Source organism: Cervus canadensis, chromosome 31 (genome assembly GCF_019320065.1).
Source record: "Cervus canadensis isolate Bull #8, Minnesota chromosome 31, ASM1932006v1, whole genome shotgun sequence".
Classification (NCBI taxonomy): Eukaryota; Metazoa; Chordata; class Mammalia; order Artiodactyla; family Cervidae; genus Cervus; species Cervus canadensis.
The window spans coordinates 158,717-302,895 of record NC_057416.1 but is presented as its reverse complement, the minus strand read 5'-3'; the positions used below and the strand labels follow the sequence as shown (position 1 = coordinate 302,895).

Sequence of the window (144,179 nt, the reverse complement as noted above, 5' to 3'; positions counted from 1 at the left end):
GTCTCCACATTGCAGGCAGATTCTTTACCATCTGAGCCACCAAGGAGCCTCCATACAAGTCTATAAAACTAAATAATTTTTTCTTCATACTGCTTAACTGTGATATAAAGATACACTAACATTGATGCATCCAGTCCCATTCATCTTTTCCTCAGTCTTTTACTCCCCTAAGTTTGGAAAATACCCTTTTGACACATTCCAAAATTCAGTGCTTGGTAAAGATTTATGTTGTATGAAAGTCTGATTAAATAAATAATTCTACTTGTATACTTTAATTACAAATAAATAAATAAAGTTGAATTTGAGCATCTATTCATAGGTTTAAAATGATTTATATTCTTTTCTCACAAATTGCCTATTAAGAAATTTTATATGTTTTAGTTGATTGTTCATCTTTATCTATACTGAACGGCATTTAATTATATACTAAAAAAAAATCTCATTTACTTTGTATGTGGAATTATTATTTTTCTAGCTTGTAATTTGTTTTTCTTATTTTTATACTGTGCAGAACATTTAAAATTTAATGTAACCAAAATATTCTTCTCCACATTTAACTTTTTAAGTATTTTTGCTATTTTATGTTTTATATTTAAAATTTGAAACCATCTACACATCATTTGATGTGAAGTGTTAAGTAGGGATCACATTTCAATTATTACTCTAGATTTCCAGTTTTTTATAAGGATATTTATTTCTCCCCATAGCTTTGGTATTCAAACTATGCAATCAAAAATATGGCATGTGTTTGGATCAAACTCAGGCTGCCATTATGTTCACTTGATCTCTTTTTTCATGTGTAATTTAACACAGAATATAATTATATATTATTTAAAATAAACTTTATATCTCATAAGTCTAGGACTCCTTTATTTAGTATTCCTTATCAGAGCTATGCTTATTCTTACATATTCATACTTTAAAATTAAATTTCAATATGCCTTTCCAGTTAAAACTGTACTTAGTATTTTGAATAGATTTGACTGGGAAAGAATTTGTATCTTCAGAGAATTCATAATTTTTATACACAAACTACATAGTTCTTCCACTTAGAGGTCTTCCTTTATGTTCAAGTCTCCCTATATTTCTAGTTTGCAACTTTAGATTTTTGAATTTGTATGCCACTGTTTTAAACTGGATTATGTCTTCTATCACATTTTCCAAGCATCTGTACTTTCGATGTATGACATCTGTTTTTTAAGCTTTTTAATAGCATGTGATCTTCACAGTACATCCATCATTTAAAAAAAAATCTAAGTTCTATAAATTTTGATACACAAGTCATGTAGTCACTGTCACATTCAATATTCAGAATGTTTCATCATCAGTAGTATTTCTCCATGAACTTTGTAATCACCTCCTGTCTTCATTTCCAAGTCCATTTCCTTTCCTTTAGTTTTGTCATTTTCCAGAATGTCAAATTCAATCATATGGCATGTAAACTTTCCCTCATAGCTTTATTGGGGTATAATTGACAAATTAAAATGTATATTTCAGATTACAGTGTGATGACTTTATACATATATACTCTGTTGAAGTGGTTAACAGTCCACACTTCCAAAGCATAGGGCATGGATTCTACCCCTGGTTAAAGAACTAAGATCCTGCTTGCTCTATGATGCAGACAAAAAAGGAAGAATAAAAAAAAAAAGTCAAGGGTACAATATAGTTTAATAAACTATAGCCAACATGAGCTTCCCAGATAGTACTAGTGGAGTCAGTGCAGGACATATAAGTGAAAGTTTCAGTTCCTGGGTCAAGAAGATCCTCTGGAGTAGGAAATGGCAATTTGCTCCAGTATTCTTGTCTGGGAAATCCCACTGATATAAGAGCCTGGCAGGCTGCAGTCCATGGGGTCACAAAAGCATGAAACAACTGAGCGACTTAGCAAGCACATGTTATGTTTCATGGATACATACACTAAGAGAAAGTTAAGAAAAAGAATAGTAAATATATAGATTTTAATATATCAAAGGAGTAGTACTGCAGGTTAGTGGGAAACAGAATGATTATTCTGTACATGTACTGGGAAAATTCATCTATCCTTCTAATCAAAAAAGTGAAAGTGAAAGTAGCTCAGTCGTGTCTGACTCTTTGCGAGCCCATGGGCAATACAGTCCATGGAATTCTGCAGGCCAGAATATCAGAGGGGGTAGCCTTTCCTTCCTCCAGAGGATCTTCCCAACCCAGGGATCAAACCCAGGTCTCCCTCATTGCAGGCAGGTTTCTTTACCAGTTGATCAGAAAAGAATGGGTATTTCCTCTTCACACTGTACTTGAAAATGTATATCCTATGTGGGTTAAATATGTAAATGTGAAAGTGTGCTCAGCTGCTCAGTCATGTCTGACTCTTTGCCACCTCGTAGACTATATTCTGTTGTCCATGAAGTTATCACAGCAATAATACTGGAATAGGTTGCCATTTCCTCCTCCAGGGGATCTTCCCAAGCCAGCAGGTTCTTTACCACTGAGCCACTTGGGAAGCCCAAATGGTGAAAATGATTCACTTTAAAAAGCATAAAGATAATTATCCTTATAACTTGGGACAGGAAAAACAAGAACTTTGCATAGCTCTTTCATCCTGGATCCACTTTCCATATCCCTATATCATAGCATATGTGAAGAATCTTTGATGAGACCACATTCACTGCTGTATCCAGATGTGAATTCTTCTCATTCCGATAATCTGAAAGTATTTAATTCACCATTCAAATTTCTTTCTGGTTAGAAGATCTAAAGTGTGTTATATTTCTTTCACCAAAGAATAAATGGAACTTTATTGCTGGATTTCTTCAATATGTGCTAAATATTTAGGCCATTAATATTGATAAGTATATGAAGTGAATCCACTTATAATTTCAGAAAATGATGATGATATATTTTGTGCCTCAGTATCTGTATAGTAGGTGGAATTCTCATAAGAAACATGCAAAGCCAGAGCTTTATTAAGGCTGTATGTAACACAATCAATGACCCCAAAACTACTATAGAATCACTAAATTATAAACAGAGAAAATATCTTTCATTTAAGTCAAGAACATATAGATTGCAGAGAATCAGAAAGTCATTCACTATATAAAACAAAATAGTCTGCACTCAAAATGTTATACATTCATTGCATTAAAAAAAATTATTAGATTTAAAGTTGGCTGACTCAGGATGTCTACTGGGATATGTGGTAGGCTTGTATCACTGTAAATTTTACTAGTAGAACTGTTTTTACTGCATCCCTCAGGTTTTGGATTATGGATCAATTATCATTTGGCTACAAACATTTTTTAACTTCCTCTTTGATGACTTCAGTTGTGTTGTAGTGTTTAGCTCAGCCTCCACATATTTGCTTTTTTTTTTTTTTTCCCTTGTAGTTGATTTATAGTCTCATAATGCTGTGGTTGGATAAGATGGTTTATATGATTCCAAACTTCAAAACTGACTGAGGCTTTTTGTGTGTCCCCTAGCATGTGATCCAACCTTGAGAATGTTCCAGTTGCCCTTGAAAATGAAATGTATACTTCTGCTTTTGGACACTATGCTGGTTGTTTGATCTGGGTATTAATATGGCTGGCTATAGGTCATAGGGGTCCTGGGGCTAGTATTGATCACTGGTGGGTGGGGCTGGGGCCTATTGGGTATTAGGACTGGTGTCTTCCCACTAGACGATGAGGCTGGGTCCTGGGACTAGTGCTAGTTCACTGGTAGAGGTGCTGAGTCCAAGGATTTCTGTCTGTAGGGTCTGTGGATCCTTGAGCTGGTGGACGAGACTAGGGACCAGCATGTACCCTGATGAGAGGGCTGAGTCCTGACATAGTCGGCTGAAGCATCTTTATGATCACAGGGCTGCTGTCCACCCACTGGTGTTTGAAGCCATGCCCTAATGGTCCTGAAGCTGTGCCAGCTCACTGTTGGTTGAAACTGGTCCTGGGGTCTCTGGTGGCAGGGTCCAGGATTTCAGAACCTGAACTTGGCCTGCCCGTGGTTGGGGCTGAAGACCAAGTAATCATGGATTTGTTGCCCGGCCCCTGGTGAGCGAGCATGTTCACAGGTGGCTGGGTTTTCAGAACTTCCCACAGTAGCCAGCATGCTGGTGGAAAGGTTGCATCCTTGCCCGTTGATCTGGGGCTTCCTAGGTGTGGAGCTGACTCACCAGTGGTGAGGGCTCCAAAGCAAAGCTTGCCAACACCAGTGTCCTGATGGAGGCTAGCTCCTCAGAATGGCTGCTCCCAGTGTCTGTCTCCCCACGGTGAGTCTCAAATTCTTCCTGCCTCTCTAGAAAACGCTCTAAGATCAGCAAGTGGGTCTCATTCAAAATCCATTCAAATGACTGTTTCTGCCCTGGTTGGCTGCTGGAGCCTATTTGATTTTTTGTGGGGTCTTTTAGGTTGGTGTCTCTATGGTCCACATCCATCTTCTGGCTCTCCCTAAAAGTAAGCCCCACTGGCCTTCAAAGACATATTATTTTGTGGGCCATCTTCCTCCTGTAGGACTCCTTGGCTGAAGAGCTCAATGTAGTGCTCAGACTTTTCACTCCTTGAGGAGAAACCCTGCAGTTGTCATTATCCACCCATTTGTGGGCCGCCTTCTTGGGAGCAGGGGTCTTGACAATACTGTGTCTCCATTCTTCCTATCTTTTGTTGTGGGATCTTCTGATATCTTTTGTTTCAGAGAATTTTTTTTTTCCTACTCTTTAGATCTTTCCCATCAGTAGTTGTTTTGTACGTAGTTGTAGTTTTGGTGTCCCTGTTGGAAAAGTGAGCGTAGGGTTTTTACTCTGCATGATGGTCATTCTCTTCTATGTCTGCTTCTATGGCAAAACCACACTGCTGTTATTATCATAGTTTTATAGTGTTTTAGAATCAAGGATAGGGGACTTCTAAATATGTTCTTCTTTTTCAAGATTGTTTTGGTTGTTTGGACTCCATTGAGATTTCATATAAATTTTAGGAGGCATTTTTCTATTTATGCAAAAAAAAAAAAACAACAACAGTTTTTTTGGATTTTGATAGGGATTGTATTGAATATGCAGATAACCTTATGCAGTGTTGACTTCCTAATAATATTAAGTATTTCAGCTCATGAATATCTTTTTATATTTGTGCGCTTTACCAAACCACTTGACCTGCCTCTTGAGAAACCTGTCTGCAGGTCAGGAAGCAACAGTTAGAACTGGACATGGAACAACAGACTGGTTCCAAATAGGAAAAGGAGTATGTCAAGGCTGTATATTGTCACCTTCCTTATTTAACTTATATGCAGAGTACATCATGAGAAACACTGGGCTGGATGAAGCACAAGCTGGAATGAAGATTGCCAGCAGAAATATCAACAACCTCAGATATGCAGATAACACCACTCTTATGGCAGAAAGTGAAGAGAAACTAAAAAGCCTCTTGATAAAAGTGAAAGAGGAGAGTGAAAAAGTTGGCTTAAAGCTTAACATTCAGAAAACCAAGATCATGGCATCTGGTCCCATCACCTCATGGGAAATAGATGTGGAGACAGTGGAAACAATGTCAGACTTTATTTTTTTTTTTGGGGGGTGCTCCAGAATCACTGCAGATGGTGACTGCAGCCATGAAATTAAAAGACGCTTACTCCTTGGAAGGAAAGTTATGACCAACCTAGATAGCATATTAAAAAGCAGAGGCATTACTTTGCCAACAAAGATCTGTCTGGTCAAGGCTGTGGTTTTTCCAGTGGTCATGTATGGATGTGAGAGTTGAACTGTGAAGAAAGCTGAGCGCCAAAAAACTGATGCTTTTGAATTGTGGTGTTGGAGAAGACTCTTGAAAGTCCCTTGGACTGCAAGGAGATCCAACCAGTCCATCCTAAAGGTGATCAGTCCTGGGTGTCCATTGGAAGGACTGATGATGAAACTGAAACCCAAGTACTTTGTCCACCTCATTCAAAGAGTTGACTCATTGGAAAAGACCCTGATGCTGGGAGGGATTGGGGGCAGGAGGAGAAGGGACCGACAGAGGATGAGATGGCTGGATGGCATCACTGACTCGATGGGCATGAGTTTGAGTAAACTCCGGGAGTTGGTGATGGACAGGGAGGCCTCGAGTGCTGCGATTCATGGGGTTGCAGAGAATCAGACACGACTGAGCGACTGATCTGACTGTAACATCTTTCAGTAATATTTTGTAGTTTTCAGTGTAGAAGACTTTGCTTCTCACTTAAGTTTACTTTTGGACTTCACTGGTGGCTTAACTAGTAAAGATTCCGCCTGCAATGAGGGAAACTTGGGTTTGATCCCTGGGTTGGGAGGACCCCCTGGAGAAAGGAAAGGCTACCCACTCCCGTATTCTGGCCTGGAGAATTCCATGGACTATATAGTCCAGGGGGTCACAAAGAGTCGGACATGAATGAGCAACTTTCACTTATATTTACTTTTAATTATCTTATTCTCTTTGATGCTGTTATAGGTGGAATTATATTCTTAATTTCCTCTTTGTTGTGTTCATTGACACCATAGAAACAACATCCTTTTGAGATGAAGAATTTTCAACAAATTAGGTACAAAAGGAATGTACCACACCATGATAGACCTGTGTATGCACATCCACAGGGAGCATTAGATTCAATAGAAAAGGTGAACACTTTCCCCTTAAAAAGCAGGAATAAGAGAAGTGTGCACACTTTCACCACGTTTTAGAAACACATACCTTCAAAACTTTTCTTCGAATTTTTAGAGTTTTCTACAAATAGATTGTATCATCTCCAAAGTGATTTTATAATTAGTTAAATTTTACTTAATTTTGCTATTTGTAACAGTGTTTCCAATGGTAACCACGTTCTAATGTTTGGATTTCAGCTTCAGCATCACCTTAAAAACCTTCTTCTCTAATTACATTATCCATAGAAAAATTCATTCTTTTATTTCTGTCACTGTACTTTATTTATTGTCTTATAATCAGTTAATGGGGCTTCCCTGTGGCTCTGATGGTAAAATGTCTGCCTGCAATGCTGGAGACCTGGGTTCGATCCCTGGGTTTGGAAGATCCCCTGGAGAAAGGAATGGCAGCCCACTCCAGTACTCTTGCCTGGAGAATTCCATGGACAGAGAAGCCTGGCGGGCTACAGTCCATGCGGTCAGAGAGAGTCAGACACAACTGAGCGACTTTCACTCACTCACTCATGGTACAGTTTCTGGCATTAAATAGGTACCTTAGCCTAAAAAATAACTATTAGTTAAATAACTAATACTTATTAGTTATTAGCTTATCAACTGGTGATAAAATTATTATATATCTAACCAAAATTTAAGGTAAATAAATTTAATATTAATTAAATAAAAAGAAACACAAATTTGTTGTGGCAGTTGGGAAGTATATCTTTACTTAGTCAAACTGGTACAAAATGTCTGGTCTGATATTTTACTCCTGAGTTGCAATTACTTCATAATGGTTTTAAGACCATATTTTCCTCCATGTTACACTTTCTGACCCTAATTATGTGATTTGACCTTATAGTATCTTTACATGTACAGGTAGTTTTAACATTTAGTGGAAAATCCCAGTGAATTTAATTAAGGAAGGATTGATATTGGACACATTCCAATTTCAAGACTCAGTGATAAATGTAGCTAGAAGGGATACATGTCTAGTTATCTTTGTCAGTATCAGGAAAGAGATGATATCCTTTTAAGAACTGATGTAAAATTTCAGGAGGTCCTTTCTTAGGCTTAAAACATTGCATAAAAAAGAGAAAAGCACAAGAATTTCTGTCAAAATTTCAGTTCAAGTATTCTAGCTTTACTAACAAAATGAAAAGAGATGATCTAAGCAACTGAATGGTATTTTTCTATTTTGATATTAGTAGGAAAATAAATTACTAGAGACACATTTTCTTGGGAAATGACTGGTTGCTACCTTTCTATGTAAATATAGGATTTGTTTCAGTTTTTGATAAATTACCCTAATGTGGTCATTTCTTTCTGTATATGCATGAAATTCCTTTAAATAATTATGCAGATAAAAAACTCTTTTGAACAGTCAGAAAACTCATGGAGAAAATGGACAGACACTGGAGTGACATAAGATATTTTTTCAAGAAATAATGCAAAACTTTTCCTTCTGTTATCAAACTGGATGAAAGAAGAATTCAAGATCCATATGAGTGGTTTTAATATTTATCCTGCAGATAATGAGCAAGCCTCCGCAAGTAAGGCCAACAGTAAATAGTGGGAAGCAGGCATCATAATTGTGTGATTATCTTTACTATTGAGGAAATTTAATTACCTTGAAATAAATAAAATTTAGAATCAATTCTAGTTTTTTTTCCATTTATTTTTATTAGTTGGAGGCTAATTACTTTACAATATTGTAGTGGTTTTGTCATACATTGATATGAATCAGCCATGGATTTACATGTATTCCCCATCCCGATCCCCCCTCCCACCTCCCTCTCCACCCGATTCCTCTGGGTCTTCCCAGTGCACCAGGCCCGAGCACTTTTCACATGTATCCAACTTGGGCTGGTGATCTGTTTCACCCTAGATAATATACATGTTTCAGTGCTGTTCTCTCGTCTTTCTAACACCATACACGAAAATAAACTCAAAATGGATTAAAGATCTAAATGTAAGACCAGAAACTATAAAACTCCTAGAGGAGAACATAGGCAAAACACTCTCCGACATAAATCACAGCAGGATCCTCAGAATATTGGAAATAAAAGCAAAAATAAACAAATGTTCATAGAATCAATTCTAGTTTTATCACTTAAAAATGTGTGACCATGAAAATATTAATGTAATTTTCTGTGCCTTAATTTCTTCAGCTATGACATAGAGATTACAATTCTCATTACTATAAATTTAAATGTGATATATTAAATTGTGAGCATGTGATTGAAACTGACTTTATGTGCATACATACTCAGTCATGTCTGACTCTTGTGACCCTGTGGATTGTAGCCCACCAGGCTCCTCTGTCCATGAGATTCTCCAGGTAAGAATACTGGAGCAGCTTGCCATTTCTTGCTTCAAAGGATCTTCCCAATCCAGGGATCAAACCCAGGTCTCTGCATTATATTCACTGATAGATTTAAGAGAACACATTTATTGGAGGCCAGAATAAAAGTGGAGAAAAAGGGCAGGAGGCCCTTGCGTTGGGCCATGAAGAAAATGCAAGTAGCAAATGATCCAATTTGTGATGTATTTTGGAAGTAGAGACAACAGGATTTGCTAAAGGTACCCCTAAGTAAGATGAGAACAATAGGGAGTGAAGAACATGGTGAAGCTTTTTGTTTGTTTGAGCAGTGACATGGAAACATGGAAGTTGGTATTTAATAAGATGGGGAACTCCCTTTTTATTGTGGGATATTTTAACTTATTTTTACATGTATTAAATTGATATCCAATTGTACATCCAAAGTTGGAGATGTGGCATATATTTTGTTTTGCATTGGTTTACAGCTGTCTCATAGTTGTTTCTATTGCCCAGCAAAATAAAATATAACATGTACCAGGTTCCAAATCTTCATTTGTAACAATGGTTATGTTGTTATAGTCTTTGCACATATTTATGTAGAATTATAAGACAAAGTTGAAAATAGATGGAAAGCTAGAGCCTGGAAGCTTAAACAAGCTTACAGTGTTTAAGCATTTACTGATCAGAAAATGAGGAATATCCAACTGAACACCCTAGGAAAGAAGTTTCAGTGAGGTTTGACACAATTCAGGACAGTGACCTTCTATTTATAGTTTTATCTACTAACAGTGAATATTGAAATGAGCTTAAATGGATCTCAAGTATTACACCTTTGTGACTTTATATATGGTGTACCTTTTAAGGGAACTCCTTTATCATATTCTTGTTTCATTTTTCCTTTAAAAAAGCATTTTAAAAATTACTTCCTCTGTAAAGCCTTCTCTGACTTCAGTTTGATTGATATTATATTGAGCTTGATTGATGTTATGCTTTAGCTTGATTAATATATATGTCTATTGACTATAAACTTGTGTGAATTTTCTTATAAAGGTACTTACTACATGGTTCTGGAATTATCTCTTCATGGGGGATACATGTAACTGCATGGCTGATTCATGTCAATGTATGACATAACCCACTGAAATGTTGTGAAGTAATTAGCCTCCAACTAATAAAAAAATAAAAATATAAAAAAATAAAAAAAAAAATCAAATCTGTAGATTGCTTGGATAATGTAGGCATTTTACTAATATTTATTTTTCCATCCATGAACATGGAATATCTTTTCATTTATTTGTGTCTTTAATTTCCCTCATCAGTGTTATATAATTTATCATACAATTAATAATTATATAGCATATAATATAATGTATATATATAATTTATTTCTAAGTATTTATTATTTCTGATGCTGTTGTGAATGAGATTATTTACTTAAATTGCTTTGTAGATGGTTCATTGTTGGTATCAGTTCAGTTCAGTTCAGTCGCTCAGTCGTGTCTGACTCTTCGCGACTCCATGAATCACAGGCCTTCCTGTCCATCACAAACTCCCGGAGTCCACTCAAACTCATGCCCATCAAGTCGGTAATGCCATCCAGCCATCTCATCCTCTGTCGTTCCCTTCTCCTCCTGCCCTCAATCCCTCCCAGTATCAGGGTCTTTTCCAATGAGTCAACTCTTCGAATTGATTTTTGTATGTTGAATTTGTATCCTGCAACTGTGAATTTGCTTATTAGTTAAAACAATTATGGCACAATTTTTCATATATTTTGTATGTTAGATCATATTCAGTATGTAGTCGTTTAAATCTGGCTTCTTGAACTTAGTTTCATGCTGTTGAGATTTATGTGCATTATTGTATTTATCAATAGTTTATTAATTTTGTTGCTGAGTGGTGTTCCATTTAGTGGATGTATCACAGTTTGTTTGTCCCTTTCTCCATTAACTGATTTTTTTTATTGCCTCCAGGTACTTGAATTTATAAATAAAGCTGCTATAAATATTGATATATAGGTTTTTGTAAAAATAAGCAAATAAGCTTGAATATAGTTAAAAATAATTCTTTGCATGATACTAGTTGTCAGAAACAATTGATAGTGATGACTGAGAGATGGGCACCAAAGAAGTTGAGCTCTATGATTTTTCCAGGTTATTATCTTCAAAAAGTTTCCATGCTGTGGTTCAGAGAGGGATACATCAGAAGCTCTTGGGAGACTCCTGAGTTGAGGAGATCAGAGTTACTAGAACCCTTTAAAAGTTCCTTTCTCAGTGTATATGTACCACAGCTTCCTTATGCATTCATCTGCTGATGGGCATCTAGGTTGCTTCCATGTCCTGGCTATTATAAACAGTGCTGCGATGAATATTGGGGTGCACATGTCTCTTTCAGATCTGGTTTCCTCAGTGTGTATGCCCAGAAGTGGTATTGCTGGGTCATATGGCAGTTCTATTTACAGTTTTTTAAGAAATCTTCACACTGTTCTCCATAGTGGCTGTACTAGCTTGCATTCCCACCAACAGTGTAAGAGGGTACCATGGAATATTACTCAGCCATTAAAAAGAATTCATTTGAATCAGTTCTAATGAGATGGATGAAACTGGAGCCCATCATACCGAGTGAAGTAAGCCAGAAAGATAAAGAACATTACAGCATACTAACACATATATGTGGAATTTAGAAAGATGGTAATGATAACCCTATATGCAAAACAGAAAAAGAGACACAGATGTACAGAACAGACTTTTGGACTCTGTGGGAGAAGATGAGGGTGGGATGTTTCGAGAGAACAGCATGTATATTTTCTATAGTGAAACAGATCACCAGCCCAGGTTGGATGCAAGAGAAAAATGCTCAGGCCTGGTGCACTGGGAAGACCCAGAGGAATCGGGTGGAGAGGAAGGTGGGAGGAGGGATTGGAATGGGGAATACATGTAACTCCATGGCTGATTCATGTCAATGTATGACAAAACCCACTGCAATGTTGTGAAGTAATTAGCTTCCAACTAATAAAAATATATGAAAAAAAAAAAAAGTTCTTTTCTCCCTTCCATAAAAATATTTTTAATGCCTTGGTGGTTTTGTCAGCAAGTCACGTCCAACTCTTGGGATCCCATGGACTGTAGTCTGCCAGGTTCCTCGGTCCAGTGGATTTTCCAGGCAAGAATACTAGAGCGGGTTGCTATTTCCTTTTCCAGGATATCTTCCCAAACCAGGGATTGAACTTGGGTCAATTGCATTGCAGGCAGTCTCCTGCATTGCAGGTGAATTCTTTGCCAACTGAGACACCAGGGAAGCCCTTCAGGAACTGGTACAACAGCTTGGTAAGATTGCAGTCCTCAAATTGCCATTCTCTGCTGATGATGAATAAACTGGATGTTGCTGAAGAAATGGTCAGCACTCTGTTTCAGGTTGATATTCTGACGAGAGGAGGACAGCGGCATTTGGCACCCAGGAATGAGTGTTAGCTTTGAACAGTAATCCCCAGAAAGACTGAGTATTTCTCCTTGCCCTGGGGGCAATACTGATTGCAAATTGTCTTAGATCCCTGAGAGAAAGTTTAAGATGCACATCTATGCTACCTATCTGTGGTGATATCACAAAGATCGTATTGAAGAATGACTGACGACTGTTATTCAAAATACTCTGACTTTGGAAAATCATCACATTTGGTAAGTGAAAAGGGGCTGGATTTTACTGAATTGAATTCTGGGATTCATTTCAAACTGCTCTTCACAAACCTAGATTGCAGTTTATCATCATCATCATTATCAGTCTCACCATTGTATTAGTTGGCTTAGATTCTCATACAAAATACACCAGACTGGGTAGTTTCAACAGAAGATGTTTATTTTCACTCAGAAAAGAGGCCAGAAGTCCATGATCGAGGGGACAGCAGGGCTGGCTTCTGGAGGCCTTGCTTTGTGATTTGCAGACAGCTGTCTTCTCACTCTGCTCTCACGTGGCCTTTCCTCTGTGCACTCATGCAAGAGCCAGCTCTGCTGTCCCTTCCTGTTCTTCTAAGGACACCCTTTCAATCACATTAGGTCCCTACTGTTACGATCTCAATAGTACCAGGTATTCTAGCCCTCATTGTTCAAGGTTTCCAAGTTTAGGTACCAGAGTGAATAAACATTTTGGGTGACTTCAACCTGTTTCTAACTGCAAGCTTATGACAGATGCAGAGCTAGAAGTACTTAGCTGAGCTAAGCAAATGCCTGACCCATTGAAATCACCAACTATAATAAAGTGAATGTTGTTGCTTTAAAACCATAAATGACGGTATACTTTTTTGTGCTACAATAGTATCTGAAACAGTGCAGTCATTTAGGCCCTATGTTACTGGCTCATGGATACATATACTAATTGAACAAAAGAGAAAGTTAAGAAAAAAAATATATATTATATATATATATGTACATATAGATAGATAGGTAGATAGATAGATAGATAGATTTTAACGTATGAATGTAGTGGTATTGCAGGTTGCTGGGAAGCAGAATAATTATTCAGTACATACACTGGGAAAGTTCATTTACCCTTATGATCAGAGAGAAATGTTTCCACTTTACACTTTGAAAATAAATCACTTTAAAAAGCTTAAAGATAATTATCTTTATAAACTCAAGGCAGCGAGAACTTTGAGATGTACATGCATAGATATTTAATCCTGGATCCACTTTCCACATCCCTACATCACACCATGGGGAATGATGAATTCTTGATCCAAACCATGTTCACTGCAGTATCCAGTGTGAGCTCTTCCCATTCTCATAATTTGGAAGTATGCAATTCACTATTCACTTCCTTTCTGATTAGAGAGCTTCCCTAGTAGCTCATCTGGTAAGAATCCACCTACAATGTGGGAGACCTGGGTTTGATCCCTGGGTTGGGAAAATCCCCTGGAGAAGGGAAAGGCTACCCACTCTAGTACTCTGTCCTGGAGAATTCCATGGACTCTGTAGTCCATGGGGTCACAAAGAATCAGATATGACTGATCGACTTTCTCTTTCACTTTTCACTTTCAGTTTTCTGATTAGAAGATCTAGAATGCTTTTTATTTCTTTCACCAAAGAATAAAGGGAACCTCATTGTTGATATTTCAATATGTGCTAAATATCAGGGACATTAATATTGCTAAGTAGAAGTGATCCAATTATAATTTCAGAAAGTGGTAAAGACATGTTTTATGCCTCAGTTCCTATGTGGTTGGTTGAATTATAATAAGAAACATGTAATGCCAGAGTCTTATCAGATGCTTTCTTAACAATCTTTGACCCCAAACTATTATAGAACCACTGAATTAAAAGCAGGGAAAACACCTTTGATTTATCATTTAAGTCAAGAACATATAGATTATAGAAAATCAAAAGGGCTTACACTAGCTTGTACCAAAATGTTAAGCATTCATTGTATTAAAAAAAAAAAAGTATTCTATTTAAAGTTGGCTGACTCAGTTGACTCACGTGTATATGGGATATATGACTCACATATCCCAGTTGGCCTACTAGGATGTGTGGTAAGCTTGCATTACTAGAAACTTTACTTAGAACTGCTTTTACTTCATCGCTCAGATTTTGAATAAATTTTCATTTGTCTGCAAGCAGTTTTCAGTTTCCTCTTTGATGATTTCACTGACCATTGCTTGTGTAGTAGTGTTAGTTCAGCCTCCATGTTTGCCTTTTCTGTTTCCCCCTTGTAGTTCATTTCTAGTCTCATATGCTATGAGATGCTTTATATGATTTCAAACTTAAAAACTGAGACTTATTTCCGTGTCTCCTATCATGTGATCCAACTTCGAGAATGTTCCAATTTCCCTTAAAAAATAAATGTACACTTCTGCCTTTGGACGGTATACTGGTGGTTTGATACAGATACTGACGCAGCTGGCTGCAGGTCCCAGTGATTCTGGGGCTAGTGTTGTTCACTGGTGGCTGAGGCTGAGGCCTGTTGGGTATTAGGGCCTGTGTCCACCCACTAGTGGGCGAGGCTGGGTGCTGAGGTTAGTGCCAGTCCACTGGTAGTTGTATTGGGTCCAGGGAATTCTGACTGTGTTGGATTCCAGGTTGGTGGGGCCAGGGCTTAGGGTGGTCCTAGGCTGATATTTCCCTGGTAAGTGAGATGAGTCCTGGCATGGTGGACTGAAGGATCTTTATGATCACAGGGTTGGTTTCCGCCTATTGGTGTTTGAAGCCACACCATGGTGGGTCCTGGGCCTACCCCTCTGGTGGGGGAAACTCATCCTGGGGTTTCTGTGGCAGGTGCAGGAGTTCAGAGTCTGATCTTGGCCAGCCCATGGTGGGACTGGGGGCCAAGGAATCATGGCTCTGGAGCCCCTGTACCTGGTGAGTGAGCATGGTTGCCGGTAGCTGGGGTTTCAGAACTTCCCACAGTAGCCAGCATGCTGGTGGACAGGTTTATATCCTTGCCCAGCTACCTTCTTCTTCTTCTTTTTTTAATTAATTTTTTATTGAAGGATAATTGCTTTACAGAATTTTCCTGTTTTCTGTCAAACCTCAGCATGAATCAACCATAGGTATACATGTATCCCCCCCTTTTGAATCTCCCTCCCGTCTCCCTCCCCATCCCAACCCTCTAGGTTGACACAGAGCCTGTGTTTGAGTTTCCTGAGCCTCACAGCAAATTCCCGTTGGCTATCTATTTTATATACGGTAATGTAAGTTTCCATGTCATGCTTTCCATACAGCTCACCCTCTCCTCCCCTCTCCCCATGTCCATATGTCTATTCTCTATGTCTGTTTCTGTATTGTTGCCCTGTAAATAAATTCTGCAGTACCATTTTTCTGTATGTATGTGTTAGAATACAGTATTTATCTTTCTTAAAACACTAGGAATAAAACCACCATATGACCCAGAAATCCCACTCCTAGGCATATATCTGAGGAAACCAAAATTGAAAGAGACACATGTATCCCATTGTTCATTGCAGCACTATTTACAATAGCTAGAACATAAAAGCAACCTAGATGTCCACCGACAGATGGATGGATAAAGAAGTGATGGTATATATACACAATGGAATATTACTCAGCCATAAAAAGGAACACAGTTGAGTCAGTTCTAGTGAGGTGGATGAACCTAGAACCTACTATACAGAGTGAAGTGAGTCAGAAAGAGAAAGATAAAAACCAGCTAGCTTCTTGATCTGGGGCTTTCTAGGTGTGCAACCATCTGGCCAGTGGTTGGGGCTGTGTCCTGCCAATATAAAGCTAGAGGAAGAGCTCCAAAGGAAATCTCACCAGCACCAGTGTCGTCATGGAGGACAGCTCCTCAGAACGGCTGCTGCCAAGGCCCATGTCCCCAGTTGCTTCCTGACTCCCAAGGAAACTCTCTAAAATCAGCAAGTCGTCTCATTTAAGCTCCACTCGAATGACTGTCTCTGCCCTGAGTGGTGGAGTCTGTGTGATTTTCTGTGGACGCTTTTAGGGTAAAGTCTCTACTGTCTGGGTGGCAGATGGTAAAGAATCTGCCTGCAATGTGGGAGCCACAGGTTTGATCCCTGGGTCAGGGAGATCCCCTGGAGAAGGGAATGGCTACCCACTCCAGTGTTCTTGCCTGGAAAACTGCATGGACAGAGGAGTCTGGCAGGCTACAGTCCATGGGGCCGCAAAGAGCTAGACACTGACACTTTCCCTTCACTTCTCTACTGCCTACAGCCATCTTCTATCTCTCCCAAGGACTCAATGGCCTTCAAAGACATATTGTTTTGTGGCCCATCTTCCTGGTGTAGGATTCCTTGGCTGGGTAGCTCAATGTGGGGTTCAGACTTCTCACTCCTTTGGGAGAAACTGTAATTGTAGTTATTTGCTCATTTGTGGGTCACCTACTTGAAAGTATGATCTCGACTATACTGCATCTCTACTCTTCCTACCTGTTTTGTTCTGGTTTCTTCTTGATATTTTGTTTGTTTGTTTGTTTGTTTTAGAAAACCTTTTTGCTACTCTTTAGGTCTTTCTCATCAGTGATTGCTTTGTAAATAGCTGTAAAGTGAACTCAGGGTCTTTGCCTATTGGCCACTCTCTCATATATGTCTGTCTTTATGCCAAAACCACACTGCTGTGATTTATCATAGTTTTATAGTGCTTTAGAATCAAGAATAGGAGACCCTTAAATTTGTTCTTTTTCGAGATTCATTTTGCTGTCTGGACTCCACTAAGATTTCATATAAATTTTAGGAGGCATTTTTCTATTTCTGCAAACAAGCAAGCAAACCATATTTGGGAATTTTCATAGGCATTGCATTGAAAATGTAGATTACTTTAGGTAGCATTGACAACTTAATAATAGTAAATATTCCAGCTCATGAATATAATTTTATGTTTATGTGTCTTTTTTAACACCTTTCACCAATATTTTGTAGTTTTCAGTGTAGAAGACTTTATCTCTCACTTAAGTTTGCTCTTAATTATTTTATTCCCTTTGATGCTACTATAAATGAAGTTGCTTCTTAATTTCCTCTTTGTTGTGTTCATTGACAGCATAGAAATTCAACATCCTTTCAGGATGAAAAATTCTTAGTAAATTAGGTACAGAAGCAATGTATCTCAACATGATAGAGCTGTGTATAATAGATCCACAGGGCACATAAGACTCAACATTGAAAAGTTGAAAGCTTTCCCTTTAAAAATTAAGAATAAGAGACAAGTGCATGCTTTCACCATTTTTAAAATACACAGAACTTAAAAAAATTTTCTTTGAATTTTTAGTTTTCCTCAAGTAGATTGCATCATCTCTGAAATGAAGTAATTTTATAATTAAATTTTACTTGATTTTACTGTCTGTCACAGCGCTTCCAATGTTAGAAACATTCTAGTGTTTGGATTTCAGCTTTAGCATCACCTTGAAACCATCTTCTCTGACTACATTATCCATAGCAAAAATCACTTATTTCTGTCACCATACTCTATTTGTTGTCTTATTATCAGTGAATAAGTCTATAATTACCTCATTAACTTTTTTCCTTTATTGTTCTACTCTTCATAAGAATATGAGATTCTTGAGAGAAAGAACTTACATGACCCACCCCATCATTTTACTATTTACTGTGTCCTCACTCATAGTAGAGTTCCTGGCTTTAAATAAGCACTTTAAAGTAAAAACAAAAATAAAACTATTAGATAAATAATGAGTAAATCAGTGATAAAATTATTATATATCTAAACAAAGTTTAAAGCAGAATAAACTTAGTATTAATTAAATAAAAAGAAACAAAAGCTTGCTGTGGCAGTTTGGGAAATATGTCTTTAATTAGGTGAACTAGAACAAAATGCCTGGGCTGATACTTTATTCCTGAGTTGCAATAACTTCATAATTGTTCTAAGACCATATTTTCCTCCATGTTACACTAGCTGTATGCTAGTGAAAGTCGCTCAGTCTTGTCCGACTCTTTGAGATCCCATGGACTATACAGTCCATGGAATTCTCCAGGCCATAATACTGGAGTGGGTAGCCTTTCCCTTCTACAGGGGATTTTCGCAACCCAGGAATCAAACTCAAGTCTCCCAGGTTGCAGGCAGATTCTTTACCAGCTGAGCCACAAGGGAAGCCCAAGAATACTGGAGTGGGTAGCCTATCCCTTCACCAGCGGATCTTCCTCACCCAGGAATCGAACTGGGGTCTCCTGCATTGCAGGCAGATTCTTTACCAACTGAGCTATCATGTTACACTTCTTGAACCTAATTATATGATTTGACCTAGCATTGTCTTTATATGTACATGTACTTTAAATATTTAGTGGAAAACCCCAGTGAATTTAATTAAGCAAGAATCTATATTGGACACACTCCAATTTTATGACTCAACAATAAATGTGGGTAGGAGAGATAAAAGGTCTAGTTATCTTTGCCAATATCAGGACAAAGGTGATATCCTTTTAAAAACTCATATAAAATTTTCAGGGGGTCCTTTGTTGGGCTAAAGCATTGCATAACAAGAGAGAATAGCACAAGAATTTCTGTCAAAATCTCAGCTCAACTATTCTGGACTTACTAACATGATAAAAAAGAGTTAAATGATTGAATTTTTTTTTTTCTATTTTGAAAATAGTAGGAAAATAAGTTACTAGAGAAATCTTTTTCTGGGAAATGACTGGTTGCTATCTTACTATGTAAATGTAGGATTTGTTTGTGTTTTTGGTAAATTATCCTAATGTGGTATTTTTTTTTCTGTGTATGTGTGAATTTTCTTTTAAATAACTTAGAGTAGAAATTAAAAAAATATTTTGAATAATAAGAAAACTCCATGGAGAAAATGAAAAGCCACTGGAATGATATAAAATATTTCTTCAAGAAATAATGCAGCCTTTGGCCCTCTGTTGTCAAACTGGATGAAAGAAGAATTCCAGATCCAAATGAGTGATTTAAAAACTTATTCTGCAGATAATGAGCAAGTCTCCACAGGTAAGACTAACAGTAAATAGTGGGAAGCAGACTTCATAATTGTGTGATTTTCTTTATTATGTAGGAAATTACTTTGAAAGTAATCAAATTTAAATTCAATTCTACTTTTATTATATAAAAATGTGTGACATTGGGAACATTAACTGGATGTTCTGTGCCTTAAGTTTCTTCAACTGAAATAGAGATTATAGTTCTTGTTGCTGTAAATTTAAATGTGATGTATTAAATCGTAAGTACATGATTGAAATCCAACATAGGAGTTTATCTTTTATTAGAGTATAAGGGCTTTACAATATAATGTTAGTTTCTGCTGTACAACAGAGTTAATCACGTATATGTACGCATATATATCATCCTTCTTAGAACTCCCTCCCACTCTGCCCCCCATAAGTGGGAAACTGCTATATAACACAGGGAGTTCAGTTCGGTACACTGCAGGAGTTTTGAGGAATGTAGCAATATAATTAGAAGAAGATTTAAAGAAAATCATATAGTTTGCTTTAAGATAATTTCTTTTGGAGGCCAGAATAAAAGTGGAAAAGCATGGCAGGAGGCTATTGCATTGGGCCAGGAATAAAGTGGAGGGTAGAGAATGATCAAATTTTTGATGTATTTTGGAAACAAAGACAACAGGTTTGCTAAAGGTATCCCTAAGTAAGAGAACAATAGGGAGTGAAGAACATTGTGAGGTTTTGTTTTGGGGGAGGGGGGGTAGGGGTCTGAGCAATTACTTGAAAGGTGGTATCATTTAATGACATGGGGAACTCCCTTTTTATTATGGAATATTTAAAATTTATTTATATATATGCTAAATTGATATCCAATCATATGTCCAAAGTTGGAGATGTTGCATATATTTTGTTTTGTGTTGTTTTACAATATCTAATAGCTGTTTCCATTGTCCAGCAAAACTATCAAAGTGTAACAGGTGCTGTATTCCAAAGCTTCATTTGTAATAATTTTTTTTTAAGTCATTGTACAGATTTATGTAGAATTTTAAAACAAAGTTGAAAATAAAAGGAAAGATACAGACTGGAGACAAACTTAAAGTGCTTTGACATTTATTGGGCAGAAAATGAGGTATATGCAACTGAAGACCCTAGGAAAGAAGTCTAAGTTAGGTTTGAGACAATTCAGGACAGTGACATTCTAGTTAAAGTTTTATCTACTTACAAGGGAATATGGAAATTAGCTTTAATGGATCTCAAGTATTACATCTTTGTGACTATAAATGGTGTACTGTTTTTAAGGAATTCCTTTCTCATATTCTCTTGTTCTTTCGTATTTCCTTTAAAGCTCCACATTAAATATAGCATCCTCAGAGAAGTCTTCTCTGACTTCAGCTTGACTGATATTATATTCAGTTTGATTGCTATTATACTTTAGCTTGATTTATATATATTAACTCTAAACTTCTGTGAATATTCTTATAAAGGCACTTACTAAAGGGTTAGGAATTTTGCATTATATCACTGAGGTTAGGGAACTATGCCTTATTCAACTTGGTATTCACAATGTCTATGACACATTGGACACAGATAATTCATGTAAATTATTTTAAATAAATTATGAAAAAGATGAAACTTATAATACATTAACTGCACCATCCACCTTGTTTCGTAGGTAAACTACTTCTAATACATGAACTCAGCTCCTGTCTACACTAGATGGAACCACGGAGGAATGTAACTTACTTTGCCCTCCTGGGCCTCACACAGAATCCAAAGGAGCAGAAAGTCCTTTTTGTTATGTTCTTGCTCTTCTACATTTTCACTCTAGTGGGCAACCTGCTCATTGTTGTGACTGTAACTGTCAGTAAGACCCTGAACTCACCAATGTACTTTTTTCTTGCTTGCTTATCATTTATAGACCTAATGTATGCCTCTTCTATCTCCCCCAGATTGATTTCAGACTTGTACTTTGGGGAAAATACCATATCCTTCCAAACTTGTCTGACCCAGCTGTTTACAGAGCACTTTTTTGGAGGATCAGAGATCGTCCTGCTGCTGGTGATGGCCTGTGACCGCTGTGTGGCCATCTGTAAGCCCTTGCACTATTTGGTGATCATGAGGCAGAGGGTGTGTTTCATGCTTCTGGTGTTGTCATTTGTTGGTGGCTTTGTGCACTCAGTGATTCAACTTATCACTGTTTATGGGCTCCCTTTCTGTGGCCCCAATGTCATTGATCACTTTATGTGTGACATGTACCCCTTATTGCAACTCATCTGTACTGACACCTATGTCATTGGCATCCTAGTTGTGGCCAATGGAGGACTGATGTGCACTATTGTTTTCTTACTCTTACTCGTCTCCTATGGAGTCATCCTGCACTCCCTGAAGAACCTGAGTCAGGAAGGGAGGCAGAAAGCCTTCCAGACCTGTGGTTCCCACATCACTGTGGTTATCTGCTTCTTTGTTCCCTGTATTTTCATGTATGTAAGACCTGCTAAGACCTTCCCCATTGACAAATCATTGAGTGTGTTTTATACAGTCATAACTCCCATGCTGAACCCATTAATCTACAGTCTAAGAAATTCTGAGTTGAGTAATGCTATGAAGAAACTCTTTAGAAAAAAATATCATATCAAGTGGTAAATATATGCATTATTCAACAAGAAGGAAGTAACTCATTATTAGGCCCAATCTTCTTGGAATGTAAATATCTACAGAAATCTGATGCAAGCCTTCCTTTGCTTTAAGGATTTATAATGCTTAATATTAAAGAATAAGCTACATGTTTTTGCTATTAGTAGCAGTTTCTCTGTTAGAATGTAAACTCTATGATGTCTGCTTTAACATTGAACTAGAACGGTAGGATACCTTTGCAACAGGGAGTCAATAAGATGTGGTCTTCCAGGTGTTGCAGTGGTAAAGAATCCACCTGCCAATGCAGGAGATGCAAGAGACAGATTTGCCCCCTGAGTCAGGAAGATCCCCAGGAGAAGGAAATGGCAACCTGCTCCAGTATTCTTGCTTGGAGCATTCTATAGACAGAGGAGCCTGGTGGGCTACAGTTCATGGGGTTGCCAAGAGTCAGATACGACTTAGTGACTGAGATGATGATATTGACAGACAATATGCAATTAATTAATTGATGACATTTTTATGGATTTCCCCTATTTTTACTTAATTTCTTCATTTACTTTTATTATTTTCTCATTCTTAGTTTTGAGTCTTGCCCCTTATCTTTATTATTTTTTTATTTTATTAGTTAAAATATTTAACATCATACAGATTATGTCTTTATTTAATTTCATTTCTATCACATATGTATGACATTTTAGTGTGATATTTTGTGCTTTAAAATAAGAAACTGAAAATATAATGGATAATAATAAATACTAAGAATATAGTCAATGCACAATGGAATATGTAGAATAAATTTCCTCCTTATCACAAACCATATTTTCCCAGGTGTTCCAGATGTAGTTATTCTGTTCCTAAGACTCTTCAAGTAATATTCTTTGCAAAAGCAAGTATATTTTCATAGGAGTGTTTGCGATTATGTCTCTGTATATAAATGCTGCATTTTACTACTCAGTTTTCTGAAGATCTTTATATACCAGTGTATATACACCTCTTCATACTTCTTCTTCTTCTTTTTTTTTTTTTATTAGTTGGAGGCTAATTACTTCACAACCTTTCAGTGGGTTTTGTCATACATTGACATGAATCAGCCATGGAGTTACATGTATTCCCAATCCCGATCCCCCCTCCCACCTCCCTCTCCACCCGATTCCTCTGGGTCTTCCCAGTGCACCAGGCCTGCTTCATACTTCTTAACTTTAGATAAAGATACATTAGAATTAATGCATCAGGTCTTTTCCTGTTTCCCTCTTTTTCTATGAGAAGTGATTCTGCAAAAAGTCTCTACAAAATTTTCTAAACGTGGGCTGGTGATCTGCCCAGGTTGGACGCATGAGAGGAGTGCTCTGGGCTGGTGCACTGGGAAGACCCAGAGGGATGGGGTGGAGATGGAGGTGGGAGGGGGGATCGGGATGAGGAACACATGTAAATCCGTGGCTGATTCATGTCAATGTATGGCAAATACCACTACAATATTGTAAAGTAATTAGCCTCCAACTAATAGAAATAAATGGAAAAAAAATTTTTTTCTAAACGTGAGTTCCTAGAAGTGGAATTGTTGAGTCAATTGGTATATGTGTTTAAAATGTTGATGCTTATATTTATGACCAAAATGCCATCCATAACATTCAGCTAAGCCCATTGTTCCCCTCATTCTGGTAAATATCTGTTTTGACACACATCTGCAATCAGTGATTGATAAACATTTTTTTGGTGTTTGACAGTCTAATGATACTATATCTCATTTGCACATTTTAATTGCAAATAAATACAATTTAATTTGGACATCTATTCACATATTATAAATGATTTATATTCTTTTTCATAAAATGTCTATTGATGAATTTTTTTTTATTTTTTAAATGTTCTTATTTTTTTATTAGTTGGAGGCTAATTACTTCACAACATTTCAGTGGGTTATGTCATACATTGACATGAATCAGCCATGGAGTTACATGTATTCCGCATCCCGATCCCCCCTCCCACCTCCCTCTTATGTGTGATATTGATTGCTTTTTTCCATACTAATTTTATGATTTAATTAATTACTAAAGAAATTATCCATTTTACCATGTATGTGGAATTAAATGAAATTTTCCAGTTTATTATTCTTTTTTTATTTCTATACTGTTCAGAATACATTGGATCATGTAGAATTAATTTTGCATTTCTATAATTAAATCCATCAATATTTTGTGTCTTTAGTATCTTGCTATGAATTCCCATATTTCAATGTTATAAAAATATTCTCCCACATTTCTTCAACGTTTAATATCAGGTAATTTTGTTGTTTTACATTTTACATTTAAATTTTTGAACCATTTACAATTTTGTGAAAACTGTTAAGTAGGGAATAAATTTTAGTCATTTTTGAAGAAGGCCATTTTTATAGATGCAAAACTCTTTTCCCTCATGACTTGATATCTGAACTTTGTATTCTGAAATATGATATATGTTTGAATTAAAATCAGGCCACAATTAAATTCCAGTGATTTCTTTATTCATTTATCACTTAACATATGATATGATGACACTTGATTTAAAATACAGTCTAATATCTCATAAGCCTGGCACTCCTTCATTATTTTCCTTATCAGAATTACATTTATTCTTGCATATTTATATATTGAAATTAAATTTCAATACGGTAGTCTAGTGAAAGTGAGTAATTAGTATTTTCAATAAGATTTGATTGAGAAAGTATTTGTTGTCTTCAGAGAATTAAGAATTCTTGTACACACACTGAGGAGGTATTTCCATTTAACAAGTCTTCTTTTATGTACACATAGATCTAGTATGTTTCTTTGAAGATTTCACCTTTTAGAGATTTTTTTTTTTTGCTTCTGTTGTTACCTAGGATCTTATCTTCTGTTGCATCTTCCAATTGTTTGATGTTCAATGTAGTAATTCTTTTTGTTTTCCATTTTTATATAAAATGTAACTTCATAGTTTGTTATTCATCTTTTTAGTCAGAGTTCTGCAAGTATTGAAAAATGCATACTGTTGAGTAACCACCATATTATTAGTATGCAGGGTGTTTGTATATATTTAAGGTTTTCAATTCAGCTCAGTCGCTCAGTCATCTGTCACTCAGCACGCCCAGCTTCCCTGTGCATCAACAGGGAGTCTACCCAAACTCATGTCCATAGAATCGGTGATGCCATCCAACCACCTCATCCTCTGCCATCACCTTCTCCTCCCGCAATGTTGTGTTAGTCTCTGTGGTACAAAGAAATGAATCTGCTATATTCAAACTCCCTCTTGGATCTCTCACCACTCCCTGTGCTCACAGCAGGTTCCCATTAGCTATGCAGTTTACACATGGTGATGGATGTTTGCCAATCCTAACTCATCCTTCATCCACCTTCTGCCCATGCGTCCAATGTCCGTTCTCTATGTCTTCGTCTGTATTCCTGCCCTGCAGATGTGTCCATCTGTACCATTTTCCTAGATTCCATATTTATGAGTTAATATACAGTATTTTGTTTTTTCTTTCTGACTTACTTCATTCTGTATGACAGACTCTAGGTCCATCCACATCTCTGCAAATGGCCCAATTTTGTTCCTATTTATGGCCAAGAAATATTCCATTGTATATATGTACCACATCTTCTTTATCATTCATCTGTCAACAGGTATTGAGCTTGCATTTTTCTCATGGGTATTGTAAATATTGTTGCAATGAACATTGGGGTATATATGTCTTTTTGAATTATGGTCTTCTCAGGGTTTATGTCCAATGGTGGGATTGCTGGGTAGATTTATTTTTAGTACTTTAAGGAAACTCCGTACTGTTCTTCATGTGGCTGTATCAATTTACATTCCCAACAACAATGCAAGAGGGTTCCCTTTTCTCCACACTCTCTCCAGCATTTATTATTTATGGATTTTTTGACAATAGCCATTCTGACTGGTGTGAGGTGATACCTCATTGTAGCTTTGATTTGTATTTCTCTAATAATTAGTGGAAATTACAGGAAAACAACAGAATGGGAGAGACTAGAGATCTCTTCAAAAAAATTAGAGATGCCAAGGGAACATTTCATGCAAAAATGGGCTCAATAAAGGACAGAAATGGTATGGACCTAACAGAAGCAGACGATATTAAGAAGAGGTTGCAAGAATACACAGAAGAACTGTACAAAGAAGATCTTCACAACCCAGATAATCACGATGGTGTGATCACTTACCTAGAGCCAGGCATCCTGGAATGTGAAGTCAAGTGGGCCTTAGAAAGCATCACTATGAGCAAAGCTAGTGAAGGTGATGGAATTCCAGTTGAACTATTTCACATCCTGAAAGATGATGCTGTGAAAGTGCTGCACTCAATATGCCAGCAAATATGGAAAACTCAGCCATGGCCACAGGACTGGGAAAGGTCAGTTTTCATTCCAATTCCAAAGAAAGGCAATCCCAAAGAATGCTCAAACTACCAGACAACTGCACTCATCTTACACGCTAGTAAAGTAATGTTCAAAATTCTGCAAGCCAGGCTTCAGCAATACATGAACCATGAACTTCCAGATGTTCAAGCTGGTTTTAGAAAAGGCAGAGGAACCAGAAATCAAATTGCCAACATCTGCTGGATCATCAAAAAAGCAAGAGAATTTCAGAAAAACATCTATTTCTCCTATTGACTATGCCAAAGTCTTTGACTGTGTGGATCACAATAAACTGTGGAAAATTCTTCAAGAGATGGGAATACCAGACCACCTGACCTGCCTCTTGAGAAACCTATATGCAAGTCAGGAAACAACAGTTAGACCTGGACATGAAATAACAGACTGGTTCCAAATAGGAAAAGGAGTATGTCAAAGCTGTATATTGTTACCCTGCTTATTTAACTTATATGCAGAGTAAATCATGAGAAATCCTGGGCTGGAAGAGGCACAAGCTGGAATCAAGATTGCTGGGAGAAATACCAATAACCTCAGATATGCAGATGACACCACCCTTATGGCAGAAAGTGAAGAGGAACTAAAGAGCCTCTTGATGAAAGTGAAAGAGGAGAGTGAAAAAGTTGGCTTGAAGCTCAACATTCAGAAAACTAAGATCATGGCATCTGGTCCCATCACTTCATGGGAAATAGATGGGGAAACAGTGGAAACAGTGTCAGACTTTATTTTTCTGGGCTCCAAAATAACTGCAGATGGTGTCTGTAGCCATGAAATTAAAAGACACTTACTCCTTGGAAGGAAAGTTATGACCAACCTAAATAGCATATTAAAAAGCAGAGACATTACTTTGCCAACAAAGGTCCGTCTGGTCGAGGCTATGGTTTTTCCAGTGGTCATGTATGGATGTGAGAGTTGGACTGTGAAGAAAGCTGAGCACCAAAGAATTGATACTTTTGAACTGTGGTGTTGGAGAAGAGTCTTGAGAGTCCCTTGGACTGCAAGGAGATCCAACCAGTCCATCCTAAAGGAGGTAAGTCCTGGGTGTTCACTGGAAGGATTGATGCTGAAGCTGAAACTCCAATACTTTGTCCACCTCATGAGAGGAGTTGACTTATTGGAAAAGACCCTGATGCTGGGAGGGATTGGGGGCGGGAGGAGAAGGGAATGACAGAAGATGAGATGGTTGGATGGCATCACCAACTCGATGGGCATGAGTTTGAGTAAACTCCGGGAGTTGGTGATGGACAGGAAGGCCTGGCGTGCTGCGATTCATGGGGTCGCAATGAGTCGGACAAGACTGAGTGACTGAACTGAATAATTAGTGATGTTGTGTATCCAATTAATTTGCATACATTATAATATATTATATATGCACTTCATAGATATATTTAATATACATATTATATGCATGAGTGATCATATATATATTGAAAGTTTATTTTTCAAAGTGTTCATAAATGCATTGCTTAATTTGTAAATAGTTAGGAAATGTTTTTTTAAAATCATTTTCTCGTTGAATTGCATATTTAGTTTATCTATATATTCTATACGATTTAAGTCCTTTGAAATGTATTGCAACTTATTTTGTGGCCAAGTGCACTGTTTATTTTGGTGAATGTTTCATGAGTAGCACTTTGAGATGAATAGAGGAGTCCCACAAATGTTTTATACTTCTCCACCCTTACACAAACACAGATTCTGTCCAATTGCATGTCTGAAACTGTGTGACAAATTATGTGCACTAAAAACAAGTTTTAAAGGACTTCTGAGGTTAGCATGCATCCTTTCTGAAAATCAGGTCAGATGTCATGTACAAAGACAAAGCTTGAAGTTAACAGATTTGCCTACTTTGAAGGCCATAATTTAAATAGGAAAGGTTTTACATATTTCTTTTCTGCCCAGACTGAACTTTTGCCTTTTGGTGGTTTGAATTCAAATTGTTATTATTATTATTTTTTTAGCTTGTTTATCACCTCCTCCCCCCAACCCCCCCAGAGAACAGGGTTCTGTGAGTCCATTTCTACATGGTGATTATTCTGGTGGCATCTCTGGAGATAAAGTGTCTATCGTCAAAATTCTCATTCAGGTCTGAATGAATTTAATTAGGTAAGAATCAGTCTTGGAGGTGCAGCAATTAAATGCCTCAAAAACGTGGGCTGTAGTTCAAAGATAGATAAAGTGTTTGTGGACATTTGCCCTTACCTCCAAGAGTATTAGTCTGTACCACATGCTGGACTTCATGTATTAAAATGATGGACTCAAAAACATAATTAAGTATGTAGATGAAATTATTCTCCATCTTTCAGGAAACCCAAAGTTCAGCAATACTGTATGAAGACAGTCTAGTATAACTGATTGAGATCAAAATGTTTTAAAGGCTATTTTACTTTTATTGTTATAAAACACAAGGAACAATTTTCTTATTTGAACAATTCATATATAATTTAAAGCTTTCCACTTAAAATGTTGATTTAACATTTGGTTTTTAATAGGACAAATTCTGCCAGCAATGAATATTGCTTAGTCTCTGCTCACAGTCGAGACTCAAATTTCTCTGGGTAACAGTACATTCATATTCATTTTTAAAATGTTGACACTTTGAAAAGGAGTGTTTTTCTGAATGACTGAGGTGAATCAGGTCTCCTGCAAGCGTGGAAAGAGCTGGTCACGTGGCGCTGCCTGTCTTTTGCTATGTGTGTTCCCAGATCTGGTATCAGTGTAGGAAGGACAAGGGAGCAGACCCCAGAGCACAGAACATGGAGTGAATGGCTTTCTCCTCATGCAGGTGACCCAGGAAGCGTATCTATACATAAGATTCTGAGCTAGGCTCTACATTTTGAAAGAATACATTGGGGATGTGACAGTTCAGTATTTTAAAAGTTCTCCCATCTGATCTCATGATCAACCAAGTTAGGGATACTTTGTGTTTACTAAGATCTGTGAAAACTGATTCTGTCCTGTAATTATCTTTCCAATATTGTTGCATTTTAAAGATCCAGAATAAATTTATGTCTTCTAACATCATGTACCTAGAAACTAATTTCAAATGTATCTGTCTGAGGATATTTTAATGGACCAATATTTCTAAAGCTCTTTGTAGGTTCAATTTAAATGTTCTGTAATCATTGCTTGTTAAAATGTAAATGATGCAGCATCTGTAGAATTTCACTGAGTAGCTTTCAAGATCCTGAGGTAATACTGTAGTAAGCAAGATGTTACTTCAATTCCTATATTTCTGTTCATACATGAGTTTCAACATCCTATGTTTGTTGGTCATTTAAATGTATTCTTCTGTAATTGTTTATACTTTATTAGTTAGTTTATTAGAGTTGTTTTCCTATTATAGATATTAACTTTGTGGATAGCCTCAATAATATAAATTATTTACACAAACTAATATTGTCAATTGATGTTCTGGTATCTTTTCCTAAATCTTTAAAACATTTTGAAATTGTCAAAGGTTTCTATTTCATTGATTGGTTAAAGAAGGTTCTTCTACCCCTAGAATGGAGAAAGTCACTTCCTTTATCAACTGTAAAGAAAATGTGAAATAAATCTTGCTTTACTTTCTATTAAATCTTTTATCAACTTTTATTATTGTGTAAGATGTTAGCTCTGTAAACAGTTTTATTAGCTTCCAATAGAAAGCTAGTTGTGCCAACTCATTTGTTTAATAATGTGTCCTTTTCACATTTATATTTCTTAATCACTTGCCTTGCCATTAGTCTATATGATTTTTGAGATTAGCAATGATCTTTTAATTACCCTTGTATTATAATATCTTGAAGTGCTGGAACATGATAACCATACTCCCTACTGGTTCAATAAGTGAACACATTATTTTTTAGAAAGTCACTAGTAATAATTATATTTAGAGCTAATTCTGTCCTGATCTCTGGAATAAGACATACAGAAGAATCTATGGAACAAGGGAGCAATGTAACTGAGTTTTTTCTCTTGGAGCTCGCTCAGAGTGTCCAGGGTTAGAAAAATATTATCATCTTCTTGCTTATCTACATTGTGACAATGGTGGGAAACCTACTCATTGTCATGACTGTTGTATTCAGCCCAACCTTGGATTCCCCTATGTACTTCTTTACTACTTATCATTTATGGATGCTGTTTATTCTACTACAGTCACCCCCATGATTATTAACTTACTTTATGAGAACAAAACCATTTCCTTCCAAGCTTGCATGACCCAACTTTTTATAGGGCACTTTGTTGGTGGTGCTGAGATTTTACTCCTGGTGGTCATGGCTTATGACTGCTATGTGGCCATCTGCAAACCCTTGCATTATTTGACAATCATGAATCAGTGAGTGTGTGTTCTCCTGCTTCTGTTGGTCTGGGTTGCTGGTATTTTACATGCTGTAGCTCAACTTCTCTTTGTTTGCAAACTTCCCTTCTGTGGCCCCAATGTCATTGACCACTACATCTGCAACATGTACCCCTTGTTAAAATTGGCCTGTACTGACACCTACATTATTGGCCTCACAGTGGTTGCCAGTGATGGGACAATCTGTGTGTTTATGTTTATCCTCTTACTCAGACCCTATGGGGTCATTCTGCACTCCCTGAAGAATGTTATCAAGAAGGGAAGCACAGTCTTATCCACCTATGGCTCCCACATTACTGTAGTGGTCCTCTTCTTTATACCTTGCGTTTTTTTGTATGTGTGACCTCCTTCCACTTTACCCGTTGATAAGTCCTTAGCAGTGTTTTACACAATAATTACCCCTATGTTGAACCCTCTAATCTCTACTCTGAGAAATGGAGAGATGAAAAATGCCATGAGAAAGCTCTGGACTGAAAAAAGCAGTGAGGAAGTCAGGAAATGATCACCTATTTTTAGTGAGAAGTTGCTCTTTCCAGGAAAGCTATGTGTGGTTTTTTAACTATATTAAATTTCTCCTCAGGTTTATTAACTGGGTCATGACATAAACATTTATTAGGTGAATGGTTCCAATGACCAATATAATTTTAAGATTTTCATAATTTCTTAAGTAAAATTCTGTATCTTGTCTTAAATATATTTTTAAGATTTTACATTTTCTTATGAAAATATATATTGTTTTAGGGTGTCAAATATCTTTGTTGAGATATAATTTATGTTCTGTGTTGAGTTCAGCTACAGTTAATACTATGAATTTATTGTAGTTAGGAACTGTTTTTCACTGGTCAATTGCACTGTCTGAATAAATCTTATATTCTGATTTTTATTACTATTGTTATAAAATGGGGATTTCTTATATTAGCTCAATCTTCTCAAATATTATAGCATTTACCAAATAACATCAAGCATTTGAATTGATCTTTGTGCAACTAATTCTTCCTCTTTTGGATGTTTCTAAAGACAAAGTTTCTTTCTCCTCCAAATTAAAAAGTTAAATGCTTTATAGTGTGTTGGCATCTGGTGGTGGACCCTTTGGGAAATGACTACACCCTGAAGGTGAGACTCATAAATTAGATTAATGTCCTTACAAAAGAGATGGCAGAGATCTCACTTGATCCTTTTACCATGTGCAGACACAGCAAGAGATGGTTCTGTATGAACTAAGAAGGGAACCTCACCAGACATGGAATCTGCCAGCATCTCAAACTTGGACCTCTGAATGCCTTAACTGTGAAAAGCAAATTTTTTTTTTTTTTATGTTTTAAGTCATCCAGTCCATGGTATTGTGTAATAGCAGTCCAAGTGGTCAAAGACAGAAATTTGGTTATTCTTTAAACTGATATAATTATTTAAAGTTATGAGATAAAAATATTTGCTCATGGTCTATGTTCATTGGTCTATATGCTCCTTGAAGACAGGGAAAGTTGTTAACTCTCCTTGTTTTCTGTACTTTACACAATATATGAGACATAAAATCCACTCTATCAAACTTGCCAATTACTTGAATTCTTGATCTACTGAAGTGAGAATTTTTATTGGCAAATCTTGATTCACTTTTTACACATGAAATATATATAAATTTGCTACAAATATTTACTGTTCTTGGACATTTGCTATAAATATTTATTTGTTATTTATGCATAATAATGAGTGTTTTTATATAAATATGTTCTTTTTTTTTCACTTTTTGATTTCATCACTCACATCACTCTTGGAAAACCCATTTGCTTCCACTGATTTTATAAATTTTAACCTCTTTTCTTTTAAAATAACTTTTCAAAGCATTTTATTAATTAACCTAGCTAGAATTTAATTCATGATGTGGAAATATCTATGACTATTTTCCCCCAAACAGGTGATATAATCTTTCAACATAATTATTAATTTCAGTTAATTTGAATGTTTTATATTTAATATGCCAGGTTTTACACCATCTAGAAGGTTAAATTCTGATTTATTTCTTTCTCCTCTTTCTCTTTCTCCTCTACCTCCCTACCCTCCATAACCTTTAAGGTCATTTTGCAAAGTTTATAAACATCTCATAAAGATATATTTAGAATGTCATGACTCTACACATTTATTTTGAGGGAAATGACATTTTTTATATCATTTTACTTTCCAGAAAAAATGCTGTGAAAGATTGATTGATATTTCAGTAAAAAAATTTCATTCCTCTCCATAGAATGTACATTAATCTTGGTTTTTGGTTTTCTTGTTTAAAATAAGAGAACTCTCTTATTTACATTTGATTCATATTTTTAGTGAGCTTGTCAGAAAGGGCTTAATCTCTTATTCTGGTATGAATTACAGAATAACGCCAAAGCCATGGGTGCATGTCTGTATGCAAATATTCATAGACCTGTGTCCAAAACATACACATATGTGTCCCATCACACATTCAGATCTTATCTAACTCCCTGTAAGATGTATGACCACACATACATACATTATCAATGATATGTGGGCCTCTGTCCATTTGCATGTATGTGTATATGTGAACATATGGATCTGAAGACACATGAATCAGTATCTGACTACTGACATGAACACATTTGTATAAGTATATGCAAATATATTTATTGATCACACACAGATTGTATCCATCTAGACATACAGGACTGTATCTTGTCATGTACAGCTATGTTTGATCATATAGAGACCTGTATCTTTCTATACACAGGGCTAAAATTTACCATACACAGGTCTGTATGTTCACATACATGAATTTAGGTAGACTTGATGAACAATTGTTCTGTTTCATGTGACATGGACTGAAGTCACTCTCTGCTATTCAGCTGATGTCCAGGCTTTCAGGAAGGTCCAAGATGATTTCACTTATATGAATGGCGCCTTTGCAGAGATGGATGGAAACCCAAGCCCTTCTGGTCTCTTCTCCATGTAGATACAGGGCGATGTAGACAGTGTCTGTCCAGTGAGGTTGTCAGACTTGTACAATGCCAGCTCAAGGTTTCCAGAGGGAGGAGGCAAAAGCTATCAGGTCAGTTAAGTCTCATCCCATCTTCACATCAGTCTAAAATCCAGGAATTTAATCTCAGGTACTTCATCCAGACAAGCCTTCACATCAATGAAAATGATGAAATGCAAAGGTAACCTATGGAATGGGAAAAATACTAGCAAAAAAGTTATCATAAGCAGTTCATATCTAAAATGTACGAGGAACTTCTACCACTCAACAGCAAATATCAGATAACCCAATTCAAAAAAATAGACAAAGAACTTTGAATAGATATTTTTCCAAAGAAGACATAGAAATGGCTAATAGTAACATAAGAAGGTACTCAAGTGCTCACGTCACTAATCATCAGGGAAATGTAAACCATAACAAAAATGATATATAATCTCATACCTGTTGGGATGGCTATATGGACATATAGAAGTTAATAAATGTTTGTGGAATATAGAGATAAAGGAACCCTACTACAATGCTGGTGGGAATATAAATGTGTTAAACCACTATGGAAAACATTATGGAGGTTTCACAAAAAATAAAAATAAACTACCATATGAGTCAGGAATCCCACTTCTGTGTATACATCCATTATATGAAATCCAAAACCTGAACAGCTATTCATACTCCAGTGTTTATTGAACCATTGTTTAGAATAGGTGACACAGAAAAAACTCAAGTGTCCATTAATGAATGAATAAAGAAATATGGATGAAGATATTTGAATATCATTCAGCAATACAAAGAAGGAAAGCCTGTTATTCCTGACAATATGGAGGGATTTTGAGAGCATTTGCTAAGTGAAATAAACAGAAATAGAAAGACAAATAACGATACTATATGACTTCAGTTTTAGGTGGAATTTAAAACAAAGCTGAGAAGCAGAGAGTAGAATGTTGATTGCCAAGGGCTAGCGATTAGGGGAAACTGGCTGTTGTTTAAATGGTACATACTTCCACTTATAAGATGAAGAATTTCTGGATGGTGACACTAGCTAACAATATTGCAATATATACTGAAAATTGCTAAGAGAATAATTGTTAAGTGTTCTCACCTCACACAGAGATTATAATTATGTGAGGTGATGTATATGTTAACTAACTTTATTGTGGTAATCTTTTCACAATATATATGTATATCAAATTATCATTGTTGTATTCCTTAAACTTATACAATGTTTTATGTCAATTGCATCTCAATAAAGCTGGAAAAAACATATATATATATATAAATAAATATATATAAAATGAAACAAAAAAGGAAGGTCTGTGAAATATAGTTGTGCAGTTTCTTTCACATACCTTCACACACTTTATTTTGGAGAGAGCAAGATAGCCATAATAGATTTTGTTCACAAAGGAAGGTTATCGTGCTTCTTTTACTGCAGTCCTCTTAAAAGTTTTGTAAACTTTTCTCTATCTTTTGTTTTAAGTTGGAGTTTACTTCATTAAACAAGGGTCAGATACACAAATATCTTGAGAATAGCCCTTCTCAGATTTGAATTAAAGTCTGTGTGTACGAATTGAGAAACTCTGGGAGGTAGTGAAGGACAGTCTGGTGTGCTGCAGTCCATGGGGTCACAGAGTCAGACACGACTTAGCAACAGACCAACAACAACTGTGTGCAGTGCGATAAATCCTTAAGCTTATTAGAAATACTTTTGTGTAGTTCATGGATTTATTAGACACACCTTAAATTTTCCTGAAGTCTTAACAAAGGGTCTTAGATCCATAACATTGACATCACAGTTATTATTATGCCATTTCTAATTCTGAGAGAGTTTTGCTCTTTGGATCTGCTTAGAATGTGAACCAGTTTCATTTGCAGGAAACAGTAAGTTCAGGCTTTTTTTTTAATGATTTTCCTGAATTCTGCTTGAAAACTTAACGGTGACTTTTTTGACGCATCACTGTTTATCCATTATTTATCACAGTGTGCACGTGCGCTCCATCCTGTTCCACTCTTTACGACCCCAAGAACCCTCCAGGCTCCTCTGTCCATGGGGTTCTTCAGGCAAGAATACTGGAGTGGGTTGCCATTTCCTCCTCCAGGGCATGTTTCCAACCTAGGAAAAGAACCTGGATCTCCTGTATTGGCAGGTGTTTTTTTTTTTTTTTAACGAGTGAGTCACCTGGGAAGCCCATTCACAGTATACACTGATAAAAGAAGCAAGTGGCACTTTCAATACTCTAGTTGGCTATCTTAATCAAAATACGTATTCACTCAAGTATATCTTATTTTTTCTAGTTACTATAGGTGATGGTATTGTCAAACTTTTCCAGGACAAGATAACAGTTCCTTTTAAGCCTTTAATTACAAACTCTTAAAGCCTTTAATTACAAACAGACTCTTCAAAGCCCTTCCAGCTGCCATCCGTGTCCTGGTACGGAAGCATTACATTTCCAGGCTCCCCTTTTTGCTCTGATTATCTTTTGCTACACACATGAAACTCTACCTTATTGCTTTACTTAAAACAATCATTTTATTTATCTCAAAATTTGTGGGCCAGCAATTCAGGCAGATATTGGCTGGATATTTCTTCTGCTTCAGGTGGCATGGACTGAAGTCACTCTGTTATTCATCTCATAATGGGATGTCCTTTGGACACAAGACAATTTAATTCACATGCGTGGTATCTTGGACGTGATGGATCGAAGGGACCCATGTGGTTCCTCCCCCTATCCATTTAAGATGCAGGTCAGCAAGTTCTCTTCAGTAGAACATCAGACTTTTGACACAGGGCTCAGGGAACCCAGGGGAAGAAAGTAGAAGAAAGTCTACTGAGGAGATAGTCATGCCAGTTAAGAGCTATATCCAAAACTAGCTTGCTCCCATTTTCACCATCCTCTGATACTTAAAGCAATCACATGTCCTGTCCAGACTTGAGGTGGTGGAGAAATAGATGACATCGTTTGATGGTAAAGTGGCAGTCACATTGTGGAAGAGCGCGTGGGATGGGAGATACTGTTGTGTTCATTTCTGGGAAACACAATCGTCCACATCTCTAAAGGGCAGGATCAGAGCTTTTATTATGATTGAGTTGAGTCTACATTTGGCCTAATAATGAATAGCTTTTTAACATGATTGAGTTTTCTAATTCCTGAACATGATATATATCTACTTAGGAGTTTTTAAAAGACTTATATTTTTCCTGCAGGACTTTTCTCAAAGTTTAAAGTATTTGTATTTCTAGATGCTTTTGTAAAAGGTAAATGCATTGTTTCAGTTTTCTAAATGTTATTAATGCTAATATATTGAAACACAACTTAATATGTCATTTGGATCAAGAGTGCTGTAACATTTTGGAGGTTAGTCATCCTGGTGCAGGGCTTATTGTCTGTGGAGCTAGATGTGGATCTTGGACCCCTGATTTCTTAGGTAAAATCTCAGCAATTGCAGTTATGGTACCATTTGTGGGCCACCCACTTGGGAGTAAGGGTCTTGACTATTCTGTGTCTTCTGTTGAGTATTCCATCCCTTTTGTTGTACAGGAACCTTTCTGCTAGTCTTCAAGTTGATCTCATCAGTAGTTTCTCTGCAAACGGTTGTAATTTTGGTGTCCCCATGGGAGGAAGTGAGCTCAGGGTCTTTCTAAGCTGCCGTGTTTGCCACTTCCTCCTACGTGTCTGTCTTTATGCCAGACCCACACTGCTTTGATTACCACCATTCTGTAGTATGATTTAGAACCAGTAGCAGGAAACCCTTAAATTTGTTCCTTTTGTTTGGCTATTTGGATTCTCTTGAGATTTCACATAAATATCAATATGGATTTTTCTAATGCTTTAAACAACATTTTTGGAATTTTAAAAAGGGTTGAATTGACTAGGTACATCCATTTTGGTAGTATTGACACTTCACTATTTCAATTCATGAATGTTTATTCTCAACATGTGTCTTCTGTAATATCTTTCAGCAGCATTTTTCAGTTTTCATCCTAAAAAGCTTTCACATCCTTCCTTAAGTTTTTTCTATTATTATAAAAGTATTTTTATAACATATATCATATAACATATATCTCTATATTATTCATGCATTATATATAATATATAAAATATATACATTTGCATATAAATATGTATGTAAATATAAATATATAAATATAAAATATATAAATATAAATATTTATATGAAGTATAAATACAAGTATGCATAAATATATTTATATAACATATAAAGTCTAAATATAAATACAAATACAATTATATAAATAAATAACATTATATATTATATTATATATTATTCTAATATATTCATTAATATTCATATTAATATATTATATATGCATTAATATGATAGATATCAAATATATTATATATAATATGTTATGTAATATTATAATACATATAATATATATCATATAATATATATAGTACAACATATTATATATAGTATATATAATAAAGAGTATATATATTCATTTATATACATATAAATAAATATAAATTTATTTTAAAAATTTATTCTATACATTTATAATATAAATATATAATTATATCATTATACATAATGATATAATTCTAAAATTTTAATAATTATATAATATATATACAATATATAATTACATATAATATATAATCATTATGTATAATTATATATTATTATCAATATCATATTATTATAATTATGTTATTATGTTTAATTTATGTTATGAATTATTTATGTTATAAATTTTATATTATTAATTATATTTAATTACATTATTATTATTATATAAAATATAATATATAAAATGTATATATTTATTAATAACCATGTAATATATAAGTATACCTGTATATTTATCATATAATATATTACATTATATAATTGTATAATATATACTATAATTATATATTAATCAATATTTATAATAAATCATATGATTAATAATTATATGAATATATAATACATCACATAATATAATATATAATATATAATGAAATATATAATACTATAATATATCTTATATCATATAATGCATAATATGCTATATACTATATTAATATATAATAGCTATTAATAATTTTAATTATAGTAATAATTATAATTTATTGTCATAATTATAATTATAAATATAAATATGACAGCAAAAGAGAGAACAGACTTTGGACTCTGTGGGCGAAGAGTATATATATATATATATGATTCATTATATATATGAATATATATAGTATAATATAAATATCTAATGTATATAAATATTATATACTATATCATATAATATACAATTTATATAATTTAATGATTTATTGATTATTATTAATTTATTGATAATTATCAGATGTATTTATATGTGTAAACTATATTATAATTATACATTTATATTTAAATTAATGAATAAAATTTATAACCATAATATAATTATAATATATATGTAATGATATTATATAACAATATATTATATCATATATAATACTATTTAACATAATATGTATATTAGATATTTATAATAATAAATATGTAATTATAATCATTATATATTATATTATATGTAATTATTATATCATATTTTTCTCTTAATAATATGTATCAGACATAGAGCTATTTTTTGGGGGTTTCACTTTTCACAACTTTTTTACACTTTCTGTATTCATCACTGTTTTTGTCTATTTATAGAACAGCCATCTATAAGCTATACTTCCTTTTTCTCTTAATAAAACGTATCACACAGAGAACTTTTTTTGGGGGTTTCACTTTCCACCAACCTTTGTACACTTTCTGTATTTATCACTTTATTTGTCCATTCTTAGGTATTCTGGTTTAAGGAGAGGTTTTACTAAAATCCACCAGTCATAGAGAATACAGTTTCCATTAGAAGATGCCAAAGCGTTTTAGAAGCTCTTTAGTAAAAGGTGAATATGGGCAATAAAAAGTTAAAGCCTTTTTCATTTGTTGTATGTGAAAGAAGTTAATATCTTTATATTGAGGTATTATGTGTCCTTGAGTGTCAGGATTTTTTAAAACTGGAAAGGTGGAAAAATCATCAGCTTTAGAGACTTGCAAAGTCAGCAATTCAGAGAGACTCTTTTGCGAAGGAGAGTGAGTAAATGCCGATTTTTTAAAAAATATGACTCTGTGTTATGGACTTATCATTATTATCCAGAAAAGTATTGTCAGTTTTGGTGTCAAAAAGTGTCTCAGGAGAGTTGTGTCAGAATCATTAATGAAGTGAAGTGAAGTTGCTTAGTCGTGTCACAATCTTTGTGACCCCATGGACTAGCCTACTAGGCTCCTCCCTCCATGGGATTCTCCAGGCAAGAGTAGTTGCCATTTCCTTCTCCAGGGGATTCTTCCCAACTCAGGGATCAAACCCCAGTCTCCAGCATTCCAGGCAGACAGTTTAACCTTCACTTCAGTTCAGTCGCTCAGTCGTGTCTGACTCTTTGCGACCCCATGAATCGCAGCACACCAGGCCTCCCTGTCCATCACGAACTCCCACAGTTTACTCAAACCCATGTTCCTTGAGTCAGTGATGCCATCCAGCCGTCTCATCCTCTGTCATCCCCTTCTCCTCCTGCCCCCAATCGCTCCCAGCATCCGGGTCTTTTCCAATGAGTCAACTCTTCGCATGAGGTGGCCAAAGTATTGGAGTTTCAGCTTCAGCATTAGTCCTTCCAATGAATACCCAGGACTGATTTCCTTTAGGATGGACTGGTTGGATCTCCTTGCAGTACAAGGGACTCTCAAGAGTCTTCTCCAACACCACAGTTCAAAAGTATGAATTTTTCGGTGCTCAGCTTTCTTCACAGTCCAACTCTCACATCCATACATGACCACTGGAAAAACCATAGCCTTGACAAGATGGACCTTTGTTGGCAAAGTAATGTCTCTGCTTTTTAATATGCTATCTAGGTTGGTCATAACTTTCCTTCCAAGGAGTAAGTGTCTTTTAATTTCATGGCTGCAGTCACCATCTGCAGTGATTTTGGAGCCCAAAAAAGTAAGATCTGACACTGCTTCCATTATTTTCCCATCTATTTCCCATGAGATGATGGGACCAGATGCCATGATCTTAGTTTTCTGAATGTTGAGTTTTTTAAGCCAACTTTTTCACTCTCCTCTTTCACTTTCCTCAAGAGGCTTTTTAGTTCCTCTTCACACTCTGCCAGAAGGGTGGTGTCATCTGAGGTTATTTATATTTCTCCCAGCAATCTTGATTGCAACTTGTGCTTCATCCAGCCCAGCATTTCTCATGATGTACTCTGCATATAAGTTAAACAAGCAGGATGACAATACACACTGTATATTGATGACTGTAGTTTTATAGTGTAATCTGAAGTCAGAAAGATTGGTTCCTCCAGCTCCATTCTTCTTTCTCAGACTGCTTTGACTGTTCAGGGTCTTTTGTGTTTCCATGTGAACTGTAAATTTTTTTGTCTAGTTCTGTGAAAAATGCCATTGGTAATTTGATAGGGATCACATTGAATCTGTAGATTGCATTTGGTGGTATAGTCATTTTCACAATATTGATTATTCCTACCCAGGAACATGAACTATCTGTTCATCTGTTTATGTCATCTTTGATTTCTTTCTTTAGCATCTTATAATTTTCTGTGTACAGTTCTTTTGTCTCCTTACATAAGTTTATTCTTAGATATTTAATTCTATTTGTTGCAATGGTGAATGGTGATTCCTTGATTTCTTGTACTGATTTTTCATTTTCAGTATATAGAAATGCAAGTGATTTCTGTGTATTGATTTTCTATCCTGTGACTTTGCTAAATTCACTGATTAGCTCTAGTAATTTTCTGATACTATCTTTAGGATTTTCTATGTACAACACTGAGAGGGTAGCAGGCAGAAAAGCCAGGAGTCTCCAAACAGAGGAAATAGGCTGCAAGTGTCAGACATTTTTTTTTTTTTTCCTCTCTCTCCTAAGCTGCAGGAGGAAACAAACAATGTTTGATTTTTTCCCCCAGTCTCTATATAAATTTAAAAAGAGGTTTCTCTTAAAGTTTTGCATTGCCATGATCATACCTGGCTCCACCTAAACTTAATTTCTCTCAAACCTTGGGCTAACCAATGCTTTTTTCTTATGGAAATGTTTGTCAAGCTATGTTAATTAACTATGTATTTACCCTGGACTCTGTCTTCAAGTCAGTTCAGCCTAAGACTCAGAACCAACTTGACAAACCAGCACGTTGTACTCATGCAAATGTTCTGTTAAAGCTATGTTAATGAGAAACTTGCTTGGGAACTTACTTTTCTTCAAGATTCATGTCAGTCATTTTATGACTCAGGACAACTCACCTCATGCCATTATTATCTCAAAATGCATGTTGCCTGTGAGGGGCCTGGTGCCAGTCTCTGAGTTTTGAGACATTTCCATTCTCTAATTAGCAGACTGCTAGTAGCTATATAACATCTGGCTAAAGACTAGCAGGGGAGCACTCTTTCTGCCCACTTCTAATATCTCTGTCAGAAGCTTTCTCTGTCTCATTTATACTTTAATAAAACTTTATTACACAAAAGCTCTGAGTGATCAAGCCTCATCACTGGCCCTGGATTGAATTCCTCTCCTCTGGAGGCCAAGAATCATGGCATCTTTAATGGCTCAGCAACAGCCTTTCAGTATCATGTCATCTACAAACAGTCAGAGCTTTACTTATTCTTTTCCAATTTAGACACCTTTTATTTCCTTTTTTTCCCCTCCGATAGCTGTAGCCAGGGCTTCTAGAACTATGTTGAATAATAGTGGTGAAAGTGGACACCCTTGTCTTGTTCCTGATCTTAGGAGGAATGCTTTCAGTTTTTCACCATTGAGAATAAAGTTTGCTCTAGGCTTGTCATATATGGCCTTTACTGTGTTGAGGTAGTTTCTTTCTATGCCCCATTTTTTGGAAGAGTTTTAATCATAAATGGTGCTGAACTTTGTCAAAGGGTTTTTCTGCATCTATTGAGATAATTATATGATTTTTATCTTTCAATTTGTTAATATGGTGTATCACATTGATTGATTTGTGTATATTGACGAATCCTTGCATTCCTGGAATAAACCTAACTTGACCATGGAGTATGAGATTTTTGATGTGTTACTGAATTATTTTTGCTAAAATTTTGTTGAGGACTTTTGCATCTATGTTCATCAGTGATATTGGCCTATAGTTTTCTTTTTGTGTTGTCTTTGTCTGGTTTTGGTATAAGGGTGATGGTGGACTCGTAGAATGATTTTGGAAGGGTTCCTTCCTCTGAAACTTTTTGAAAGAGTTTTAGAAGGATAGGCATTATCTCTTCTCCAAATGTTTGATAGAATTCTCCTGTGAAGCTATCTGGTCCTGGGCTTTTTTTTTTTTTTTTTTGGGGGGGGGTGGGGTTGATCACAGCTTCAATTTCAGTGCTTGTAATTGGGTTGTTCATAATTGTATTTCTTCCTGGTTCAGTCTTGGAAGGTTTAACTTTTCTAAAAATCTGTCCCTTTCTTCCAGGTTATCCATTTTATTGCCATGTAGTTGTTCATAATAGTCTCTTATAATCCTTTGTATTTCTGCATTGTCTGTTGCAGCCTCTCCTTTTTCATTTCAAATTTTGTTGATTTGATTCTTCTTTTTTTCTTGATGAGTCTGACTAAAGGTTTGTTAATTTTGTTTATCTTCTCAAAGAACCAGCTTCTAGTTTTATTAATCTTTGCTATTGTTTCTCTCATTTCTTTTTCATTTATTTCTGTTCAGACCTTTATGATTTCTTTCCTTCTACTAATTTTGTTGTTGTTGTTATTCTTCTTTTTTCAGTTGTTTTAGGTGTAAAGTTAGATCGTCTATCCCATGTTTTTCTTGTTTCTTGAGGTAGGATTGTATTGCTATAAACTTCCCTCTTAGAACTGCTTTTTCTGTATTCCATAGGTTTGGAGTTGCCATGTTTTCATTGTCATTTGTTTCTAGATTTTTTTGATTTTCCTTTTGATTTCTTGAGTAATCTGTTGGTTATTTAGAAACATATTGTTTAATCTCCACGTGTTTTTTTTTTTTTTTTACATTTTTTTTTCTCTTGTAATTGATATCTAGTCTCATAGCGTTCTGGTCAGAGAAGATGCTTGATATGATTTCGATTTTCTTAAATTTACTGAGGTTTGATCTGTGACCACAAGATGTGGTCTCTCCTGGAGAAAGTTTCATGTGCACTTGAGAAGAAGGTGTATTCTTCTGCATTTAGATGGAATGTCCTGAAGACATCAATGAGATCTATCTCATCTAATGTATCATTTAAGACTTGTGTTTCCTTATTTATTTTCTGTTTTGATGATCTGTCCATTGGTGTGAATGGGGTGTTAAAGTTGTCTACTATTGTGTTGCTGTCAATTTCTCCTTTTATGTCTGTTGGTGTTTGTCTTATGTATTGAGGTACTCCTATGTTGGGTGCATAGATATTTACAGTTGTTAAATCTTCCCCTTGGATTGATCCACTGATCATTATGTAGTGTCCTTCCTTATCTCTTGTAATCTTCTTTATTTTAAGGTCTATTTGTCCGATATGAGGGTTGCTACTCCAGCTTTCTTTTGCTTCTCATTTGCATGGAATACATTTTTCTATCCTCTCACTTTCAGTTTATATGTGTCTTGAGGTCTGAAGTGGGTTTCTTGTAGACAGCATATATATGGGTCTTGTTTATTTTATCCATTCAGCCAGTGTGTGTCTTTTGGTTGGAGCATTTAATACATTTACATTTAAAGAAATTCTTGATATACATGTTCCCATTGCCATTTTCTTAATTGTTTGGAGCTGATTTTGTAAATATTTTTTCTTCTCTTGTATTTATTGATTATATAAGTCCATTTAACATTTGTTGTAAAGCTGGTTTGGTGGTACTGAATTCTCTTAACTTTTGCTTGTCTGAAAACCTTTTTTATTTCTCCATCAATTTTGAATGAGATCCTTGCCAGTTACGGTACTCTTGGTTATAGATTGTTTGCCCTTTCAGTACTTTAAATATATCCTGCCATTCCCTTCTGGCCTACAGAGTCTCTGCTGAAAGATCAGCTGCTGAGCATATGGGGTTTCCCTTGTGTGTTACTTGTTGCTTCTTGCTTGCTGCTTTTCATCTTCTTTCTTTGTGTTTATTATTTGTTAGTTTGATTAGTATGTGTCTTGGCATGTTTCTCCTTGGGTTTATCCTGTATGGGGCTCTGTGCCTCTTGGACTTGATTGACTATTTCCTTTTACATGTTGGGGAAATTTTCAACTATAATCTCTTCAAACATTTTCTCATACCCTTTCTTTTTCTCTTTGTCTTCTGGGACTCCTATAATTCGAAAGTTGGTGTGTTTGATATCATCCCAGAGGTCTCTGAGACTATCCTCTGTTCTTTTCATTCTTTTTACTTTATTCTGCTCTTCAAAAGTTATTTCCATCATTTTATCTTCCAGCTCACTGATTTGTTTTTCTACTTCAGATATTCTGCTCTTAATTTCAGTAATTGTGTTGTTTTGTCACTGTATATTTATTCTTTATCCTTTCATTCTTCTAGGTCTTTGTTAATTGATTCTTGCATTTTCTCCATTTTGTTTTCAAGGTTTTTGATCATTTTTACTATCATTATTCTGAATTCTTTTTCAGGTATGCCTATTTCCTCTTCATTTATTTGAACTTCTATGTTTCTAGTTTGTTCTTTCATTTGTGTAGTATTTCTCTGCCTTTTTATTTTTACTTTTTTTTTTTTTAAACATTGTGTTTGAGGTCTCCTTTTCCCAGGTTTCAAGGTTGAATTCTTTCTTCCTTTTGGTTTCTCCCCTCCTGAGTTTGGTCCAGTTGTTTGTGTAAGCTTTGTATAGGGTGAGATTTGTGTTGAGTTTTTGTTTGCTTGTTTTTCCTCTGATGGGCTCTTTCCAACCAAGGGATTGAACCCAGGTCTCCAACATTGCAGGCAGATTCTTTACCAGCTGAGCCACAAAGGAAGCCCAAGCTACCGGAGTGGGTAGCCTATTCCTTTTCCAGCAGATCTTCCCAACCCAGGAATTGAACCAGGGTCTCCTGTATTACAGGTTCTGAGCTCTGAGGGAAACCCAAAGATTATGATAGTTCTTTAAAAGTTGTTACCTTGTACATGGTATTTTTAATGTTCTTGTTCTGTGTAGATATTTAACTCCTTTTCATATATTTTTTTTAGTTGTGGTAAAATATACAAGAACACACTCCATCTAACAGAATTTTTTCATCATCTCAAACTGAAACTCTATGTGTTAAAAAGTAACTCCCTGTCTCCTCATCCCTCCAGTCCCTGTTGTACTTTCCATCTCATTGAATTTGACTATTCTAGGTACCTCATAAAGGGGAGATCATAAAATAACTGATTCCAGAGAAACAGTTATTAAGACATGCTTATTGTTCCAACAAACTCAACAGATGACAGCATAAAACTAGCTATAAACACATAAGTTTTAAGTGCTCAGCAGATCAAAGGGTTAGCCTCTCCTACCCGAAGTTACCTCTTGAACACAGGACAACTTCTAACTGACTTATTGCACTTAGCATAATTTCTTCAAATTCATCTGTTACTTTAATTTCTTCATCTGTTACTGTTAATTTCTTCAAGATTCATCTGATAGCATGTATCAGAATTTCCTTCCCATTTAAGGCTGTATGATTCCATTGTCTGTACATACCATAATTTATTTGCACATTTGCACGTTCACTAATTGATGGTCATTAGAGTTGTCACCACCTTTTGGCTATTGTGAAAAATGCTTCTATGAACACTGGTGTATAAATATTAAAGTCTCTGCTTCATATTCTTTTGTGTATAAACTCCAAATAACATTTTGATATGTAAATCAGTAGCCTCTTATTACAAAAGGGAACTCAAAACTTGAAATGTAAAATCTTACATTCAGAGACCTTTAGTTACTTGTTAGACTCATCAGTTTGTATTTATACCTAGCTGGAAAGTGAATTTTAGTGTCTGTGGAAATACAATTCATGAATTGTGTTATATACAAGGTCTATTAAAGTCTTAGAGAAAATGTCAGCATCTATATCTTCAGGGGGTTAATGAACTGGATATATTCTCATTTTTAGGGTTTTATGAATATTGTGAATGGAACAAGACACATGGCATTATGCAGTCAGTTGACCTCATAATTTATGGAAAGAAGATCCCTCAGATTAAATTTAAATGTATTGATACATTTCAAAGAGGAGAGTGAGTTATGGAGAAAGACATAAAAGGGAATTTCCACACAATCATGTGAGTAGCAAAACTGGACATCTTCTAAAACTGCATAGTTCTAAAACTGCATATGATAATGATCCAGTCAATCTCTCCATCCCTCAGGAAAGCATCTTTGGATAGTTATATAAAAGAGTAGATTTTGAGAAAACTCAAGTGAAACTAATTATAGAGATGTGGCACTAAAGTTAAATGGAGAGGGAGGTGGGAGGGGGGATCAGGATGGGGAATACATGTAAATCCATGGCTGATTCATGTCAATGTATGACAAAAACCACTACAATATTGTAAAGTAATTAGCCTTCAACTAATAAAAATAAAGGAAAAAAATAAAAAAAAACAAACATATTTGAACTTATTTCATGCCTATTATTTGCTAGACAATTGTTGACAATTTTAAAGATCTTCATTTGCATTATTCTATTTAAACCCTAGTGTGTTTGATTCTTTTATGTTTCATTACAGAGATTATGTTAAATGATTTACTCAGGTCACAAAATTTGTAAGTACAGGTTTTGAGGCTCAAATTCAAAACCAGAGTTTAGAACCTGCACTCTCAAAAAGTACATTGCACACATTTAGGGTCACAATATTTATAAAACAGATTTTATATTTATAAAAATATTTATAAAACAAAACAAAAGTTATAAAACTATATATAAGTTAGGCAGTATGACATCTCTGATAGTTTCGTGTGTGTGAATTTGTTTCCAAAGTCTGTTCAACCATATTCAGGGTTGAGGCATTTTTAGAACCTCAAAATTTCTGCTGCATCATTTTAATGGTCACTATAGCTCACATGGGAAGCAGGTTTTACTGTGACAGGGACAACGACAGTGTTAGTCTCTCAGTTGGCGCCCAACTGTTTGCGACCCCATGGGTGGCAGCCTGCCAGGCTCCTCTGTCCATGGGATTTCCCAGGCAAGAATACTGGAGTGGGTTGCCATTCCCTTCTCCAGCGGATCTTCCCAACCCAGGGATGGAACCCCGGCCTCCTGCACTGCAGACAGATTCTTTACCGACTGAGCTACAAGGGAAGCCCCAGGTTTTACTATATAGACAGTTAAATAGAAACATATTTAGGCATGATTTGTGATCACATGTTTCAAAAGGATATGTACTGAAATTTATTTCAGTTTATAATTTCCAATATATTGCTGAATGAAAATGTTTCTCAGTATTTTACACTTTGCATATCATGTAGATGTTTTGTTTTTCCTCCTTATGTTGTTGAATTTGTCACTGTGTAGACCTAGTTAGTTCATCTTATTTCACTTATCATTGTGGGATAGTTATCGTGGATTTACATGTTCTGAGAATTCTTTAAAGTTTTATTTGTTCCAATTGATTATATTAAGAAATTTGAAGAATATCCCAAGTGTTTGAAACAGATATATTTATTTTAATAAAATATAATATCAATAAAGTATAGGATTTTGTATCATGTCTTGTCAAATTAATGGTTTAAACCATTTAGAGGAATAAATGTGTTCATAAGAATATTTTAATAGTGAACTATTTCTTGATCACCTAAAATATATGAGGCACACTCAGATTCCAGAGAAACAGTTATTAAGACATGCTTATTGTTCCAACAAACTCAACAGATGACAGCATAAAACTAGCTATAAACACATAAGTTTTAAGTGCTCAGCAGATCAAAGGGTTAGCCTCTCCTACCCGAAGTTACCTCTTGAACACAGGACAACTTCTAAGAACCGTGAGTATTTATTTTTCCATTACAAATGAATATGTTGCTATGTCATTGTCAGTGGAGATATTTAACTATGTATGTATACAATCAACAGCCAGTACCTTGAAGATGGAACTCTGAGGCAACTGGTTTCTTCAATTCACATATGTTCAGAATTTTCTTTTCTTTTCTTTTTTACATTTATTTTTATTAGTTGGAAGCTAATTACTTTACAATATTGTAGTGGTTTTTGCCATACATTGACATGAATCAGCCATGGATTTATTTACATGTGTTCCATAATTTTCTTTTCTTTTCTTTATTTGATCTGGAAGTATAAAGATTCTGACAGGCAAATCCTGATGCTGATTCTGAGTTACCCTCCAATCCATCTCTAGCTTGACAGTTCAGGAAATCCTCCACTCCCTTTTCATTCAGTACCCCCAACCCAAACTGTTGATTTATTTCAAAGCATTTTTTATTTAGTTTCTAGCCTTTGCTGTTTTGTATCTACCTTTTCTCAGTCATCTCTTATTTTCTCTCTTCCACACTTTATTTACCCTCTGATATCTGAGCATAAATTGAATTGCCAAATGCACAAAAAGAGAACAATATTCCACCTTTCACAAATGACAGTCTGTAAAATAGACACTGAGATGGAGCACATTTAAAATAATTTTGCCAAAATGAAGTTACACACATTACATGTAAAACTGGCCATGGATTTATTTTCCTCAAGTGAGAAGGATTGCCCTGTTTTCCACATAGACTTAGAAAACCAAGAACTTACAATATGAACCAAATAATGAGTTTAATTTATTGATTACTGTAATAGTTAAATAACCTTTAATACACACTAATTAACTCTGGTTAATATAAAGATGATCTACCAGCAAAAGTGTTAGCATGTCATTTAGGATAAAGGCCGCAATGACAAAAATTCAGAAATTCACAGCATCTGGAAATACTATCATCTTTCCAAGAAAAGTATGAGTTTTCCTAAAATACCTGAGCAAAATCAAATAATAGCTCTAGATTTTTGACATGGAATTCTTTCTACTATACTAAGATTCTGCCTAAAATTTTTATTTTGGCATTCTGAATTGAGCTATGGCTAGCAATAATCAAATCTAAACAGTTTTGTAAATCAAGAAACATGTCTATGTAGTGCTAATTAACATAGATTTGTATTCATTGTTTTCCTCCAATAACCTAGACTATAACAAATGTCTATTTAGTGTGTCTTTGTCAGGGCCGGGGCAGGGCGGGGGGAGCTTCCTAGGTGGCTCAGTGGTAAAATATCCACTTGCCAATTCAAGAGAAACAGGAGACATGCGATTTTTGGATGGGAAGAAGTTCATACATTTATCTGTTCTCATATGCTTGCTTATGTGTTTTGAAATTCATTGTAATTAAGTGGAATCTTATAAGCATTTATTGAGCACTTATGATGTGCCTGGTTTTTTCACTGTAGAGGGTGACTGACTGATTTTGGAGCTCATAGCAACTCAGAAAGGATGCTATTTAAGCATCGGTTTACAATTTCATGCCCCATGCCTAGGTATTACTTTATGTAAATATGTAAATAAAGCTATTAGGGATGTGATTGTTTTCATGGTATATTTCAGAATGCCAAATTTGCTCTCAAAAAAAAAAAAAAAAGAAAAAGAAAAGAAAGAAAGGAAAGAAATGATATATAAATTAAAAAAAATTGATCTTTGTGGGGGGTATTCTGGAGAGAGCAACTTTCTTGTCATTTGGTACATCAACTAACACCCACTCATATATACTTCCCAGTTAGAATACTGAAGTCTCACCACTATAGTTGAAGCAAGGAATTTGATAAAATGAATGAAGTACTTGTGGGAAAAGAGTCCAATTCTGATATTCTAGAATTTCTGTGTGTGAGATCTCATGGAGCCAACACATGTGAGTAAGGTATCACGTATTTGACACAAAGCTTGCAATCCTCTGAAAGTCATTACTGGCCATTTGTTTGCAGCCTCTGACTCTCCATCCACAGCTTTGAAGAACACATGGAAAATAGGAACAATGTGACGGAGTTTGTCCTCCTGGGGCTCACACAAAATCTTGAGATGCAAAAAGTTCTATTTGTCCTATTCTTACTCATCTACATTGCAACAATATTGGGCAATCTGCTTATCATGGTGCCCATCGCAGCCAGCAGGTCACTTGGTTCCCCCATGTATTTTTTCCTGGCTTATTTATCATTTATAGATGGTGTCTATTCGACCACCATTGCTCCCAAAATGATCACTGACTTGCTTCATGAGAAAAAGACTATTTCCTTCCAGTCTTGTATGACTCAAGTCTTTATAGATAATTTAACTGCTGGTGCTTAAGTCATTCTCCTGGTGGTGATGGCCTATGACCGATATGTAGCCATCTGCAAACCTCTTCATTATTTGATCATCATGAATTGGAGGGTATGTGTCCTCATGCTGCTGGTGGCCTGGACTGGAGGCTTTCTGCACTTACTGGTTCAATTGCTTTTTATTTATCATTTCCTTTTCTGTGGTCCCAGTGTAATTGACAACTTTGTCTGTGACACGTACCCTTTACTGAAACTTTCTTGCAGCAACACACATCTCATTGGACTCCCTATGATAGCTAATGGAGGGGCAATTTGCACTGTTGTCTTTTTCATTCTCTTAGTGTCCTATGGGGTCATATTACAATCCCTGAAGACTCATAGTTTGGAAGGGAATCACAAAGCCTCCTACAGTTGTGCATCCCATATGATGGTGGTCATTTTATTCTTTGTTCCCTGTATCTTCCTGTATGCCAGGGCTAATTCAGCCCTACCCATTGATAAATCCATGACTGTGTGGGTTTTTTTTTTTTCATTTATTTTTATTAGTTGGAGGCTAATTACTTTACAGTATTGTAGTGGGTTTTGTCATACATTGACATGAATCAGTCATGGATTTACATGTATTCCCCATCCCGATCCCCCCTCCCTCTCTACCCAATCCCTCTGACTGTGACTGTGGTTTTAACTTTCATAACTCCCATGTTGAACCCCTTAATCTACACCCTGAGAAATGCAGAGATGAAAAATGCCATGAGGAAACTTTGGAGTAAAAATGTGACCTTAATTGGAAGAGGTTGTGTAGGACATGATATTCTTTTTTTTTTTTTTTAGAGAATCAAAGAATATTTTCAATATCAGTGATTACAACTAAAAAATAATTTTCTTTGAGTTACTTAAACTACTTTTTCCTGAAACAGCTATATGAACTAATCCTTATCCTAGTGGAATAGTTTATAGATCTTAAACACCAAGAGAATTGCATAGCTTCAATCTCTTACAGATGTAATCAAACTGTGTTAAGATTCTATAGTGGAATCTGACAAAAAATTAATTTAAAATTTCACAGACATGATCATAGCTGCATTTTCAAATCTGTGAAAAATGAAATTTGTTAACATATACTATGATTGTGCCATATGGTTGGTTTTGTATATTCTGATCAAATTTTGAACTGAAAAATTAAATTGTTCAACCCCAGTCTCTGTATCTGGATCACTTGGCCTCCTCCAATGATTGAAATGCATGATTAAATCATTCATGTCACTTAAGGCCCCAGAGTCTGCCTGCATTAAAGTAAAATGTCTGGGTACAAGTTTTTTTTAGCACAATGAATGTTTAACATTTTGGAAACAGATTATTTTCCTTTATATAATTAATGCTAATCTGATTCTCTATAAGCTGTATGTTCTTGACTTAAATGATTAAGTAAAAGTTGTCTTTCTCTTCGCAATTGCTCTATATCAGTCTTGGGGATCAGATACAGTATTATAAGCATCATATTTAAGGCTCTAGAATCACATGTTTCCTGTTAGAACTCAACTTACAGCATAGATACTGCTGCTGCTACTGCTAAGTCACTTCCCGTCGTGTCTGACTCTGTGCGACCCCATCCCTGGGATTCTCCAGGCAAGAACACTGGAGTGGGTTGCCATTTCCTTCTCCAATGCATAAAAGTGAAAAGTGAAAGTGAAGTCACTCAGTCATGTCTGACTCTTTGCCACCCCAAGTCCTAAAATATGCCTTCATCCTTTTCTCAATTGTAACTGGATTCATCTTGTGTACTTAGCAATATTAATGCCTCCACATACCTGACACACATTGAATAAAGTTTCCTTTATTTCTCAGTGGAAGAAATTTAAAAAAAGTGCTTCAGATCTTTTAATCAGAAAGAAATCTAGGACACTAGCTTTAAGATCAGGAGATGTGGGTTTTAATTCTCACTATGCCGTCATTTTATTCCATAACCTTTAAATTTCTAAAAGTACTTAGGTGATTTGGAAGCTGTTTCAAAGTTCCATGATTCTTCCCATGCCAATAATTTGTTATAAATATTGTTATATTTGCTTATACTCCTGTTAGAAGTAAAATTATCTCATTCCCCTAAACTTTTCTATTTCTGATAGATAACATAAAAAAATACCCTCCTGGTATAAAAGTGTCTTAGGATTGGATTAAGACATGTTGCCTCTGGGTGACAGGATGAGATGGTTGGATGATATCACTGAAGCAATGGACATGAGTTAGAGCAACCTCTGGGAGATATTGAAGGATTGGGAAGCCTGGTGTGCTGCAGTTCATGGGGTCGCAAAGAATGAGACATGACTTATTGACTGAAAAACAACGAGATATATAAACTCTAGTCTTGAGTGCTTTGTTGTTTTGAGAACATGTTCTTGCACCTATCCAAGTGCAGAAAGCTGCCAAGAGAACACTTTGGCAGGTACCTGGTTGCTGTGAAATTAGTCCCTGAGTCTATCAAAAGTCAAAGTACACCTCAACTAGTTTCTGATCAATAGTGATATGATCCATATATAATCCCTCCTGCTTTCATTCTGTTTTACCTTTCAAGTTTGAGAATCTGCTGTCTTTTCAGGATTTTGAACTATTCTGTCCTCGGATTTGTATTCTGGGAACAGACTTTCCTGGTATAGATCTAAGAAATTCCCCTTTGAAAAATTATTTTCATGAATATGAATAGTAATTAAACATCAGTTAAATTTAAATCAATTTAACATCAAATTTAACATCAATTAAAAAATAAAATATCATAGTGAAAAATAAAAAAAAATAGTTACCCAACTAACTGTTTATATATGTAATATTAAATATGTAGACTCCATATTTAAGCTCATTTACTATCAAATATCTAAGTTCATATACAGTCAACTTTTTTTTTTTTTTTTCCTCTCATCATGTTTTGTTCTCATGTAGACATCAGGATGAAGTTCACAAAGATGTATGTTGTAAAAGTTCTTCTCTGATGTTCAGTTACCTTACTTGAGATAATTGGTTTGTTGGCAAGACCTGGTAATGATGGCGAAATATCCCTTGGGTTTAATTAGCCACAGATAAGTAACTTCATAGACTTTGCTGCCAAACAGGATATGTGGTAGCACTTTTAAGGCTCAAGAGAAAGGTCTTCTTCACAGGTACTGTTTATGTCTCAAAAACCCACTTACTGTATCTGAATTAGTTGACGCTTTTAATATTGAAATTGACTTCTTTCTTGGTGCACTGACAGCTACCTGCGGCCCTGGCTGTAGACCTACGCCAGACAAGCTCGTGGGTGAGATTCCCCCCCCACCTGCCCCCGTCCCGCCAGGAAATCATACAGTCATAGAACATCAGGTTTAAACGGATTTTACAAATCATAAAGTCACCTCTCACCCCCACCAGTCTAAGATTTAAATCTCTTTTAAGCATGTCAATCATCAAGAAAAATAGGTTCAACTACAGAGCTATCAATTTAGAAGTAAAAATATTTCAGACTTTTTCTTACTGATATATATTTAGCACCTCTGTTAAAACAACACGTTATTCAAAAATATGTAATATATTTTAGTTATCCACTTCCCCAATGTTGAGCCTTCTGTGTGGTTTCTAAATTTTCCACAGCTTTTAATAACGGTGTTGAACATATTTGAACATTTAATTTTTCTGTTTTAAAAATATTTCCCATTAGGTGATTTCTAGAAAGAGTATTTTGGAGTAAAAAAAAAAAAAAAGACAAAATAATTTCTATTTTTTCACAGTTATGTCTGAATAACTTTTATTAATTATGTCTAGTTCTTACTTTCTATTCACTATACTTTTTATGATCTGCTGAGAAACTCCACCTCAGAATAAGGAAATGCAATGAAGCTGTTGTACTTTGTTTTTGCACATGTACAGAATTTTCATCTTGGAAAAAGGAATATTTTTTTATTACTATTATGCTTATGTTTTCTCTTTTCTTTGGAAAATTTGTGTCTCAACTTTCCTCATCCTATTAGAAATGCAGTATCCTGTAGCCAAGAATGATTGACGATGGATGCTATGGGAAGATGGGAGAAGAAGGCAGGGGAATGCCTGTAGCAGAAACATAATGGAGTGGGAGGGTGATTTGTATCAGGGATGGATGCCTTGCTGCTATTTGGTAATGAAATGTCAGGGAAGGGGTTACAAAGACATTTAACAGGCACACTTTTTATGACTCTATGTAAACACATATACATTACTATACATAGTCATATCCAATAAATATTTGTTGAATGAATGAACTTGTAATATTAACAATTACTTATACTAACAGATTTTATATGTGTTTGGGTATATATGCATAGTACTTTACCTCATCCAGTAGAGTATTTCTTTCTATTTTTCACATCAAAGCTCTATTTTTAAAACTTTGAAAATAATGATTTTCTTTGCTTGATAGATCTTATGTTATTGCACACCTATGTCACAGTTTTTTATACATCTACTGAAGCTGTAAATTTACTGACTGTAACTATGTTAAATTGTATGTGGAACAGGATTTTGAAGAATGAAAAATATTCATTAATAAATATTATAATTATCCTGAAAGTAAAATGGCCCAGTAATATACTCTTTTCTAGAGGCAATTAATATTTTCATACTTACCCCATAAAGTGTGTCAGAAATTATTAAAGTGGAATGCAGCTTCCTTTCAAAGGTTCATTTATATTTTTCATAAAAAGCAGTGATAAACAGAGCTGGAGGACAAGAACACTTGAATTCCTCCAGGTTTATAATCTGGCGAAGAAGGTGTACTCCTACCCACGAAGAACGACAATTTGGAAAACATTTACTCATCATCTAACAGGTTTCAGACACTGCAGACATCCTGCCAGGCACTGTGGTAGGCACAGTGAGTAAACACACTTGAGTAGCATATGCATTTTGGTAGGTAAAAGGGACAGTGTGTTGCCAAGGACTTATGTCCATTTCCCTAAACTGCCTGCTTGTGATAGATTTACTGATGTGTCTTTCTTTCCACAGGTAGACCTAAGAATTCAATGTAAATTCTCACAGAAAAAAGAATAGCTCTATCCCCTGTGGGACACCTCTCAGCTTTTGAGATACATCTGAGAATTACAATTTGTAACCTCATGAACACAAAGGAGGACTTGAAATCAAGGAACACTGAGATGACATGGCAGAGTTGTATGCAGCTGAAATCAGGAGGAGAATCCAGGTCTCATGTAGAGAGCCCAGTGTTTTCTCACTACATTACACATCACGTGTTTCCCTCTAGATGTTTTACAGGTGACAGGTGCTGGGCGTCTGAAGAGATGGAAAGCATCATGAAAAAAATAAGAATGATTTGAAACAATTACTGGGGCAAAAGTGCCAAGGACTTGAGCCACAGCTATAGTGACTGCTCTGTTTTGTTCTAAGAAATTCAGACCATAAACCTTTCATGATTAACAGATGCCACTTTTTATTTCTTTGTAGGAATTCAGGCCCCAATAAGGTATTACTTCCTAAATGGATGTTCTTATACCTCCCAACAATGTGACCGAATTTGTTCTCTTGGGACTCACACAGAATCCACACTTGCAGAAAATAATCTTCATTGTCTTTTTGTTTATTTTCCTATTCACTGTTCTGGCCAATTTGCTCATTGTCATCACCATCTCCCTCAGCCCCACACTTTCTGCTCCTATGTACTTCCTTCTCACTTACTTGGCCTTCATAGATGCCTCCTACACATCCGTCACCACCCCTAAATTGATCACGGACCTGCTGTACCAGAGAAGAACCATCTCCTGGGGTGGCTGCCTGACTCAGCTCTTCCTGGAGCACTTCCTGGGAGGATCAGAGATCATACTCCTCATCGTCATGGCCTATGACCGCTATGTGGCCATCTGCAAGCCCCTGCACTACACGACCATCATGCAACATGGGCTCTGCCAGCTCCTGGTGATGGTGGCCTGGAGCGGGGGGATCCTCCATGCCACTGTGCAGATTATTTTCGTGGTCAACTTGACCTTCTGTGGTCCCAACATCTTTGATCACTTCATGTGTGACCTCTTTCCATTGTTAAAACTTGCCTGCGGTGACACCTACAAGCTTGGAATGGTGGTGGCAGCCAACAGTGGGGCCATGTGCTTGCTCATTTTTTTCCTGCTCTTCATCTCCTACATAGTCATCCTGAGCTCCCTGAAATCCCATGGCTCTGAAGGACGGCGCAGAGCCCTCTCTACATGTGGCTCCCACTTTACAGTAGTGGTGCTCTTTTTTGTCCCTTGCATATTCACCTACATGCGTCCTGTGGTCACGTATCCTGTGGACAAGTGGGTGACTGTATTCTTTGCAATCCTCACTCCCATGTTAAATCCCATCATTTACACAGTGAGAAACACAGAGGTGAAAAATGCCATGATGAATTTGATGAAGAGGAGAATAACTTAGACTGTTCATGAAGCCAATAGTATGGTGATTTATCTATGTAGAGAGGATTATATCTATTGTAAAATATGAAAAAAACCAATAAATTTTGCAGATCATTGACATTAAAAAAGGCCCAGAAACTAAAATTAGTTGAATGCTTAATGGATAGGTACTTTGATAGGTGCTTTTTATAACTTTTAATGTACTCTGCCAAGGATTTAACATTCACGTGCATAGATTTAGGATGTGCAATAGAAAAAACACCTATGAATCCCAAGTGAGATGATTATAGAGTATGTATTTCTACTGCACTAAAATCTTCATTCAAATGTTGCTTGGATGAAATTGGCTCTTCCCTAGGGCCTGCCTTGATTTCAGATCTTCTTTTATTTTTACTTAACCTGTGGTAAAGCAAATAGATCCTAGAAATTGTTAGATATATAGGGAAGGGATACTTACAGAGTGAAAAAATCACTGTTGAATTTTTTTTGGCACTATGAATTCATCAAAAGCAAAAAGAGAAACACTCACTAAAGGAGGAAGGAACAGTTCTCAATCTATCTTTAATTCTTTTTATAGCATAAAAAATAAACCAGAAATTTAAAAATTATTCTTAATTTGGTCTCATTCTCTTAAATATCCTATCACTTACAGTTTTTGTTGAATATAAAGGAATTGTTTTCTTTTCTTCTTACCAAGACTTGAGGAGTCTTTTGAATAAAGAAGAGTAAACATCCTTTAATCACATGTCAGCAACAAGAAGAAAACATATCTAAGAATTTTAGCTACAACATTTGAATCCAAGTTTTCCAAATCCCAGTTCTACTTTCTTCAAATAAAATACAGTTGCCTTTGATATATTTCAGTTCAGTTCAGCCACTCAGTCATGTCCGACTCTTTGTGACCCCGTGGACTGCAGCACGTCAGGCTTTCCTGTCCTTCACCAACTCATGATACATTTATGTCCATAGATAAGAAATGTATCTATAATGTTAATGATTCACTTCTCCTTTAAGAAGACAGTCAAATTTGCTGTAGCCTTGTCACATGTGGGGCAGTATAAGATTACCTATGCTCAGAACAATTTCCACTAATTGAAAGAAATCAGAAGAGAAATTTTGCTCTTATGAACAAAAACATTACTGTACTAATGTTGGCCTTTTAGGAAAGCAAAATTTTACAAATGTTTTCAGAACACAACTTTAGGAAAGTGTGATACCTGTAATGCTCCTCTAGACACATGGAGAATACCAGATCATTCTACATTATTACCTAATTAGGTAATAATTATTACCTAACTATTAAGCTTTATAAGTCAAAGCTTCTCTGACCATAACACTCCAACTTGTGCTATTTCAGAAATATTCTCTTAAACTCAGTAGTCATCTCTAGCCTTTTTTATACCATAATTTGACCATATAGTGCTGCCAGAGCATTCACACCTATTCTTTGGGGGTGACTATTTATTAGCTTATGCATGGTGCCTCAAATTCATAGGAAATCACAGCTTTTCCCACAATGTCGAGGCTTGGAAGATAATATCATCAGTACTTAATCTATTAAAGATGATCAGTTTTGCAGTTGATGGTGAGAATTAAGCACTGCAATAGAACCTACACTAAATAACATACGGTTCATTTTGCCTTATGACTGTTAGATAGGAGTTGAGAGTAACTCAGGGGTAAGAATGGAAAAAGTATTAAGTATATGTCATTTCTACTCAAAAATGAAATGAGTGATTTGAAGAGGAAAATAAGACCGAAGGGGCTATACCAAGGGCTCAGTGTCAACAGCAAACCTGGAAGGTGTAAGAAAAGAAGAAAGAAATGTAAGGCAGGCTCACCTTAGTTATGGAATTTTGTTGGTTTGTAAATAATTAGGGAATTTAAGGTATTTCTTTGCACTCATCATCAAAAATCTCACGAGAACAACACCATTTGATTGTGTCTGATTCTTTAAGAAACATATAAAGAGATATGTCTCTCTTAAATATCAATGAGATAAATAATATTTGGATATGTTGTTAAGAATATTTTCATTTAATCTGGACTGTTAATTTAATGAACATATTAGGCATTAAATGAGGAAGGTGAGCTCATTGTTGAAGGCCAACTATGAGGCATACATTTTGATAGGTTCTTTACATACTTTAACTCCCTTAATGAAGCAACATGTATTATTAGACAGGTTGATTCTTCATTTTATACAAAAAGAAAATGTGACAATGAAATTAAACAATATCAAACCTCTGAAACTCTGCTTCCTCTACTCTTTCCACTTCACAAGATTTTTCCTAGCTTGATGTGAAAATATCAAAATACAGATCTGATCACTGGCCAAGTTGTGAAGATTGTCATTGAAGAATTCAGCCTTTATTTTGGGGTGGGGGGATGGATGGGGCATTTTCTTCCTCTCATTTATGCATTGATCTTCACTTCCCAGGCTACTTGCACTTTCTTGATTCCTCTTATATCAGAGAAAAACCAACATGATGATCTCATTTGTGCAGATACGTTACCCTTTACGCATATCATGAAAAGTGAAGTGTAATGGACTTAAGAAATAAAAATCAAATAGTTGATTTTCAAAAAAGAGTGGCACTTAGGTGAAAGAGATATTTGGACAAAAAAATAAGCAGCTCAGTCATTGAGGAGACTGATACTTTGTTTGAGCATGAAGGTAGCACCTTGAGCAACTATATAGGTACCCTTTCCTCAGGGCTTTTCACACTGTTATCCCATAGTGTTAACAAAAGCTACTGGAAAAATATCCTCATGGGCAATTCGGCTTAGGACATTTTGACAAATGACATTAGGACATTTATTTGTCCAAATAAAACTGTCTAGTGCCTACAGTATGTGACAGAGTTATAGGAACTGGATATGCAACTTTTACAAATAAAAGTTGTGTTTGTGTGAAAGTTAAATTCCAGTGGGGAGTGGATGTATAATAAACAAATAAATAAAATAAAAATAGAATTTTGTTAGCAATGGGTCTGAAGAAAATCATTTTATAAGAAGGTGTTGCAGGAGAGAAGAATTGGTTAGAGATTTGTGTAGTTTTTAAAGTCCAGCTAGAATTGTAGTTATGGCCAAGTTTAAATAATCACGTTATTCTTCTCACCCTTTTAAAAAATAAGTAGGTTGCTCTAACACATACACTTGAAATGAAGAAAATATCTCCCTGAGGCATGTAAAAATGTTTTCTTGGAGGATGAAAATGTCAAAGTTTTTAATATATAAAGCACAGATATACATAAAACAGATAAATGGGCAGTATTTTTGTGATTATAATATTTTAAGGGGAGTGATTAAGGAAACAATGCTTAAAATGTGCCTTTAGAAAACACTATTGATAGAAGATTAAGTAATACAGCCCTAGCTTATGTCTGAATGGCTAGGTAAGATAACTACTCATGGAGTAACTAGGAAACGCCATCCAAGCACAGAGGTTGGCCCATCACCTGTGCGGATTATATTCAGTAAAACTGAGAGGCTCTTCCTTCTCAGCAGGCTTCCCAGAGTACATTGTCAACTATGTTAACAAATCAGTTGTAGCCTGTGAAGTATATTATATATGTAAGATATTGATATTTTTAATAAGGAAGGCTATAACCCCAAATATTTCTAAATTCAAAGGATGTCGATTGAGAATATTGTTACGGAGTGAGAGTTTAGTCCTTATTTTTTCTGGCTTAGAAACATTTTAGAATCCATTATAATGGCAACTCTCCTGAAGTTAGATGTGATATAATTTTAACAACAGTCTTCAAAGATGTAGGGAACACCAGGTTAGGTGATACAAGAATTCAGTCTTGATAGTACCTAGGTGGCCAAGAATAAGTCCTATAGATTTTTCTTCATCTGTATTATCAGGCAGGCAAATTAAGAAAAGAGTTAAGTTGTTGAAAAATTACTGAATGGTTACTGTTGTGATATGGCTTCGTGTTTGTGGAGTATCAGCTTGGCCTGGCTCCAGTGAATATCAGCCCCTGGGATAAGTGGGTCATTGCAGTGGTGGATTGGAACTGACTGGTATGGTGATTAGTGCCTCAGTCAGTAGAGACAGCCTCAAAGGGATGCAGTTGAAATGATGCAAGTCTGCACATTGAAAATGGCACTTTGCCCTCTTTCAGCTCAGGTTCTGTTACCCAAAGGAGAAACATCTCAATAATGATGTGTCTGCCAAGGTGTGTATTAAAAACTGTTTACAAATTAAACTCAAGTATAACTAAACAGCTAAACAGCAGTTCCATGAACAATTATGTAAACAGCTTAGCTGAGCTGGCTGCCTTATTTGGCAATCTTTCCTATTTGGATGAAGTCTGAATTACTTTGCCACATTCAAGTGGCAAATCCCTGGACATTATGTAAACCCCTGGACACTTAGATCATCTGTTTAAAATCTTTCTTTAAAATCATTAGAAATTCTGGTCCTATCAAAATGACACCCCATTAAGTGATTGGATGTTTTGCTCCCAGTGTGGCCCTGACTTATTTGCCTCTGTGCTTGGATTTGCTAAGTTGTAACTCTAATATGTCATGACTTCAAGCTCCTTTTTTAGAGGAAAGTTCTCATAACTACATCCTAGATGGAGCTAGATCTTTGGTTACCCTGACATGGTTCTAAAAATTGTACTTCCATAATATCTGCCTTTTATTTACTGGAACCGTCAGGTAACTGGGTTTTAGAGGTCGCAGAGATGACATGAGACTGAGTTTGGGAGGTGATTTTAACAAATATTTGAGCATTTAACACAGTTACAGCCTTATCAATTTGAACTATTATTTTAAAATCTTTGAATAACTGAATTACTTATATGTGCACACAATTATATTTAAAATGTGTCAGTAGTTCACCTGTCTTGTCTATATAAACAAATTGTAGCCTCAAGATGAAGAGCTTTGAGCTATCAACAATTTTTAGCTTAATTTACTTTAATCTCTTTGGGCAATTTATCAAAATGTAAGTGTCTCCCTTTGGTCTCTGTCTAGATCATGAGATTATCAAATAAAATAGTGTGTTTATGTTTCAGAGATGTGTTTTAGAAAAGGGAGGAACAGGAGTAGCTGATATATACAGGATACTTTAAGATAGATTTTGTGTTTCTCTTCTTTCATGCAGTTTTCTGTGTATACACACACACTCACACACACACACACACAGATATATTCATTTTTCCTCTTGTACTAGTTTCCTTTAACTTAATGTTTCTACTAATCATCTCTTAGAAAGACTTTTTATCATGATTTTTCTCTCTGTTTGAATTGATTAATGATTCCAGTTTTTCAGTGATACTGAAGAGTTGACTTCAGAAATATATCTATCTATGTAAAAATACATTCCTTTGTGAGCAGCTCTGCCCACAGGGATGGTGTTGGCTTTGGTGCTGAGGGTAATGTATTATTATGAGATTGGTATATTTGTTTAGATTATATATCTCTATATAGACATGCCATTGTATGCAATTTAAATTTATCTGGAGGCCAATAATATATTTATTATGACATTAGCGAAATTCTATGAATGAATACAAATTAAAATGAGGTGAGTTTTCGCCTAATTTGTTTTAAATATATTAGTTTAATAATGATAATATTTAGAATTGGCAAGGCTGTGAGGAAAATTGCCATCTAATACTCTGTAATACACAATTTATGACAATAAAAGATACTTCAAAACTTTGAGAGAGGAATGTTACAGAGGCTATCAAATTTAAACATATGCATATTTTTGACGTGGTGATGATATAGATTTCTTCAACAGAAATATTCAAACCACTAAGTAAAGATTTCTGTAAGGGATGTTCCTTATGGCCCTGTATGTGAGGCAAAATATTAGAAATAAAATTAATTCCAAGCAAAAATGGACTGGTTAAAAGAACTATGTTGTAGCCATAAGATGGAATAATGTTTGTATGTGTGTATAAGTTTCTCAGTCATGTTTGACTCTTTGTGACCCCACGGACTGTAGCCTACAAAGCTCCTCTGTCCATGGGATTTCCCAGGCAAGAATACTGGCTTGGGTAACTATTCCCTTCTCCAAGGGATCTTCCCAGTGCAGAAATCAAACTTGGGTCTCCCACACTGCAGGCAGATTCTTAACCATCTGAGCCACCAGTGAAGCCACCAAATAGAATAATATGTAGCAATTAAAATGAAGAAGAATTCATAAATACTGACATAAATATGACATACTGACATATTCACAAATACTGACTTCAAATATATATATATATATTTGAAGGTTTTCCATTTAGTATGTCGGGTTTTATACCATTTAGAATGTTCAATCTGTGGGCCTTCTATCCTCCTCTTTGAAGCTTTAGGGTCATTTTGCAAAGTTTAAAAACTTACTAACACAATATATTTAGGATGTCATGGCACTACATATTTATTTTGAGGAGAACTGTGTGTCTTACTATTTATTTTCCTATCCAGAATAAAACAAATATTGGGAAGGATTGATTGGAGCTCAGTAAAATTTTGTAATTGTCTCCAGAGAAAGCACATAAATCTTGCTTTATGGTTTTCCTCTTTAAAAAGAGGACTCTGTTATTTACTTTTAATTCACAGTTTCAGTAAGCTGATCATCAGAAAAGGTTTAGTGTCTTTTGCTAGCCTGAATTGCAGCCCAATCCCCAAAGCCACAGAATGTTTGTATTTCTACAAATATTTGTATAAACATTCATAGGCCTGTGTCTAAGAGTACACAAGTATGTATCCTACTGCCACACACTCAGATCTGTTTACTTCCATCACCAGTCACATCCACAACTGGGTGTTGTTTTCACTTTGCCTCAACTTGTTCATTCTTTCTGGAGCCTTTTCTCCACTCTTCTCCAGTAGCATGTTGGCACCTACTGACGTGAGGAGTTCATCATTTTGCTTTTCCATACTGTTCATGGGGTTCTCAAGGCAAGAATACTGAAGTGGTTTGCATTCTCTTCTCCAGATCTGTACCCAACTTCAGGTATCTCTATGATTATATATACACATATATATATTACACATATATATATATATACTCAATGATATGTGAATCTGTATCCAATAGTATGTATATGTCTATAGGTGATCGTACATGGATCTGTAATGTGTGACACATGGATAAGCATTTGATAAACAATATAGATACATTTGTATGTATATTCATATTTATTTGATATGATTACACATAATCTTCCATGTATGTGGGCACACAGGGATATTTCTTACCACACATAGGTCTATGTTTGATCATACACAGACCTGTATCTGTCCACAGACATAGCTATATTTTGTTACACGCTGGTCTGTAACTGACTCTGGAGAATTAATTTAGGCAGGATGTGAGTGAACAATTCTTCTGTTCCATGTGGCATAGACTGAGGTCATTCTCTCATAGTCAGCTGATTGTTGGGCTTTTAAGGAGCATCCAGGATGATTACAGTTAACATGAATGGTGCGTTGGTTGGGATGCACAGAACACCAGAATCTGCTGGGTCTCTTTCTTCTCCATGTAGATACAGGGCTGTGTAGACAATGCCAGTCCAGTGAGGTTGTCAGACTTATAAAATGTCAGCTCAATGTTCCCAGAGGGAAGAGGCAAAAGCTAGCAAGTCAGTTAAGTCTTCATCCCATCATGGAATGGTGCTACTGGAAATGGAATGGTGTTTTTTCTCATATCTGTTCGTCAGCCTTTTAAATTCCAGGTTCTTGGTTCTTAATCCAGATTGATTCTTCATCAAAGGAGACAATCAACACAGTGGAAATATAACATATTTGTAAAGAATATATATCATAATGACTTAATAAAATATATAAGGAACTTCTACAACTAAATACCAAAAAACCCCACAAATAAGCCAATTTACAAATGGAAAAAGAACCTGAAGAGATAGTTTTCCAAAGTAGACATGGAAATGGCCAATAGGAACATGAGAAAGTGTTCAATATCACTAATCATTGGGGAAATGCAAATTAATATCAAAACGAGATATCACATCACATCTGTTAGGATGGATATATGAGGTATATATCAGAGAATAACTTTTGGTTAGGGCATACTGAAGATGGAATCCTACTAGAGTAATTCCCATAGATACAAATGAGTTCTGTTCTTAGGGTGTGTTCCTAAGTCCAATCTGTTCGTTGGTCTGAAAGGTTAGCCTAGGTACCCAACTAACACAGCCGACTTTGTACTGTAATAGATTTGTAATAATTTTCACAAAAGTAACACACGAATAAGTAAATAAACATTTTTTAATCTAACAAGCTCAATACCTCTTTTTTTATAACAAATAATATCACAGTGAACATAGTACATATGTCTCTTCTGTTCACCAGAAGTATATGCTCTAGTGATGCCCTTTATGTGGGCTTCATGGATCATCTGCTATTGTGGGCTGGCTGCTGTGGACATGATTGTAAACATAACTGGCCCAAGTCCCTTTGGTTGACGGCCCTTTTGTAGTGGCTGCAAGCTGCTGGTGGGTGAGGCCAGGTGCTGGTATGGCTGATTGTATGGGCAAAGATTCCCAGTTCTGGAGCAAACCCATTGGTGTGTGGGTCTGAGTGATGAAAGAGCTCACTTTGAAGCTATAGGTTTCTAGGGCTAGTGATGACAAACTGGTGGGTAGCACCTAGTCCTAGGTAGGCTGGCTGAGGGCCCCAGTGTGTCCTTGAGCAGAGACTCCAGGATTTAACTCTATCCACCAGTGGTCTGGCACTAGCCCCAGGACCCAGTGGGTCCTGCCAGTGTCTGGACACCAGCCCTTAGACCAGAGTGGTCTTCCTACTGGGCCACAACCCCAACATACTGCAGCAGATGCCAACACCATGAACACAATGGTCCTGCAGCCAAGCTTATCATGATCTTGTTCACCTAACAGCAAACACAAACTGGCCTAGCGTCAACAACTAACAGAATGGCACTATATCTCTGGAACTCTCAAAAGCTCCCCGGTCTGAAAAGTCTCATTTTTGGCTGCTCATCTTTTTGGTGCAGGAAACATGGGCTAGGTAGCTTGATGTGGAGCTCAGACCCCTCTATCCTTGGGGATATATCCCCTATATCCTTGGGAGGAACCTTTGCAATTCAATTATTCTACCATCTGTGTGTTGCCTATTCAGGCTACTGGACTTCACGCTGTAGTACTGTGTCTCTGACACTCCTACCTGTCCCATCATGTTTCCTTCCTTATACATTTAGTCACAAAGGATGTTATCTACTAGTCTTCAGTACATTCTCATCAATAGTTGTTCTGTAAATAGTTATAGTTTTGGCGTTTCCATGGGAGGATCTTTCTATTCTACCCTATTGATCATGACACACTATATTCAATCTCTGTTTATGACAATATTGCAGATGGTGACTGCAGCCATGAATTTAAAAGATGCTTACTCCTTGAAAGGAAAGTCATGACTAACCTAGGCAGCATATCAAAAAGCAGAGACATTACTTTGCCAACAAAGGTCCATCTAGTCAAGACTATGGTTTTTCCAGTAGTCAGGTATAGATGTGAGAGTTGGCTTATGAAGAAAGCTGAGCACTGAAGAATTGATGCTTTTGAACTGTGGTGTTGGAGAAGACTCTTGAGAGTCCCTTGGACTGCAAGGAGATCCAGCCAGCCCATCCTAAAGGAGATCAATCTTGAGTGTACATTGGAAGGACTGATGTTGAAGCTGAAATTCCAATACTGATGCAAAGAGCTGACTCATTTGAAAAGAACCTGATGCTGGGAAAGATTGAGGTGGGAGGAGAAGGGGACGACAGAGAATGCAATAGTTAGATGGCATCACCGACTCAATAGACATGAGTTTGGGTAAGTTCCAGGAGTTGGCAATGGACAGGAAGGCCTGGACTGTTGGAGTCCATGGGGTTGCAAAGAGTCAGATACTACTGAGCGACTAAACTGAACTGAATGACAATACCATTCTGTTTTAATAGGCGTAGCTTTATAGTACATTTTGGAGTCTGATTGATTTGGCTATTTGGAATCTCTTGAGGTTTAATACGAATTTTAGGGTGGATTTTTCTGTTTCTGCAATAAGGTTCTTGGAATTTTGGTAAGGATTGTATTAAATATGTAGACTACTTTAAGGAGTGTTGACATCTTAATAATAAGTAATCTAGTTAATCAACATCATATTATTGAAATGTATCTTTGGAACATTGTTCAACAACATTTTGTAGTTTTCAGTGTACAAGACTTTTTTCCTTTATGTTTACTCAACTATTTTATTCTCTTTGATGCTATTACAAATGGAATTTTTTTCTTAGCATCTCCTTTGTGTTGTTTGTAGAAATCCAATATCCTTTCATGAGTGGAAAAAAAAAAAAACCTCTCAGCAAATTGGGCACAAAATAAGTGTGCATGTGTATGTGTGTGTGTGTGTGTGTGTGTGTGTGTGTGTGTGTGTATGTGTGCATGTTCAGTCACTCAGTCATGTCCAGTTCCTTGTTACCCCATGGACTATAGCCTGCCAATAGCCTGCCAGGGTCCTCTGTTCATGGGATTTTTTTTCAGCAAAAATATTGGAGTGGGTTGTAAGGAATGACAAAATTTGTGACATCTTTTGAAAGTAGAGACAATATGATTTGTTAATGTTATCAATAAGTAATTTGAGAGCATAAGGGAGTGAAAACTGTTTGAAAATATGAGAATTGTTTTTTCTTTTGTATAAACAATTGCAATGCAGAGGGTACCACTTAATAAGATGGGGGGCCACATTTTAGTAGTTGACTTACAATATTGGATTAGTTTCCATAGTGCTTATATCAATTTATTTCTCACCTTCAGTGTACAAGGATTCCAAATTTTGTACATCTTCACTGGCATTCTTCTTTTGTAATGATATTAATTTCATTAATTATGGCAGAGCCCTCATGATATAATCACCTGCAAATGCTCCACTTACTAAAACTGTCATACTGAACAGTTGGAATTCAACTTACCAATTTTGGAGCCATGGATATTCAAACCAGAGCAGAGGTCCAATTTCATTCTTTCTGATATGGATATCCAGTTTTCCCAATGCAATGAAGAGATTTTCTTTTCCCTATACTGTATTCTTGGACTCATTTTTTAAAACGTAACTTGAGGAGGCGGTCCAAAGATGGTGGAGGAATAAGATGGGGAGACAAATTTCTCTCCCACAAATTTATCAAAAGATCATTTGAATGTTGAGAAATTTCCACAAAACAACTTCTGAATGCTGGTGGAGGACACCAGGCACCCAGAAAGGCAGCCCATTCTCTTTGAAAGGAGGTTTGACAAAATATAAAAGACAAAAACAGAGACAAAACATTTAGGGGTGAAGACCCTTCCTGGGGAGGGAGTCGTGAAGGAGGAGAAGTTTCCACACAGTAGGAAACCCTCTCACAGGCAGGTCTGTGGTGAATTTTGGAATCTCAGAGGATAACATAACCAGAAGAAACAAAAAGAAAAAAAAAAACAAAACAAAAAAACCTACAGAATATGCACCTAACCACAACTGCCAGCAGAGAAGTAGCCCAGACACTTGCGTTTGCCACCAGTGAGTGGGGGCTGGGCAGGGAGGCACGGACTGCATCATCAGTCTTTAGGGTAAGGACTGAGTTTGAATGCCCTGAGGACAATCTGAGGTAGCTAACATGAGATAGCAACCCAAATCGTGGGATTACTAGAAAGACCAAAAAGAAAAAAAAAAGAAAGAAAGAAAGAAAGAAAGAAAAAAACTACCCCAGGAAAGGCTCTAATGCAGGACAGTGACCCCTGACAGACGTGCTCACAGAACAAATGATTGGGCAAATACCAAAGGCTGTGTATAGGCCCCTCCCCCCCAACCCCAAGGCAGAGAGGCAGGTGTGCAACAACCAGAGCTGGAAGGCATGGGGCTGCTGCAATCTCGGTCCCAAGTTTGTTGCAGCCTGAGATCAGCTCCCCAGAGGAGACACATGGCACATCTGAGACAGTTCTCTCGTGGCGCACCCAGGAAACCAAGTGTCTGGATTCAGGAGGTGATTAAGATGAACGGACCCCTGGGACAGTGTGCTCACCAAGCACCCAATCGCCTGAGCTGCTCAGACCTGGGAAGAACACAAATTACACAGCCCATCCCGGTCTGTGCCCTTGTGGGGTACCCAAGAACCTGAGTGGCTTAGACCTGGGAAGTGCATTTCATAATGCAGGGCCCACGTGGGACAGTGTCCTTGCAGGGCACCCTGGAGCCCCAGCAGTGCAGATCTGGGAAGCACACTCTGCCTTGGGCTGTGGCAAACCCGGTGTGGTCCATAAACTGTGAGCACTCTTCACACACACCAGCAGTATTTCTCTGCAGTGTCCCTCTGTCCCCACAACACAACTGAACAAGTGAGCCTAAATAAGTTACCACTTTTGCCCCCTGTGTCAGGGCAGAAATTAGACACTGAAGAGACTTGCAAACGGAGGAAGCCAAAATAAACAAAGAAGAGGGAATCGCTCTGAAAGTGACAGGTGCAACAGATAAAAACCCTGGAGTTAATACTGACTATGCATTGGAAAAGGACCTATAGATCTTGAGAACAAGTACAAGTTGAAAGAAGGAACTATCTGACACTGAACTGACCCCACATTGCCCACAGCAGCTCTAGAGAAATTCCTAGATATATTTTTACTATTATCACTTTATAATTTATTTTTAAAAACTTAAATTCTTTATTACTCCTTTAATTTTCATTTTTATAACCTATTACCTTGCAAAAAAGACCCTATTTTTAAAGCAAATTTCATACATACACTTTAAAAAATTTTTGTGATTGATTTTGCTTTGTATTTTTTATATTGTATTTTTGAGAGTCTAACCTTTATTCTAGATTTTAATCTTTGCTTTTTGATATTTGTTATTAATTTTGTACCTCTAAGAATTTAATCTTCAGTTTCCATTTTCACTTAAAGATTTGATTACTGGCTTAATTTCTCTCTCCCCTTTTGATTCTCCCTTCTCTCACACAGGACACCTGTATCTCCCTCCTTCCTCTTCTCTTCTCTTCTCTACTTAACTCTGTGAATATCTCTTGATGTTCCAGGCTGTGGAGAACATTTAGGGAACCGATTACTTGGCTAGATTGCTCTCTCCCCTTTTGACTCTCCCTCTTCTACTTCTGGTCACCTATCTCCCTCCTACCTCTTCTCTTCTCTGTGTAACTCTGTGAATCTCTCTGGGTGTACCTCACTGTGGAGAATTGTTTCACCATTAACCTAGATGTTTTATCATCTGTGCCATATGGATGGAGAAGTATTGAGGCTACTGTAAGAGAAGGACTGACAGCCAGAGGCAGGAGGCTTAACTCCAAAGCTTAAGAAATCACAGAAATCCTGATTCCAGGGAACATTAATATAGCTCTTGCTCATCCAAAAGTCTCCATGCCTACACTGATACCAAGCTACACCTAAGAGCCAACAAGTTCCAGTGCAAGAGATACCACATTAATTCCCCAGAAAAACGGGAACACAACCCTGAGGATTAAAAGACAGGCTGCCCAAAGCCATGTCAAACCCATAGACACCCTAAAGCTTACTACTGGACACTTCTTTGCTCTCCAAGGAGAAGAGATCCAGCTCCACCCACTAGAACACAGACACAAACTTCCCCAACCAGGAAACCTTGACAAGCCACTAGTCCAACTCCACCCACAAGGAGCAGACTCAATAATAAAGAGGAACCAAGAACTTCCAGCCTACAGAAAAGGCGCCTAAAACACAGTTATCTAAACAAAATGAAAAGGCAGAGAAATAGTCAGCAGGTAAAGGAACATGTAAACAAAATGAAAAGGCAGATAACTAATTAGCAGTTAAAGGAACATGATAAATACACACTAAACCAAACAAAAAAGTGGGAGATAGAGTCCACCAGAAAAGCAATTCAGAATAATGGTAGTAAAGATTATCCAAAATCTTGAAAACAAAATGGAGTTACAGATAAATAGGCTAGAGAGAAGGATTGAGAAGATACAAGAACTGTTTAACAAGGACCTAAAAGAAATAATGGAGTCAATCAATAATGAATAATTCAATAACTGAGATCAAAAGCACTCTAGAGGGAACCGACAGTAGAGTAAGTGAACCAAAAGAGAGGATAAGTGAGGTGGAAGATAGAATGGTGGGAATAAATGAAGCAGAGAGGAAAAAAAGAAAACAAAGAATTAAAAGAATTGAGGACAACCTCAGAGACCTTTGGGTCAATGTTGAATGCCCCAACATTCGAATCATAGGTGTCCCAGAAGAAGAAGGCAACAAGAAAGGGCACGAGAAAATACCTGAGATAATAGTTGAAACTTTCTCTAAAATAGGGAATGAAATAGCCACCCAAGTTCAAGAAACCCAGAGTGTTCCCAACAGGATAAACCCAAGGCAAAACACCTCAAGACACATATTAATTAAACTAATGAAGATCAAACACAGAGAGTGAATATTAAAAGCATCAAGGGAAAAGCAACAAATAACACACAAGGGAATTCCCATAAGGATAACAGCTGATGTTTCAATAAAAACTCTTCAAGCAAGAATGCATGGCAGGACATGCTTAAAGTGATGAAAGAGAGAAACCTACAACCAAGATGACTAAACCCAGCAAGGATCTCATTCAGCTATGAAGGAGAAATCAAAAGCTTTACCAACAAGCAAAAGCTGAGAGAATTCAGCACCACCAAACCAGCTTTTCAACAAATGCTAAAGTATCTTCTCTAGACAGGAAGCACAGAAAGGATGTATAAACTTGAACCCAAAACACAAAGTAAATGGCAATAGGATCATACTTATCAATAACCACTGTAAATGCAAATGGGTTGAATGACCCAACCAAAAGACAAAGACTGACTGAATGGATACAAAAACAAGATCCCCATATATGCTGTCTACATGAGACCCACCTCAAACAAAGGAACAGATACAGACTGAAAGTGAAGAGATAGAAAATGATATTTCATGTAAATAGAGACAGAAATAGAGACCAAAAGAAAGCAGGAGTAGCAATAATATCAGATTAAAAAAAAAAAAAAAGACTTTGAAAAAGACCATGAAAAGAGACAAAGAAGGACACTGCATAGTGATCAAAGGATCAATCCAAGAAGAAGATATAACTATTATAAATATAAATGCACCCAACATAGGAGCACATTAACATGTAAGACAAATGATAACAAGTAGGAAGGGGAAAATTAACAATAATACAATAATAGTGGGAGATTTAATACCCCACTCACACCTATGGATAGATCAACTAAACAGAAAATTAGCAAGGAAACACAAGTTTTAAATGATACAATGGGCCAGTTAGACCTAATTGATATCTACAGGGCATTTCACCCCAAAACAATGAATATTACCTTTTTCTCAAGTGCACAAAGATAATTCTCCAGGATAGATCACATCCTGGGCCATAAATCTAGCCTTGGTTAATTAAAAAAAAAAAAACTGAAATCATTTTAAACATCTTTTCATATCACAATGTGGTAAGATTAGATGTCAACAAATATATGGAAGCTAAACAACATACTTCTGAATAACCAACAGATCACAGAAGAAATCAAAAAATGCATAGAAACAAATGAAAACTAAAACACAACAACCCAAAATTTATGGGATTCAATAAAAGCAGTGTTAAGAGGAAGGTTCATAGCAATACAAGTTTACCTCAAGAAACAAGAGAAACATCAAATAAATAACCTAACTTTACACTTAAAGCAACAAGAGAAAAAGAAATTAAGAACCCCAAAGTTAGTAAAAGGAAAGAAATCATAAAAATCAGAGCAGAAATAAGTGAAGAAGAAGCAACGGAGACTATTGCAAAAAATCAACAAAACTAAAAGCTGGTTCTTTGAGAAAATAAATAAAATAGACAAACCATTAGCCAAACTCATCAAGAAAAAAAAAGGGAGAAGAATCAAATCAATAAAATTAGAAATGAAAATGGAGAAATCACAACAGACAACACAAAAATACAAGGGATAATAAGAGATAACTATCAGCAACTATATGTCAATAAAATGGACAACTTGGAAGAAATGGACTAATTCTTAGAAAAGCATAACTCCAAAACTGAACCAGGAAGAAAGCAAATCTTAACAGACTCTTCACAAACATGGAAATTGAAACTGTGATGAAAACATCTTCCTATGAACAAAAGCACAGGACCAGATGGCTTCACAGGTGAATTTTACCAAAAATTTAGAGAAGAGTTAACATCTATCCTACTCAAACTCTTCTAGAAAATTGAAGAGGAAGGTAAACTCTCAAACTCTATGAGCCACCATCACCCTAATACCAAAACCAGACAAAAATGCCACAAAAAAGAAAACTACAGGCCAATATCACTGATGAACATAGATGCAAAAATCCTCAACAAAATCCCAGCAAACAGAATCCAACAACATATTAAAAATATCATATATCATGGCCAAGTGGGCTTTATACCAGGGATGCAAGGATTCTTCAACATCTGCAAATCTATCAATGTGATATACCATATTAACAAATTGAAAGATAGAAGGCATGTGATTATCTCAACAGATGCAGAGAAAGCCTTTGATAAAATTCAGTGCCCATTTATGATTAAAAAAAAAAAAGAACCAAAAAAACCAAAACCAAAACAAAATATCCTCCCCAGAAAGTAGGCATAGAAGGAATATACCTCAACGAAATAAAGGTCATCTACAATAACCCACAGCAAACATTATCCTCAATCTTGAAAAATTGAAAGTATTCCTCTAAAGTCAGGAACAAGACAAGGGTACCCTGTCTCACCACTACTATTCAACATAGTTTTTGAAGTTTTAGCCACAGCAATCAGAGAAGAAAAAGACATAAAAGAAATCCAGAATGGAAAAGAATAAGTAAAGCTCTCACTGTTTGTAGATGACACGATCCTCTACAGAGAAAACCCTAAAGACACCACCAGAAAATTACTAGAGCAAATCAATGAATACAATGAATTTGCAGGATATAAAATTAAAATACATAAATACTCTGCATTCCTATACACTAACAATTAGGAAACAGAAAGAGAAATGAAGGAGACAATCCCAATCACCATTGTAATGAAAATAGTAAAATCAGTTTTACTTTGCAACCCCATGAACCGCAGCACGCCAAGCCTCCCTGCCCGTCACCAACTCCCAGGGTTTACTCAAACTCATGTCTATCGAGTTGGTGATGCCATCCAGCCATCTAATCTTCCGTTGTCCCCTTCTCCTTCTGCCCCCAATCCCTCCCAGCATCAGGGTCTTCTCCAATGAGTCAACTCTTCGCAAGAGGTGGCCAAAGTACTGGAGTTTCAGCTTCAGCATCAGTCCTTCCAATGAACAGCCAGGACTGATCTCCTTTAGGATGGACTGGTTGGATCTTTTTCTAGTCCAAGGGGCTCTCAAGAGTCTTCTCCAACACCACAGTTCAAAAGCATCAATTTTTCGGCCCTCAGCTTTCTTCACAGTCCAACTCTCACATCCATACATGACCATTGGAAAAGCATAGCCTTGATTGGACGTACCTTTGTTGGCAAAGTAATGTCTCTGCTTTTTAATATGCTATCTAGGTTGGTCATAACTTTCCTTCCAAAGAGTAAGCATCCTTTAATTTCATGATTGCAATCACTATCTGCAGTGATTTTGGAGCCCCCCAAAAATAAAGTCTGACACTGTTTCCACTGTTTGCCCATCTATATGCCATTAAGTGATGGGAGCAAATGCCATGGTCTTTGTTTTCTGAATGTTGAGCTTCAAGCCAACTTTTTCATTCTCCTCTTTCACTTTCATCAAGAGGCTCTTTAGTTCCTCTTCACTTTCTGCCATAAGCATGGTGTCATCTGCATATCTGAGGTTATTGATATTTCTCCCGGCAATGTTGATTCCAGCTTGTGCTTCTTCCAGGCCAGCGTTTCTCATGATGTACTCTGCATATAAGGTAAATAAGCAGGATGACAATATACAGCCTTGACGTACTCCTTTTCCTGTTTGGAACCAGTCCATTGTTCCATGTCCAGTTCTAACTGTTGCTTCCTGACCTGCATATAGGTTTCTCAAGAGACAGGTCAGGTGGTCTGGTATTCCCATCTCTTTTGTAATTTTCCACAGTTTCTTGTGATCCACACAGTCAAAGACTTTGGCATAGTCAATAAAGCAGAAATAGATGTTTTTATGGAACTCGCTTGCATTTTTGATGATCCAGCAGATGTTAGCAATATGATCTCTGGTTCCTCTGCCTTTTCTAAAAACCAGCTTGAACATCTGGAAGTTCATGGTTCATGTATTGCTGAAGCCTGGCTTGGAGAATTTTGAGCATTACATTACTAGCGTGTGAGATGAGTGCAATTGTGTGGTAGTTTGAGCATTCTTTGGCATTGCCATTCTTTGGGATTGGAATGAAAACTGACATTTTCCAGTCCTGTGGACACTGCTGAGTTTTCCAAATTTGCTAGCATATTGAGTGCATCACTTTCACAGCATCATCTTTCAGGATTTGAAATATCTCAACTGGAATTCCATTACCTCCACTAGCTTTGTTTGTAGTGATGCTTTCTAAGGTCCACTTGACTTCATATTCCAGGATGTCTGGCTCTAGATGACTAATCACACCATCTTGATTATCTGGGTCATGGAGATTTTTTTTTGTACAGCTTTTCTATGTATTCTTGCCACCTCTTCTTAATATCTTCTGCTTCTGTTAGGTCCATACCATTTCTGTCCTTTATCGAGCCTATCTTTGCATGAAATGTTCCCTTGGTATCTCTAATTTCTTTGAAGAGATCTCTAGTCTTTCCCATTCTGTTCTTTTCCTCTATTTCTTTGCATTGATTGCTGAGGAAGGCTTTCTTATCTCTCCTGGCTATTCTTTGGAACTCTGCATTCAAATGGGAATATCTTTCCTTTTCTCCTTTGCTTTTTATTTATATTCTTTCCACAGTTATTTGTAAGGCCTCCTCAGACAATCATTTTGCTTTTTTGCATTTCTTTTCCATGGGAATGGTCTTGATCCCTGTCTCCTGTACAATGTCATGAATCTCCTTCCATAGTTCACCAGGCACTCTGTCTATCAGATCTAGTCCCTTAAATCTATTTCTCACTTACACTGTATAGTCATAAGGGATTTGATTTAGGTTATACCTGTATGGTCTAGTGGTTTTCCCTACTTTCTTCAGTTTAAGTCTGCATTTGACAATAAGGAGTTCATGATCTGATCCACAGTCAGCTTCCAGTCTTGTTTTAGCTGACTGTATAGAGCTTCTCCATCTTTGACTGCAAAGAATATAATCAATCTGATTTCAGTGTTGACCACCTGGTGATGTCCATGTGTAGAGTCTTCTCTTGTGTTGTTGGAAGAGGGTGTTTGCTATGACCAGTGCGTTCTCTTGGCAAAACTCTATTAGCCTTTGCCCTGCTTCATTCCATACTGCAAGGCCAAATTTGCCTGTTACTCCAGGTGTCTCTTGACTTCCTACTTTTGCATTCCAGCCCCCTATAATGAAAAGGACTTTTTTTTTTTTTTTTTTTGGGTGTTAGTTCTAAAAGGTCTTGTATGTCTTCATAGAACCGTTCAGCTTCAACTTCTTAAGCATTGCTGGTTGGGGCGTAGGCTTGGATTACCGTGATATTGAATGGTTTGCCTTGGAAATGAACAGAGATCATTCTGTCATTTTTGAGATTGCATCCGAGTACTGCATTTTGGACTCTTTTGTTACCATGATGGCTACTCCATTTCTTCTAAGGGATTCCTGCCTACAGTAGTAGATATAATGGTCATCTGATTAAATATACCCATTCCAGTCCATTTTAGTTCACTGATTCCTAGAATGTTGACATTCACTCTTGCCATCTCCTGTTTGACCACTTCCAATTTGCCTTGATTCATGGACCTAACATTCCAGGTTCCTATGCAATATTGCTCTCTACAGCATCAGACCTTGTTTCTATCACCATTCACATCCACAACTGGGTATTGTTTTTGCTTTGACTCCATCCCTTCATTCTTTCTGGATTTATTTCTCCACTGATCTCCAGTAGCATATTGGGCACCTACCAATCTGAGGAGTACCTCTTTCAGTATCCTATCATTTTGCCTTTTCATACTGTTCATGGGTTCTCAAGCCAAGAATACTGAACTGCCATACAACCCAGCAATCCCACTGCTGGGCATATACACCGAGAAAACCAGAATTGAAAGATACATGTGTACCCCAGTGTTCATTGCAGCACTGTTCACAACAGCTAGGACATGGAAGCAACATAGATGTCCATTGGCAGAAGAATAGATAAGAAAGTCGTGGTACGTATGCACAATGGTATACTACTCAGCTATAAAAAAGAACACGTTTGAGTTAGTTCTAATGAGGTGGATGAAACTGGAGCCTATTATACAGAGTGAAGTAAGTCAGAAAGAAAAACACCAATACAGTATATTAATGCATATATATGGGATTTAGAAAGATGGTAATGATGACCCTATATGCGAGACAGCAAAAGAGACACAGATATAAAGAACATTCTTTTGGACCCTGCGGAAGAAGTCAAGGGTGGGATGATCTAAGAGAATAACATTGAAACATGCGTACTACTATATGTGAAATAGAGGACCAGTCCAAGTTTGATGCACAAAACAGGGCACTCAAAGCCAGTGCACTGGGACAACCCAGAGGGATGGGATGGAGAGGGAGGTGGGGGCGGGTCAGGATGGGGATACATGTACACCCATGGCTGATTTGTCAATGTATGTCAAAAACCACCATGATATTGTAAAGTAATGAGCCTCCAATTAAAATAAATAAATAAAGGTAACTACTGTAAGCGTGTGTTTATTTCTGAGCTTTCTATTCTGTTTATTGGTCTATGGATCTGTTTTCAGGTAAATACTAGAGTATTTTGATTACTATATATTGGTAATAAATTTTGAAAACAAAATTTCTGTCCCTATATTTCTTTATTCTCAAAATTTCTTTGGCTATTTGGGTTTTTAATGTGCTTTCATATGAGTTGTATGATTATATTTGTATTTCTTTGGAAAAATGTATTTCTTTGAAAAAATTAATTAGTAGATTTATTTGGATGATGTAAATATTTTTACATTTTTAAAACTTATATTTTATATTACTTATGTATAATTTACAATGTTTTGTTAATTTCTGTGATGCAGCAAAATTATTCAGTTTTGCATGTTTTTCCTATTGCTTTCCATTATGGCTTATCAGAGGATATTGAATATAGCTCTCTGTACCATAAAACAGGAACTTGCCTTTTATTCATTCTTTATATAGTAGTAAACATCTGATAATCCCAAACTCATTCCTCTCCCAGCCCCTACATTCTTGGCAGCTGTAAGTGTGTTTGTTAGGTCTATGAGTCTGTTTCTGTTTCATAGATAAGTTCCTTTATGCCATATTTGTCATTACACATAAAAGTAATGTTATTTTGTATTTGTCTTTCTCTTTCTGATTTTGTTTATTATGACAATCTCTAGGTCCATCCAAGTTGTTGCAAATGACATTTTAATAATATTGACTCTTACATTTAATGATAGCAGTATATCTCTCCATTTGTGTCTTGAATTTATATCCATATCACATAATTTTCAGTGTACAGATCATTTTCAGTGTATCTATTTGATTAAATTTTTTCCTAAATATTTTATTCTTTTTAATGTTATTGCAAATAAAACTATGTTCTTAGTTTATTATTAGGATAGATCATTGTTCACAAGTGTAAATGTAATTAATTTTTGTGTATTGAGCTTTTATCCTGCAACTTTGTTGGATTTGTTTACTAACTCTAGTAGTTTTTTTTTTTTACATTTTCTATTTGTGAGATCATGTATACTATACAGTCATATAAATTCTTTTATTTTTGCTCTTTTATCATGCATTTGAGATTTATGCATATTATTATGTCTATCAAAAATTCATTCATTTTATTGCTAATCAGTATTCAATTTCATGGATGTATCAGAGCTTGTTTCTTTATAATTTAATAATATATTTGTGATTTCCAGTTATTTGAAATTATGAATAAACCTGCTATAAAAATTCATGTATAGTTATTGAAAAACAAGCAACAATGCAGAAAAATATGATGTAATTGTTTGCAAAACACTAGATATCAGAAAAACAATGGCAATGATCACTGAAAGGTGGTAAACAAACAAACTGATTCATTTTTCTATCATTTCATGTTTATTACTTTAAAAGATTTCCATGTGGAGGAGGTACACAGAGAGATAACTCAAAAGATCCTGATAGAGTTTCTGAGTTGGGGATTTGAAGTTGAGGGTTTGATGAAACTAAGTAAGCTAGAATTTTGGGACTAGAATACTGCATATTGTAGTCCTATAGACCTTGCTGTGGGGAGGGAGGGAGAGAGAGAGAAAGAGAATATGATGGAGAACTAATGAGGATCCTATTGCTTACTTTGTAAATTATTGAAAAATATGATATTTTCCTTATACATTTTAAAAATTGTTTTGTAAGTCATTTGAAATGTATTGCAATGAGGTCATAACCTAGTCTAGTCTATTGTGTACTTTGGTGGGCTCATGAGCACTTGGAGAGGAATGGAATAATATTCCCACAAATGTTTTCTCTTTCCTCCTTTCCATCCTAACATAAATTCTGTCAATTTGGCTGTCTGAAACTATGTGACTAACTATGTGAAAAATCTATCTACATTTGAAACGGGTTTTAAATTATTTGTTCTGAAATTAGCATTCATCATCTTCTGGAAATCTGATCAGATAACATTTTCAAAAACAAAGATTAAACTTAAATAAATATGCTTATTTTAATAGGTCACAGTTTAAACAAGAAACCTTTTACCATTTCATTTCCACTGAGACTGAAATCTTCCCTCATGGTGAAATGACCTCAAGTTGTTTTTTTTGTACTTTTCCCCAAGAGGACAGGGTTCTCTAATTCCTATTCTATATGGTGATTACCCTGTTGGCATCTTTGGAGGTAATTCTGAGTGTACCATCAAATTTATGATTGAGGTCCTAATTAATTTAATTAGATAAGAATCATCCTTGGAGATAAACCAGTTGAATGACTCAATAATATGTGCAGTATTTCAAATATAGATAATGTTTTTATGGACCTTTTCCCTTACTTTACATGACAGACTTTCAGGAGTTTGGATAGTTGACTCAAACTGTAATAAAGTATGTAAGTGAAGTTAGTTGCCATCCTTCAGGAAACTCACAGTTCAAAGATGAAGAGAGGGCTTTATAATTGATGGAGAATCAAAATATTGTAAAGACTATTTTATTATTTCACTTTGATTGACATAAAACACAAATACCAACATTTTTTGTGTAAGCAATTCATATACAATTTCCAGTTTTCTCTCCAACCAAAATGTGTTCAGGACAAATCCTGCCATTAATAATTATTTTGGGTCTCTGTTCACCATCAAGATTCAGAATTCTTTAGGTAACAGCACATTCACATTCAATTAGAAAACCCAAACAATTTTAAAGTAAGTTTTGGTGGATGTCTGTGATGAATTAGATTTGCTGCAAGCAAGAATACTGTTGGTCACATGGAAAGAGTTCAAAGTCCAGTGATGTTGCTTGTATCTGGCTGTGTGTGTTCACAGAGTTGCATCAGTGCATGAAGGACGGGAGAACATCCGAGTCCTGGACATGGAAGGACAGGTTGTCTTCTTTTTTTTTTTTTTTTTTACAGGTTGTCTTCTTATGCAGGTAATTCAGGAAATGTGTTTATATATAAGATTCTGAACTAGGTTTTCCAGTGTGCAAGAGAATAATGGTGGTGTAAGAATTCAGTCTTTCAGGATGTTTTCTTTGTGATTTTCATAATCAGCTGTGTTAGGAATCTTTTCTGATTACTGAAATATATGGAGATTGATGCTATTTTGCAACACTCTTTTTGGATGTTTTCATATTCTCATAAACTGGAATAAAATTTTCTTCTCTAACAAAGTTTTCCTAGAAATTAATTTCAAGAGTAATAATTTGGAGATATTTTTATGGGCAGACATATGTAAAGTTTCAATTAACATGGTCTCTAAACGTCGTATGTTAATCTGTTAAAAATTAATGATATAGCATCTGTAAACCCTGATTCAGTGATTTTTAAGAACACTAATAATACTGTAGTCAACAAACCATTACTTCAATTCCAACTTTTCTGTTCACAGATGAGCTTCAGCATCCTATCATATGCTTCTTGTCCATTTAGATGTATTCTTCTTTAATTGGATGTTGATAATTTAAATTTATTTTATATAATTTTTTTACCTTTTTAATTTGTGAACTGCTTAGAAACATGTATCTGTTTTGGATATTAACTCTATGTGTATCTTCTAAAATGTAAATCTTTCAAAAAACTACTTTTGTCAATTGACATTATTGTATGTTTTCCTAAATCCTAATAAGTAAATTTGAAATTGTCAAATATAGCTATTTGAAATGACAGTGATTGGTTAAGAAGATTTTTCCACACCTAGAATGGAGAAAGTTGTCTTTAATAAATGGAAAGAAAAATAAAGAAAATATTGCTTTACTTTTTAATTAAAGTTTTATTTAATGTTTATAAGGTAATAATTATTTGTACAATTTTATTAGCTTCTGGGTAGAAAGACTGTGGCAAAACATTTACTTAAATTTTGCTCTTTTCTCACTAATGTATCTTGATAACTTGCTTCTCTGTAAGATTTGAGGTTTGGGAGAGTGTTTTAAGCAGATTTGTATTATAATCTCTGAAAATACTGGATCATTATTATGAACCATACAGCCCATTGGTTAAATGAATAAACAAATATCTTAAGACTTAGGAAAATCACTATTAATAAGTATATTTACAGATAGCTTTGTCTTGAACAGTGAAAAAAGATATACAGAAAGATCTATGGAACAAAGGAACAATGTAACAGAGTTTGTCCTCTTGGGGCTCACTCAGAGTGTCCAGGGTCAGAAAATATTATTTGTCATTTTCCTGCTTATCTACATTGTGACGATGGTGGGCAACTTACTCATTGTCATGACTGTGGTGGTCAGCTCAACACTGGATGCCCCTATGTACTTCTTTCTTGGCTACTTATCATTTATGGATGCTGTTTATTCAACTACAGTCACTCCAAATATGATTATAGACTTGCTGTGTGAGAAGAAAACCATTTCCTTCCAAGCTTGTATGACCCAGCTGTTTATAGGACACTTATTTGGTGGCGCTGATATATGCCTCCTGGTGGTCATGGCCTATGACCGCTATGTGGCCATCTGTAAACCCTTGCATTATCTGACAATCATGAATAAGCGAGTGTGTTCCTTGCTGCTACTCTTGGCCTGGGTTGGTGGGTTTTTGCATGCTGTAATTCATCCTCTTTCAGTTTACAACCTTCCCTATTGTGGCCCAAATGTCATTGACCACTTCATCTGTGACATGTACCCCTTGTTAGAACTTGCCTGCGCTGACACCCATGTTATTGCCCTCATAGTGCTGGCCAATGATGGGGCGATCTGTATGGTCATCTTCACACTGTTACTCATCTCCTATGGGGTCATTCTGTACTCCCTGAAGAATCTTAGCCAGGAAGGCAGACACAAAGCCTTATCCACCTGTGGCTCCCACATCACTGTGGTTGTCCTCTTCTTTGTGCCCTGTATTTTTATGTATGTGAGACCTCCTTCCACCTTACCCATTGATAAATCCTTGACTGTGTTTTATACCATTATCACCCCTATGCTGAACCCTCTAATCTATACTCTGAGAAATGGAGAGATGAAAAATGCCATGAAAAAGCTCTGGATCAGAAAAAGAAAATGAGGCAGGCAGTAGAGAAACATATCACCTATTGTCAATGAAGAATAGTCTTTCCATGAAAGCCTTTTGTGATTACTTAACTGTAGTAAGCATCTCAGATTTAAAAAGAAGTATGCCTGAACATTTACGTGAATGCTTCCAATCATCACAGCATACTTTAAAGATTTCATTATTTCCTAGTCCAAAGTATATATTGATTTTGAAATAACATTGTTAAGATTTTCAGAGTTTCTTAGAAAATACATACAGTTGGGTATATAAAATGTCACTATTCATTCTATTGATTTATCTTCTATATGATGAGGTAAACAATAGTTAGTACTTTAAATGTATTTTTCTTATTGATTTTCTCATGGTTTTCCTATAAATAAATATTGTAATCTTTTTCAGATTTGATAGAACACATTCAAGATTTCAGAAAAAAAATATGTAACATAAAAATTTCCTTGACTCTTCTCTACACATAGCCACCTGTATTAATATAAGAGATATATATTGTATTTTATATCTGCAAGATATTTTGCATATATTTTTCTTTATATTGCTTAAAATGGTAACATCAAAGGAGAATGATGTTTCAGAGTTCTATATTTTAATCATAAGAAGGCTAAATTTATAAAAATAATCAAAATGAACAAAGTGCAAGTATAGATAAATAACCAAATCTTACTTATATTCCCAACTGGGTAATCAAAATATCTCAAGTAGAACAGATTTGTTTGCACTGTATTTTCATAGAGATGATCCAGTAATATTTCCATCTAGTTTATAATATCTAATAATACTTCTGCTATTTTTCAGTATCTCCATCATCTTTTTTGCTTATAGTTTTACATAGGTGTCTATGGAGGGCCAGATTCTGACTTTCATGTGTAAATTTTGCATAAACCATAATCCATGAACTTCAAAGATGAACTATAGAGCTTGATACAAGATATTTTGGGTCATGTAGACATTAAAAATGGTAACAGCATATGCTATTCTTATAGCTCATTAATAAAATACAAATTATTAGGTAATAAAGAGGTCAGAATATGTTGCTTTATTTAGCAAAGTCCTCTTTCATAAATCTGCCTCTCTGAATGAACTTTGAAGCAAAATATTATCCTCTTCTAGGTAGAATCATGTGGTCAAAGAAGCTTATTATTCTTCCTCCTTTACTTAGTCTGAATTCATGAGGGACTACAGCTACAAAGTGGTGGGTATTTTTAATAAATCACAGTGTATGAGAAAAACATCCTATCTCAATTTTTCATCACTGTTACATGAAGATTCCTTACATTATCTCAAAGAATTCTCAAACACGATACTATTCACTAAATAGAACCAATTATTTGGGTCGATTAGATGTTCTGTAATTTATTTCTCCAGTTTCAGGTACTGTTGTAGACTGAAAATGTGTGTCCCTCTCCAAAATCATAAATAAGTTCCTTTTAAATGTGGTGAAGTTGGAGAGGAGCTTTAGAAAATGTTAGCTAATGAAGGTTGTTCCCTGACAAGTGAAGTTAATGTCCTTATAAAGAGACTTCAGAGACTTCACTTGACCCTTCTGCCATGTGAGGACATAGGGAAAAAGGGCAGTCTATAAACTTCCCTGGTAGCTCAGATGGTAAAGTGTCTGCCTACCATGCGGGAGACCTGGATTTGATTCCTGGGTTGGGAAGATCCTCTAGAGAAGGAAATGGCAACCCATTCCAGTACTCTTGCCTGGAAAAATCCATTCCAGTAATCTTGCCTGGAGAAACACAGAGGCTCCTCCACCCATGGACTCGCAGAGAGTCGGACATGACTGAGCGACTTCACTTCACTTCACTTCACTTCATGAACTAGGAAGGGGACCTCCCCAGCTCTGGGAATCTTCTGGGACATTAATCTTGGGCTTCTGAGCCTCCATACCTGTGAAAAATAAGTGTGTATGGTTTAAATCATCCAGTCCATGATATTCTGTAATAGCAACACAGAAGGACCAAGATTGAACTTTAGTTAATATTCAACTTTGGGTAGATATCAAATGAAGAGATAAAAGTCTTTGTTAATATGCTAAACTCGATGTTTATTGATCTGTAATTTCCCTGAGGTCATGAAAAGTTACTTAGTTGTCTATGTTCTCTTTTCCTTGCACAATGTATGGAACATAGAAACAACTCTATAGATTGTGTCGACTACTTGAATTCTTGATCTGTTGAAGGGAATTTTTACTGAAAATTCTGATTGACTCTATCTACATTAAATACATATTTAATATATAAATATATAAAACATATATTTAAATTTGCTACAAATATTAACTTTGTTATGTTATTTATGTTATAGTTATGAGTGCTTTACATACAGGTGTTGTTTTTTTCTTCCCCTTTTTCATGTGCTCTATCATATCACTGTGGTAAAATTCCATACATTTCCAATGACTTAAGTTTCAAACATTTAAAACCTGGCAATATAAATATTGATTTCAGTAATAATTTGAAATTTTTCCATTTATTCTGTCAGGTTTCACACCATCTAGAAGGTTCAATTTTGGGACAATTTCTACTCTTCTCCCCAATAGTTTCCTCTTCCTCTAAGCTTTAGGCTCATTTGGCAAAGGTAGAAAATGTCCAATGAAAATATATTTACAATGTCATGACACTACCTATTTTAGGAATACTGCATGTTTTAAAATCTTGTTTTCCTATCCAGAATAAAACACATATTGTGAAGGATTGAATGGTGTCTCAAAAATTTTTGTATTCTTCTCCACAAAATGGACATAAATCTTACTTTATGATTTTCTTCTTTGAAAGGAGGACACTTTAATCTACATTTGACCTCACACTTATCAATGAGCTGGTCAGAAAAGGCTTAGTGTCTTTTGCATCCATGCCTCTTTTGACATAATGATCTAGCTTCTCACTTCATGGGTACTGTATGTCTAATTTAAGAAGTCAATGGATTCTGTGATCTAGCAATATTTAGCAAACATTTTAAGGTTATGAAGTTGTAACAACGAGTAAGAACACTACCTTCAGGATCAGGAGACATGAGTATTATTTCACACTATGCCCTCATCTTCCTCTATAAATTTAGCAGATTTCCCTATTTCTACATGAGGTTTACTTAAGTAATTGAAAGGTGTTTCCAAGTTCTGTGATTCTGCCAAGTCAGTGTGTTTATTGTTGTAAATATTTATATTAACTTCTACTTCAATTAGTAGTAAAATTGGAGGAGTTATGAGACCACAGCCCACCTCCCCAAACTTTTCCATTCCTGGTAAATAACTTAGATATCCTACTAGGAAGTCTTCAGAATCGACTAATATTATATGAACTCTACACTGTGTACTTTGTTACTTTGAGGACATGTTTCTCTACCTATTGAAAAGCATGAAGATGCCCATAAGAACTCTTTGGCAGGTAGATGAACTTTTTTGAAATTAGGACCTACCAAAAGTCATACCATCCCTCACCTAGTTTCTGATCAACTGTGATATTATCCATTTATACAATAACTTTTACTTTCATTCCAGTTTATTGCTCAAATTTGAGAGTCTGAGTGGCTCTTTGTCCAGGGCTTTACTACATTCTGAACTTGAATTTGTATTCTAAAAACAGAATTTCTTGATATAATTCCAGGCTCTCCTTTTTTTGAAAAATCACTTTCATAGACAACATTTTCAGATTTAGATCAAACAGAGTCTCTATCCATAGCATGCCACTCTAGTCTCTGGGGAGCTGGAATACACAGGTGTAGGGATTCTAAAGTAACCACTCTATCAGCACAGTAGCTATTTAAGTAGAGGCTGGATAACCACTCAATGGGCCATTGTGAATGGATTTCAACTTTTTATTGGTTGGGAATGATGACTCTGTCAGTACATGCTAATTCTCTGATATGAATCTGGCTTTCATTTCAGATATGAAAGAGTCAAGAGATTTTGACTATAATACTTTAACAAAATCCGTATTTCTCACAATTGTTTAGATGGTTTTAAATCCTCATTCAGATTTTCTTTGGCATCTGTCATCACAAATGTTGTTATGGCACTATCATATTAAAGGTTCTAGTCAAACTAGGTTTGGTCATGTGATTTCAGCATTCATAAACTCTTTTCCTTCATGACACATTCTCTGGATTCAATCTGGAATTCTGTACAATTTATTTGTCTTCTTATTAACACAAGCAAATGTGAACATGAGAATACCCAAAGTTAATTGAATTAAATTTATTTTTTTAAGAAAATTTCAAGTATCATAATGTATTTCTTTTAGTTTGTAGTTATAATAGGCCTCATGGTTGGTGACAGCCTAAACTTGTAATAACACTTAGCTTATAAAACAGTAGTTTAAAGATAAGTATCCTGACCCAGGATTTAGTGGTCTGGCTTCTTATTGTGCCTTTGAAAATAGTATTAGAATTCCATGTCCTGTATTTCCTGTTGTAAATTATGCATTCATACATATTTTTCCATTCCATAAGAATATTATAAGAATAATTTTAAATGACTGAAATAAATGCATTCTACACACTCTGAATATAATTGAAAAATAGAATTATTTTCATCATTGTCATGTTGATCTAATTCCAGAAGTGAAGCAAGATACAACCAAGATACAAATGAAAAAATATGTAAAGAGCACCTTGTGTGAAGTGCCACTATTATAATAGGGTTCATATCATGCACTTACTGTGCATTAGAAAGCAGTATTTAAAAGTTTCGACTTGTTAAATGGTAGCTCAATTTCAAAACTAAAGTATGTAAAGAAAAGAATTAAATCAAATAGTACCCCCCTAACTGATGACTTTATACAATAATCAATATTCAGGGTACATCTTAAGCTCATTTGCTATCAAACACCTAAAATCATAAATGGTTAACTTATTTTGTTCTCTTGGCATAGTGTTTTGTCTTCATGTTGATCAAGAAAGAGATGACAATGAAAGATGAATTCTCTAAAATTTATCTTCTAAAGTTCAGTTATGTTACATGAAATAATTGGGTTGTTGGCAGGATCTGCTAATGATGGTGAAATACCCCTGAGGTCCTATTAGCCTGAGGTAAGAATTCGTACAGGTAAGCCTGTATAGAATTCGTCTGCATGCAAGAAACGTGGTAGCACTTTTAAGGTTCAAAAGAAAGCCTTATGTAAAGGCACCATCTATAAATCAGCAAAGACATTCACTGTAGTTGAGCTAGTTGACATTTTTAATCTTACAACTTACTTATTGGTGAACTGACAACTACCTAGGGTTCTGGCCATGGACCCATGTCAGACACATTCATAGGTAAGATTTTGTTATTCAGGAAATCATATAATTTTGACTCTCAGGTTTAAATGGATCTTAGAAACCATATAATCACCTCTCTTTCTCACCAATTTAAATCATTTCTTCAGCATGTAAAATATCAAGAAAGTGGGGAGGGAGGTGGGAGGGGGGATCGGGATGGGGAACACATGTAAATCCATGGCTGATTCATGTCAATGTATGGCAAAAATCACTACACTATTGTAAAGTAATTAGCCTCCAACTAATAAAAATTAAAAAAAAATCAAGAAAGGTAGACTCATTACAACACTATCAATTTAATAGTGAAATATTTGCTTTTTATTTATATATATAGAAATCATATATCAATAGAAATAGAATAACAAAATAATTAATTAAAATAAATTAGAATAATCATATAATTTATGTTTGCATCTAAAATTTCCCCAATTAATGATATAACATAAGAATTTTCCTATGATATTATACAATTTTGAGAAAACACTTATTAAAAACTACACACTAATCAAATATATGAAGTGTATTTTAATTGATTTCTCCAAAGTTGAACATTCCATGTAGTTTCCAAATTTTCCACAGATCTTAATAATTATGTTGAACACTTATGTAAGTAATGATCATTCTCTTTTAAAAGTATTTTCCTTTAATGTCTATACCTAGAAAGAGTATTGTAGAGTCAAAGAAAAAGGAAAACTGATTTTTATGTCTTCATGGTGGTTTCTAAAATACTTATGTCTACTTGTTACTTTATATGCATTCGCCTCTTTTCAGTTCTGTTGGGGCACCAGTCTCAGCATAAGGAAATATGGTGGAGCTGCAGAACTTTGTTTCCACTTAAGTGTAACATTTTCATTTCAGATAATTTTAAAAAATCTCTTTACTTATTTTAAATGAAAACACTTTTTTTTTCCAGAATGCATTGTATTATATTTACGTTTTATCTTCTCTTTATCTTCTCTGGGAAATTTATCTTCATTGATTTTTCATTCTATTCAGTTCAGTTCAGTTGCTCAGTCGTGTCTGACTATGCGATCCCATGGACTGCAGCACGCCAGGCCTCCCTGTCCATCACCAACTCCTGGAGTTTACCCAAACTCATGTCCATTGAGTCGGTGATGCCATCCAACCATCTCATCCTCTGTCGTCCCCTTCTCCTTCTGCCCTCAGTCTTTCCCAGCATCAGCGTCTTTTCAAATGAGTCAGCTCTTCTCATCAGATGGCCAAAGTGTTGGAGTTTCAGCTTCATCAGTCCTTCCAATGAACATTCAGGACTGATTTCCTTTAGGATGGACTGGTTGGATCTCCTTGCAGTCCAATGGACTCTCAAGAGTCTTCTCCAACACTGCAGTTGAAACGCATCAATTCTTCAGCCCTCATCTTTCTTTATAGTCCAACTCTCACATCCGTACATGACCACTGGAAAATCCATAGCTTCGACTAGATGGACCTTTGTTGGCAAAGTAATGTCTCTGCTTTTTAATATGCTGTCTAGGTTCATTCTATTAGTAATGCATTAGTAATTCTATTAGTAATTTCTATTCTGTAACCAGGAAATATGGAAGTTGGGTGCTATGGGAAGATAGGGGAAAAAAGCATAGCAATGTATATGGCAAGCATAATAGAGTGGGAAGATCATTCCTATCATGGATGGATGAGCTGCTGCTGTTTGGTAATAAAATTTCAGACATTAGGAGCATTTAACAGGGACACTCTTCATGACTTTATGTGAACAAATATACATTCATATACACAGTAAGTGTTTAACAAATATTTGTTAATGAATGAACTGCAATAGCTACATTTAATAATAGAGTTTATATGTGTTTTTCTTAGTTGATATATATATATTTATGCTTATAAATATGTTGGCTTACTTATTACTCCAACTTTTTCAGAAAATTATTTATTTTATTCCCCGTATTAAATTTTTTTCCTTTTAAAACATTGAAAATAAAGATTTCCTTTGCTTAATAGACTACCTTGCAATAAACAACCATCAAAGAGTTTTTTTAATCTAAGCATACTGAATTTGTATAATTATTTAAGATGACTGTTAAGTTGTATGTGAAACTGAATTTTGAAGAATAAAATTGTTATTTTAAAAACACTGAAATTATCTTGACAATAATATGACCTAGTAAGATAATTTCTCCTAGAGGCCATTATTATTTTCCTATGTACGCCTTACTGTGTGCCAGAAAACATTAACCTGGAGTGTAGTTTTCTTTCGAACATTAATTTATTTTTCTCATTGAGAATTATGGAAAATAGAGCTAGTGGACAGGAGAAACTGATTCCTGCTAAGTTTATGGTTTGAGGAGCCTGCCTTATGCTCTGCCGTGGAGAACGGCAACTCAGCAAGCATTTGCTCATCACTTAACAGATTTCAGGCACTGCCCACATCATGCCAGGCCACGATGGTAAGTGAGGAAACACACCCTAATAATATATATGTTCTGCAAGGTACCAGCTGGCCTGTGTTGCCAAGGATTTATCCATTTCCCTAAACTGCTTGTTTGTGATAGATATGTATTGACCATGTATTTCTTTCCACAGTTAGAGCTGAGGTTTCAAATGTAAATCCTCATGGAAGAAGGAACAACTCTTACCTGCAGGCTTGATCACTCAGCTTACAAGGTGTGTGCATGCATGCTAACTCATTTCAGTTATGTCTGACTCTTTGCAACCCTATGAACTATAGATTGTCAGTATCCTCTACTTTTGGTGGTTACTATTTCTAAACTCACAGAAACAGAGGAGAGCGCAAAAGCATGGGACACCAAGATGACTTAGTAAAGTAAAACAGAGTTGGGAAGAAAATACAGATCTCATGTAGATAGCCCAGTGTTTTCTTCTTAGTAAATTACACATCAGCTATTATCTTACAGATAGTTTACAGGTGACAGGTAGTAGGTGTCTGAAGAGATAAAAAGCCATCACAGAAGAAGTTAGAAAGAACTGGAAAAAGTACTGGGGCAAAAATTCCAAGGACATGCTCCACAGTCACCCTGACTGCTCTAATTTTGTTCTAAGAAATTTAAATGACAAGCCTTTCATGATTCAGAAGTATTGTTCTTTATTCCTTTGCAGGTAATTCAGGTCCCAGGAAGGTGTTACTTACTGAAGAGATCTGCTCATGCCTCCCAACAACATGACTGAATTTGTTCTCTTGGGGCTCACACAGAACCTACACCTGCAGAAAATACTCTTCATTGTCTTTCTGTTCATTTTCCCATTCACTATGCTAGCCAGTCTGCTCATTGTCATCACCATCTCCCTCAGCCCCACACTTTCTGCCCCCATGTACTTCTTTCTCACTTACTTGGCCTTCATACATGCCTCTTACACATCTGTCATTACGCCCAAAATGATCATTGACCTGCTGTACCAGCGGAGAACCGTCTCCTGGGGTGGCTGTTTAACTCAGATGTTTTTGGAGCACTTCCTGGGAGGACCAGAGATCATACTCCTTACTGTCATGGCCTAGGAACCCTACACGGCCATCTGCAAGCCTCTGCCAGCTACACGACCATCATGAGACAGGGGCTCTGCCAGCTTCTGGTGGTGGTGGCCTGGACTGGGGGAATCCTGCATGCCACAGTGCAGATTCTCCTCACAGTCCACTTGATCTTCTGTGGTTCCAAGGTCATTGATCACTTCACCTGTGATTTCTTCTGTGTTGCAACTTGCCTGCAGCGACACCTACAGGTTGGGAATGGTGGTGGCAGCTCACTCAATGGGGATGCTTTCACTGATTTTTTTTCCTGCTCCTCATCTCCTACATAGTCATCCTGAGCTCCCTGAAATCCCATGGCTCTGAAGGACGGCACAAGTCTCTCTCTACATGTGGTGCCCACTTTACCGTAGTGGTCCCTTGTATATGCAGCTACACTTGTCCTGTGGCCACTTACCCTGGGGACAAATTGGTGGCTATGTTCTTTGCAATCCTCACTCCCATGTTAAATCCTATCATTTACACAGTGAGAAGCACAGAAGTGAAAGGTGCCATGAGCAGTTTGTTGACACTGGAGTGGAGAGTAACTTAGGTTATCCACTATGCCAAGAAAAGGATATACATGTGGGAATGATTATATATGTAAACTGGGGGGTTAAAAAACAAACAAACAAACAACAACAACAAACACTTTTGCAGATCCCTGACAGGAAAAAAAAAGACCTAGAAACTAACATCTATTGGAGATTTAATGATAATTAGGCATTTATATTGCATAGGAACCTGGAATGTTAGGTCCATGAATCAAGGCAAATTGGAAGTGGTCAAACAGGAGATGGCAAGAGTGAATGTCGACATTCTAGGAATCAGCAAACTAAAATGGACTGGAATGGATGAATTTAACTCAGATGACATTTATATCTACTACTGTGGGCAGGAATCCCTTAGAAGAAATGGAGTAGCCATCATGGTCAATAAAAGAGTCTGAAATGCAGTACTTGGATGCAATCTCAAAAATGACAAAATGATTTCCAAGGCAAACCATTCACTATCACGGTAATCCAAGCCTATGCCCCAACCAGTAACACTGAAAAGCTGAAGTTGAACAGTTCTATGAAGACCTACAAGACCTTTTAGAACTAACACCCAAAAAAGATGTTCTTTTCATTATAGGGGACTGGAATGCAAAAGTAGGAAGTCAAGAGACACCTGGAGTAACAGGCAAATTTGGCCTTGCAGTATGGAATGAAGCAGGGCAAAGGCTAATAGAGTTTTGCCAAGAGAAAGTACTGGTCATAGCAAACACCCTCTTCCAACAACACAAGAGAAGACTCTACACATGGACATCACCAGGTGGTCAACACCGAAATCAGATTGATTATATTCTTTGCAGCCAAAGATGGAGAAGCTCTATACAGTCAGCAAAAACAAGACCAGGAGCTGACTGTGGATCAGATCATGAACTCCTTATTGCCAAATTCAGACTTAAACTGAAGAAAGTAGGGAAAACCACTAGACCATCCAGGTATGACCTAAATCAAATCCTTTATGCCTATACAGTATAAGTGAGAAATAGATTTAAGGGACTAGATCCGATAGACAGAGAGTCTGATGAATTATGGACGGAGGATCGTGACAATGTACAGGAGACAGGGTTAAGACCATCCCCATGGAAAAGAAATGCAAAAAGAAAATGTAAAAAGGCAAAATGGTTGTCAGAGGAGGCTTTACAAATAGCTGTCAAAAGAAGAGAAGTGAAAAACAAAGGAGAAAAGGAAAGATATTCCCATTTGAATGCAGAGTTCCAAAGAATAGCCAGGAGAGATAAGAAAGCGTTCCTCAGCGATCAATGCAAAGAAATAGAGGAAAACAACAGAGTGGGAAAGACTGGAGATCTCTTCAAGAAAATTAGAGATATCAAGGGAATATTTCACGTGAAGATGTGTTCAATAAAGGACAGAAATGGTATGGACCTAACAGAAGCAGAAGGTATCAAGAAGAGGTGGCAAGAATACACAGAAGAACTGTACAAAAAAGATCTTCATGACCCAGATAATCACAATAGTGTGATCACTCACCTAGAGCCTGACACCCTGGAATGTGAAGTCAAGTAGGCCTTAGAAAGCATCACTACAAACAAAGCTAGTAGATGTGAAGAAATTCCAGTTGAGCTATTTCAAATCCTGAAAGATGATGCTGGGAAAGTGCTGCACTCAATATGCCAGCACATTTGGAAAACTCAGCCATGGCCACAGGACTGGAAAAGGTCAGTTTTCAGTCCAATCCCAAAGAAAGGCAATCCCAAAGAATGCTCAAAGTACTGCACAGTTGCACTCATCTCACATGCTAGTAAAGTAACGCTCAAAATTCTCCAAGCCAGGCTTCAGCAATAAGTGAACCGTGAACTTCCAGATGTTCAAGCTGGTTTTAGAAAAGACAGAGGAACCAGAGATCAAATAGTCAACATCCACTGGATCATCAAAAAAGCAAGAGACTTCCAGAAAAACATCTATTTATGCTTTATTGACTATACCAAAGCCTTCGACTGTGTGGATCACAATAAGCTGTGGAAAATTCTGAAAGAGATGGGCATACCAGACCACCTGACCTGCCTCTTGAGAAACCTGTATGCAGGTCAGGAACCAACAGTTAGAACTGGGCATGGAAAAACAAACTAGTTCCAAATAGAGAAAGGAGTACGTCAAGGCTGTATATTGTGACCCTGCTTATTTAACTTATATGCAGAGTACATCATGAGAAATGCTGGGCTGGAAGAAGCACAAGCTGGAATCAAGATTGCCAGGAGACATATCAATAACTTCAGATATGCAGATGACACCACCCTTATGGCAGAAAGTGAAGAGGAACTAAAATGCCTCTTGAGGAAGGTGAAAGAGGAGAGTGATAAATTTGGCTTAAAGCTTAACATTCAGAAAACTAAGATCATGGCATCTGGTCCCATCACCTCATGGGAAATAGATGGGGAGACAGTGGAAACAGTGTCAGACTTTATTTTGGGGGGCTTGTAAATCACTGCAGATTGTGACTGTAGCCATGAAATTAAAAGACACTTACTCCTTGGAAGGAAAGAGATGACCAAACTAGATAGCATATTAAAAAGCAGAGACATTACTTTGCCAATAAAGGTCCATCTGGTCAAGGCTATGGCTTTTCCGGTGGTCATGTATGGATGTGAGAGTTGGACTGTGAAGAAAGCTGAGTGCCAAAAAATTGATGCTTTTGATCTATGGTGTTGGAGAAGACTCTTGAGAGTCCCTTAGACTGGAAAGAGATCCAACCAGTCCATCCTAAAGTTGATCAGTCCTGGGTGTTCATTAGAAGGACTGATGTTGAAGCTGAAATTCCGTTACTTTGGCCACCTCATGTGAAGGATTGACTCATTGGAAAAAGCCCTAATGCTGGGAGGGATTGGGGGCAGGAGGAGAAGGGGACGACAGAGGATGAGATGGTTGGATGGCATCACCAACTCGATGGACATGGGTTTGAGTAAACTCTGGGAGTTGGTGATGGAGAGGGAGGCTTTGGGTGTTGCGGTTCATGGGGTCACAAAGATTCAGAAACTGAACTGAACTGAACTGAGGAGGCATTTATAGGAGACGGCAATGGCAACCCACTCCAGTAACTCTTGCCTGGAAAATCCCATGGACGGGGGAGCCTGGTGGCTTCAGTCCATGGGATCGCTAAGAGTCGGATACGACTGAGTGACTTCACTTTCAATTTTCACTTTCATGCACTGGAAAAGGAAATGGCAACCCACTCCAGTGTTCTTGCCTGGTGAATCCCAGGGACTGGGGAGCCTGGTGGTCTCCCATCTATGGGATCACACAGAGTCGGACACAACTGAAGCGACTTAGCAGCAGCAGCAGCAGCAGCAGGTATTTATAAGACATCTTGATAACTTGTACTTTAACAAGGCTTCAATGTTCACATTCATAGATTCAGAATAAACAATGGAGAGAACAACTATTAATATTTACTCTTCTGTTGATCACTGTAGAACAAGATTCTCCCCAGAGTCTTAGTTCTATTTTACTAAATTCTTTATGTATGTTATTTGGATGAAATTGACTTTTTCTTAGGATCTTGATGTAAGAAATTATTTATTTATTTTTGCTTAGCCTATGGTATATCCAGTAGGAAATAGAAATTCTTAGACAGAATGAAGCAATCACTGATTTTTTTTTGTACGATGAATTTATCAAAAGCAAAATGAGAGACAGCCACTAAAAGGGAAAATGTTAATTGTCGATTTATCTCTAATTCTTTTTGTTGCACAAATTAGACCAGAAAATTTGAAATTACTCTTAATTTGTTCTTATATGCTTAAATATCCTTTTGGCTTACAGATTTTCTTGAATATAAAGAAAATGTTTTCTTTTGCTATATCAAGACTTGAGGAGACATTAGAAACTAGAAACTAGACTTTATTTTGGGGGGGGGGGCTCCAAAATCACTGAACAAGGTAACTGCAGCCATGAAATTAAAAGATGCTTACTCCTTGGAAGAAAAGCTATGACCAACCTCGACAGCATATTACAAAGCAGAGACATTAGTTTTCCAACAAAAGTTTGTCTAGTCAAAGCTATGGTTTTCCACCAGTCATGCATGGAGAGTTGGACTATAAAGAAAGCTGAGCAATGAAGAATTGATGCTTTTGAACTGTGATGTTGGAGAAGACTCTTGAGCATCCCCTGGTCTGCAAGGAGTTCCAACCAGTCCATCCTAAAGGAGATCAGTCCTGGGTGTTCATTGGAAGGACTGATGCTGAAGCTGAAACTCCAATACTTTGGCCCCCTGATAAGAAGAGCTGAATCATTTGAAAAGACCCTGATGCTGGGAAAGATTGAAGGTGAGAGGAGAAGGGGATGACATAGGATAAGATGGTCGGATGGCATCACCGACTCAATGGACATGAGTTTGAGCAAGCTCTGGGAGTTTATGATGGACAGCAAAGCCTGGAATACTGCAGTCCATGGGGTCCCCAAGAGTCAGACAGGACTGAGCCCCAGCGACTGAACTGAAACACCTGTTATCAAATTTAAATAGAAAGACATTTGTTTAGTTTTCAGAGCTGTAGCTCTGTAGGTCTGCTACATATGTTTACATCAAATAAACCCTTTATTATCTATCAGGCATATTCACCTCAGTTGATTTATTCACAAACTAAACAGGTATTAATAGTTCCATTTTTATTATCCCCATTTTATGTAGAAGCAAATTGAAGACATGAAAAGCTTACTGACTTAACTGACTCAGATCACATACGCTTCCCCCATAAAATGTGTCAGGAACTATCACACTGAAATGTAGGTTTCTTTCACAAGTTTCAGCTACATCTTTCAATCCAGGTCTTTAAAACTCAGTCCTACTTTCTTTCAAAAGAAATACAGTTGTCTGTCTTATGTCAAAGTCTATGGATAATAAAATTATGTGCAGTTTTAATGATTCAGTTTGTCCTTCAAGGAGAAAAATGTGTTGTTTTCGCTGTGTTACATTGGTTGTAGCTTTGTCTCAAATGTAGTGCTAGAAGTTGGTAGCATGTTAACTTTTTTTTAAAATTAAAACCCCCCTTAAGATTTATTTCTCATTAATGAAAAGAAGCACTAAAGTAGGTCTTCATAAACACAAAGTGACTGATGCAAATTTTTGGAAAGTTGGAGACGCCTACAATGCTTCTCTATGTAGTTGAAAGATATCTGGTTATTCTACATTATAACATAACTCATAAATCAGAACTCCTCTGACTATGACACTCCAACTCTTGTTATTTCTCAAAAAAGCAACTCTCTCAGACTCAGTGATGTCCTGGGACTATTTCTTCCATAATCTGAACGTGCAGTACCACCTGAGCGTGATCCTGGGGTGACAGTGTTCACTAAGTTGTGTGTGACTGTCCCAAAATTCTAGCAAAGAGAACCTTTTCTATGAAGTCTTGATCTGAAAGCGTGTATAATTACCACTTATCTATTTAAATGACCAGGTTTGTAATTACTGGTGAGAATGAAATATTTCAATAGAATCTAGGCTAAATGATATGTGGTTCATTTTGTCATGTGACTGTTAAGAGAGGACAGGAGTGTAACCCATGAGTTACATAGGAAAAGTACTGGGTAGATGTTGTTTCTACTCTAAGACCAAAGAGAAGATATGAAGAAGGGAACAAAGGCTAATGGTGTCTTAGCTGTACCAGAGGCTCCCTGGAGGAGTGAGAAGATCAAGGCGGCACAGATTATAAACTGTCAACAGCAAACTGGGAAAGCACAAGAAGAAGGAAATGGAAAAGAGGCAGGCATTCTCAGTGGATAGAATCTTGCTGGTTTGTAAGTTTAAAGCTTGTTTATGTAAATCCATGGCTGATTCATGTCAATGTATGGCAAAAACCACTACAATATTGTAAAGTAATTAGCCTCCAACTAATAAAAATAAATGGAAAAAGATATATATATATATGTATTATAAAGCTTGTTTATATGCTCCTTTGCTCTCATCACCAAGAATCTTCTCTGAGGAACAACCACCACCTGACTAGACTGCCTCTTCCTCTTCACGATACTCTGTGTTGTCCTGGTGTGAAAAATACCAAAGACAAATCTGATCATTGGCTACATTGCAAAGGTTGACCCTGAGGGATTTTTCTCTTATTTTTGTGGCGGAGTGCATTTTCTTCTTATTAGCTCTATGTTGACTTCCATTTCCTATGCTATTTACACTCTCTTGATTGCTTCAAGGAAATCCTTGCATCAAGGAAAAGACGTGATGATCTTTTTTTGCAGATATATTTGCTTTTGTGGGTATCAAGAAAAGTGGGATGTGATAGCCTCAAGGAATGAAATTCAAGTTGTTGATTTTCAAAAGAAGTGGTGTTCCACTTGTATGAAAGCGATGTTTAGAGTAAAACAGAACAACTCAATAACTGAGGAGACTGATACTCTGTATACGTGGTAGCATCTTAAAGAGCTAACGAGGTGTAATTTCCATAGGGATTTTCCTATTGATATCCCATCATATTAACATTTATTTTGGGGAAAAAATTGTCATTATGGCCAATTTAATTTAGGTAATTTTGACTTATTTGTTTTATTCACAAAATACCATTCAGTGCAACAATGAGCCACAGAGTTATAGGAGCTGGGATATTCAGCACAGTAATCCAAAGGTTGTGTTTGTGTGGAACTTAAATTCCAGTGAGCATAGATGGATAATAAGCAAGTAAATGATTAACTAGAAATATAGTTTTGTTAGTAATGAGTAAGATGAAAACATTTTATGAAAGGGTTATGCAGGGTAGAAGAAATGGATAGGGATTCATGTAGGTGCTTGTAGTACAGCTAGAATTTCAATTTGGTCTGAATAAATAACCACATTATGCTTCCTCCTTTTTGAAAAATAAGTAGGTTATTTAAAAATGTGCATTTGACATGGGAGAAATGCCTCTCCTAATAAGGTAAAAATAGTTCCTTGGGGGACAAATATTCCTCACTGTTTCTACGTATAATGCAGAGATATACACAACTCACATAGATAGTAATATATTTGTGATATAACTACTTTCAAGTGACATATGATTAAGGAAACAGAATATCTAAGAAACACCTTTAGGGGCCAATAGTGGACAAAGATTGAGAGATATTGCCTTTAGTAATATATTTGTGATATAACTACTTTCAAGGGACATATGATTAAGGAAACAGAATATCTAAGAAACACCTTTAGGGGCCAATAGTGGACAAAGATTGAGGGATATTGCCTTAGCTTATGTCTACATGGTCAGGTAAAACCATGGAGTAACTAGAATGTTAGTAAAGTGCATCCAAGCACAGATGTTGGCCCATCATCTGTGAGGATCATCTTCAGTAAAACTTAGAGACTCCTTCTTCTTAGAAGATTTCCCAAGTCAGTGGTCAACTCCATTAATGAACCAGTTGTAATCTGTGATACGTTTTCCACAATAGGAAAAAAAATGAAGGCTCTAACTCCAAACATTTCTAAATATAAAGCCTGCCATGGGGCTTCCCTCATAGCTCAGTTGGTAAAGAATCTGCTTTCAATGCAGGAGACCTGGGTTCAATCCCTGGGTTGGGAAGATCCCGTGGGGAAGGAAATGACAATCCACTCCAGTATTCTTGCCTGGAGAATCCCATGGGCAGAGAAGCCTGGCAGGCTACAGTCCACGGGGTCACAAGAGTCGGACATGACTTAGTGACTAAACCACCACCACCACTGTTATACATGCATGCTAAGTGGCTTTAGTTATGTCCAACTTTTTGTGACCCTGTGGACTGTAGCCCACTAGGCTCCTCTGTCCATGGGATTTTCCAGGCAACGATACTGGAGTGGGTTGCCATATCCTACTCCATGGGATCTTCTGGGCCCAGGGATGAAACCCAATCTCTATGTTTCCTGCATTGGCAGGTGGATTCTTTACCACTGGTGCCAACTGGGAAGCCCATCATTATGCAGGGATAAAGAATTTATTTATTTTTTTGGGGTGGTGAATATTTTCAAACCCATTATAATGACAACTGTCCTGCACTTAGACGTGACACAATATCAATTGTAGTTTTGAAAGATGTAGAGACTACCAAATAAAGCAATAGAATATTTCAGTCCTGGTACTAGCCAGGTGGCCAAGAACAAGTTCTATTGGCTTTACTTCACCTACATTATCAGGCAAATGAATCAATGTGTGGCCATTTTACTGAAGAAGAGATCTTAGTTGTGGAGAAACTGATTGAATGAATAATACCATGAGCTGGATTTATGTTTGTGGGGCATCTTCTTGGCCTGGCTCTAGTAAACCTCTGCCCCTAGGAAAAGTGAATCATTGCAGGGCTGGATGGAAATTCACTTATATGGTGATTTGTGCCTCAGTCAGCAGAGACACAGTCTCAAAAGGATGCAGTTCATTGTGTGTGTGTGTGTGTGTGTGTGTGTGTGTGCACATGTGTGTAGTAGAGTTTTATTAAAGTATAAAAAGGGACAGAGAAAACTTCTGACATAGACATCAGAAGGAGGATGGAGAGTGCCCCCCTTGCTAGTCTTAGCAAGGGAGCTATATACTTTTTTAAATTGGCTATTACAATAAATGAAAAGAATGTCTCAAGGTTGTAAAGATCTTACTAGACTCACTCCCACAATTTACATTTTAAGAAGGCAGGATTAGAACTAACACTAGAAAGATCTTACCAGATGCATTCCCATAATACACATTTTAAGGTAACAGGATTACTCAAAAGGTTTTCTTTTCCTTTTTTTTTTCATTTATTTTTATTAGTTGAAGGCTAATTACTTTACAATATTGTAGCGGTTTTTCCATACATTGACATGAATCAGCCATGGATTTACATGTATTTCCCATCCCGATCCCCCCTCCCACCTCAGTCTCTACTCTATCCCTCTGGGTCTTCCCAGTGCACCAGGCCTGAGCACTTGTCTCATGCATCCAACCTAGGCTGGTGATCTGTTTCACCATAGATAATATACATGTTTTGATGCTGTTCTCTCGAAACATCCCACCCTCGCCTTCTCCCACAGAGTCCAAAAGTCTGTTCTGTACATCTGTGTCTCTTTTTCTGTTTTGCATATAGGGTTATCATTACCATCTTTCTAAATTCCATATATATGTGTCAGTATACTGTAATGATCTTTATCTTTCTGGCTTACCTCACTCTGTATAATGGACTCCAGTTTCATCCATCTCATTAGGACTGATTCAAATGAATTCTTTTTAATGGCTGAGTAATATTCCATGGTGTATATGTACCACAGCTTCCTTATCCATTCATCTGCCGATGGGCATCTAGGTTGCTTCCATGTCCTGGCTATTACAAAAAGTGCTGCGATGAATATTGGGGTGCACGTGTCTCTTTCAGATCTGGTTTCCTCAGTGTGTATGCCCAGAAGTGGGATTGCTGGGTCATATGGCAGTTCTATTTCCAGTTTTTTAAGGAATCTCCACACTGGTCCCCATAGTGGCTGTACTAGTTTGCATTCACACAAACAGTGTGTAAGAGGGTTCCCTTTTCTCCACACCCTCTCCAGCATTTATTGCTTGTAGACTTTTGGATAGCAGCCATCCTGACTGGTGTGTAATGGTACCTCATTGTGGTTTTGATTTACATTTCTCTGATAATGAGTGATGTTGAGCATCTTTTCATGTGTTTGTAAGCCATCTGTATGTCTTCTTTGGAGAAATGTCTGTTTAGTTCTTTGGCCCATTTTTTGATTGGGTCATTTATTTTTCTGGAATTGAGCTGCAGGAGTTGCTTGTATATTTTTTAGATTAATCCTTTGTCTGTTGCTTCGTTTGCTATTATTTTCTCCCAATCTGAGGGCCGTCTTTTCACCTTGCTTATAGTTTCCTTTGTTGTGCAAAAGCTTTTAAGTTCAATTAGGTCCCATTTGTTTATTTTTGCTTTTATTTACAATATTCTGGGAGGTGGGTCATAGAGGATTCTGCTGTGATTTATGTCGGAGAGTGTTTTGCCTATGTTCTCCTCTAGGAGTTTTATAGTTTCTGGTCTTACATTTAGATCTTTAATCCATTTTGAGTTTATTTTTGTGTATGGTGTTAGAAAGTGTTCTAGTTTCATTCTCTTACAAGTGGTTGACCAGTTTTCCCAGCATCACTTGTTAAAGAGGTTGTCTTTTTTCCATTGTATATCCTTGCCTCCTTTGTCGAAGATAAAGTGTCCATAGGTTCATGGATTTATCTCTGGGTTTTCTATTCTGTTGCATTGATCTATATTTCTGTCTTTGTGCCAGTACCATACTGTCTTGATGACTGTGGCTTTGTAGTAGAGTCTGAAGTCAGGCAGGTTGATTCCTCCAGTTCCATTCTTCTTTCTCAAGATTACTTTGGCTATTCGAGGTTTTTTGTATTTCCATACAAATTGTGAAATTATTTGTTCTAGTTCTGTGAAAAATACCATTGGTAGCTTGATAGGGATTGCATTGAATCTATAGATTGCTTTGGGTAGTATAGCCATTTTGAAATACTGATTCTTCCAATCCATGAACACGATATATTTCTGCATCTGTTTGTGTCCTCTTTGATTTCTTTCATCAGTGTTTTATAGTTTTCTATGTATAGGTCTTTTGTTTCTTTAGGTAGATACACTCCTAAGTATTTTATGCTTTTTGTTGCAATGGTGAATGGTATTGTTTCCTTAATTTCTCTTTCTGTTTTTTCATTGTTAGTGTATAGGAATGCAAGGGATTTCTGTGTGTTAATTTTATATCCTGCAACTTTACTATATTCGTTGAATAGCTCTAGTAATTTTCCGGTAGTCTTTAGGGTTTTCTATGTAGAGGATCATGTCATCTGCAAACAGCGAGAGTTTAACTTCTTCTTTTCCTATCTGGATTCCTTTTACATCTTTTTCTGCTCTGATTGCTGTGGCCAAAACTTCCAACACTATGTTGAACAGTAGTGGTGAGAGTGGGCACCCTTGTCTTCTTCCTGATTTTGGGGTAAATGCTTTCAATTTTTCACCATTGAGGGTAATGCTTGCTGTGGGTTTGTCATATATAGCTTTTATTATGTTGAGTTATGTTCTTTCTATTCCTGCTTTCTGGAGATTTTTAGTCATAAATGGATTTTGAATTTTGTCAAAGGCTTTTTTTCTGCATCTATTGAGATAATCATATGGTTTTTATCTTTCAATTTGTTAATATGGTGTATTACATTGATTGATTTGTGGATATTAAAGAATCCTTGCATTCCTGGGATAAAGCCCACTTGGTCATGGTGTATGATTTTTTTAATATGTTGTTGAATTCTGTTCGCTAGAATTTTTTTTAAGGATTTTTGCATCTATATTCATCAGTGATATTGGCCTGTAGTTTTCTTTTTCTGTGGCATCTTTGTCTGGTTTTGGAATTAGGGTGATGGTGGCCTCATAGAATGAGTTTGGAAGTTTACCTTCTTCTGCAATTTTCTGAAAGAGTTTGAGTAAGATAGGTGTTTGCTCTTCTCTAAATCTTTTGTAGAATTCAGCTGTGAAGCCATCTGGTCCTGGGCTTTTGTTTCCTGGAGGAAACAGTTTTGATTTCCTTGCTTGTGATGGGTCTGTTAAGATCTATTTCTTTCTGGTTCAGTTTTGGAAAGTTAAACTTTTCTAAGATTTTTGTCCATTTCTTCCAAGTTGTCCATTTTATTGGCAGAGAGCTGCTGGTAGTAGTCTCGTATGATCCTTTGTATTTCAGTGTTGTCTGTTGTGATCTCTCCATTTTCATTTCTAGTTTTGTTGATTTGGTTCTTCTCCCTTTGTTTCTTAATGAGTCTTGCTAATGGTTTGTCAATTTTGTTTATTTTCTCAAAAAACCAGCTTTTAGCTTTGTTGATTTTTGCTATGGTCTCTTTAGTTTCTTTTGCATTTATTTCTGCCCTAATTTTTAAGATTTCTTTCCTTCTCCTAACCCTGGGGTTCTTCATTTCTTCCATTTCTAGTTGCTTTAGGTGTAGAGTTAGGTTATTTAGTTGACTTTTTGAGGTAAACCTGTAATGCTATGAACCTTCCCCTTAGCACTGCTTTTGCAGTGTCCCATAGGTTTTGGGTTGTTGTGTTTTCATTTTCATTCATTTCTATGCATATTTTGATTTCTTTTTTGATTTCTTCTATGATTTGTTGGTTATTCAGAAGCGTGTTATTTAGCCTCCATATGTTTGACTTTTTAACAATTTTTTTCCTGTAATTGAGATCTAATCTTACTGCACTGTTGTCAGAAAAGATGACTGGAATGATTGCAATTTTTTTGAATTTGCCAAGGCTAGATTTATGGCCCAGGATGTGATCTATTCTGGAGAAGGTCCCATGTGTGCTTGAGAAAAAGATGAAGTTGATTGTTTTGGGGTGAAATGTCCTATAGATATCAATTAGGTCTAGCTAGTCCATTGTGTCATTTAAAGTTTGTGTTTACTTGTTAAATTTTCTGTTTAGTTGATCTATCCATAGTTGTGAGTGGGGTATTAAAGTCTCCCACTATTATTGTGTTACTATTAATTTCCTCTTTCATACTTGTTAGCGTTTGCCTTACATATTGTGGTGCTCCTATGTTGGGTGCATATATATTTATAATTGTTATATCTTCTTCTTGGATTGATCCTTTGATCATTATGTAGTGTCCTTCTTTGTCTCTTTTCACAGCCTTTGTTTGAAACTCTATTTTATCTGATCTGAGTATTGCGACTCCTGCTTTCTTTTGGTCTCCGTTTGTGTGAAATATTTTTTTCCAGCCCTTCACTTTTAGTCTGTATGTGTCCCTTGTCTTGAAGTGGATCTCTTGTAGACAGCATATATAGGGGTCTTGTTTTTGTATCCATTCAGTCAGTCTTTGTCTTTTGGTTGGGGCATTCAACCCATTTACATTTAAGGTAATTATTGATAGGTATGGTCCCATTGCCATTTACTTTGCTGTTTTGGGTTCACGTTTATACAGCCTTTCTGTGTTTCCTGTCTAGAGAAGATCCTTTAGCATTTGTTGAAGAGCTGGTTTGCTGGTACTGAATTCTCTCAGCTTTTCCTTGTCTGTAAAGCTTTTGAATTCTCCTTCATATCTGAATGAGATCCTTGCTGGGTACAATAATCTAGGTTGTAGGTTATTCTCTTTCATTACTTTAAGTATGTCCTGCCATTCCCTTCTGGCCTGAAGGGTTTCTATTGGAAGGTCAGCTGTTATCCTTATGGGAATCCCCTTGTGTGTTATTTGTTGTTTCTCCCTTGCTGCTTTTAATATTTGTTCTTTGTTAATTTGATTAATATTTGTCTTGGGGTGTTTCGCCTTGGGTTTAACCTGATTGGGACTCTCTGGATTTCTTGGACTTGGGTGGCTGTTTCCTTCCTCATTTTAGGGAAGTTTTCAGCTATTATCTCCTCGAGTATTTTCTCATGGCCTTTCTTTTTGTCTTCTTCTTCTGGGACTCCTATGATTCAAATGTTGGGGCATTTCACATTGTCCCAGAGGTCCCTGAGGTTGTCCTCATTTCTTTTGATTCTTTTTTCTTTTTTCCTCTCTGCTTCATTTATTTCCACCATTTTATCTTCTACCTCACGTATCCTATCTTTTGTCTCTGTTATTCTACTGTTGGTTCCCTCCAGAGTGTTTTTGATCTCATTTATTGTATTATTCATTTTTAATTGACACTTTTTTTATTTCTTCTAGGTCCTTATTAAACATTTCTTGCATCTTCTCAATCTTTGTCTCCAGGCTATTTATCTATAACTCCATTTTGTTTTCAAGATTTTGGATCATTTTTATCATCATTATTCTAAATTCTTTTTCAGGTAGATTCCCTTTCTCCTCCTCTTTTGTTTGACTTGGTGGGCATTTTTCATGTTCCTTTACCTGCTGGGTATTTCTCTGCCTTTTCATCTTGTTTAGATTGCTGTGTCTGGAGTGGGCTTTCTGTATTCTGGTGGTCTGTGATTCCTTTTTATTGTGGAGGTTTCACCCAGTGGGTAGGGTTGGACAATTGGCTTGTTAAGGTTTCCTGGTTAGGGAAGCTTGCGTCGGTGTTCTGGTGCGTGGAACTGGATTTCTTCTCTCTGGAGTGCAATGGAGTGTCCAGTAATGAGTTTTGAGATGGGTCTATGTGTTAGGTGTGACTTTTGGCAGCCTGTATGTTGACACTCAGGGCTATGTTCCTGTGTTGCTGGAGAATTTGTGTGGTATGTCTTTCTCTGGAACTTATTGGCTCTTGGGTGGTGGTTGGTTTCAGTGTAGGTATGGAGGTTTTTGGATGGTCTCTTATTAGTTAATGTTCCGTGTAGTCAGGAGTTTTCTGGTGTTCTCAGGTTTTGGGTTCAAGTCTCCTGCCTCTGGATTTCAGTTTTATTCTTCTAGTAGTCTCAAGACTTCTCCATCTATACAGCACTGATAATAAAACTTCTAGGTTAATGGTGAAAAGATTCTCCACCGTGAGGGACACCCAGAGAGGTTCATAGAGTTACATGAAAAAGAGGAGAGGGAGGAGGGAGATAGCGATGAGCACGATGAGAAAAAGGGGGACTCAAGAGGAGAGAGACAGATCTATGCAGTTCTCTGTTCCCAAAGTGTTCTCCGTAGCCCAGACCCCCACAAAGATTCACAGAATTGGATCGGGAAGAGAAGGGGAAAGGAGGAAATAGAGGTGTTCTGAGGTAGAAAATGGAGAGTCAAAAGTGGGAGAGAGTAATCAACACACTCCTGAATAAAAATGGGAACTGAATATTGGATTCTTAAATGTCCAAAATTTATATCACATACTGAAAAATAAAAATTAAAAACCTATAGTAGAGGTTAGACTCTTAAAAATACCATATTAAAAACAAAAACAAAAGCACAAAAAATTTTAGAAATATATATGAAGTTCGGTTTAAAAATAGGGCTTCTCTTTTTTTTTTTGCAACGTTATGGTGAAATGAAAATGAAAATTAAGGCCCTCTTCTTTAGGAAATAATTGTCCCCCAGATTACTCATTCCATTAGTAGTGCAGCCTCCTGTAACCAGGAATGATGGGAGATGGATGCTATGAGTACATGGGAGAAGAAAGCATGATAATGCATGTAGCAGATGCATAAAACAGTGGGAAGGTCATTCATATTATGGGTGGGTGCTCTGTTGCTGTTTGGTAATAAAATTTCAGGCATTCATAGCATTTAACAAGGGCAAGCTTCATGATTTTGTGTGAACAAGCATACATACATTCATATACATGGTGGTGGTGGTGGTTTAGTTGTTCAGTCATATTCAACATTTGAAACCGCATGAATTGTGGTGCACCAGAGTCCTCTGTCCTTGGGATTTCCCAGGCAAGAATACTGGAGTGGGCTGCCATTTCCTTCTCCATCAGATACATAGCAATTACCAAATAAATATTTGTTGAATGAATGAACTTGTGATAGATACTTACAATAAGTAATATATTTTATATGTATTTCTGTTAGCTGATGTTTATATTTTTACATGTATAATACATTACCTATTTAGCTTATCTGTTAAACTACTTCTTTCTGTTCCTCATATTACATTTTTTTTTTCCTTTTAGATTTTGAAGCTAAGGATTTCCTTTTCTGAACAGATCCTCTTGTGCTGAATACCCACGTAAGAGATTTCTTATTCAAGTCTGTTGAATCTGTAAATGTACTGAAGATGACTTATGCTAAAATGTACACAGATCAGAATTTTGAAGAATAAAAATATCAATTAAGTCACTATAATTGTCATGAAACTACACTTTCCTAGAAGTGATTATTGTTTTTATACTTACTCCATAGTGTGTGTCAGAAAGTATTAACCTGGAGTGCAGCTTCCTTTGAAACATTAAATTATATTTCTTATAAATAGAGTTGAAAGACAACAACACTTGAATTCCTAGTAAGTTTATAGTCTGGGAAAGCAGGACTATTTTTATCTGTGGAGAATGGCAATTCACCAAGCATTTCTTACCACCTAGTTTGTTTCAGGAACTGCAGACACTGTGCCAACCACTATGGTACATGCAGTGAGGAAATGCACTTCAGTAGCGTGTGTGTTCCAGTAGGTACTAGGGAATGTTTGTCACCAAAGACTTCCATACATTTCCCTAAACTTCCTGTTTATGAGAGAGAATTTTTAACTGTTTTTCTTGTCGCAGTTAGAATTTAGAATTCAAATGTAAATCCTCATGGAAGAAGGAATAGTTCTTACCTTTGTGCAGGGCTTCTCAGTTTATGATATACATCTGATAATTACAATTTGTGATCTTACAGGCACAGAGGAGGTCTTGGAAGCATGAAACACTGAGATGATGCAGTAAAGTTAAATGGAGTAGGAACCAGAAAGAGAATCCAGATCTAAAGTAATTAGTGCCATATTTTCTCAGTAAGAGTGAGCAAGTGAGTGAAAGTTGCTCAGTCATATCCAACTCTTTGCTACTCCATGGACTATACAGTCCATGGAATTCTCAAGGCCAGAATATTGGATTGGGTAGCCTTTCCCTTCTCCAGGGGATCTTCCCAACCCAGGGATCAAACTCGGGTCTACTGCATTACAGGCGGATTCTTTACCAGCTGAGCTACAAGGGAAGCCCTTTCTCAGTTAAATACACATCAAATATTGTCCTTATAAATGTTTTACAGGTGTTAGTACTAAGGTGCCTAAAGAGATAAAAAGCTATCATGGAAGAGTTAAGAAAGACTTGACACAGATATTGAGGCAAAAGTGCCAAGGACATGCTCCATAGTTATACTGACTACTCTACTTTTGTTCTAAAAAATTCAGACCAGAAACCCTTGATGACTAGTAGGTATCATTCTTATTCCTTTGTAGGTAATTCAGACATCAGGAGGTGTAGTTCCAAAATGGATCTCTTCATATCTCCCAATAATGTGACTGAATTTGTTCTCTCGGGACTCACACAGAATCCACATTTGCAGAAAATACTCTTTATTATCTTTCTGCTCATTTTCCTGTTTACCATGGTGGCCAGTCTGCTCACTGTCATCACCATCTCCCTCAGTCCCACACTTTCAGCTCCCATGTACTTTTTTCTCACTTATTGGCCTTCATAGATGCCTTTTACACATGTGCTACCACCCCTAAAATGATCACTGACCTGTACAAGAGGAAAACCATCTCATGGGGTGGCTGCCTGACTCAGCTTTTTTGGTACATTTCCTGGGAGCATCAGAGATCATTGTCCTCATTGCCATGGCCTGTGACCATTATGTGGCCATCTGCAAGCCTCTGCACTTACACGACCATCATGAGACAGGGGCTCTGCCAGCTCCTGGTGGTGGTGGTGGCCTTGACTGGGGGGATCCTACATTCCACAATGCAGATTCTTTTCATGATGGACTTGACCTTCTGTGGTTGCAATGTCATTGACCATTTCATGTGTGATTTCTTCTCACTGTTGGAAATTGCCTGCAGTGACACCTACATGCTTGGAATGGTTGTGGCAACCAACAGTGGGGCCACGTGCTTGTTCATTTTTTCCATGCTACTTATATCCTACACCATCATCCTGAGCTCTCTGAAATCCCATGGTTCCGAAGGACAATGCAAAGCCCTCTCTACATGTGGCTCTCACTTTACAGTAGTGGTGCTTTTTTTCTGTCCTTTGTATTTTCAGCTACACACGTCCTGTGACCACTTACCCTGCAGACAAGTTGGTGAGTGTGGTCTTTATAATCCTCACTCCCATGTTAAATCCTATCATATATACAGTGAGAAACACAGAGGTGAAAAATGCCAAGAAGTGTTTATTAAAGAGGAGAGTAACAGGCTTTTCATGATGCCAATAAAGTGACAATTTATATACATAACGAGGATTATACCTCTTGTGAAAGAAAATGAAGACATTTTCCAGATAAATTGCAGAAAAATAATCTTAGGGACTAGTATATGTTAAGTATCTAACATTGGCTAATTATTTTGGGGCATTTTGATAGTTTTTAATGTACTTTGCCAAGGCTTCTGCGTCCACATTTAATGGATATGCAATGTAAAGAACATCTATAAGCCCCTAAGTTACATTATTGTTGCTTAAGTTTTCCTCCAAAGTCTTATCATTACTTTAATAAATTATTTATATAGTCACATGGATGAAATTAACTTTTCCGTAAGATCTTGACTTCAGAATTTCTCTTATTTTTTCTTGTTCCTTAATCTTTACATAGTGTCCAGCTCTTTTGTGACACCAGGGACTGTAGTCTGCCAGCTCGTCTGTCCACGGGATTTCCCAGGCAAGAATACTGGACTGGGTTGCCATCTTCCTGAGCCAGGGATCAAACCTGTGTCTCTTGCACTGGCAGGTGTATTCTTTACACCTGAGCTACCAGTGAAGCTGCTATTTTTGCTTAGTCCATGGTGAAGTAGTCAGGGTAAGAATTCTCAGATAGATACATGGGGAAGGGACAGCTTGTGAGTGCAAAAATCACTGCTGGATTTCTTTTTCTGAAGTAAGAATTTACAAGAAACAAATAGAGAAATATCAGAAAGGAGAAATGAATAATGCACAGTGTAATTAGTTTCTTGCTGTATAAATTCAGCTTGAAATTATGAAATTACTCTTTAGTTCAGTTCAGTTCAATCACTCAGTCGTGTCCGACTCTTTGCAACCCCATGAATCGCAGCACGCCAGGCCTCCCTGTCCATCACAAAAACCCGGAGTTTACTCAAACTCATGCCCATCGAGTCGGTGATGCCATCCAGCCATCTCATCCTCTTCCGTCCCCTTCTCCTCCTGCCCCCAATCCCTCCCAGCATCAGGGTCTTTTCCAATGAGTCAACTCTTCGCATGAGGTGGCCAAAGTATTGGAGTCGCAGCTTCAGCATCAGTCCTTCCAATGAACACCCAGGACTTATCTACTTCAGGATGGACTGGTTGGATCTCCCTGCAGTCCAAGGGACTCTCAAGAGTCTTCTCCGGCACCACAGGTCAAAAGCATCAATTCATTGGCACTCAAATTTATTCACAGTCCAACTCTCACATCCATACATGACCACTGGAAAAACCAGAGCCTTGACCAGACAGACCTTTGCTGGCAAAGTAATGTCTCTGCTTTTTAATATGCTATCTAGGTTGGTCAAAACTTTCCTTCCAAGGAGTAAGCATCTTTTAATTTCATGGCTGCAATCACCATCTGCAGTGATTTTGGAGCCCCCAAAAAATAAAGTCTGACACTGTTTCCACTGTCTCCCCATCTATTTCCCATGAGGTGATGGGACCAGATGCCATGATCTTAGTTTTCTGAATGTTGAGCTTTAAGCCAACTTTTTCACTCTCCTCTTTCATTTCATCAAGAGGCTTTTTAGTTCCTCTTCACTCTCTGTCATAAGGGTGGTGTCATCTGCATATCTGAGGATATTGATATTTCTCCCACCAATCTTAATTCCAGCATGTACTTCTTCCAGCCCAGCATTTCTCATGATGTACTCTGCATATAAGTTAAATAAGCAGGGTCACAATATACAGCCTTGACGTACTCCTTTTCCTGTTTGGAACCAGTCTGTTGTTCCATGTCCAGTTCTAACTATTGCTTCCTGACCTGCATGCAGGTTTCTCAAGAGGCAGGTAAGGTGGTCTGGTATGCCCATCTCCTTCAGAATTTTCCACAATTAATTGTGATTCACACAGTCGGAGACTTTGGCATAGTCAATAAAGCATAAATAGATGTTTTTCTGGAAGTCTCTTGCTTTTTCCATGATCCAACGGATATTGGAAATTGATCTCTGGTTCCTCTGCCTTTTCTAAAACCAGCTTGAACATCTGGAAGCTCATGGTTCATGTATTGCTGAAGCCTGACTTTGAGAATTTTGAGCATTACTTTACTAGCATGTGAGATGAGTGCAATTGTGCACTAGTTTGAGCATTCTTTGGGATTGCCTTTTTTAGGTATTGGAGTGAAAACGGATCTTTTCCAGTCCTGTGGCCACGGCTGAGTTTTCCAAATTTGCTGGGATATTGAGTGCAGCACTTTCACAGCATCATCTTTAAGGATTTGAAATAAATCAACTGGAATTCCATCACCTCCACTAGCTTTGTTCACAGTGATGCTTCCTAAGGCCCTCTTGACTTCACATTCCTGGATGTCTGGCTCTAGGTGAGTAATCACACCATCGTGATTATCTGGGTCGTGAAGATCTTTTTTGTATAGTTCTTCTGTGTATTCTTGCCACCTCTTCTTAATATCTTCTGCTTCTGTTAGTCCATACCACTTCTGACCTTTATTGAGCCCATCTTTGCATGAAATATTCCCTTGTATACAGGCCAAAGAGTAACAGTTAGAACTAAACATGGAACAATGGACTGGTTCAAAGCTGGAAAGGAGAATGACAAGGCTGCACATTGTTAGCCTGCTTATTTCAATTCTATGAGCAGGGATATTTTCTGTTGATCTTTAGGTCATTGTCATCAACAGCTGCACTGTAAAGAGCTGTGATTTTTATGTACCTGAGGGAGGTTATGTACTTAGGGTCTTCCAACTACAGCATAATGACCACTTTCCCTTTATCTCTGTCTGTATGCCAACACCACACTGTTTTGATTATCATACCTTTACAGTACATTTTAGAATAAGGAAATATTATTGTTTTGGCTTGCTCTCAGGAAGGAATGCTAGGAAAAAAAACTAGATAGTGTATTAAAAAGCAGAGACATCACTTTGCTGACAAAAATCCACATAGTCAAAGCAATCATTTCCCCAGTAGTCATGTACAGATGTGAGGGTTAGACCAAATAGAAGGCTGGGAGCCAAAGAACTAGTGCTTTTGAACTGTGGTGCTGGATAAGACTCTTGAGAGTCCCTTGGACAGCAAGGATATCAAACCAGTCAATCCTAAAGGAAATCAACCCTGAATATTCATTTGGAGGATTGGTGCTGAAACTGAAGCTCCAATAGTTTAGTCATCTGATTTGAAGAACTGACTCATTGGAAAAGACCTTGATGCTGGCAAGGACTGAAGGCAAAAGGAGGAGTGGAGGTGCAGAGGATGAGACGGTTAGAGAGCATCACCAACTCAATGGACATGAATTTGGACAAATTCCGGGAAACAGTGGAGGACAAAGGACCCTGGCATGCTGCAGTCTGTGGTGTCACATGGAGTTGGACATGACTTAGTGACTGAACAATAATAGTTTTGTCTATTTGGAATACTATGAGATTTCATTTAAATTTTAGATTTTTTTTCACTTCTGTATTAAATATTTTTGGGATTTTTATTGGAATTGCACTGAAGTTGTAGATCACTGTAGGTTGTATTCACTTCTTTCTTTTTTTTTTTTTTTAGATCTGAAAATGTCTTTATTTTTTAGAAAATGGATTCCAGGAAAGTTAAAAAGCAATACCAGAGGGTATATAGGTGCAGAACTGGATGTAGTCATTCAAAGCATTCAATTAAGAATATGGCAATATAAATATCTGAAAAGCATCTCTTAGGTGTTTGAAACAAAATGTATGTCATTCCTAACTATTTGGAGCTTTACAGACAGAAAATGGTTAACATTTCAAAGTCCTGGAAGCTTTTTCCTTGGTTAATAACATTAAATGGTTTGCCTTTGATCAAATTCCTTCCTTTTTAAACATGGATAAAAGTATTACATAGGTCCACTGTTAAGACAACATGTTGCAAATTAAATCTGGTATAATGTATTCCAACAAAGCTTAGAAAATAAAAGGTGTTGTGGTGGCTTTGGACTAAGTTTAATAGTCGTCTCCTCGGCTGACAACTTCTTTACATGTTGGACGCAAAAGTATGGTATGTTCAAACTGTGCTGTATATGATCCTTTAATGTCACATAATGGTGGATATGGGTATACAATGCCCAAGTCACACAGATTCTTCAGAGCCATCAAGTATTTACTTTCTCCCAAACGATCCAGCCATCTGCGGCAGAAGGCGAGAGTGCCAAAGTTTTCATTGATGACATTTAACAAGTGTTTTGTTCTTGGAAGCCTTATTGGCACATGTCCAACATCAAAATTTTTCATGTAATGTGAACATTCCATATCATCATGAACCACACCTTTTCCTGTGCTACCAAAGGTTTCGATGGCATATACTTCTCCTTCCTCCATTCTTGTTGCCTCTCCTCCTTTCACAATGGGCACTGTTTTCCCAGCATGTATTCTATATGGCCCAATTGAATGTCGATTTAGATTACGGATTGGTTTCACTTGATATGTCTTCCCATCTATTTCAACTTCATAGGATTCCATAACTTCTTGGATTGCCTCACCAGCATCACAGAGACGAACATCAATTCCGGCACACTTTATTCCAGTGTTAGTGGCATCTTTTACAGCTTTTAATAATGTATCATATTTGGGATTAAAAGTGACAGTAAAAGCACAATCAATAATCCTACCACTTATATGTGTTCCAAAGTCTATCTTACAGATGTCATCATACTGCAATACTGTTGTGTCACCAGCATTGGGAGTATAATGGGCAGCACAGTTAGTCAGAGAACACCCAGTAGGAAATGCCAGGCCTGCGTTTAATCCATTCTCTTTTATTAATTTTCGTGAACAGTCTTCCAACTTCTCACAGATTTCTATCATTGTCATCCCAGGCTTGATCCAGCTCATAACATATTTTCTAACTTGTCGATGTGCTTCTGCAGCTTCTCGAAAATCATTCCAAATCTCTTCACTAGCTTGATCTAATGCTTTCTTTTCTTCACTTGTAGTTCTCCAAGCAGCTGTTCGCCCATCTTGTGTGGGTGGGTATTCGCATTCTTGTCCTTTGGGAAATACACCATTAGGATACAGGTCACATATTGGAACTGAGGGAAGGTCTGTTTGAACTTTTGGTCCTCTCTTCTTCTTCTTCTTTTTCTTCTTCTTTCCAGCTGCTCCATCTCCATCACCATCTCCATCTTCATCGTCATCATCTCTTTCTTTCTCTTCCAATGCTTGTCTTTCCAATTGTCTTGCCACCTCATCAACTGAGGCTCCAGCTTCTTTATCAGGTTCCTGTTGCCCTGGGGCAGCCCCTTTACTCTTCTTCGTCCGTCTTTTTTTCTTGGCTGCCTCTTCAGCCGTAGAGGCAGCTCCCTCTTCCCTGTCGTCTGGATCCAGGTCGCCATTCAGGTGGCTCCCGCAGGACGCTGCCTCCTCCACACCCGCCATGTTGCCCGAGAGAGCGCGAGGCACTGAAACAGAAGAGCTGTATTGACTTCTTAATAATATTAAATATTCGAGTTTATGATTTTTTTCAGTTGTTTGCATATTCCATAATGTTTCAGCAACTTTTTGTAGTTTTTAGTGTACAAAACTTTGCCTCCTTGCTTAATTCTTTACTCTTTCTGATGCTATTCTAAATGGAATTTTTCTTTTTTATTTCCATTTTGTGTTGTTCACTGATAGAATAGAAATTCACATCCTTTCATGACAAAAAGTAAGCTATGAACAAATTGGGTATAGAAGGAACAAAACTGAACAAAATAAAGGCAGTATACAAGCAACCCACAGCTCAAAACTTACTCAGCGTTGGAAGGTTGAAAGGTTCTCCAATAAAATCTGGATCAAGACAAGAGTGCACACCCTTGGGAATTCCCTGGTGTCCAGTGGTAGGACTGGACCTTTCCCTGCCGTGACCCAGGTTCAATCCCTGGTCAGGGAACTGAGATCCTGCAGGGGATTGAGCTCCCACAAGCTAGGCAGTGCGTCTCCCTCCCAAAAATGAGTGCACACGCTCACCTTCTCACCACTTCCTTGTAACATGGTACGGCAACAAAAATTCCTGTCAAATTTGTAGAGTTTCTTATGTACAGACCAGGCCACCTAGGAAATGGGCTAATTTTACTTAATTAACTTTTATTTAATTTGACTGCCTGTAATAATGTGGTAGCCACTTCCTATCCTCTGGATCTCAGTGTAAACATCATCTTTTAAGAAAGATCGTCTCTGATTACATTATCCATAGTAGATATTTCCCACTTATTCTGCCATGGTACACTATTTATTGTCTGGGAAGCACTGAATAAGTCTGTATCTACTTTATTAAGTTGTCTCTTTATTATCTGTTTCTGTTATAAGAATATAAGTTCCATGCAGGGAGGAATTTTCCTTTTTTTATTAAATGCTGTATTCTCACCTGTAGTACCATTCATGGAATAAAATAAGTGCCTAAAATTTAAAAGTAAAACAATTCAATAAATATCTAGTTCTTACATCTAAATTGGTGATAAAAATATGTTTTGTATAATTTTCATCACCAGTTTTGGAGAAGGTAATGGCAACCCACTCCAGTACTCTTGCCTGGAGAGTCCCATGGACTGAGGAGCCTGGTGGGCTGCAGTCCATGGGGTCGCTAAGAGTCGGACACGACTGAGCAACTTCACTTTCATGCATTGAAGGCAATGGCAACCCACTCCACTGTTCTTGCCTGGAGGATCCCAGGGACGGGGGAGCCTGGTGGGCTGCCATCTATGGGGTCACACAGAGTTGGCCACGACTGAAGCGACTTAGCAGCACCAGCATCACCAATTTAGATATAAGAGATAGATATCTTTTTTTTTTTTTTTCCAAATTATGGTAAGGAGTCTGCCGGCCAGGCAGGAGACCAGGGTTTGATCCCTGTGTCAGGAAGAACCCCTGGAGATGGGAATGACTACCACTCCAATATTATTGCCTTGACAATTCCATGGATAGAGGAGCCTGGAAGGCTCATGCGAACCTGACAGAGGAAACTGACATGTTCATGAGATCGCAGAGTCAAACATGACTGAGCAATTAACATGCTTAATTTTTTTCTTAAAATGGATAAATAACTAGTTATTATATCTCAATTGTTGATAAAAATTTTGCATGTTTAGCCAAATGTAGGGTAGAATAAATTGAGTAGTAAGTAAAAGAAAAATGCGCTAGGGCAAATGAAGAGATACATGATGAGCTAATATCCACTGGGACAAAATGATTGGGCTGGTATTTTGCTCCTGGTTGGCAGTAGCCTTAAAATGGTGCTGAAGCTGACTTTTTCCTTAATCATTGTGACCTTAATTCTATGATTTGGCTTAGTAGTATCTTTAAATACAAGTGTACTTTTAAAATGTAGTAGAAAATCCCAGTGAATTTAATTAAGCAAGAATCAGTCTTGGACATTTTCCAATTCTAAGACTTAATAAATGTCACTAGAAGGGATAAAATGTCCAGTGATCTTTGCCCCTAGTTGGGAAAAAAGATAATATCTTTTTAAAAACTGATAGAACGTTTTCAGAAGGTCCTTCTTAGGCTTAAAGAACTGAAGACGTGGATAGCAAAATATCAAAAGAGAGAGAAAAAAAAGGAAAACAGCACAGGAATGTATTCAAAATCTCAAATCAACTGGTCTGGCCACACCAAAAGAACTGATTGAGGAGGACTAAACAGTTGAATTTTTTTTTTTTTTTTGAAGGTAGTAAGGAAGTAAGTTACTTATAATAAATTTTCCTGGGAAGTGGTTAGTTGCTATCTTCCTGTATAAACATAGAGCTTGGTAGTCTTTTCAATAAATTATTTAAACATGGTAAACCCTTTTTTTTTTTTTTTTTGTAGTTGCCATGGTATTTCTCTTAAACAATCTACAATTCAATTAAAATGTCTTCTGAATAATCAGATGATTCCATGAAGAAAATTAATAGATAACTGAATGTAATAAATTATTTCCTCAAGTAATAATGCAGGCTTTCACTCTCTGTTGTAGTACTAGAATAAAGAGGAATTCCAGGTTTTTATGAGCAACATAAAAAAGCTTTCTTCAGATTGTGAGCAAGCCTCCACAAGGTACAACTGATAGTAAATTGTGGGAACCAGTCTTCACAGTGGTGTGACTTTATTATGTAAGAAATTTAATCATTTTGAAATAAATCAAAATTAGATTCCAGTTCTACTTTTCTTTTTTTTTCTATGTACAGTAGATAAAAGTTTTATTAGACTGCAGAATGTTGTCTCATGGAAATTAAGAAAAACATGTTTCACACAAGACATTTTGACATGAAGTGAAGTGAAGTTGCTCAGTCGTGCCCAACTCTTTGCGACCCCATGGACTGTAGCCTACTAGGCTCCTTGGTCCATGGGATTTTCCAGGCAAGAGTACTGGAGTGGGTTGCCATTTCCTTCTCCACCAGTTCTACTTTTATCACTTAAAGCTGCTTGACTTTGGGGAAGTTAGCTAGATGCTCTGAATCTCATTTTCTTAGACTATTACATGGTAATTGTTGCTGTTGTTTAGTGCTAAGCTGTCCTTCAACTCTTTTTGCTACCTCGTGGTCTGTACACTGCCAGGTTCCTCTGTTCATGGGATTTCTCAGGCAAGAATATTGGAGTGGGTTGCCGTTTAATCTTCTAGGGTTTTTTCCCAACCCATGGACCGAACCTCCATCTCCTGCTTTGAAAAGTGAGTTCTTTCACCTCTGAGCCTCACCCCCCAAAATGGTGGCTACAGTTCTTTTAACTGCAAATGCTAAATGTGATACATTAAATTGTGAGTGATGGATTGGAATCCACTGTTAGAGTTTAGAGCAGTTGAGTAATATGATCAGAACAAGATTTAAAGAGTAAAGTTTAGACTACTTCCAGAGAACAAATTGAAGGCCAGAATAAAAATGGAGAGATTTGGAAAGCTATGGCAGTGGGCAAAGAAGGAAATGGGGGACAAGGAATGACCAAATTTGCGTTATATTTTGAAAATGGAGACAGTAGGATTTAGTTGCTGCTGCTACTGCTGCTGCTAAGTCGCTTCCGTCGTGTCCAACTCTGTGTGACCCCATAGACGGCAACCCACCAGGCTCCTCAGTCCATGGGATTTTCCAGGCAAGAGTACTGGAGTGGGGTGCCATTGCCTTCTCCAGGATTTAACTAAAAGTATCAATAAGTAATATGAGAGCCAAAAGGGAGTGAAAAATACTGTTTTTATTTTTTTAAACAGTTACATCAAAGGTGGGACTATGCAGTGAGATGGGAGACAACTTTTTATTGTGTAAAATTTAAAATTTGTTTTATAAATACTAAACTGATATCCAACTGAGGAGGTCCAAAAATGCTGCCTATACATGTCTGGGAATTTGGTTAGAGATATGGACTGGAATTCCCTGGTGGCTCAGATGGTAAAGTGTCTGCCCAATATATAGGAGACCTAGGTTCGATCCTTGGGTTGGGAAGATCCCCTGGAGAACGAAATGGCAACCCACTCCAGTACTCTTGCCTAGAAAATTCTATGGACTGAGGGGCCTGGTGGGCTACAGTCCATGGGGTCACAAAGAGTTGGACACGAATGAGCAACTTCACTTTATGGACTGGAGACACAAATTTGACTGCTTCACTATTTATTGGTCAGAAAAAAAGAACAGTAACTAAAGACCCTAAGAAAAGTCTCAGTGAGTTCTGCGGCAACACAGAGCAGTGACTTTCTATTCATAGTTGAGCTGCTCACTCTGAATGTGTATACTACTAATAGTTTATATGGGTATTTAGTATTACAATTTCAGAACTTTAGAAATGTTTTACCTTTTTATGGAATTCCCTTTCCATCTTTTCTTATTCTATCATCTTTCCTTTAAAACTCAGTTGATTTTTTTTTTCCCCAGGAGATATCCTCTGAATTAGGTTTGCTATATCTCTACACTATGACTCTAAGTAGTAGTAGTGTTAGTCACTCGGTTGTATCCAAATCTTTGTGACCCCATGGATTCCTCTGTCCATGGAATTCTCCAGGCAAGAGTACTGGGGTGGGTTACCACTTCCTACTCCAAGGGATCTTCCTGACCCAGGGATTGAACCCAGGTCTCCCACATTGCAGGGAGATTCTTTACCATCTGAGCCACCAGGGAAGCCTGTGACTTTTAGCATCCTGTGAATATTCTTATAAGGCATCTTACACTGGTCTAGAATTGTTTAATGCCTCATTATGTACCATATCAATAAGAGTAGGATAGTATGACATCCATTTTGGTGATCACATTTTCTGAAACAATGGAGAAAAATAGGTGCTCTATACACATTGTGGTAATTGCATGGATACATAAAATGATTAATTTATAATGCACTTAAAAAATCTCACCCTTATTTTGTAGGTATACAGTTTCTAATACGTAAACTCAGCTCCTGTCCAGACTAGATGGAATCTAGGAACAATGCAACTTACTTTGTCCTCCTGGGCCTCACGCAGAATCCAAAGGATCAGAAAGTCCTTTTTGTTATGTTCTTGCTCTTCTACACTTTGACTGTGGTGGGCAACCTGCTCATTATTGTGACTATAACTGTCAGTAAGACCCTGAACTCACCGATGTACTTTTTTCTTGCTAGCTTATCAATTATGGATGTTGCTTATTTATCTTCTATGACACCCAGATTGATTTCAGATTTGTTCTTTGGAGAAAATACTATATCTTTTGAAGCCTGCATGAGTCAACTGTTTATAGAGCACATTTTTGGTGGATCAGGAGTCTTCCTTCTGCTGGTGATGGCCTATGACCGCTATGTGGCCATCTGTAAGCCCTTGCATTATTTGGTTGTTATGAGGCAAAGGGTGTGTGTTGTGTTGCTGGTGGTATCATGGTTGGGAGGTTTTCTGCACTCAGTAAATCAGCTTAGCACTGTTTATGGGTCCCCATTCTGTGGCCCCAATGTCACTGATCACTTTTTATTTGATATGTTCCCCTTATTGGAACTCGTCTGTACTGACACTTATATCATTGGCATCTTAGTGTTGGCCAATGGAGGACTGATCTGCACTCTTGTTTTTCTGCTCTTACTCATCTCCTATGCAGTCATCTTGCACCCTTTGAAGAACCTGAGTCAGGAAGGGAGGCAGAAAGCCCTCCAGAAATGTGGTTCCCACATCACTGTTGTTGTCTGCTTCTTTGTTCCTTGTATTTTTATGTATGTAAGACCCGCTAAGACCTTCCCCATTGACAAATCATTGAGTGTATTTTTCACAATCATAACCCCCATGCTGAGCCCATTAATCTATAGTCTAAGAAATTCTGAGATGACTAATGCTATGAAGAAGCTCTGGAGAAAAAAATCAGATCAAATATTAAATAAGTACAATATCTATAATGAAGAAACTAATTTAGCTTTAGGACCAATTTCTTTGTAATGCAAAATCTTTATAAATGTGATGCAAGATTTCCTTCTTTCTAAAGTATTTGTAATAATTAAAACTGAACTGCTTGTTCATAAATAATGACAGTTTCTCTGCTAGCATGCAACCTCTCTCTCTGGTTTATCTGGTTTAATCATTGCACCTGGAGAGGTGGAATACATTTACAGTTAAGGCATCAAAAAATAAGGTAATATGTTAGTCAATGGAATTTTTATAGAATACACTGATTTTTAACTAACCTCTGGGTTTACTTTCATTACTTTCTCATTCTTAAAGTCAGATTCTTATCTTTTACCTTCATTCTAATTATTATAATAGTTGAATTGTTTAATGCTATATGGACCATATTCTTTATTCAATTTCATTTGCTTTACCACTTAACTTTTTAGTGTAAAATTTTTTAAAATCAAAATTGAAAATATAATAAATAATTATAAATATTAAATAAAGAATCCATGAAAAATGAAAGAGAGTAGAATAAACCTCATACATATCCCAAATCAGTGTCGCCCTCTTCTCCCAGATGCAATCACTTTGTTTCTGAGATTCAACTAATAATCTTTACAAATACAAGTGTGTTGTCATATATGTTTATTTTGATGCCACTGTGTATAAACTTTTCACTACTTAGCCTTCTGAAGATCTTTAAATGCCAGGCCATATGTGTGCATGAGGGCTAAGCTATTTCAGTCATGTCCAATTTTTTGCCACCCTGGGGATGGTAGCCCTCCAGGCTCTTCATCCACAGGATTCTTCAGGCAAGAATACTGGAGTGGGTTGCCATAACTTTCTCCAAGGGATCTTCCCAACCCAGGGATCGAACCCTGTCTCTTATGTCTCCTGCACTGTCAGGCAGGTTCTTTACCACTAGCATCACCTGGGAAGCCCTACTAGTCCATATAGACTTAAGTAATTGTCAATTTTCTCATACTGCTTTACTTTTTTTAATGTAGAAATATTGGTTTATTAATTTGTAAAAAATGTACCATGATAATATATGATGTTGATCGTGCAGGATATATAGGTATTCTCTGAAATATGTTCTCAATTTTTCTGTAAATCAAAAAGAATTTTCTTTTTAAAATTTTTATTTGTCGTGGCTCAGTAATAAAGAATCCTTCTGCCAATGCAGGAGACACAGGTTCAATCCCTGGGTAGGGATGATCCCCTGGTGAAGAAAACAGGAACCCATTCCAGTATTTTTGCCTGAATAATTCTATAGACAAAGGAACCTAATAGCCTACAGTTCACGGGGTTGCAAAAAGAGTCGGACGCAACTTAGCAACTAAACAGCAACATAGTTGATTTACAATGTGCTACTTTCTACTGTATAGCAAAGTGAATCAGATATAGGTATACATATATCCCCTCTGTTTTTGAATTTCTTTCTGTTTTGGTCACCACAGAGCAATGAGTAAAGCTCCCTGTGCTATGCAGCAAATTCTCATTAGTTACCTATTTTATACATAGTGTCAATACTCTATTTATGTCAATCCCAATTGCACAATTCATCCCTTGCCTGCATTTCTCCCTTGGCATCTGTATGTTTGTTTCCTACATCTGAGTCTCTATTTGTGCTTCATAAAGAAGATCATCTGTATCAATTTATTCAGATTCTACATATTTGTGTTATTATACAGTATTTGCATTTATCTTTCTGATGTACTTCACTCTGACAGTCTCTAGGTCCATCCATGTCTCTATAAATGACCCAGTTTCATTCCTTTCTATAGCTGTGTCATTCCTGGCTCTTACTCTACTTCTTTATAAAGATACAGTCTTTTTTTTTTTTATTAGTTGAAGGCTAATTACTTCACAACATTTCAGTGGGTTATGTCATACATTGACATGAATCAGCCATGGAATTACATGTATTCCCCATCCCGATCCCCTCTTCCACCTTCCTCTCCACCCGATACAGTCTTTATAAACTGGATATGACATGAGTTTGGGCAAACTCTGGGAGATGGTGAGGGACAGGGAGGCCTGGGGCACTGCAGTTCATGGGGTCACAAAGAGTCAGACATGACTGAGTGATTGAGCAACAAAGATGCACTAGAATTGATGTCCATGAAATAGAAAAGAACAAATATGACTCCTACCAGATCTTTTTCTTTTACTTTAAACTTTGTATTCTATTACTTTTGGTACAAGTTACTCACTAAAGGCATGATGCCTATAGCTTAAAGAATATAATAGAAATGGCTCATCTCAGGTAAAAATGCCTTTTATGCATGAATATTAAAATAAAATACATTTGTTTAGCTCAAGGAAACATCCTGACCAGGCCCACCACTGAATGACTGCAGGAAATAAGAAATTAACATATGCCCTCTGGAGTATGGCCAAAAGTAGAAAATATTTGCATCGACTTACTGCCTCTTAAAATTTTGCTCCTTCATTTTTGCTCATTCCATTTTTGTTTTATAAAGGAACTAGCACACGAACCCATGGACGATGACCCTTTCAAACACTAGCCCACTGTATCCTCTCTCCACTAGCTTTCTGAATAAAGTTCCCCTTCCTTGTTCTAACAACGTGTCTCTCCTTTTATTGGCCTGATGTGTGGCAAGCAGTACACACTTGGACACAATGACAAAAAGTCATTTTTATTATAATCTTAGCCAATCATTCACTTTAAAAGCCTCATTTTTATAGTTTTTCTCTTGTTGGTAGGGATTTTATGCTTAATATATTTCATGTGCATTTTTAAGGAATGGGTGATAGCTTTCAATATATTCTAATGGTTAAGAGCATAGTCTTTGAGAAAGATTCTTCTAAGATCAAATTTTAGCTTTGCCACTAATAATGTAAACTTTGGCAAAATATGCCTTTCTTATTTTTTATTAAATGGGGAATAATGAAGATATTTTCAAGATCAAAGAAAATAATCCAAGTAAGTTCTTAGACACCTGAAAGTGAAAGGAAAATGAAAGTTGTTCAGTCATGTCTGATGCTTTGTGACCCCATAGACTATAAGTCCTTGGAATTCTGCAGACCAGAATACTGGAATGGATAGCCTTTTCCTTCTTCAGGGGATCTTCCCAACCCAGGGATCAAACCTAGGTCTCCAGCATTACAGGCAGATTCTTTAGGAACTGAACTTAAGTGCTCATTAATGTTAGTTATTTTGAACACTTTATTGCCAACGATAAGTCCTGTAAATTGTAATAGAACTACTCACATGGAGTAGAGTGTTAAACTAATAATAAACTCTCTAGAGTGTTAAACTAATAAATGTATAACATATATATATATATATATGTCTCCCATGGTGGCTCAGTTGGTAAAGAATTCCCTTGCAATGCAAGAGAGCTCCTGCAATGCAGGATACCTGGGTTCAAACCTGGGTAGTGAAGATCCTCTGAAGAAGGAAATGGAAACACACTTCACTATCCTTGCCTGGGAAATCTCATGGACAGAGGATCCTGGCAGTCTACAGTCCATGGGGTCGCAAGAGATGAACATGACTTAGTGACTGAACCACCAAGTATATATGTCTGTGTGTGTGTTTCTGTTTATATATATGAGCAGTCAGTCAGTTCAGTTGCTCAGTCATTTCCAACTCTTTACGACTCCAAGAACTGCAGCACACCAGGCCTCCCTGTCAATCACCAACTCCCAGAGTCTACCCAAACCCATGTCCATCGACTCGATGATGCCATCCAGCCTTGTCATCCTCTGTCGTCCCCTTCTTCTCCTGCCCCCAATCCCTCCCAGCATTAGGGTCTTTTCCAATGAGTCAACACTTCACATCAGGTGGCCAAAGTATTGGAGTTTCAGCTTCAACATCAGTCCTTCCAATGAACACCCAGGACTGATCTCCTTTAGGATGGACTGCTTGGATCTTCCTGCAGTCCAAGGGACTCTCAAGAGTCTTCTCCAACATCACAGTTCAAAAGGATCAATTCTTCAGCGCTCAGCCTTCTTCACCGTCCAACTCTCACATCCATACATGACTATTGGAAAAACCATAGCCTTGACTAGATGGATCTTTGTTGGCAAAGTAATGCCTCTGCTTTTAAAATATGCTATCTAGGTTGGTCATAACTTTCCTTCCAAGGAGTAAGTGTCTTTTAATTTCATGGCTGCAATCACCATCTGCAGTGATTTTGGAGCCCCCAAATATAAAGTCTGACACTGTTTCCACTGTTTCCCCATCTATTTCTCATGAAGTGATGGGACCAGATGCCATGATCTTGGTTTTCTGAATGCTGAGCTTTAAGCCAACTTTTTCACTCTCCTCCTTTACTTTCATCAAGAGGCTTTTTAGCTCCTCTTCACTTTCTGCCATAAGGGTGGTGTCATCTGCATATCTGAGGTTATTGATATTTCTCCTGGCAATCTTGATTCCAGCTTTTGCTTCATTCAGCCCAGCATTTCTCATGATTTACTCTGCATATAAGTTAAATAATTAGGGTGACAACACACAGCCTTGACATACTCCTTTTCTTATTTGGAACCAGTCTGTTGTTCCATGTCCAATTATAACTGTTGCTTACTGACCTGCATACAGGTTTCTTAAGAGGCAGGTCAGATGGTCTGGTATTCCCATCTCTTTCAGAATTGTCCACAGTTTATTGTGATCCACACAGTCAAAGGCTTTGACATAGTCAATAAAGCAGAAATAGATGTTTTTCTGGAACTCTCTTGCTTTTTTGATGATCCAGCAGATGTTGGCAATTTGATCTCTGGTTCCTCTGCCTTTTCTAAAACCAGCTTGAACATCTGGAAGTCCACGGTTCACGTATTGCTGAAGCCTGGCTTGGAGAATTTTGAGCATTACTTTACTAGCATGTGAGATGAGTGCAATTGTGTGGTAGTTTGAGCATTCTTTGGGATTACCTTTCTTTGGGATTGAAAGGAAAACTGACCTTTTCCAGTCCTGTGGCCACTGCTGAGTTTTCCAAATTTGCTGGCAAATTGAGTGCAGCACTTTCACAGCATCATCTTTCAGGATTTGAAATAGCTCAACTGGAATTCCATCGCCTCCACTAGCTTTAATAAGGCGCACTTGACATCACATTCCAGGATGCCTGGCTCTGGGTGAGTGAATACACCATCGTAATTATCTGAGTCGTGAAGATCTTTTTAATGCAATTCTTCTGTGTATTCTTGCCACCTCTTCTTAATATCTTCTGCTTCTGTTAGGTCCATGCCATTTCTGTCCTTTATCGAGCCCATCTTTGCATGAAATGTTCCCTTGGTATCTCTAATTTTCTTGAAGAGATCTCTAGTCTTTCCCATTCTATTGTTTTCCTCTATTTATTTGCATTGATCTCTGAGGAAGTTTTTTTTTTGTTTGTTTGTTTCTTTTTTTTTTTTTTAATCTCTCCTTGCTATTCTTTGGAACTCTCCATTCAGATGGGAATATCTTTCTTTTTCTCCTTTGCTTTTCACTTTTCTTTTCACAGCTATTTGTAAGGCCTCCTCAGACATCCATTTTGCTTTTTGCATTTCCTTTCCATGGAGATGGTCTTAATTCCTGTCTCCTGTACGATGTCACAAGCCTTTGTCCATAGTTCATCAGGCTTTCTGTCTATCATATCTAGTCCCTTGAATCTATTTCTCACTTCCACTGTATATTCATAAGGGATTTGATTTAGGTCATGCCTGAATGATCTAGTGGTTTTTACCTGCTTTCTTCAATTTAAGTCTGAATTTGGCAATATGGAGTTCATGATTTGAGCCATAGCCAGCTCCCAGTGTTGTTTTTGCTGACTGTATAGAGCTTCTCCATCTTTGGCCACAAAGAATATAATCAATGTGATTTCGGTGTTGACCATCTGGTGATGTCCATGTGTAGAGTCTTCTCTTATGTTGTTGGAACAGGGTGTTTGCTATGACCAGTGTTTTCTCTTGACAAAACTCTATTAGCCTTTGCTCTGCTTCATTCTGTACTCCAAGGCCAAATTTGCCTGTTACTCCAGGTGTTTCTTGACTTCCTACTTTTGCATTCCAGTCCCCTATAAGGAAAAGGACATCTTTTTTTGGTGTTAGTTCTAAAAGGTCTTGTAGGTCTTCATAGAACCGTTCAACTTCAGCTTCTTTCGTGTTCCTTGTTGGGACATAGGCTTGGATTACAGTGATATTGATTGGTTTGCCTTGGAAATGAACAGAGATCATTTTGTCATTTTTGAGATTATTGTGTGTGTGTGTGTGTGTGTATATACACATACACATATATATGTATACATATATATATGAATTCATTCATTAATCTAATTTTAGGAAAGGTTGTGCATAATTTCTCTCTCTCAGCTGGGAAGAACACTGTGAAAGCTGACTGGCCTTGTATGCATTCTTGCTTCTAATGGTACTTTATATCCTTGGCCTTACTTGAATTTCTTTTTCTTATCCTTTCCTTATAAACTGGCCCTGTATTTTCAAAAGTTGAAGTGACACAGCTGTAAGTCTGAGTCCCCTAACAACACGTGTGTGATAAGTCAAAACTTGATTTTGCTATGAACATGAATTCATTATAACATGCTAGTAGTATATGTAAAGACTCCAAATATAGGAAGTTAAGAAGCAGTATAGGGTGTCTGTTTTGTTCAGTATCACATGTCCTGAGCTAGAAGAGAATTTGTCCCAGAATCCACCAGGGAAGCCCAAATTAATGCTTAATTAATATTTATTGAATGAATGACCATCATGTCTAATTAACCCTCTTAGAAGTAACTGCTTGTGCAAACAAAATAAAACAAAACAAACAAACAAACAAAAAAAACACATGCACAAAAGTGGGAGGCTCTTATTAACTGAATGCTTCTGAAATCGATGACATTCCACTAAAAGTGATGACGATGTGGGGAGTTTTATGTCTGGTACATGGGAAAGTTCTCATCTGAAGGCACTGAATTATGTCTATCTATTCTATCCAGTTAAATGTCTTAGAGAATCTTTGGATGGTTTGGTTTACAGATTCTAATCTGAGCTACAGTTAACAACTTGCCGAAGCACACCCGAAAAGGACAGGAATCCTCAAGGAGATGCTGTACTGTTGATGCTAATTGTGCTGTCATTGGTTAAACTAAAATGGTGCCGCCTCTTTCCTGACCTAAGAACCATTGTGCTTTTCCATTGTATGTTTTCATAGTATGCAAATTCAACATCCCTTCATAATGAAAAAAAAAAAAAATCCCCAACAAATTGAGTATAGAAGGAAAGTACCAAACATAATTAAGGCTGTATCTGACAGAACCACAGCTCATATTGTACTCAACTTTCAAAAGTTGAAAGCTTTCTCCTTAAAATATGAAGCAAGACAAGTGTACAGTCTATATACTCCTTTAAAACTTAAGACTGCAATATAAAAAAATCTGTTAAAATTTTATAATTTTTTTCTACACATAACCCAGGTCATCTTTGGAATGAGATAATTTAACTTAATATTTAGTTAATTTGACTATCTGTAATGGTGCTTCTAATGCTAGCCAGTTTTATCATTTAGATCTCAGCTTAAGCATCACCTTTTAAGAAAGGTCTTCTCTGATTACAGTATGCACAGTAGAATTCTCCCTCTTATTTCCATCACAGTACCCAATTTGTTTTCTTATAAGCATTGCATAAGACTACAACTAATTTATTAAATTGTCTCCTTCTTCACTGTCTGACTCTAGTATGAAAATATAAGGTGCGTGTGGGAAGAAACTTTTACATGGCTTGCTTCCTGTTTATCAATTGCTGTGTCCTCACGCATAACACAGTTACTGGTATAAAATAGCTATCTTTTTATTAAATTATGAAAAATAATTTGACAAAAACATAAATATTATATCCAAACTACTGATAACATTTTATGTGTAACAAATGTCAAGACAGGATAAACTGAGTATGAAATATAAAGAATGATAAACTTGCTATGGCAATTGTGGAGACACTTGATGAATTAATCTTCACTGGAACAAAATTATTGGGCTGATATTTTGTTATTTGGAAAGAGTCTAAAAATGGTTATAGAGCTGTTTTTTTCTCCCTGTGATATCTTTTTAACCCTAATTCTGTGATGTGGTTTAATAGTATCTTTACATATACATGTTGCTTTAAAATGTAGTGGAAAATCCCAGTGAATTTAATTAAACAAGAATCAGTCTTGGACCCATGCCAATTCTGACAATAATAAATAAAATCAGAATAGATTAAATGTCCAGTGATTTTTTTTTTACACTATTGGGAATTTATGATGATATCTTTTTAAGAACATATATACATTTTCAGTATGTTCTTTGTTAAGCTTAATGCAATGCATTAAGAGAAAGAAAGAAAGAAAAGCAGCACAAGAAAATAGCATGCCAACATTTCAATTCAACTTTCAACTTGTCTGACCATGGGGTCTCAAATTGTTGGACATGACTGAGCTGAACTGAACTGAGTTTTATCAAACCAACTTGATTGAATGAAAAGGACTAAATAATTGAATGGAATTTTTCTATACTAAAATAGGTAGGGAAAGAACTTACTTGAGATTAATTTCCCTGGGAAAAGGCTAGTTCCTGTCTTCCCATGGAAATACAAGATTTGCAATTCTTTTGGTTAAATTATCCTAGAATGGTAAACTTTTTTTCTTTCTTTTTTTCTTTTTATTTCTTTTTTAGTGCGCTCTGTGCAATTTCTTTAGTCTACAGTGAAAATGGAAATCTTCTGAATAATCAGACAAGTCCATGGAGGAAATAAACAGCTGAATAAAGGAAAAATATCCTCAAGCAGTCTTTTGATCTCTGTTGTCATACTGGATGAGAAGATTTCCAAGGCTTCATGAGTGAGTTAATACATCTTTCAGATTGTGAACATTTCTCCACAAGGTGAGACTTAAATAGATAGTGGAATTCAGGCTTCACAGTTGTGTGACTATCCTGTGTAAGAGAGTAAGCTGTTCTGAAGCAAGTCAAACTTCAATTCCAGTTCTAGTTTTATCAGATAAAGTGTGTGACCTTAGGGAAATTACTTCAAATAAAATGTGAGAAATGCCATTATTGAGACTGTAATATGAAGTGTGATATATTAAATGGTGAGTGCATGATTGGAATCCATCTTGGTAGCTTTGAGCAGTTGAGTGATATGCATTCATGCATGCTCAGTCTCTTCAGTTGTGTCTGACTGTGTGACTGTATGGACTGTAGCCCACTAGGCTCTTCTGTCTATGGGATTCTCCAGGCAAGAATACTGGAGTGAATTGCCATGCTCTCCTCCAGGAGGTCTTCCCGAACCTGGGACTGAACCCTCTTCTCATGTCTCCTGCATTAGCAGGTGGGTTCTTTACCACTAGAACCAGAACACAATTTAAAAAAAAAAATCACTTGGACTGCTTCAGGAGAACAAATTGTTTGAGGTGAGAATAAAATAGGACATAATTGGGGAGAGGAAATTGCACTGGGCCAGGAAGGAAATGAGGGTAGGGAAGGATTAAATTTGTGATACATTTTGAAATTAGAGACTAGAGGATTTGGTAAAGCTCTGAAAAAGGCATATGAGATCAATAAGTGAGTGAAAAGCACTCTGAGATTTGCTTTTTTTTTTGGTCTGAGCAAATATATTGAAGGTGATATCATTTAATGAGACGAGGAACAGGATTTCTTTATTGAAAAAATATTTCTTGTGAAAATACCAAATTGATATCCAATTAGAAATGTCCAAAATTGGAGGTGTTACATGTACAAGATTCAAAATAAGTGCACGCATTCAGGCTGGAGACACAAAATTACACTATTTCAGTAATTACTGCTCAGGAAGAAAGAGGAATATTTTACTAAAGACCCCAAGTGAGTTTTGAAACAATCCAGGTTACTGACTTTATACCTAAAGTTTGATCTGCTCTCACTGAATATGTAAATTATATTACGTGGGACTCAGTGGTGCACATTTGGAATTTCATAAATGGGGTATCTTTCAGTGGAATTCCCTTTTCATCTTTCCTTGTTCTTTTACTTTTCCTTGAAAGCTTAATCAAAGCATTACTTCCTCTCAGAGGTCTTCCCTTATTCCAGATTGATTGATATAATCTGACACTGTGACTCTTAGCATTGTATGGATATTCTGTAATGGCCTTTAATGCATTGGCCTGGAATTGTTTGATCCCTTGCTATGTGTCATATCACTGAAGATAGGGAAATATGCCTTATTCAAGTTGGTAATTATAATGCTTGTGATGTATTTGACACAGAAACTCCATATACATTGTTTTAATTGAATGGATTAATAAAAAGATTAATTTAAAATGCATGTTGAGGTTTGACAGAAAACAAAATTCTGTAGATCAACTACCCTTAAATTGAAAAAATAAATATGCATATTATTTAAAATGAGTAAAGGGAATAGGGACAAATGAAAAATAAATAAATAAATAAATAAAATGCATTTAGAAGTGTTCTCCCTTGTTTTGCAGGTAAATTGCTTCCATCCAGATTAGATGGAGCCAAGGAACAATGTAACTTATTTCATCCTCCTGGGCCTCACACAGAATCCAAAGGAACAGAAAGTCCTTTTTGTTCTGTTCTTGCTTGTCTACATTTTGACTGTGATGGGCAACTTGCTCATTGTTGTGACGATAACTTTCAGTAAGACCCTGAATTCACCTATGTATTTTTTTCTTGCTAGCTTGTCATTTATAGATTTAATTTACTCTTCTTCCATTTCCCCCAGATTTATTTCAGACTTGTTCTTTGGGGTAAATACAATATCCTTCCAATTTTGTATGACCCAGCTCTTTACTGAACACCTTTTTGGAGGATCAGAGGTCTTCCTTCTGCTGGTGATGGCCTATGACCGCTATGTGGCCATCTGTAAGCCCTTGCATTATTTGGTCATCATGAGGCAGAGGGTGTGTGTTGTACTTCTGGTGGTGTCCTGTGTTGGAGGTTGTCTACACTCAGTAATTCAACTTAGCACTGTTTATGGGCTCCCATTCTGTGGCCCCAACGTCATTGATCACTATATGTGTGACATGTACCCCTTATTGCAACTCGTCTGTACTGACACCTATGTCATTGGCATCTTAGTGGTGGCCAATGGAGGACTGAGCTCTGCCATGGTTTTTCTGCTCTTACTCGTCTCCTATGGAGTCATCCTGCACTCTCTTAAGAACCTGAGTCAGGAAGGGAGGTGGAAAGCCCTCCAGACCTGTGGCTCCCACATCACTGTGGTTTTCTGCTTCTTTGTCCCCTGCATTTTCTTGTATTCAAGACCTGCTAAGACCTTTCCCTTTGACAAATCATTGAGCGTGTTTTACACAGTCATAACCCCCATGCTGAACCCATTAATCTACAGTCTAAGAAATTCTGAGATGACTAATGCTGTGAAGAAACTCTGGAGAAACACAACGAGATCAAGTATTAAATAAGTGTGTTATTCATCAGGAAGAAACTACTTTAGCCTTAGAAACAATTTATTTGGAATATTGAAATGTTTATAAATGAGATGCAAGCTTTCCTTTGTTCTAAAGGATTTACAATAATTAAATTAAAGAATGAACTATTTTTTTTTTTTTAGAAATAATGATAGTTTCCTTGCTAAATGTACACTCTATCATGTCTGATTTATGATTGCACTTAAAGAGGTGGAATACATTCAGTGGGACATCAATAAATAGCATTTAATGAATTAGTCAATGAAATTTTTATAGAGCACACTAATTTTTAATTAACTTCTGCATTTACTTTCATTACTTTCCGTTCTTGGTTTTAAGTTGAATTCTCATACTTTACCTCATTCTTATTATTATACTAGTTAACATTTTAACTCTATATGGACCATTCTTTTTTTTCTATTTCATTTGCTTTACACATGAATGTTTTAGTATAATATTTAATTTTAAATCAAAATTGAAAACAAGATGAATAAGTTTAAATACTAAATATAGAAGCCAGGCAAATCAAAGTAGAATAAACCTCATGCACATCACAAAACATGTTCCCCAGTACTTCCAAATGCAGTCATTCAGTTTCTGAAATTCAACTAATATTTTGAAAGTACAAGTGTATATACACACACACACACACACACACACACACACACACACATATGTGTGTGTGTGTGTTTATGTCTCTGGGTATAAATTTTCCTTTGCACTACTTAGCCTTCTGAATATCTTTACATACCAGTGCATATTCAGTTCGGTTCAGTTCAGTTGCTCAGTTGTGTCTGACTCTTTGCGACCCCATGAATTGCAGCATGCCAGGCCTCCCTGTCCATCACCAACTCCTGGAGTTTACTCAAACTCATGTCCATCGAGTCGGTGATGCCATCCAGCCATCTCATCTTCTGTCATTCCCTTCTCCTCCTTCCCCCAATCCCTCCCAGCATCAGGGTCTTTTCCAAGGAGTCAATTATTCACATGAGGTGGCCAAAGTATTGGAGTTTCAGCTTCAGTGTCAGTCCTTCTGATGAACACCCAGGGCTGATCTCCTTTAGGATAGACTGGTTGGATCTCCTTGCAGTCCATATAGACCTAACTAATTCTCAGTTTCCTCATACTGCTTTGTTTTTATGTATAAATACTCACTTATTAATTTGTAACAACTGAACCATTAGCAATATAAGAATTTTAATTGTGTGGAATATACAGAAATTTTCTGAAATATGTTCTCAGTTTTTCTGTAAATCTAAAAACATTCTCTTTTTAAATTTTTATTGCAGTATACAGTCCATAGGGTCGCAAAGAGTTGGACACGTTTGAAGCAACTTAGCACACATGCTCGCATAGTTGCTTTACAGTGTTGTGCTACTTTCTGCTGTACAGCAAAGTGAATCACCTACACATACACATATAGCTCTGGTCTTCTTCGAGTTTCTTATTTAGGTCACCACAGAGAATTGAGTAGTGTCAATGCATAGGTTCTCATTAGTTACCTATTTTATTACTCATTATTCTACCCAAAACATCAATAGTGTGCATATATATATCAGTCCCAATATCATAATTCATTCTACACCTGCTTTCCCCCCATAGTATCCATATGTTTGTTCTCTACTTCTGGGTGTCTATTTCTGTTTTGTACATAAGATCATTTATATCAATTTTTTTTAACAGAGTCTACATATATACATTATTATACAATATTTGCATTTCTCTTTCTGACATACTTCACTGTGTATGTCATTCTCTAGGTCCATCCATGTCTCTATAAATGACCCATTTTTTTTTTTTTTCATTTTTATGGTTGAGTCATTCCTGGTTATGGCTTTACTCTTTATATAGATACACTAAAATCAATGTCACTGTAATGGGAAAGAACAAACATGACTCCATACTGGATCTGTTTTACTTTAAACTTTGTATTCTATTACTGTTGCTACAAGTGAATCACTAAAGAGATGTTGCCTGTAGCTAATAGAATACAAAAGAAATGGTCCATCTCTGGGAATGCTGCCTCCCATGCCTAAACATTAATATAAATATTAATATAAATTAAATATAATATTATATTAATATAAATTATATTTATTTAGAGCAAGGAACAGAGAAGGCAATGGCACCCCACTCCAGTACTCTTGCCTTGTCACTAAGAGTCAGACACAACTTCACTTTCATGCATTGGAGAATCCCAGGGATGGGGGGGCCTGGTGGGCTGCCATCTGTGGGGTCGCACACAGTCGGACACGACTAAAGTGACTTAGCAGCAGCAGCAGCAGTTCAAGGAAACATTCTGACCAGTCTCCCCTGGGAATGACTGCAGGAAAGAAGAAAATAATGCATATCCTCTGTAGTCTGGCCAGAACCAGGAAATATTTGCATCAACATAACCTTTTTGGCTTCCCTTGTGGCTCAGATGGTAAAGACTCCATGTGCAATGCAGGAGACCTGGTTCTGATCTCTGGGTTGGGATGATCTCCTGAAAGAGAGCATGGCAACCCACTTCAGTATTCTTGCCTAGGGAATCCCCGTGGACAGAGGAGCCTGGCGGACTCCTGTTCCTGGGGTCATAAAGAGTCAGGCATGACTGAGTGACTAAACACATGCAATCACCTTTTTTACTTTACCCCTTAACCTCTCTGTTTTTATTCTATAAGGAAACTAGAACCCAAATCCAGGCAAGATGGTCCTTTTGAACACTAGTCTATCATATCCTCACTCTACTAGCTTTCTGAAGAAATTTGCCACCCCTTACCCTAAAAATTTGTGTCTCAATTTGTTGTCCTGACACAGTGCAAGAAACACAAACTTGGACTTGATATAAAAAGCTCATTTTTCTTATAATGTTAACCAGTCAATCATTTTAAGAACCTTGTTTTTGTAGTTTTCTATTTTAGTTGGATTTTTATATATGATATATTTCATGGACATTTTTTAGGAATAAGTGAAAAGTTTTAGTATACACTAATGGTCAAAAGCATAGTCATTTTGAGGAAGATTCCTGTGAGATTAAATCCTAGCTTTGCCACTTACAATGTAAATTTGGGCAAATTATGGCTTTCTCAAGTTTTGCTAAATGGGAAATAATGGCAATATTTTCAAGATCAAATAAAATATAAACTCTTATATGTATAAACTGTCATACAACCAAGTGCTCATAAGTGCTAGTTATTAAGAACATTTTATTGTTGGAGTCTTTTAAATATTTTTTTTTATTATTATTTAAGAGAAATTTTTTGAACTATTGTTTTTGTCCACTCCTGGCGTTTTGTGGGATCTTAGTTCTCTGATCAGGGGTTCAGATTTTTGTTCTTACACTGAAAACACAGAGTCTTAATCTCTGGGCCAGCAGGGAAGTCCCAAGTTGGTAATGGGACCACTCACTCTTCCTAAAGCGATGAGCTAATTCCGTGCTTCCACTGCAGGTGGTACATGTTCAATCCCTAGTCATGGAATTATGATCACACGTGCCATGAAGTGGGGCCAAAAGTTAAAAAATAAAATAGCAAAATACATTTCTCCTTGCTCCTCTAGACTGCCACTGACAAAAAGTTAAAAAAAAAAAAAGCACTGCTATTAAAATTTCTGTTAAATTTTTAGAATTTTTCTATACATAGACCAGGTCATCTGTGAAGTGAAATCATTTAACTCAATTAATTTTTACTTAATTTGACTGTAACTGTGATTTCAGTGATAACCATTCTTATTTACATCTCAGCCAAAGCTTCACCTTTTAGGAAAGGTCTTCTCTGATTAAAGGACCCATTGTAGAATTCTCCGTCTTATTTCTGACATAGAACCCTATTTGTTTTCCTATAATCACTACATAAGACTACAACTTCTTTATTAAATTATCTCTTTGTTTATCATCTGATGCCATTATAAGAATATAAGGTCCATGTGGGAATGAACTTTTACACAATATTCCTCCTGCTTTATTAATTACTGTGTCCTCACCCATGACATAATTCCTGGTATAAAATAGATACCTTAAATTAAAAAAAAATACATAAAAGTTTAAATGTTATATTCAAATTGGTGATAACATTTATATATATATACAATAAATGTCAAGGCAGTATAAATTGAGTGTAAAATAAAAAGAATTATAAACTTGCTATGGAAAGTTTATAAATTTATCAAGGAATGCTTGATAAATTAATCTTCCTTGAAACAAAATGATTGGGCTGATATTTTGTACTTGTATAAAAATAGTGTAAAAGTGGACACAAAACTGGTTTTTTCCTCCCTGTGACATCTTTTTGACCCTAATTCTGTGATATGGTTTAGTAATATCTTTAAATACATATGTACTTTTAAAATGTAGTGGAAAATCCCAGTGAATTTAATTAAGCAAGAATCAGTCTGGGACACATTTCAATTTTGAGTCAATGATAAATAAGTTTAAAGGAGATAAAGCATCTAGTGATTTTTGACCTTATAGGGAAAAATGATGATATCTTTTTAAGAACTGATATAATTTTTCAGGAGATTCTTTGTTAGTCTTAACACAATTCATTAAACAAAAGACGGAAAGGAGGAAAAACAGAACAAGAAAGTAATATCTCAAAAGTTCAGTTCAATTTTCAGCTAGTCTGATCACACCAATGTAATAGTATGAGAAGGACTAAACAATTGATTTTTTTTTTTTTTTAATATTGGAATATGTAGGAAAAGAACTTGCTTGAGATTAATTTCCCTGGGAAATGACTCACTGCTATCTTCCTATGGAAACATGGAATTTTCAGCCCTTTTTAAATTATCCTAACATAGTAAGTTTTTCTTGTGTGTGTGAGTGTGTGAGCTCTGTGAAATTACTTTAAATAATCTACAGGGCAAATAATCAGTTGAGTCCATGGAGGAGACAAACAGAGAGCTAAATGAAAGAAAGTATATCCTTAAGCAGTCTTTGACCTCTGTTGTCAAACTGGATGAAAGGAATTCCAGGTCATTATTGAGAGGGTAACAGGCAGGAAGGCCAGGGGTCCCCAAACGGAGGAAATAGGCTGCAAGTGCCAGACATTTTTATCTCTCTTAAGTGGCAGGAGGAAACAAACCAGCAATATTTTTTTCTTCTCTATACAAATTTAAAAGGAGGTTTCTCTTAAAATGCTGTGTTGCCATGACACCTGGTTTCACCTGAAGCTAACTATTCTCAAACCTTGAGTTAACCAATACATTTTTTTATGGAAATGTTTGTCTTAAGATATGTTAATTTACCCCAGACTCTGTAAGTTCTGCCAAATGGCCCAACCTACTTACTCAGGCATTGTTCCCTAATCTATGTAAACAAAATTATTTGTGTGGGAATCTTCCCTTCTACAAGACTCAAGTCAGTCGTTTATGGCTGGGGATGAATTATCTGGTGCCATTCTAAATTCTAAGACATTCCTTTCTTTTCATTAACAGACTGTGAGTGACTATATAACATCCAGCTGAAGACTGGAAGAGGGGTACTCTTTTGCCCCCTTTTGATGCTTATGTCAGAAGCTTTCTCTATCTCCTTTATACTTTAATAAAACTTATTACACAAAATCTCTGAGTGATCCAGCCTCGTCTCTGGCCTCGGATTGAATTTGTCTCCTCTAGAGGCCAAGAATCCTGGCGTCTTATCGTTCAGCAACAACCTTTCATTATGAGGGAGTTAAAAATTCTTCCCTCAGGTTGTGAACAAGATGAGACTGAACAGTTATATCCAGGTGTCACAGTTGTGTGACACATTGTGTAAGAACATCAATTATTTTGAAATAAGTCAAACTTAAATTCCAATGCTATTTTTTTTTCACTTAGAAAATGTGTGACCTTGGGTAGATTAATCAAGATGCCCATAGCCTCAGTTATTTCAAATAAAAAGTGAGAATTATTGTTATTGCTATTGTAATATTAAATGTGATATACTAAATTGTGAGTGCATGATTGGAAACCACCAGGGAAGTTTTCAGCAGTTGGGTGATATGATAAGGACACAAGTTAAAAGAGAATCACTTGGGCTTCCTTCAGAGAACAAATTGTTGGAGGTCAGAGTGAAAGAGGACATAGTTGCCAGAAGCTATTGGAAGGAGTCAGGAAGGAAATGGGGTTAGGGAATGATCAATTTGTGATACATTTTGAAACTAGAGATAACAGGGTTTGTTAAAGGTATGAATACATGATATGAGATCAATAAAGAAGAGAAAAACATTGTGAGTGGTTTTTTTTTTTTTTTTCCCTAAGTAATTACACTAAAGGTGGTACCATTTAATGAGCCGAGGAGCTTCTTTTTTATTGAGGAGAAATTTTAAATTTCAAATATGCTGAATTGATATCCAGCTAGAGATGTCCAAAATTAGAGATATTACATGCACTAGTTTCAAAATAAAGTTAGAATAGGGGCTGGAGACACAAAGATTAGATTGTTTCAGTATTTACTGGTTAGGGAAAAGAGGAACATCCAGCTAAAGACCATAAGAAAGTTGTCTCAGTGAGTTTTGAGACAATCCCCGTCATTGATCTTTTATTTAAAGTTTGATCTACTCTCAATGAAAATATAAATTAGATTAAGTGTGACTCTAGCACAGCTTTATGACTTTACAAATGGTGAACCTTTCCCTGGAATACACTTCCCACCTTTTCTTATTCTTTTACTTTTCCTTGCAATTCAGCCATAGCATTGCTTCCTCCAGGAAGCCTTCTCTTTTTCCAGATTGACTGATATAATCCTACACTATGACTCATTATATTGTATGAAAATTCTCGCAGTTGTCCTTAATGCAGTGCCCTGAAATGGTGCAATCCCTTGTTACATGCCACAGCACTAAGGATACGGGTGTGTTAGTCTCACAGTCATGTGCAACTCTTTACAGTCCCATGGACTGCATCCAGCCAGGATCCTCTGTCCATGGGATTCTCCAGGCAAGAATATTGGAGTGGGTTGCCATGCCCTTCTCCAGGGGGCCTTCCCAACCCAGGGAGAGAAACTGGGTCGCCTACATTGCAGGCAGATTCTTTACTGTCTGAACTAAAGGGAAGCCTATGACACATTGGACACAGATACTTCATACACCTTGTTTTAATTGAATGAATAAATGAAGATTCATTTATAATGTATTTAAAAGATTTCCTCCTTGCTTTTCACATCAGCTGCTTATAATATGCAAAGTCAACTCCTGTTCAGATTAGAGGGAGCCAAGGAACAGTGTAACTTATTTCATCTTCTTGGGCCTCACACAGATTCAAAAAGAGCAGAAAGTCCTTTCTGTTATATTCTTACTCTTCTATATCTTGGTGTAGACCATGTACATGGTAGCGGGCAACGTGCTTATTATCATGACTATAATTGCCAATAAGATCCTGAAATTGCCAATGCACTTTTGTCTTGCTTGCTTATCAAGTATGGATGTTGCTTATTCATCTTCTATGACCCCCAGATTGATTTCAGCTTTATTCTTTGGGGGAAATACCATCTTTTGAAGCTTGCATGAGAAAACTGCTTATAGAACATATCATTCTTGGTGGAATAGGGTTCTTTCTTCTGGTGTAATGGCCTGTGACCACTATGTGGCCATCTGTAAGCCCTTGTATCGTTTGGTTATCATGAGGCAGGGGGTGTGTGTTGTTCTGCTGTTGGCGCTCTGCATTAGAAGTTTTACACTCAGTAATTCAGCGTAGTGCTGTCTATGCGCTCCCATTCTGTGGCCCTAATGTCATTGATCACTTTATATGTGACGTGCACCCCTTGTTGAAACTTGTCTGTGCTGATATCGATGTCATTGGCATCTTAGTTGTGGTCAATGGAGGACTGATCTGCAGCACTGTGTTTCTGCTCTGTCTCATCTCCTATGGAGTCATCTTGCACTCTCTAAGAAAACTTAGTCAAGAAGGCAAGCAGAAAGCTCTCCAGACCTGCATTTCCCACATCACTGTGGTTGTCTGCTTCTTTGTCCCCTGTATTTTCATATATGCAAGACCTGCTAAGACCTTCACCTTTGATAAACCATTGAATGTGTTTTATACAGTCATAACTGCTTTGCTTAACCCCTTAGTCTACAGTCTACAAAATTATGAGATGATTAATGCTATGAAGATGTTTTGGAGGAAAAAAATGCAGATCAAGTAGTAATTTAGTACGTTTATTGTCATGAAGACAGTAAATTATCATTAGGGTCAATTTATTTGAAATATAAAAGTTATCATAAACCTGATGTAAACTCTTCTTTGTAGGATTAATGTTAATTATAAGTAAAAATAAACTATGTGCTTGTGCTTTTAATCAATTTCCTTTCTAGAAAATAAACTGGATAACGTCTGGGTTGTCACTTCACTTATAAAGAAGAAATTCATTTATCATAGAGAGTCAATAAGCAATATGTATTTTTTTTTTAGTCAATGAAACTTTTAAAGAGTTAAAGAAATGTTTAATTAATTTCTTCATTTTCTTTTATTACATTTTATTTCTTCATTTTTATTTTCAATTAGGTTCTTTTCTTTTATCTTCATTCTATTTATTAGTTAAAATATTTAATGTGGTATAAACTATCCTATTTATTCTGTTTTACTTGCCTTACATATGAAATTTTAGCATAATAAATGTTTTTAAATAAAAAAAACAAATATGTTGTCAAATAATACTATTAAAAATAAAGCTTATGCAAAATGAAATATTGTAAAATAAACCTCCTTTGCATTCCAAATCAATAGCTCTCAGTCCTTCCAGATGCAGTCACTTTATTCTGCTTCTGAAATTCTTTAAGTAATAACCTTTGCAAGAACAAAAATATTTTCATACATATGTTTGTGTTTATCTTTCAATTTAATGAATTTTGTATCTTACCACTCTGCTGTTCTTAATGATATATAGACTTAAATCTTTCCATTTCTTTAAAATCCCTTACAACTTTATGAAGATACACAAAAGTTGATGCATCTGTTCCTCTTAATGTATTCCCCAGTCTTTGTACATAGTAAATAATTCAACAATGAAATGTTTTTGACATTTTATAAGTATGAACTCCTGGAGGTGAAATTGTTGAGTTGATTTGTATATGTATTTATAATGTGTTATGACCAGTTTTGAGTGCCCATTAAATGATTGGCCCTGTGTTGGAGAGTTTATATAAATCACATCACTTTAAGTCACATTTATCATGTAAAACAAAGTTATTTTAAAATGAAAAAGTGCTGAAGTTTAAAAGTTTAAAGACCTCCTCTATCTACTCCCATGCCCAAGGATAACAATTAAAAGTCTGGCATGATATGAATGAGTTAAACTTATTTCAAGTATCAGAGGAGGTCAGTTGAAAATTTGAAATTTTCAGTGCAAAAGTTGATTTGAATAGACAAAATCCATCATATACCACCATTATGGATTGTGTGTGTGTGTGTGTTAGTCACTCAGTAGTGTCCGACTCTTTGTGGCCCCATGGACTCCTCTGTCCATAGGCTTCTCAAGGCAAAGATACTGGAGTGAATTGCCATTTGAAGGAACACAGTTCAACCCATATGGTAACTTTGTGTCACAAGGTGTTACCACCTTACTTCCAGAGCTTTCTCGTGGATAAATAAAGAAAATTATCAAAAGGAGGGGAAGTTAAAAAAAAAGGTATTATTTTAAGAGTCTAGATTTACATACTATTCTGTAACTAAGTTTGTTCATTTGGTAGTATGATATGAACACCTTTCCATATCTCATGCTTCTTGGACTATATATTGATTCATGAAATAAAAAGTAAAAGTGTTAGTTAGTTTAGTCGTGTCTGACTTTATGACCCTATGGACTGTAGCCTGCTTGGCTCCTTGTTCATACAATTCTCCAGGCAAAAATACTGGAGTGGGTTGCCATGCCCTTCTCCAGGAGATCTTCCCAACCCAAGGACTGAACATGGGTCTCCTGCCTTGCAGACAGATTCTTTACTGTCTGAGTCACAAGGGAAACCCATGATTTATAGTATGAATCTATTCTGATTTATTTAACTCTGTTTCCAAACTTTTGCTGCTGTACGTGGTGTCACAATGAACTTCATACCTTGTAAGTAATTCTGTGATACCAATTTTATATAAGGTAAAATTGAGGCTGAGGGGTAGAGTTACATCATATCATTTTTCTCTGTGAGGTTGTAGGACTGGTGTTCAAATTCAGGTCCTTTCTACTGATTAGTCCTGAATACAAATGAAGCTGCAAAAGTGTCAACCTACTCCAATATTCTTGCCTGGAGGATCCCATGGACAGAGGAGCCTGGTGGACTATCGTTCATATGGTGACAACAAGCCAGACATGGCTGAGTGAGCAAAAGCTGGAGGCAGCTTTGGAAAATCACATCCCAACTCCTATTCTTATTGAAAAGGCAACATTATTTCCAGACATGTGAGTTTCCAAATGCTTGTCATTGAAGATTTCAGCTGATTTATCGGCTAGACATTTCTTGCAGGGAAGCTGCAAATAACCACCAATGCAACTCCTTTTCTCCAGTGAACGTTGTGATATCTTGGTTTGTGCTAAGTCACTTCAGTCGTGTCTGACTCTATGCAACACTATGGACTGTAGCCCACTAGGTTCCTCTGTTCATGGGATTCTCCAGGCTAGCATACTGCAGTGGACTGCCATGCGCTCCTCTAGGGGATCTTCTCAACCCAGGGATTGAGGCTGCCTCTCTTACATATCCTGCATTGGCAGATGGGTGCTTTACCACTAGCGCCAGTAACTTGTTAAGAGTTTCATAGGTACAGCTGAGTCAGTCTCTCAATAACGTGAAACATTTGTGCTTCAGGGGACATCTCAGCTACAATTTTCTGATATCCTCTATGTGAATTCTATACATGCACATATGCCTGCAAGTTTCAAAACTTGCTTTGCTTCTGGTCCTTAACCTTCCTACTGTAGAATATCCTTCTTCAAATAGCTTTATATCTTTTTCTCTTTATCAGTTTGTTGCTAAACACATCACATTTGTATGGTTTATTACATCACCTTTATATGAATTCGTTTTTTTTCTTGAAAGCAATTTTTTTTTGCTTTAAAAATTATTTATTTTAATTGGAGGATAATCACTTTACAATATTGTGACAGTTGTGGCAATACATCAACATGAATCAGCCATACATGTGCTCCCCAATCCTGAACCCCCCCCCCCTCCCTCCCCAACCTATCCCTCTGGGTTGTCCCAGAGCACCGACTTTGGGCGCCCTTCTTCATGCATCGAACTTGCACTCATCATCTATTTTCATGTGGTAATGTATATGTTTCAGTGCTATTGCTAATGTTCCTGTTTAAATTTTTAACACCCTTTCCTCTTGACTACATTTTCTGTCTTTTCCTCTATATCAGTGTCATCTGAAACATGATTGGCTTATTTCATTATTATGTTTCTGTGTTCACTAGAAGGTGGATGCCAGAATGGCAGGGGTTTTGAACTTGGTTCATTTTGGCATTAGTGGTGCCTAAACACACGATATGTTGTGTATTAATAAATATATTTTGGAGGAGTTTGATGTCCACAATGACTTGAGAAGAAAACAGAACCGATATTATTCCCATTTACAAGC

The 144,179-nt window shown here is 36.6% G+C and overlaps 6 protein-coding genes and 4 pseudogenes across 6 annotated transcripts; 9 read left to right on the top strand and 1 right to left on the bottom strand.

Annotated features, from left to right (window-relative positions):
• Positions 1 to 21,018: 21,018 nt before the first annotated feature.
• Positions 21,019 to 21,945, top strand: LOC122432265 (putative olfactory receptor 4A4). The gene has a single exon (XM_043454073.1). It carries the CDS (start codon positions 21,019 to 21,021, stop codon positions 21,943 to 21,945), a length of 927 nt encoding a protein of 308 aa, XP_043310008.1.
• A 7,008-nt stretch (positions 21,946 to 28,953) lies between these two features.
• On the top strand, positions 28,954 to 31,174 carry LOC122432264 (annotated as a pseudogene).
• A 19,390-nt stretch (positions 31,175 to 50,564) lies between these two features.
• Positions 50,565 to 54,217, top strand: LOC122432263 (annotated as a pseudogene).
• Positions 54,218 to 56,353: 2,136 nt separating this feature from the next.
• Positions 56,354 to 57,280, top strand: LOC122432607 (olfactory receptor 140-like). The gene has a single exon (XM_043454633.1). The coding sequence runs from the start codon at positions 56,354 to 56,356 to the stop codon at positions 57,278 to 57,280; it is 927 nt and encodes a 308-aa protein (XP_043310568.1).
• Positions 57,281 to 82,104: 24,824 nt separating this feature from the next.
• LOC122432597 (olfactory receptor 4A47-like) lies at positions 82,105 to 83,022 on the top strand. Its single transcript, XM_043454619.1, has one exon. The coding sequence runs from the start codon at positions 82,105 to 82,107 to the stop codon at positions 83,020 to 83,022; it is 918 nt and encodes a 305-aa protein (XP_043310554.1).
• Positions 83,023 to 91,417: 8,395 nt separating this feature from the next.
• Positions 91,418 to 92,330, top strand: LOC122432224 (annotated as a pseudogene).
• Positions 92,331 to 109,080: 16,750 nt separating this feature from the next.
• On the top strand, positions 109,081 to 110,016 carry LOC122432262 (annotated as a pseudogene).
• Positions 110,017 to 113,584: 3,568 nt separating this feature from the next.
• On the bottom strand, positions 113,585 to 115,388 carry LOC122432564 (methionine aminopeptidase 2-like). Its single transcript, XM_043454576.1, has one exon. The coding sequence runs from the start codon at positions 115,354 to 115,356 to the stop codon at positions 113,926 to 113,928; it is 1,431 nt and encodes a 476-aa protein (XP_043310511.1). The 5' UTR covers positions 115,357 to 115,388; the 3' UTR covers positions 113,585 to 113,925.
• A 4,934-nt stretch (positions 115,389 to 120,322) lies between these two features.
• LOC122432261 (olfactory receptor 4A47-like) lies at positions 120,323 to 121,306 on the top strand. Its single transcript, XM_043454072.1, has one exon. The coding sequence runs from the start codon at positions 120,323 to 120,325 to the stop codon at positions 121,304 to 121,306; it is 984 nt and encodes a 327-aa protein (XP_043310007.1).
• Positions 121,307 to 131,720: 10,414 nt separating this feature from the next.
• LOC122432260 (olfactory receptor 4A47-like) lies at positions 131,721 to 132,650 on the top strand. Its single transcript, XM_043454071.1, has one exon. It carries the CDS (start codon positions 131,721 to 131,723, stop codon positions 132,648 to 132,650), a length of 930 nt encoding a protein of 309 aa, XP_043310006.1.
• Positions 132,651 to 144,179: the final 11,529 nt, after the last annotated feature.

Bases quoted from the DNA above. Each gene is read 5' to 3' on its own strand.
- LOC122432564 (XM_043454576.1), bottom strand. From the start codon at position 115,356: ATGGCGGGTGTGGAGGAGGCAGCGTCCTGCGGGAGCCACCTGAATGGC.
- LOC122432265 (XM_043454073.1), top strand. From the start codon at position 21,019: ATGGAACCACGGAGGAATGTAACTTACTTTGCCCTCCTGGGCCTCACA.
- LOC122432597 (XM_043454619.1), top strand. From the start codon at position 82,105: ATGGAACAAAGGAACAATGTAACAGAGTTTGTCCTCTTGGGGCTCACT.
- LOC122432260 (XM_043454071.1), top strand. From the start codon at position 131,721: ATGGAGCCAAGGAACAATGTAACTTATTTCATCCTCCTGGGCCTCACA.
- LOC122432607 (XM_043454633.1), top strand. From the start codon at position 56,354: ATGGATGTTCTTATACCTCCCAACAATGTGACCGAATTTGTTCTCTTG.
- LOC122432261 (XM_043454072.1), top strand. From the start codon at position 120,323: ATGGAATCTAGGAACAATGCAACTTACTTTGTCCTCCTGGGCCTCACG.